The sequence below is a fragment of the Sciurus carolinensis genome, chromosome 6 (assembly GCF_902686445.1).
Source record: "Sciurus carolinensis chromosome 6, mSciCar1.2, whole genome shotgun sequence".
In the NCBI taxonomy this organism is placed as follows: Eukaryota; Metazoa; Chordata; class Mammalia; order Rodentia; family Sciuridae; genus Sciurus; species Sciurus carolinensis.
Window position 1 is genome coordinate 137822494 of NC_062218.1, and position 143463 is coordinate 137965956.

The 143463-nt window shown below is 44.4% G+C and overlaps 3 protein-coding genes, 2 long non-coding RNA genes and 1 other non-coding gene across 13 annotated transcripts in view; 1 reads left to right on the forward strand and 5 right to left on the reverse strand.

The window, feature by feature from the left end:
• Positions 1-2080: 2080 nt before the first annotated feature.
• Positions 2081-9483, forward strand: Irf1 (interferon regulatory factor 1). 2 transcript variants are annotated; one of them, XM_047555429.1, is made up of 10 exons: positions 2081-2340; positions 3557-3648; positions 4989-5088; positions 5884-6060; positions 6168-6217; positions 6317-6449; positions 6600-6722; positions 7225-7274; positions 8118-8253; positions 8499-9483. In XM_047555429.1, exons 2-10 carry the CDS (start codon positions 3562-3564, stop codon positions 8621-8623), a joined length of 981 nt encoding a protein of 326 aa, XP_047411385.1. In that variant the 5' UTR covers positions 2081-2340; positions 3557-3561; the 3' UTR covers positions 8624-9483. The 2 variants fall into 2 exon arrangements, with proteins under 2 accessions (XP_047411385.1, XP_047411386.1); XM_047555430.1 differs by lacking the exon at positions 3557-3648.
• Positions 9484-28910: 19427 nt separating this feature from the next.
• On the reverse strand, positions 28911-31869 carry LOC124986750 (uncharacterized). Its single transcript, XR_007109079.1, has 2 exons — positions 31636-31869; positions 28911-31443 (listed from the first exon to the last, which is right to left on the reverse strand). It is a non-coding gene; the product is annotated as an uncharacterized LOC124986750 (long non-coding RNA).
• A 5927-nt stretch (positions 31870-37796) lies between these two features.
• Positions 37797-78181, reverse strand: LOC124986748 (uncharacterized). Of its 3 annotated transcripts, none has more exons than XR_007109076.1 (5): positions 77986-78181; positions 66423-66528; positions 39474-39515; positions 39095-39195; positions 37797-38376 (listed from the first exon to the last, which is right to left on the reverse strand). It is a non-coding gene; the product is annotated as an uncharacterized LOC124986748 (long non-coding RNA). The 3 variants fall into 3 exon arrangements; XR_007109075.1 differs by having other exon boundaries at positions 39095-39191; positions 77986-78179; XR_007109077.1 differs by lacking the exon at positions 39095-39195 and having other exon boundaries at positions 77986-78175.
• On the reverse strand, positions 74267-74372 carry LOC124987722 (U6 spliceosomal RNA). Its single transcript, XR_007109243.1, has one exon. It is a non-coding gene; the product is annotated as a U6 spliceosomal RNA (small nuclear RNA).
• An 11310-nt stretch (positions 78182-89491) lies between the features above and the next one.
• Positions 89492-115115, reverse strand: Slc22a5 (solute carrier family 22 member 5). 4 transcript variants are annotated; one of them, XM_047555428.1, is made up of 11 exons: positions 114440-115115; positions 107836-107910; positions 107594-107697; positions 100226-100380; positions 99037-99208; positions 97777-97903; positions 95892-95992; positions 93949-94163; positions 92331-92513; positions 91201-91336; positions 89492-90841 (listed from the first exon to the last, which is right to left on the reverse strand). In XM_047555428.1, exons 1-11 carry the CDS (start codon positions 114830-114832, stop codon positions 90754-90756), a joined length of 1749 nt encoding a protein of 582 aa, XP_047411384.1. In that variant the 5' UTR covers positions 114833-115115; the 3' UTR covers positions 89492-90753. The 4 variants fall into 4 exon arrangements, with proteins under 4 accessions (XP_047411384.1, XP_047411381.1, XP_047411383.1 ...); XM_047555425.1 differs by lacking the exon at positions 107836-107910 and having other exon boundaries at positions 114440-115114; XM_047555427.1 differs by lacking the exons at positions 91201-91336; positions 107836-107910.
• A 27188-nt stretch (positions 115116-142303) lies between these two features.
• Positions 142304-143463, reverse strand: part of Slc22a4 (solute carrier family 22 member 4) — a 47418-nt gene continuing 46258 nt past the window's right edge. For both annotated transcript variants that reach the window (XM_047555803.1, XM_047555802.1), the window contains exon 10: positions 142304-142702. In XM_047555803.1, the coding sequence (XP_047411759.1) occupies positions 142627-142702 (76 nt within the window). In that variant the 3' untranslated portion in view covers positions 142304-142626. The remainder of the gene's footprint in view (positions 142703-143463) is intronic.

Below are 143463 nucleotides of genomic sequence, written 5' to 3' on the forward strand. Positions count from 1 at the left end.
TTATGACATGGAAAGGTGGTCATTATGTATACATATACACATACAGGTGAATTAATACAAAGTTTTTGTTTTAAAGTGCTTTTTATAGTCTCTTGTTGCCTTCACTGGGTCTCTGTTGCCAATTCCTGAGGTTGAAAGAGATGCAAAGTTCCTCTCCCTAATCTCGTTCTGAATTTTCTAGGGGCTGTACAAGGTTCTCAGGGATGGAACAAGCATCTATCTACCTCATAAAGAATAGATGTCTGACTTAGGAGTCACTTGTTTTCTGCTCTTCTTGCTTGGAAGGTCTTGGCTCCTGGGACAGTTCTCACTCCTATTGTCATTTAAAGCACTCAAACCTACCTCCCCATTCCAGTGCCTCAGTGCCTTCCATTTGGCTTTAAACCCAGTTAGTCTACTTCCTCCAAGGTCCTGCCGCCCCCTTGCCTCTTCTAGCTCCTGACCTACCACTACTGGGAGACAGCTCCGACCCATTCCTGCTGGTCGCCCAGGAACCAGGCTTTGCCTCAGTCACAGCACTCAAATTCTAGTGCTACCAGAATTGGATTAACCCATCCATCTCATCTGCGGAAGGGGAGAGTAACCGACAGGTGGGATGCTGCATTGATGTGTCTGTTTATAGCCTGTATCACTGCCATTGGGTGCTGCCTTAGGAGGAGAGCTGGGCTGAGGGGAGTGACACACCTGGAAGAGCTACTTACTTCTGAGCCAGCAGCTTTGGGAAGGTGAAGAAAGAACCCTACCAAGCCAGAGTTCCGCATGGAAAATGAACACCTAGCCCAGTCTCTAGGAGTACAAACGGGACAAGGTCTAGTCGTGAGCACAGGATTAAAGTTACTGCCATTATCAAGAGGCCTGGGACCAGGGGCTAGACCTATGGCTTTGGCCAGCCCTGGTAATTCCTCCATGCTGCCCAGCACTTGCAGCGTCAAGTCTCAGGGACCCAAAGAAGACATCAGTGCTGCCACTTCAGAGCTCCTATGCAAGGGCCAGAGCAATATGGCCTGAGACAGGAGTGTTAGGAGGGGTCACTTCTGCTTCTCTGAATCCCTTTTCCTATTACCTTTCTCTGAGGCAATCCCAAAGTTGCAAAGGGGGAAGGTGTCACCTCGTTCATTGTTAGACTCTAGGGATAGAAACCTTCAAAACAGGGGCATTTGGTGCCAGAATGGGACACAGCACTTTACAAATATCTCTCCCCATTACTGCAAACCAGCAAGGTAGGGCTATTGTCATTTCATAGTTGAGGAAACTGAGGTCCTGAGTCCTTGGTAGGTTGTGCCAGCAGCTGCCGGGTTGGGATTTCCTCTCATCCAGATGCTGATGCAGCACTTCAGGCAGAGTAGACTTTCTGCCTCTAACTTCCCCAGAGCAGGTGAACGACCGGAGGGGGCGGTGTCAACCCCTCAGGACAGAGACACTGCGAGGGATGAAACCCTTCCTTTGTTTTTTATAGTTGTAGCTGGACACAATACCTTTATTTATTTATTTATTTTTATGTGGTACCGAAAATCGAACCTAGTGCTTCACACATGCCAGGCAAGCGCTCTACCACCGAGCCACAACCCTAGCCCTGAAACCCTTCCTTCTTGACACTCACATTCATGGGCCTGGGGAGCAGGTTTTCGGGCATTCAGTCTGGTTTTCGGGGATTCAGTTCTGGAGTCCTTTCTGAAGAGGGCAGCAGGTGTCCAAGTGATCCCCTCACCTGAGCCCGGGGGCTAGATGTCCCCGGAGAGGTGGGAGAGGAGAGGGCCACAGGAGCCCTAAGGCCGAGAGAATGCAGGACGAGGGGAGTGACTGTGGGCTGGGGGCACTCGATTTTCTAAGGACAGCCTTCCTTCGGGGAGACCGGGGGTGGGGGTGGAGTGGGAGTGCGCGGGGCGGGCCCGTGGTGGCCCTGGGGCGGCGGCGCCGGGCCGGAGGGGGTGGGGAGGAGCAGCCGCCCTGTACTTCCCCTTCGCAGCTTAGCCCTACAACAGCCTGATTTCCCCGAAATGATGAGGCGGCGCCGGCCAATGGGCGCCCGCGCGGCGCTGAGGAGGCGGGGCCGGGCCTGGGTTGGGGGAATCCCGCTAAGTGTTTAGATTTCTCCGCGGCGCCGCGGCCTCGGCAGAGCGCGCCACTCCTTCGTCGAGGCAGGACGTGCGCCCTAGCCAGCCGAGCCGAGGCCAGCAGGAGCAGTGCCCAGCCAAGGCCAGCCGTGCCCAGTGGCCCCAAGACTTGGGCATCCTCTGACCCGGGCATCCTCTGCCTTCTGTCGGCTTCGCGCGTCTGCACAGCAGTCCCCGCCTCGTCGGGAACCTCGGGTGCAGCCGGCGGATCGCTCCTGCTGCAGAGGTGAGCCCGCCTTCACGGCTCTGGGACCTGCGGCGTCGAACAAAAGGCGCGCGGGACACCAGGAAGTAGGGGCCAAAAACCCCAGCCCGGAGAGTCGCGGGCGCGCGGCGTCGCCCGGGCCCCAGAGCGGACTCGGGAGGGCGCCGGGGGAGCTGCGAGCGGCAGCGCGGGGAGGGCGGGCCGCGGCGTGGACCGCCCACTGGCCGAGGTTGCCGGCGCCCGGCCGCTTTCGCAGATCTGCGTGCGCGGAGCTGCCAGGGCCCTCTAGGTGGCCGGGTGCATTCGTCGCGCGCATCCACACGCCATGCCAGGGAACTCGAGTGTGTCCGCCCGCGGGTAGTAGCCCTGTGTTCCTGGACTCTGGCTTTTGCCTGTCACAGGTCGGCGCCCTTGCCTCAGGTTTTGAGCTGCCTGTGCTGGTGGCAGGGGCTGACTTGCTGTCCTGAGTGACTGGAGGAAGTCAGAACCTATGGGGGTCATGGACTACAGGGGTGGTAGGGGCAGGCGCCACAGGTGTTCCTTGGGCCTCTTCTCTTGAGGAGGGGAAACCAGGCCCAAAGGAATTGCGCGTCCTGGCCTGAGCATTGTGGGCACGGTGGCTGTCAGGTATAGAATGGGTTCTGGGGGCGGGGGTAAGAAGGTGTCCAGGATGCATGGGGACTGAGTACCCGTTAGAGAAGGTGCACAGCTAATGGAGACAACTCTAATCAGGGCAATTTCTTCTTGGCATCAAGGGGGAGGGGGAGCCACTCCCTTTTTAAAGAATTTAGATTTTAAAAGAGAAGTTTTGGTTTTAAGATATCTGTGTTTATTAACACCCATTGCCAGAACAGTAATTCTCTTATCTTCTGCAATTTAAAATAAAAAAATGCTATTAAAAAAAAAAAGGGGGGGGGGGATATCTGTGTATTTGGTCTCTTTTCCTGCACTTTAAGCCACGAAGCCATCACTTGTATGCCTGCCTCCTTCTGAGAGGGCTGGGACAGGATGAGAGAAGGGGCAAATGTTTTTGCCCAAACAATTTGGAGAGCAGTTTTATTCCAGTGCAGGCTCCCCTTCCCATGGTTGTTAGGTCCTGTTACCTGAGGGCAGGAGAGGGTAAAGATCTGGGTGCGAAAGTAGGGGAGGGTAATTAAGTGAACTCCAGTGGGGCAAGGTAGTGACCAGGGACTGTTCAATAAACTCCAAACAGGAGCCTTCTGTCTTCTCTTTACAGCCAACATGCCCATCACTCGGATGCGCATGAGACCCTGGCTAGAGATGCAGATTAATTCCAACCAAATTCCCGGGCTGATCTGGATTAATAAAGTGAGTGTAACTCTTTGGGTTTTTCTGCTACTGTTGTAACCCATGTTCTTCAGGGGACCAAAGCTTCAGATGCAGCTCAAAAAAGGGAAATGATAAGGGGGCAGACAGATGTATTTCCCAGTGGTTCCTGCAGTGGGTGTGCAAGGCCCAGGCCCAGGCCTGGGCCCTCCTTACCCAAATCCTGTCTTCTCCCCTTCTCAAGGTATGGACAGTACACTCTTTTAAAGGCATTCGAAGTTTCCAGCAGCCAGACTCCCCCAGCCTCTGTAGAGTTTGAGTTCTTATCTCCCCTCAGGGAGACCCCGACTACACATACAGCATTCTACAGGGTTCTGGTTGGGCAGATAGGAAACAGAGAGGTGGGTACTGCTGGGTAGGAAGGTGGCTGGCTCAGCAGAGAATCAAAGAATTACTCTTGTGTCAGTTACTCTGGCCTAAGAAGACTAGCTGCTACTCTCTGGCACGATAGACTTTGTAGACTTAGAATCAATAATAGTAGTAATAGCAATGTTAGTATACATAATAGTAATGACTAACAGTTACTGTGTGCCTGGCACCTTGCTAAGTATGTTACTTCACATGTGTCATTTCATTCTCACAGTAGTGCTATGAAGTATGTCCCAGATAAGGACACTGAGGTGCTGAGAGGTAGATAATAAGATCACACAAAAAGATATTAAAACCAAGCTTTGAGCCTGAACAGTCCGATTCAGAAATCCATACACCTGGCCACCAGTAATTATGACAGTAAGACCTTAATCTTTATTTGTCAGTGTCCCCACACATGCTCTGGTTTTTACTCTCAAAAAACTTTTTTTTTTTTTTTTTTTTTTTTGAGGGATGTTTTCTCATTTCAGAGAGAGGAAACTGTGAGGGGCAGCAAAGAAGTAGAGTGCCAGGGTCCCACAGGTAGTGGTAGCATTCAGATCTGGCCCAGGACTCCCTGTGTAGGAGCTACTTGTCCCAGGTGTCCTCAGCAGACCCTTCTAATAGAAGATGTACCATTTTTACTTCCATTTTGGTGCTAATCACTCAGAGCTTCCAGACCAGAGCTGTGGGGGAGGGGGCTCTGTGTGGGTCCCAGCATATCTGTAATGGGCAGAGGGGTGTCTTTGCCCAGCTGTTATGCCACAGCTCATCAGAACCTGGACCCCCTCCTGAGAGATCCAGAGTGGCCTGTTGAAGCCAGACTCAGGATGGGTCAACCCAAGACAGATGTCAGGGTGAAAAGGGGAAGTCAGCTTTTTCCCAGAGCTGGGGGGCTGGGCATACTCAGCCACAAAGCCTGTGGTCTCTGAGCTGACACAACTTCTATGTATGTGTGTGTGTATGTTGTTCAGGAGGAGATGATCTTCCAGATCCCATGGAAGCATGCTGCCAAGCATGGCTGGGACATCAACAAGGATGCCTGTTTGTTCCGGAGCTGGGCCATTCACACAGGTGTGACCCTGGGACTGTGGCCCTGGAGGCAGGGGAAGAAGCAATGGGAGGCACTAATATTCATGCAGAGGCTTTTGATGTTCCTGAGCTCCCTGAAATAGTGTGCAGAATTATTACGGGGAAGGGGGCAAGAGGCAGACCTGTATTTCTATAGGACAAAATTGATGTTTCAGCAAATTCTCAAAGGGATTTGTAAAGCCAAAATCTTAGAAAGCAATAATAGTATTAATATTACTTGAGGGAATTTGTGGCTAGATTAAAGTTCTCTCTGGAAAAAGAAGTCATGAGCCAGGGCACTGAAAGAGATCCAGATCTTCCTTTTTCTAAGAAAAAAAAAGGTCCTTGGCTCAAGGACCACCTGGTTGATGATTGGTCTCTTTTTATCTTTAAGGGATAGGGCTATTGGCCCAGCTTAGAATAGTCTGTCTACTTATTAGTAACTGTATTTTGCTGGCCTCTCTATGCCCACTCCTAGTTTGGAAGTATCAGATAAGCCCTAGTCCCTACCCTCTCTCTGGCTGCTGATAGCACAAGCAGGAAGATTGGGCACGGTCCAGGACACAGCACATTTTTGGGGGGAGGGGCACTCTAATGCTTCTGTCTGGGCCTTTCACTGAGACCTGCTGGATGTTTCAGCCAAGCTTGGATCTTTGGGAAGCCCCAGAGTCTAGAGCTTGCAGGATGTCACTAAGGAATACCTGCTGGTTTCACCAGTGTGAAAATCTGGGGTACTTTTGTCTTCTTCCTCTCAGGCATAGAACAGCTGATGATCTGTTTCACCTTCTTGCTCTCTAGGCCGATACAAAGCTGGGGAAAAGGAACCAGATCCTAAGACGTGGAAGGCAAACTTCCGCTGTGCCATGAACTCCTTGCCAGACATAGAGGAGGTGAAGGACCAGAGCAGGAACAAGGGCAGCTCAGCTGTGCGGGTATACCGGATGCTTCCACCCCTCACCAAGAACCAGAGAAAAGGTAGCCAAGAGCTCTGGGTCTTTGGGAAGCCCTTGGGAGGAAGGGAGGAAGAAGGCCCGCTGGGCTGGCATTCGTATGCCAAGGTTGACAGCCTGTCTGCCCCACAGAGAGAAAGTCCAAGTCCAGTCGAGACACTAAGAACAAGGCCAAGAGAAAGGTGAGTGTGGTCCCCAGCAGCAGGGCTTTTGGTCCCTGTGGGTTGGGGTGAGCAGTGGAGAGTGCTACAATGGGCCTAAGCTGCTTTCTCCCTCCACAGTCATGTGGGGATTCCAGCCCTGACACCTTCTCTGACGGACTCAGCAGCTCCACTCTGCCTGATGACCACAGCAGCTATACAGCTCAGGGATATGTGGGGCAGGACCTGGAGATGGAGCAGGTGCTTACTCCAGGTGAGGAGTCAGTGGGGTGGCTTTCATCTTGGGCCCAAGAGGCCTTTTGCTAGCAGAGGGTGGCCGTTGGACCAGGCTGCAGGGTGAGGGGTGCCAGGTATCTTGCAAACTAACAAAGCACACTGACCTTTGGTTCCTGTTGCCCCCCAGCACCATCACCGTGTGTTGTCAGTAGCACTCTCCCCGACTGGCACATCCCAGTGGAAATTGTGCCAGACAGCACCAGTGACCTGTATAACTTCCAGGTGTCACCCATGCCCTCCTCCTCTGAAGGTTTGTACTGCTAGGGCTTGGTCTGTCTGCTTGACTGTTTGGGTCCTGAGAAGGGCTTTCTGAGGGAGCAAAGACTCTCAGAATGCCACCAGCCACTGAGCTGGGCATTGTCTACTCCCAACCCCCATGGGCATGAAGCAAGTCCCTGGGATACCAGGAAGGCAATTCAGAGTGGGCTGCAGTGCTGTGGTGGGCTGAGAGAAGAGGGAAGAGAATAGGGGCTGCGTCCTGATCAAAGGTTACTAGTCTTCTGGCTCCTCTGCAGCCCAATGCCTAAGGGGTGAGGAAGGAAGTGAAGGGGTGGGAAGAGGCGTGGCTTCATAGTTTAGGAGGCTGAGTCACCAGGCCAGTGTCCTGTTCTGGAATCTCCATGGCAGATGTCTGCTGGGAGGCCAGTGGTGTGGGGGTGTGTGTGTAGGGGCTGGGGACACTGGTAGGATTGAAACTGCAGCATCAGTGTGGTCTGCTGCCATCCAACTTCTCTGCTCTTCTCCATCCACAGCTGCAACAGATGAGGATGAGGAAGGGAAATTACCTGAGGACATCATGAAGGTATAGCCGCTTCCTTCCTGGGACTTCTTTTGAAGTGACCATTTCTTAGTGAGGGGAGAGAGAACCAGTGAGAGCTTCTAGATCAGAGGGAGGGCAGCTGCTATTGTCACCCGACTATTACACAGTCCCACAAGTGCTATGTTCACATGGCGGGGCACCATTGCCCTTCTTGGTTGGTGGGAAATATCATGAGGGCTGGTAGGAGAATTTGTCTCCAATGAGCCATCCTAAAGCAAACTTCAGGGCCCCAGACAGAGCTGTGAATCAGCCACTATCAGTGCCAGGTCCCTGGCCTGTGTCCTTGGCCCCAACATGCCCAGCCCTGCTAGTTTGGAAATGCACATCAGGTTTCAATAATCAGCCTTTGGGATCTGTAATACGATGGCTTTAAAAAATTTTTTAAACAAATTATCCTCCTGTTTTTTTTTTTTCCCCCTGCTTCAGTTTTAAAAGTGAATACAAAACATTTTCAAGGTAGTTTTTCTTTGGTTCTGCCCCATTAGCACAGAAATGGGCACAGTTCCTTTCTCTAGCTTTTTAGTTTTCTTTTCTTATTATTCTAACTTTGCTTTAAGCCACACTCCCCAATCTGAGAGAAGTGGTAGAGATACTGTCCCAGAGGGTTAGAGTGGCAAGAGTGGGAAAATGACCCAAGGAGCAGGGCTTGTGTGCGTGTGCTTCCCAGCTCCAGGGCCTTTTCCTGACTGTTGCACACAACATCCATATGAGAATGTGGCAATACTCAAGGGTGTGGTCCTGGCTGGGAAGCCTTGGCTTATCAAGGGCAGACCACAGGGTGAACTTCACTGGAGGGCTACTGATGGCTTCTTGCTCTGTCTCTAGCTCTTGGAGCAGTCTGAATGGCAGCCGACAAGTGTAGATGGGAAGGGGTACCTGCTCAATGAACCTGGGGCCCAGCCCACCTCTGTATATGGAGACTTCAGCTGCAAGGAGGAGCCTGAAGTTGACAGCCCTGGGGGTAAGAAGTCCCTGGATCCTGATGGCTCCTTGGAGGAGGGAAACTCCCGTAGTGGGTGGGGAAGGCTTGGGGGCAGAGCCAGGAGACAGTGAGGTAATCAGCTGCTGTTCCTATCCTCTGAGGTTTACCTAAAGATGGTGGGTGCCTGCTGCTGTGTTGTGGACAGTGGAAACTGTGGCTTTGGGGAACAGGGATGTGTGAGCATGTCCCCACCCCACCTCATACAACCTTCCTTCATCTTCTAGGAGATATTGGGCTCAGCCTACACCGTGTCTTCACAGATCTGAAGAACATGGACACCCTCTGGCTGGACAACATGCTGCCCCCAGTCAGGCTGCCCTCCATCCAAGCCATTCCTTGTGCACCATAGCTGGGCCTTTTAGCCTCCTTTCTCCCCTAGCGAGCAGGACCTGGCATCATGGTAGCTATGGTACTCCTGAACTCCTGTGGGCCCCTCGACATAGCAAAGTGTGACCCCACTGCTAAGCAGGGATGGAACTTCCCTCTTTGGGTCAGTGGACTCTCAGGACCTGGCAGGCCAGGGTCTGGGTTCGTCTTGTGCTATGAAGCTGGCCCTGCCTCCTGAGAAAATGGGGTTGAGGTTCTGAGATTGGCGTGTCAGGTGGACTTGGACAGGAGTCAGCCTCCAACTTTTCTGTGTGATCCCAGCTGCCTGGAGAGGGTCTCTCTGTCACTGAGTGGCCCTGCGGGGACCAGATCAGTGACCTCAGAAGAGAATAGTGCCAACCCCAGGGCTGGCTCTGCACTAACAGACAATTGCACTAAGTGAATCTATTCCCAAAGAACCCCTTCCCAGCTGAGCCCTGGGGACTGTTCCAAAGCCAGTGAAATGTGAAGGAAAATTGGGGTCCTGCAGGGTGGTGCTCCGTCAGCCTCAGAGGAGCCCTTCCCTGCTCCATACTTCAAGTGAGGGGCTTGGGAAAAGACATGGCACTTTTTCTTGTGGACCTTGCCACATTCCTGATCAGAGGTGTACACTAACGTTTTCCCCAAGCTCTTGGCCTTCGCATTTATTTATACAGTGCCTTTCCCTGTGCCCACCACCCCCTCGGGCCCTGGAAGCTCTCAGCAGGTCCAAGGAGGAAAGTGTGAGCGTCTTGGTATGACTTAAAATTGGAAATGCCATCTAGCCATTAAGTCATGTGTGATCACATATAGACATGTTTGTAAATATGTATATATTTGTCTTTTTATAAAAAGTCAATTGTTTATGAGTGATGTGGCCTTTTATTTAGAGAGAAATTTGTAGTTGGTTTTACTTTTTATGGAAACATTCTGATGAGACAACTCATTGGCACCCTGCTAAGCCTGGGTTTTTTGAGACTGCTGACATGCATCTATTGTGCATCCTTTCAGTTATGGTCCTGGAGAAGACAGCAGGCAGGGGGACAGTCATGTCACAGGGAGGTGCATAGTCACTTGCCCATGACTTTTTAGCCGTAGCTGGGAGTTGATTCTGGGCTCCTGGGGACTGAGGAATGTTGGTTTTTACTTCTTCTAAGGAATGTGCCATAGACTATGTGCCTGCTGAACACCCAAGTTCTACTACAGAAGTCTAACAATTGCTTTGATATGATCACAGATAATTGGAACAGACAGCAACCCAAGAAAGGTCCCCAAGGTGTGCTGTGATGGACATCATTTCCTGTCCAATTAATACAGTGATGGATTCTTTCTGCACCATTCAATACTGTAGGTACTGGCAAGAGCCACATGTGCCAGTTGTGCAGTTTAAATGTGGCCAGTGACACATTCAGGAATAATTTTAAATTTTATTTAATGAAAATGTAAATAACTACAGGTGGGCAATGGCTACCATATTGGATAGTGCAGGTAGATACTGACTTGGGGGCAGATCTGAGGGAAAGAGGTTTGGGTGGTTGATGGACACTGGGGACAGGGACTTGGCCCTTTGTACCTGTTAGTTCAAGACTATTTTATTATATATACATATTTTTGTGTGTGTATGCATACTGGGTATTGAACCCAAGGCCTGGCGCACATGCTAGGCAAGCACTCTACCACTGAACCACATCCCCAGCCCTCTAGACTTTTATTATTTTAACAACCAACAATCACTCTATAGGTACTGAATACCAGCCCTGCAGTGTACTGGGACACAGGTCCATACAGAAATGCATGAGGAAAACCTTGGCTGGCCTCACATGAAGCATATTTTTTAAAAAAAATTCCATATCTTCCCAGGGTTCTATCTGGGCTAATTACACAGTCGTTATAAAGGAATATACTTGATCAGAACAGTGTTTTTGAAAACCATAATTAGGGAACCACCAATATATGACCATTCTCCCTTAAGAGTCAGGCCCAAATTGTAATATCTGAGGGTGGAAGGTCTGGGTTTTAATCCTCATTCTCCCAGTCTCTGGCCCTGTAGTGTGAATAGCACCCAGCAGTAGATAGGCGGGTGACATCATCAGCATCACATAGGGAGTAGGGTCATGGTCGTGATAGCGTTGTTTAGGGATATGATAGGTCTGTGGACACATCTTCCACACTCAGTTCCAGAAATCAATGACTGGGACCAGGAGTGTGGGCCCTTGGTGGGAAGGGAAGGCTGAGTGAGAAAATGATGAGTAAATGGGAAAATAGGCAAAGTGACACATTCTCTGCCAAGTTCAGGAAGTACAATTCCCTGATCTCACAGAAGCTGTGAGTGATAGGTGAGCTCTTGCTGGGTGAGTCTGTATGTGGGGGCCTGTCCAGGCACCCACTGTAAGCTCTGCACATCAGAAGATCCACTTGGGTTTTTCGAGAGTATCCTTACCTGGGGACAGAACGATGAACTAGATAACCTTTTCTAGCTCCTCCAGGGTCCAGTCTTTACTAAGAAGTACTAGATTGGTCAACCTCATGGCTTCTATCTAGGATTTTCTAGCTGGTAGCATTTAGTTAAGGATGGTGGGTTTTGGGGTTGTGAAGTCAGCTAAAGTAGACTGTGGAGTGATGGGAGGAAAGAGGCAACCCAGAGCAAATGTCAGGGCCCACTTCTGCCTTGTCTATTCTGTCCTGATCCCTGATGGAGAGTGGGCAGTGGGTATTTTTTTTAATATTTTTTAGTTGTCAATGGACCTTTATTTTATTTATTTATATGTGGTGCTTAGGATTGAACCCAGTGCCTCACACATGCTAGGCAAGTACTCTTTCACTGAGTCACAACCCCAGCCGGGGCAGTGGGTATTAGGAAGTCCCAGGCAATTGTGGAAATCTTTCAAGTTATAACAAGCAAAATTTATCATTTGCACATTATAAAAACATGAATTATGCCCATCAGTCCCCAACCTCCAGAACGAAGATGGAGACCTACTTTCTTCCAACTCTTGGGACCAATACCTTTGAATGTCCAGCGAAAGATGCCAAACTCTGCAATCCTCATCACAAGACAGGTCCTAGGGCCCAAGCCTGGAGGAGCAGTGTGGGATACAGCCAACCACCATGGGTCTTAGACTTTGCCCAGAAGGCAAACGTAAGATCCAACTACTCACCTAACGGTGATGGCTGTTGGCCTAAAATGAATGAATGCCTAAAATGGAGCAACATCAGTGTAATTTGAACCAAATCTGGACCTGAAAGTTTAAGATCATTCTAAAAGCTTGCCAATGCTTCTAATGGGTCATTCCTAAGAGTTGCAGTCTAAGCACTTGTAGTGGAAGCTCTTGGTTGAGGGAGCTGGTGGTCTTTGAAAGGTGTTTTGTTGGGGTTGTGATGACATCATGGCCATGAAGGACCACTTTCCAATGGAATGTGTTAGCACTTGGGGCTCGGTCACACCAGCGAAAACTCCCACAATGGGCTAAGTTTACAGATGTTGGAGAGCATTTCTGATCAGTCTAGGGGTTCTCTTGCTCCAAAGGTGTCACTATAAATGGACTGGTTTATTAATTCAGCACATCTGACAGTGGAAAGAAAACTACAGGCCAATATGGTGTATCAGTTTTCTCAGTGCACTGTGTGCAGGATGTTGTGACCACTCTGACTTCAAGGATAAGATCTTTGGACATCTCCAGAGGTAACCTGCCAAGGACAGAACTGAAATTCTGGGAAAAGCCCTGGGCTTGGTTGGAGGTGGAGTTCTTTTCTCCAGGATACCCTCTGGTTGGTGGACCTGGGTCACACCCAGGCTGTCATTGTCTGGGACCACTGGGTACAGATCCAAAGATCCACTCTGCCTGTGAGTGGAGCAGGGGCTATGGATTTCTTCCAGGTCACCCTTTTGGAGCACACAACAGGATGCTTTTTCTCTGTTAAATGTAATGCCATTTCTTGGGTAGGACTCACCTTCCATACCCTGGATGTGTGAAATTCATAAGAACCCAGCACTAACCTTTTTCCACTTCTGCCAGCTGTCACAGAGGCAGGAAACCTGGGAAGGAATGGGGAACTCGTACATGCCTGTTCCACGGGTAAAAGTACTTGGCAGGGTGGAACTTGGCTTTATCAGACACAGCTCACAGTTCCCTTGTGGGGCTAAGTCTAAAGCCTGGCTGAATAACCAGGTAATTTTTTTAGATCCAGGCAGCTTCAGAGTGACCCATTTCTGCTGCTTCTCTGGGGGTGGACATTGCAAAAGAAAGAAGCCCCAACTTCTGCCAGTTCAGTGGTGAGATAGTTCTACGGAGTCTATGCTGAGTTAATTTCAGCTGGGGAGATAGTGGAGTCAATGGTGCAAAGACACGGAGACTGAATGAAAAGGGTGGGGCAGACACCCAGACTCCTATTTCTCACCCAAGGAGATGACTAAAAAGACCTCAAAATCTGGCTTTATAATAATACAGACCTCCAGTGCTCATTTCGTGCCAGGCACTGTGCCACACACCTATATGCACCATTGTACTGGCACCCCCACCCCCACTCCTTGCCATATACACATCCTGGTTCACAGACCAGGAAACCAACACTCAACAGGCATAAGGGGCTTGCCCAAGATGATTCAGCTAATCAGTATGGAGGTTGAATTCCAACCCACATCTGTCCATGCTCAGTACCTGGGGTGGTTCCACAATATCAGGCTGCCCGCAGGGAAGGAAACTGAGGTCTGCAGTGGAAGTTGGGAAAAGTTGGCAAGGGACACTAGTACTCTATGCCAAGAAAATAACTGGTGGACTGAGGATGCATCTCAGTGGTAGAGTGCTTGCCTAGCATACACAAGGCCCCAGGTTTGATCCCCAGCATGGGGAAAAAAAAAAAAAATTAAAAAATAAAAGTATCTGGGAACCTTGAGGCAAGATAGTAAAAGCTGGAGTTGCTGTGCTGCAGGATACTCCCCTGCCCCCTCCTGACACTCCAGACAACATGGCTCTGCTGTCACAGACTTCAGGGCCCCAGTGGGGTGGGGTTTGGCTTGGCCCTCAGGAGAAGCAAGGCCCCACCTATACCCAGGAGGCCACCTGCAGTTTCGAGGGGGTGGGGCCCCAGGGTACTGTAACACAGACAGCCTTGCAATTTGGCCCTGGTGCAGGGGGCCGTTCAGTCACACAAGTCTGCTCCGCTCCAGAGGCCTCTGGTCCGCCAAGTCTTAGCTCTAGGGATCAAAGAGGACTCTTCGGCCATGTTTCTGTTGGAGCAAGGCAACTTGTTCTCCTACTCTAAACCAGACTTCTGGCTTCTCTGAGCCAGCTGACTTCACAGAATGAGGGAGTTATGGGGACTCCGAGTTGGTGTGTGGGATCTGGGTTCCACTGAGAGAGGAGTCATTAGGCCAGAACTGTTAGTACTTTTCTGAAGCTATGAACAAGGCAAGAAGTCCCGTTGTACTGGCCACACCAGGACAATGGTGAACTGAGGTGGGGACCGCTGACCCTACCTGTGGGAGATGGAGGGTAGCTGCCTCTACTGGGGGCCCAGGTCTCCAAGAGCTCCTGCTGGGTTTGCTGGGATGGAGAAGGGAGCTAGATGTTTGGAGGCTGGGACAACCACAGTACGGATGAGAGACTGGCATTCCAATGTAGTATGGGGGCAGAGGGCAGGGAAGGGGGCCTGAAGGGGTATCCAACTTTCCTAGACTAGAACATCCCAGTGACTATTCACCATCACCCTTCTGTCATAAAGTGGCAGGCAGCCAGAGTTCTGGGCCCAAAGAGACCATCTACCCCTAAGCATGGGGGAACTGCTTCAGGTCACTTGGGGAGACCCCATTTTCAACTCCAGGCCATTTTAAGACATGTAGAGTGTGGCCCTCCCTTAGCTGATCTCTGGAAACTCTCAGGCAGTCTCACCATCTGGTGTTGGTCCCTTCCTGTCTTTCATTCCCTAAATGGTCTTTGGGGATACCCAATATCTCTAACCAGATTTGAGGGTCCCCAGGGTCAAATGGCTCCTCTTCTCCTCTTTCTCCCAGTGCTCATGACTGGCACTTGAGAGCATCTCCTGGTGGCCGGTTCACCTTCTCGGCTCTGAGTCCTTCCTTAGGGGACGAGCTTGGCTGGGCCCCAGGGTGCAGAGGGATAGGCTGAGAGACAAAGGGGCACAGAGGAGTAACTAGCACTGTCCTTGCAGTATAGCCCTGGGCAGAATATGTCACAACCAATTAGTAGCAAGGTCAAGGCCCCAGAATAAAGGCCACTGTGTGCACAACATGCAGCATAACTGGTTGGTGTCCCTCAGCAGGACTGGAGATGGAGGACTGAGTGAGTCATCAATGACTTTCTTTTATTGAAAACATATGCAAATAAAAGGAACATGGTTTAGTTGGACAAAGTCAAAGAAATACAGGTGTGGAAATAAAAAAAAAATTATTAAAACCACCGGCAATACACCACCCAAAAGTGACCAGGTTGTTACATTTTCAGAGACTCAGGTGAAAACGTACTTCCACTCTCCCGTGCTATGGCCAGGAGCGCTGTGCCCTGCTGGCACAGGCACCGTTTCCACAGCTGTCAGCTCTGATGGGAATATTGCAGCAAGAGACTGTACCCCGCACTGGCTCAGGGTCCTTCCTCAGCTGCCAAGTCTCCCTAGCACCCAGGAATCCGGCTGTGCAGGGTGCAGTGGTGATCCAGAGCAGGTTTGCAGGTGCCAGAGGTCATGCAGATAAGGTGACCAACTGTCTCAGTCTGCTCAGGATGAGGAGTTTCCCAGGCTTTGGGACTTGCATTGCAAAAAGTGAGGAAGGCCTAGGCAAACCAGGGCCAGCTGGTTATCCTACTTGGGGTTAGAGGCTTTGTCCAGCCCCTCCTGCTCTGTTCTGCCAACAGAACCTTCTGTTGGAATCTCAGACCCCCCAGGTCCTCAACAAGCAGTCCAGGGATAGAAGCCTGGCTTGGGGCCTCACTTCCTTGGGAGCTCCTTGAGGTCCCAGCCTGAGGCCCAGGGAAGGACAGGAGAAAGGAAATGAGCAAGACAGGCTGGTATCACCTGAGAAAGGGGCCAGGTGAAGTCTGTCTGCTAAGGGAACCAGGGATGCACTGGAGTGGCTCCAGTATGGGTTGGATGCCCCTCCGGCCCTGGAGCTAGCCTCAGACTGAGTGTCTGAGTCCTCAGGGGCTTGCTCTGGCTCTAGCCCTGAAAAGTGCAGGGTGCCTGGATGAGACGGGCTCAGCTTCCTGAGCTCCCCCAGGTCTGGTACATAAGCCTTGCCTTCCCCTCCTCTATGTTTGTGTCCCCTGGCACTTCCTGCCCAGCTTCCCTCTACCAAAGGATGGGAGGAGTCAGGACCAGTTGAGCTAAGTGAGAAGGCAGGTGAGAGGGGACCTGGGAAGAAATGACCTCTTGGACAGTGGTGGGCACATCCTGACTGTGGTCTGGCCCAGCTCACTGTCTGTGCTTGAGGATGGGGCCCTTGGAAAACCCAGAGGAAAGTCTGGGTGTGGTAGGCCAAATAATGGTCCATGGTGGAATAAAGAAGTCCACCTCCAAATGCATGAAGCTTATGAACGTGCTTTGTTATCTAGAAAGGGGGATTAAGGTTGTTATTTAGCTCACTTTAAAATAGGTCAAGTTGCATTACCTGGGTGGGTCCAATGTAATCACAAGTGTCTATAAATGGGGAAGAGGAAGCAGAGAATGGCATTATGTGAAAGACTCGACCAGCCATTGCTGGCTTTGAAGATGGAGGAAGGCTGTCCAGGCCAAGGAATGCAGGCAGCGCCTCTGAAGATGGACTGGGTGAGGAAATGGATTCTTTACCAGAAGGAATGCTGACACCTTGAGTTTAGCCCAGTGAAACCTGTTTTGGATCTCTGACCCTCAGAATTGTAGGATATTAGATTTGTGTTGTTTAAGCCACCAAGTTTATGGTAATTCATTATAGCAGCAGTAGGAAACGGACACATCGGGGAACCATCCAGTGATACGCTGCCCCAAATCCCTGTGCCTTGGTTGGAGTCAGCCTCACAAGGCACCACAACCCATGCGTGAAAGACCCCCTCCAGTCTGGGAGACTCTTGGGCAGGGGAGTGAACCTTGGGCAGGGGAAGAAATCTCCATGGCTTAGGTGGGCCAAGAAGGATGTCCCAGTATTTCCTTGGACCCACTCCCCCAACCTCCTGTGAATTGAGATATAGGTTCTCAGTCATCCTGGATGAGCTGCCAGGAGGTCAGACCACCCAGAACAACCAGTCAGAACCTGGAGGGCTTGGGCAAAGACCCCCAGGATGGAGTCCACGGCCCCTCCGTACACCAGTAATACAGCACTCTCAGTCCCTGGCCTCACTATCTGAGGGGATCCAATTTGGCTCAGGAAAAGCTGGAATAAAGGAAAACAATCAAAGGAAAAAATCGCTGAATTGGATGCCATTCGGATTTGCATAAAGTCCCTGCTCTGTCACTTAACAAGTTGTGTGGCCTAGAATATCCACTGTACTGCTCCATCTGTAGAGTGGGTATAGCAGCACTTGTCTTACCTGCCTCACAGGTTGTGTGAGTCTCAGGTGAGAAGACGTTTGCTACTCAAATTAAGATGCTGTTGTTATTGATAAACAATAGCAATCACAGCCCCGTGTGCCTCCTGATGGGGTGGATGATCACGGCGTCCTGGTTGGGGAGGGGTGAGTGCAGATTCATTAAAACTCTGTCTCACCCATAGGCAGGAGGCTGCAGCCGGGCCAGGGAAGAGGAGCCAGCTCATAGCCCTCGCTGTGCAGCTCGCCCCCACCGGAAGCATGACCGAGCCACCCTGCAGGATGTCCTCTCAACCACCACACACCCGGGTTTTGCACTTTTTTTTTCAAAGAAAAGATTTTCTAGAGTTCCTTCTGCATCATAACAGTCCCTCCTCAGAAAACACTCAGTTTTACAGGGAAAAGGTAGAATATGAAACCATATACAATATAATTCCAATCTAATGAACATATAATATATAAATTTATGTGGAATATATATGGAGAAAATACACTCTAATACTAATGGTGATAATGTCTAGATAGTGGATTATAGGTGATTATATTTTTTCTTTATATGTCTATAGTTTAAAATCCTGTACAATGACCTATTGCTTTTATAATCAGAAATATGTATATGTACATATGTGTGTGTGTATATATATGTATACATATATATACACTTATATTTATGTATCTAGGACTTCCTATAGGGCTATAGACTGGAATCAAACTCATGTTAACTGGATTCTACCCATGCAGGAGTCCTGGCCCTGGCCCTCGCCCTGGTCTTTACTCTGTGACCTTGACTATTTCCTGGCCTTCATCTGCCTGGGGAGATAAAATACTGGACAAGATGCTCTCTGGATCCTTTGCAGCTCAGAACCGAACCATGTGCCTTGGACTCATGGAAGCTGCTCCGCACCCAGCTTCCAGTGTATTATCTGTGTCTAGAGAGCAGGGCAGACTCCTCACTCAGGCCTTGAGGTTGTGGACCACCTCCCTTCCCAGCCGGTTCTCCCAGACCTGCCCTGGGAGTCCTGGCCTCCTGGCCTTTGCCTGCATTACAATCTGCACTTCTCCGAGCCCTGCCCTTCCTTGAAGAACAAAGCTGGCCAAGCCACGTCCAGCCTGCTGGCCTGCACTGACCCCTGTTTTCCCTGACTTGTGCTTAACAATAGCATCCAGTTATTGATGGTTAACTTCAGGTCACACCACCAAAGTGCTGCCATTTAATCCAAGGCCATCAGAGGTTACACAGACTAAACTGTGAACAGCACCCCCTGGAGTTGGGCAGCATAGTGATCTTATTTGATTCTTTTGTGCCTTTGAGGGATGTATTGTTAATCCCATTTTACTGGTAAGTTAACTGAGGCTCAGAGAGGTCAAGTAACTCACCCATGGTAACACAGTGGGTTTGTGGCAGAGCTAGGACTTGAGTCTTTGTCAGTTCAATCCAAGTCCAGTTTTTAAAATTTTTATTTTAACTCACAGTGGTGTCTCCTCCAACTACTTACATTCCAGCACCTCAGGGCAAGAAGGGTGTGTTCTGAGTTGATCACACAGAAGGTACCCAATGAGGTCTGGCTGTGGAGGTATTAATCACAGCAAGTACATTCAGAGTTGATCATTCAATCAACAAGTCTTCCCAGAGTGTCTGGGAGCTCTGGCAGGCAGGGACAAGTCTATTCTGTTCACTGCTGTATTGGCACCTAACAGTTTCTGGCACATAATACATGTTCATTAAATGACACAAATGATTGATTGTCTATTCAAATAATAAAATAACAAAGCAAATAATACTAGCTAACATTTAAAGAGTGCCTAGCACCAGTTAGCTGCCTTAGGGAGTTTTCAGGATCATTGAGGAGAAGCAACAGTGCTGATTAGGGCTTCAGTGTGGGGTTTTACACCAAAATAGCGCGTATGTGAAGGCCATGAGAACACCAAAGAAAGGAAGCCATAGGAGCAGCGCTGAGTCTTCCTGCAGTGCGGGAGGCCACGCCAGCAGCCATCACCATTACAACTCAAAGGCTCCAACTGCCAGAGCGAGCATGAAAACCCCAAATTGCCATCCACATCTATGTTCTGCTGGTTCAGATCACACCTAGATACTTTTGTACCTCTCCAGACTGAATAATCAGTATATCGAGGGCCAGAGGTGAAGAGCTGTGGACATGGGTCACGTTTAGCTGGGAGAAGAGAAAGGAGGGTCATTAACATCAGCCAGGATGTTCTGTGTAAGAAGGGCTCGTGGGCAGCAGCCTGGGGCACCCCCAAGGAAGCTGGATCCGGTTGGCAGGGCTGTCTGGTCAGGGACTGGGAGATCCAGAGAAGCGGGGGGCCTAGGGGGCAGCTTGTGCAGCCGGGTCCGAATGGACCCTTACTCATTTTTTTTTTTTTTTTGCAGTGCTGGGGATATGAACCCAGGGCCTTGTGCTTCTTCTCTTTTTAGAGACCAGCGTTCTACCAACTGAGCTATATCCCCAGCCCTGGGCCCTTACTCTTTACAGCACATACCACATACTTACTTGCCAGCACTTGTTAACTACAAGCAAGGCCCACACCAGGCTAGAGAAATGAGGATGAGGAAAATAAGGTCTGCACCCTTGGAGAATACCAGGTCCCAAATGCAGAGTCAGGAAAATCTCATCCTGTGACCTTGAACTTCTCACTGTGTATCCCATAGGTTCTAGCATTGGCCACTGCTCAAGGTCATTTCCTCTTGTATTCTGCAGGGACCAGGCCTGCAGTGGATAATCAACAAATACAGGCATCTCTGAAGAGGGGATCCCAGGAGAGGGACTCAGCTGAGTCAGCGATACGTAGGGACAAAGTGGGGCTATGTCCCAGGCAGGGTCATTTGCAGGAGGCCCTCTGCCCCTTCAAGTTCCCTGAAGTTCAGACAGGCCTTGACCTGGTTTCTCCTAACTCCTGTTCCCATACCACCAATCTTCTGACTGTAGGGACATGTCAAAGGACATCCTCCTGTTCTACATTCCACAGTGGTCCTTAACTTCAATCTGCTGTGACAGCTTTCGTGCAGTCGGCAGTGTGGCATTCTGTACTGCTGTCCCCAAAGAGGCATGGGATGGGGAAGAGCTTACTGGGCTGCCTGTCCATTCACTGCACTGTTCAGAACTAGAAGATATTCACACACTTTTTTTTTTTTTTTTTGTACCAGAGATTAAACCCAGGGGTGCTTAACCACTGAGCCACATTCCCAGCCTTTTTACTTTTTTCTTTTGAGACAGAATCTCACTAAGTTGCTTAGGGCCTCACTAGGTTGCTGAGGCTGACTGAATTTATGATCCTCCTGCCTCAGCCTCCCCAGCTGCTGGGATTACAGGAGTGTGTCACTGTGCCTGGCACATAGACTTTTTATTTATTTTTTATGGTGAAACAATAATCATGCAGAAAAATGCACAATACATATATTCAGTTTAACAGATAATCATAAAGCAAATCTTTATATAACCACACCCAAGTCAAGAGACAACATGATGCCAACACCTCAAAATCTCCTCATGTGTCCCTACTAATCACAACCCCAACCCTACTCTGTGGGCAAAACTAAAGTGACATTTGTGATCATTTCAGTACTTTTTAGAGATTTTTTTTTTCTCCTCCAAAAGTATGCATAAGAATCCAGCCCAGTTGTTAAATCTTTTTATGAAAGGAATTAGAACACATATATTCTTTTAGTTTTCATTATGTTGTTAAGAGTCCTTTGTCATTACAGCTTTATGACCCAGTGTCATAGCTGTTGCCAGCGGTCGCAGCACGCTCATTTCCACTGTTGGAGTGCCCCGCTGTTCACTGGTACTCTGTGCCGCTGATGGACACGTGGGTGCTTTCTGGTGCTGGTACACAGAGGTCCCCGTGTGGCAAGAGCAGATTGTGAGGAGTGGGACTTTTGGCTTGTAGGGTATCTGTGTTTTCATCTTTACCAGATTATTTGTATCCTGAAAATGCTTCTCAGGGGAACAGTGCTCCACTTACCCGGCACTGTCTGGGGTAGAGGAGGTGAGGTATGGCTGCCCTTACAGCTGCACCCTTCCACCTTCTGGCCTGGAACCTCAACCCCTCCAGCCTGGCCAGCCCTGTCCCTCAGCAGGCTGAAGCCCTCGAACAGCAGGTTTCTCTCTGGCCTCCCCACATCTGTGATGTAGCTGGGTGGGGGTAGGAGAAGGTTAAAGAAAGAGGAAGTGGAAACCAAATATGAGGGCCACAGCAAAGTCTGGTCCACAAACCTCAATGTTTCAGCATCACACTCTGTGAGAGAGGAACGTGCGAGCTGCTTGTGGGGCACCAGGGCCACTGTTGCTGATGTGTGCAACTGGAAAATCCACCACTTTGCACTAGTTTCCCAGGCATAAATCTCTCCATGCAATCCTCACCCAACCTGTGAGGCACAGGTATTATCATCCCTGTGTCTCAATATGAAGACACTGAGTCACAGAGGTGTCAAGGTGACAACGCATACAGTGTGCTGGTTAATAGCATGGGGTATAGGCTTGTTTGAGTTGGGTTTAAATTGTGGCTTCCTCACTTCTTAGAGGTGGAACCTTGGGCTAGTAGCTATTTCCTTTCGCCTCAGTTTCTTCATCTGTAAAATGGAGCTAACTGACTCACAGGTTTGTTGAGAATCAAAAGATACAAGGTGTAGAAGGTGCTTAACCGAGTGCCTGGCACAAAGGAGAAATGAGCGGAACTAAAACAGGCAGCACTAGTGAAAGGATTGCTATAGTGGAGTTCAAGGTTGACAGCCAGAGCATGGGGGTGGGGACTTGTCCTGGCAAGATGGGACTAGGCGGCCAAGCCCAGAGTGCTGGTTGGGTGCTATGGGAGGACTCAAGTCCAGTGGACTCTGAAACAGAGGCACCTGGGTTGTCCTCCCTTTCCACCCTGCCCCCATCCACCTTTGTCCAGAGCGCTCTTACTATCTGTGGTGCTTCAAGCAGTGATTTGTGACAGAGGACCTGGGTCTCTGCACATGTGGAAGTGTCAGCCCAGCTTGGGTGCTGCCTCCAGAGGCCCCATTGGCGGGCGGCAGGAGTGGCAGCCAATGGGCAGTGAAGCCTGTTGCTAAGGTCACTGTGAACCTTATTTGTCCACATGGGGCTGACCCTGCATTCACCCCAGAGAACCCTGGGAAACGCCAACCACAGATGTGAAATATGAACGTCTCAAAACCACAACTGCATTTCCTCTGAGAAAAGATTCAGCTCTCCTCTGTAGCCTGCCTCTCTTGGGCTGGATGCCTTTCGGACAATGGCTCACAACCTCTCGAGAGTCTTGGGCAGGCATGGATGGGAGAGGGCAGGGGCTACTGCACAGTGGCCCCCAGACCCAGCAAGGACCTCCAGGCTTTTGTCCTCATCCAGACAACTGCCAATCCCTGCCCAGGCCTGCCCCTGCACACCCTGAGAACCTGTTCCTGGCCCCACTTCCTGTAGCCTTGGGAAGCCTGTGAGTGTGAGGAAGATGTATGGCAGGGAGGGAGGAAGTGGGCTTGCCCTGGGGCCCTCACCATCTGCACGAGAGCTGCACTACTTCTGTGCAGCCTATCGCTTGAACGGTTGGTGGTTTCAGTTTGTCACCTCCCTTGGTACATCTTCTAGCCTAACATTAAATAACTAAAACGGTTGTCCCTCCCCAGACAAACATGGGAGAGAAAGTGTGCTTCAGGAGATCCACAAAACTCTCCCAGGTTCCTCTCTTGGTCTGGGATCTGAGTTTGAATCCACCATCTCATTAGAGCCTCATGATTCTCGCTAAGGAAACAAAAGCTACCAATGATGAGCCCTCCCCACAAGTCAGGAAGCTGAATGCACTCACAGAATTCACTAAAACTGCTTCCATTTTACAGAAGCGGGGAGGAAAAAAGAGATTTAGTCATTGATTCAAGGTCATACACAGCCCACGAATCACAGAGCTGGGTTTTTATCCCAGACACCTCAGTTCCAAAGTCTGCTATATTATCTTCTGCTCCCTTACCTTTCACGGCACACACAAGAAAAGCCCCATTCGCAGATGAGAAAGTGAACTTGGGAAGAGAAGTGTCAGTGGGAGCTAGAGTCAGGGATGCTTCCTCCATCCACATCTCCCAGAGGACCACCTGCCAGCATCCTTCATCTGCCTCCCCCACCTTAAAAATCATGGTCCCAACCCCAGTTTGTCTCCTGTTAATCCGCAGGCTGAAAAAGTAGCCTTTCTTCTCTTGGTGGCCCAGGGAACCAAGAGTCCCTGATTATCTACATGAGGCTATGTGAAATTCATCTGCGCAGTCCAGGGGGTGGGGAGGGGGCAAAACCTGGGCTATGGGATGTATGCCACGGGAGACTGCCCCTGTTAAGCCCATGGCCCTCAGGAAGTGCTTGCATATACTAGGACAGTCAGAGCACTCCATGGGCTGGGGGCTAGGAGATGTGGGCAGCGGAGCTGGAGCATCTGTCCATGTCTTCTGAGCATCCTTAAGTGAGGGTGCTTGGAGGGCAGGGATGGGGTCTGGACACCAGAACCCGGATGCAGACCCCCTCTAGAGCACTGCCCTCTGTTGGTCTCTTGAGACCTGCCCTCACTTTCAGACGTGTATCTGTGGTGAGCATCTATTGCATGCCAGGCGCTACTCCAGGGCCTGAGACAGACAGTGAATAAACAGTTCAGGTCCGGGTCTCAGGGAACAGAGGCAGACATTAGGCAAATAACCACCCAGATACCTAACAAACATGGGGCTCTGAGAGGGTCTAACTTCAGGGGTCTTAATTTAAGGAGTGTGAGGACTTCCTCCTTCAGAGGCAAGGGACAGGGTGGAGCTGGCAGGTGAGGATGGTCCTTGGCTGTTCCTCCCACGCCCTCCAGGCTCTTCAGGAAATCTGCTGGTACTGTCAAAGCTGCCCCAAAGCAGTACCTTTTCTGGTGGCTACCTGTGGCATTTGTGTCTGGGTGAGCACAAATGTGTGTGTGTGTGTGTGTGTGTGTGTGTGTGTGTGTGTTGGGTGGAGCTAGAGAAGGAGCCCAGGGTTCTTGATCTTTGATCCTCAGTTAAATTCAAACTGCAGTTGCACGTCCTTCCACCAACCAAGTCCTGTGTGGGGGGAAGGCAGCCCGTATGAAAAGGCCCCTACTAACAGGGCCTTGGGCTCCTTCTACAGCACTGTGGAACATGAGAAGGAAACAGCAGTTCCTGGAGAGAGCAGGGCTGCCACCGGCTTTGCAGCACTGAGCCACCCCCATGCTGCAGCCCAGACCCTCCACTGCCCGCACTGAACAGGCGTCCTTCTTCCTCAGGGACTCTCCCCATGGAAAAGAAACCCCAGCATTCGGAGGTGTGAGGCTGTGATTTCCAGTTTCATTTTCCAGTTTCAGTTTAGAAGCAGCTCTGCCAGTTTTCCACTTGTCATTGTGCCCCAGGGCACCACAAAGGAACTGAGGGGCAGGAAGACTGGTGGCAGCTAGTGCTCTGTTCCCCGGAGGCTCCCAGAGGACATGCACTGGTAGAACCCACCGTGGGGGAGGCTTCTCAAAGTGCAGATGCCTGGTTTCCAGTCTCTGAGGACATGGGTTAGGGACCCTTAGTGACTGTGGCTTGGCCCACACACCTCACAGTGGCAGTCCAGCCTCAGAGACCATTGAGACAGCCCAAAACCCCGGAGGCACGGCCTAACCCCAGGATTAGGGCTCACTAAACACCACCTTTTTGTTAAGTATCCCCTCCTTTCTCCTGCTTGGTGCTGGACACATCTCAGATGGCAGCTCTGTGGGACTCGAGGTCTCTAGGAAGCCCAGGCTGTGGCATTCACACAAGCTTCTCTCTTCCTCACACCTCCAATTTCTCTTTAAGATGCTTATTTGTAACAGACATTAACAGGAACAAAAAACAAGAAAGCAACATTCTATCAGTAATCTCTAGGCCTTCTGTTTTGCCCATTGCTCCATTTATTTGCAATTTATGGCCTAATTCCAAAAGGTTTTGAGGACATTTAAGTCTTCTCTCTCTCTCTCTCTCTCTCTCTCTCTCTCTCTCTCTCTCTCTCTGTGCGTGTCTGTGTGAGCGTTCTGATGCACCCCTCCCCTGGTTTGATGTTGGAGGGAGCAGGTGGAAAGGTCCCAGTCAACCTGGCAGATGTAGAGCTTTCCTAATCTCTAGGGCAAATTTGTTCTTCAGTGTTTCTAGTATCAGTTTTTGATCAATCATTAATCAAAGTTGCAATAAAAAGATAATCTTCTCAGTACCGGGCTGTAAAGATCCTGGCTGCAACATTAAATAAACCCTTCTATGGAGGCCTCAGAGCCAAAAGAGAAGGGCCATGTGTCTGTGGATGGACTTGGAGGCAAATGAAGGCACCCTCCCTAATCAGTGGGCATGAACATGAAGTTCAGCCATCTTAGTGGCTGTGACATCTTGCTTCACCTCTCCCTGCCAATGAAATCGGTGATGCTCTGAATCCTGGACCAGGAGTCAAAGCTGGGGAAGGAGGCCATAGCTGGGCCCAAATGAGGGGCCTCTCACAGGATATAAAAATTGCAGCATGGGTCTGGATCAAGTCCCATGATGGCCCCTGTGACACACAGATCCCCTAGGCTGGAGGGAACCATACTTCTGGTTGCTGGGCTCATCCCTAATCATGTTGCTGTATCAGAGGCACATTTCTCATAGGAGAAACAGAGGAAGCAGCTGCAAGTTCCCAGCAGGGGCCTAGCAGGGGCCAGAGGCTGTGGGACCCTCACTCCTTTCCAAGCCCTCTCAGAAGGGGTGGATCTGCCCTTGGGGCAAGAGATCACAGCCTCCTAACAGGCTGGAGAAGTAGGACCTCAGGAAGAACTGACAGGAATAATGTGAGGCCTAGCATCATGTCCAAGAATCAAGTGCACCAAGACAGGGGTCAGGGGACCCCAGCCTAGCACAGCTCAGGCTAACTGAGGGAGTCCAAGAGCTGGCAGACTCACGTGGTCATAACCAAGATGGGCAGCATCTGTAGGATGTGAGAGACACTCACTCCTCTCTCCACCCCTTCAGACATATTACTGGCCCCTCTGGGTAGCACATTTTTAGACCCACAAAAGAAATGAGCATCTTCAGGGAATCAACCCTGGTGGTACAGGGGAGTAAAATCAGCTGTGAGAAATCATTCCAAGGACTGTGGTCCAGAACAGGGACAGACCTGCCCTGCATGGCTCTCAGGGAGGAGGCAGCACCAGTGGGAACAGCTGGGACACAGAAGTGAGGAGATTCTTCCTGTAGGTCCAGTGTGGCCTTCAAAGACAGACAGACAAACTCTTCCTTGGAGGGAGAACAAGAATGGAAAGATATACGCTGAAATTTTCACTGGGGCTGTCTCTAACTAGTGATTGTAATAACTTTCACTTTCCCCCCTACTATACTAATAAAAAGTAGTATATTAGCATATTAATATACTATTTAAAATACTAAAATTTTCTAACGTCTCTACAATATATTCACATTATTTTTAAAATTTTGGTAAAATATGTATAACCATTACCATTGGAACCACTTTTCAGTGTGGCACTCTGAGGCAGAAAGTACACACACGCTGTGGTGCACCACCCCCCATCCAACTCCAGAAACTTCTACCTAATCAATTCAAACTGACTCTCCTCCTCGTATTGGCATCAGATCTGCCATTTTGCTGCCACCATTATTCTCCCTCCCCCACACCATTTTACAACCTACATTGCTAGCCCGAGAACTTCCTGGTCCACTCATTGGTCGGTTGTTATTAGCCCATGAAATTCCACTACTTAAGAATAGCTCCCCTACCATTTTCTCCCTCTCTCTCTCTCTCTCTCTCTCTCTCTCTCTCTCTCTCTCTCCCCCTCCCTCCCTCCCTCCCTCCCTCCCTCCCCCCCTCCCCCTCTCCCTCTCCCTCTCCCTCTCCCTCCCCCCCCCCTCCCCCTCTCCCTCTCTCTCTCTCTCTCTCTCTCTCTCTCTCTCTCTCTCTCACCCTCTCTCACCCTGCAGGCAGACACTCTGCCTGTCCACTTAATAAAATCTCCTGAGTGAGTTCCCGCATCCGGAGTGGTTTCTGGGTTCTTTCACCTTGTATAAGTAGAACCATACGCTACTTGTCCTTTTGTGTCTGACTTATTTTACTTAGCATAATGTCTTGGGGCTCAGAAAAAGATACCCCAAAATATGCTGTTCTGGACCTTTGAGAGCACTTGGAAGGAGCAAATGCAGACAAAAGCTTTCCCTGAAGTTCCCTCATCTCCCTATAGAGCAAATCCACCAAAGAACACAAGGCCTTCAAATCTTCTTACTGAAGTTTTTTTTTTTAAAGTTGAAGATAATTAAACTAACCACAGAAGAAGAATCTGAAAACCAAACAGCACACCTAGAGCCCAGGGGAACGTTCTTCCAGGTCATTGCTTGTTCTCTGGGCTCATTCTCTTCCCTAAAAATAATTTATTACCCCATTATATTGCCTATGACCTCTATTTCTATCTCCCTTACAAAGAAAGATATATGTAAGTTTCTGGGACCAGGGTGTAGTTCAACGTGCGCTTAGCATATGTCATGCCCTGGGGTCAATCTATAGCACCAAAAAGAAAATAAAAAAGGGTACATAAGCTTCTGAATCTCAGTAGATTATTGCATAATCATTCTGTGAGTCAGAGGTCTATGCTTAAGCATGTTAATAAATTTGCATGCCTTTTCTCATGTTAATCTGTCCACTGTTAGTTTATTTTAATAGATTTGTTTATTTGAAACTTCAGAGGGAAATTTTGAATTTCCTTGCAAGGATTCGACCATGTTGTAACATGGATCAGAATTTCATTCCTTTTTAAGGCTGAATAATATTTCATTGTATGCATAAAACACATTTTGTTTATCCATTCATCTGTTGGACAATTGGATTGTTTCCAATTGTTGTCCAATAATTATGATTATGCTGCCATAGTATACTGGTGAACAAATGCTATAATTGGGATATGAAATATCCCTTAAAGGCCCATGTGTTGAAGGTTTGGTCCCCAGTCTGTAGTGCTACTGGGAGGTGGTGGAACCTTCAGGAGGTGGGGCCTTTTGGGAGGAAGTTAGGTCATTGGTGGTGTGCCCCTGAAGGGGATATCAGGACCATGGCCTGGCTTCTTTCTTTCTCTTTGCTTCCTGGACCCCATGAGATACATGACTTGTTCCGTCACACAGTCTTCGCCATGATATACTGCCTCACCACAGGACCAAAGGCAGTCAGGTCAACCAATCATGGAGTGAAACCTATGAAACTGTGAGTCAAAATAAACCTATTATTCTTTAAGTTGATTACCTCAGATATTTTGTTACAGTAATGGAAAGCTGAAAAACCCAACAAAATATATCATTGAATCACTGCTTTAAATTCTTTTGGGCACATTCCCAGAAGAACTGCTGGATCATATGATAATTTTTTGAAGAACCACCATACTGTTTTCCACAGTGGCCACACTATTTTGCATCTCCACCAACAAAGTACAAGATATCCTATTTCTCTCCATCTTTGCCAACACTTGTCATTTTCTATTGTCGTATTTTTTTTTCTCTATAATGTTCACCTTAAATAAGAGTGTGAGTGGTATCTTATTCTGGTTGTTTTTTTTTTTTTTTTTTTTTTTTTTTTTTTGCGGTGCTGGGGATTGAACCCAGGGCCTTGTGCTTATAAGGCAAGCACTCTACCAACTGAGCTATCTCCCCAGCCCCTTATTCTGGTTTTGATTTGCATTTCCCTAATCCAAATTACTTTTGTTTTAATCCAGTTTTATCTTAGTCAAATACTTTGTCTTTCTTTTCTCAGTATTATGAGAACCCCCCCTCCTTTTTTTTTTTTTGGTACTCATTCTTTGCATTTCAAAAAAATTGTGGTAAAATGCATATAACACAAAATTTGCACTCTTAACCATTTTATTTATTTATTTTTAATTTTTCTATAGTTGTAGATGGACAGAATGCCTTACTTTCTTTGTTTTATGTGGTGCTAAGGTTTGAACCCAGTGCCTCACACACACTAGGCAAGTGCTCCACCACTGAGCTACAGCCCCAGTCCCATCTTAACCATTTTAAAGTATAAAGTTCAGTATTAAGTGTATTCACATTGTCATCTCCTAACCCAAATACCTTTTAGAATGAGAAAAAGAAACAAAAGGCTATCTAAGAAAGAGAAGAAAGCATGAATTCTGGACCCTGAAAATGTTCATGCACAGGTTGGATCAATGTTGGCAGGAACTTTCAATCATTTCCTGAGCACCTCCACTGAACTGGGCTCTGTGCCAGGCAAGGGGTTCCAAAGTGAGGGTGATCTGGTCTCTATCCTTGGGTTTTAGTCTTTGTGGAGAGCAGTTATGCCCAAGGACAGTTGTGGACACAGAAGAGCACCCTGTTGTGTGTGTGGGTGGTCAGAAAGGTATTGTGAATGAGGGGGAATATGAGCTCAGGCTTGAAGGACAAGCAGATGTTTGCAGGTGTACAAGTGCAGAGAAAGGAACTGGTATGAGCTGTTGCACTGTGGCAGCACATGTCACCACTGCCATTACATAAGCATTTGTTAATATTGATGTCTGTCTTCCCTACTTAATTATAAGCTTGATGAAAGCAGGACTAATGGTCTCATTCACCAACGAATCTCCACCATGCCCAGCACAGGCAGGTGTGGAATAAATACTTGCTGGACAAATGATTGGTTGATGAGGAGAGCCTTGCAGAGGCAGAGCAGTCTGGATATACCCCACAGGTAAGGTGGGCTGGAGGGAAGCTTCACACAGATGGTGGAGATGGGAACATGTCTGATGCTTCACAGTAGGAGCCCCTGCAGGAAACGTCGTAGGCCCAGGTTGAGGGAATGAAAGGACGTGTGTTATGGTTTGGATCTGGAAAGTTCCCCAAAAGCTACAGGTTGAAGGCTTAGTCCACAATGCAGCAGTGTTCATCAGTGGGGCTCTTGGGAACTGACTGAATCACGAGGACTCTGATCTTACCAGTGGATTAATCCTTTGATGGGTTCATAGCTGATGGCATTACTGGGGGGTGGTAGAAACTTTAGGAGGCAGGGTCCAGTTGGGGGAAGGTCACTGGGGGTGTCCCCTGGAAGAGTATGTCTTGTCCCCGGTATGTCTGTCTGTCTCACTCTCTCCTTTCTGATTGCCATGATATGATTGATCAGCTTTCCTCTACCATGCCCTTCTACCATGATGTTCTGCCTCACCTCAGGCCCAAAGCAATGGAGCTTGGGACTAAAACTTGGGAAACTGTGAGTCAAAATGAGCTTTTCCTCTTTTTTTCTCAGGTATTTTGTCACAGTGAAGGAAAATTGATTAACACCGCATGTTTGCTGTGGAGTGGTGGAATCTCTGAAGGAAAGGGGGAGGCTGCGATACAGTCTCAGTGGAAGGTCTCTCTTCATGGGACTCTGAAGGCCAATGTGGAGAAGACAGAAAACACCAATTGTTGGATGTGAAGGAATTAGAACTCTCTGCCTTGCAGGAAGGTGGGTTCTTCCTGTCACGCCAGGTTCAAACAAAACTCTGGTCACCTGCTGCTACAGCTTACCATTTGGGCCAATCAGGAGAACCCCAGCATCTTCACTTGGACTATCAGACATGAAGTGTTCTATGCTTGGAGGAATTTCTCAGATAAGCCTGAATTCATGGGCTATGGCACAACCCAGAGACCATAGTATCTCTGTGCCCCCAGACTCTAAAATGCCAACTTTGTCCATGCGTCTCCTTCTTCTTATCTCATGCCATGCACATGGCAGGACTTCAGTGGATAAAAGGTGGACCCTTCTCTTTTCATGGAGCACACAGGACAGCACTGATGAGTTGCCTCCTCCTAATGATCTCTGGGTAGTACACTAAAGTCCGCCAGGGAGTTCTTCCTGGGCAGTCTTAGTGCACACCCAGTGCAGGCATCCACTTCCTAGCCCAAGCCAGTGATCCCACTCCAGACTCACTGATGGAGCTACTCAGCAGCCTGGATGTGTGCATGTGGGCTAATGTGGGGCCCCCAGTGGGCAGCTTGACTTGATGTCTGAACAGCTGAAGTCTATGTGTGGTCTGTATCCTCCTTCTCAAGTTGTAAGATGCTGTATTGAGCTACCAAGACACTTTACTCACTGTGCAGGAGCACACGGAAATGCCTTGCATCTCTGGGATGAGGGTATAGTCCAGCAGTGGGGGTGAGATGAGCACGGATGACGTGATGGGGACTCAATGATTGTATGTCATCAGCAGCCAGGCTGTGCACTTGTCAAGCGTTGCCAATCTCAGAGGAGTGAGAGGTCAGGGAGGGATGGGGTGGCAGGGATGGTCCTGGAGCAAGGCCCTCTAGGGGGAGTGCGATCTAGGGCAGAGGATGGAGGAGGCCATTCTGGGTGCAAGAAACAACTGGGACCCAAATGCTCTCCCACCCAGGACAAAGGCCTCCCTTCGCTCCACCCAGGTCCCTGGAACACATTCTCCACTGTCCCTGGCCTGACCACAGCTCCCACATGAGCTGGGTCCCATTCCCGCTGGCCTAGAAACTGGGAAGTACCTGGCATAGGGCCCTCCACGTCCTCCACACAATAGCCTGAGTCTCCAATGGGACCAAAAAGGAGCCATTTTGTGGTCAGGAAATGTCTGTGGTAGTTGCAGACAACACAGGCCCTCCCTGGACCCTTCTGAAGTAGAGGCCACATTCCTAAAGATTCTCAACCGCCAGTTCCAAACTCCTGCTTCTTCCTGGGAAGATGATTATCTTTCTCCACATCCATGAGGTCCCCTTGGATCCAAACATCTCTAAGCACAAGGGCAGGAAATTGAAAAAGGAAGCAGCAAATACTAAACTGTAGTTTAGTTCAATGGTTTTCAACCTTTGTTTGCCATTAGAGTTAACTAAGAAGCTTTAAAAAGTGCTCCTATCCAAATACTTCAATAGGCACCTCAAAAAAAGAACTACTAAATGGTCAGTTGAAAAGGTGTTCAACTATATCAGTCACCAGGAAAATGAGAATCAAAATCACACTGACTGTGACATCGCTATACACCCACTACAATGGCTAACGTAGAAAAAAAAAATAGGAAGTACCAATTGTTGGCAAAGATGTGTGGTATTAGAACTTCCATGCATTGCTGGAGGGAGTGGAAATTGGTAAAGCACTTTGGAAAATTACTTGGCATAAGGTACCAAAGCTGAACTACTTACAACCAGACTTGCCTAGCAATTCCACTGTTAGGTCTAAACCCAGCAGAAATGTATTCAGGTGCTCTGAAAAGTCCACTCTGGAATGGTCATAACAGTGGCCATAATAGTTCCAAAGTGGAAACTACAATCCAAATATCCATCAAGTGTAGAATGGGCAGAGAAATTGAGAAACATCCAGGCAGTAGTCTCCACAGCAAGGAGTGAACCACCACGACCTGGAAGAATCATCTCACAAACATACCACCGAGTGGAAGAAGCCAGAGATAAAAAGGTATGTACTGTAAGACTTCATTCACATAGAACATGTGCCAATAGCCCAGACCAAACTAGTCTGTTGGTTAGCCTTGGTAGTCAGGTAGTGACTCGAAGTGTGTGCACGGGTTGCTCACCATGTTCTGTTTCTTGGTCCAGATGCTGATTACTTGACATAAGTTCACTTAGTGAAAACGTACCAAGCTTATCACTTAAGGTTTGTGCAATTTTTTTGACACATATGCTATCCTTTAAATAAAGCTTTTTTTCTTTCAAAAATTTTTTTGGAAACCCTATCAATTTACTCAGAATCTTTGGGATGGGGACGAGGTCTGGGCATCCATATTTTCTAATATCTCAGCCCCGAGTAAAAGGCACTGGGAAAGAAATCCACTCAAAGGCCTCAAGAGGTCCCGACAGAAGCCACTTGCAGGTGAGTGTGGTGAGATGCTGGGATGGGAGATGTCCATCTTTGCCAACGTGAAGTCTTGTCACAGGCGGAGGAGGTATTGCAGTGTGCTGTGGTATCAAGCTTCTTCCTCAGCAGCCTATGTTGAAAGCTGGTTGCATCAGTGTGTAATGGTGTGTAATGGGAACGACATGGACCCACCCAACCCCGCCCCAGGGAAGCAGATCGCTCAGCACAGCTGCCACAGGGTCATTTATAGAGAGGTGGCAGCTGAGCTTCCCTGGGGCTGAGGCTTTGACCACCTAGGTTGGGTGGGGAGGAGGTCTGACTCAGGGTGTCTGTGCTTGTGGGTCACAGCCAGCTCTGGGCTCCAGACCATGCCCACTCTCCCTGGCCTCTGTGTCCAGATTAGGAACTTGCAACATCTTGCTGAGGACCACATCAGGCTCAGCTTTAAGTGCGTGGCTGAGAGCTTCCCCAACTCTCTGTGCTTGGTGGCAGCTGTGATGGCGGACTTCCAGCATTCTGGTCAAACTACAGGCAGCTTAGACGGGATAAGACAGGACATGGGCTCACACACAGGTGTTCGGCCCACCTGGGCCCCATCTGTTTTTTCAGAAACATGAACCAGGAACTTCCTGCTGTGGGAGGGGCCTGAGCAGGTTCCCCACAACCTCGGGGTGCCCCAACATCGACACAGAGCAAGTCGGCTGGGTCTTCAGGCAGTGTCCCTGCGCGCTGCATCATGTCTACAGAGCAAGAGTGAACGGGATGGGGCCTGGGGCCTGGGGCCTTCTGCGCTCTGCTAGACAGGGACGCTGGGGGGCCTTGGCTGGGATCGTTTGGCCAAAGGACTTACACAGCAGCTTGGGCTGCAAGGGGACAAGCTGAACTGATAAAAGTTGTATCACTCAAGGGTGACTAGGTTTTAAAAAAAAATCCCTAGAAATGAAAGAAACATGGACAAGGCAGAGGGGTGTGAAAGCGACTCTCCACTGAGGCTGCAACTTTCGGCTTCCCTGGCTTCAGTCCCCTCCCTGTGGAATGGAGAGACGCCCTCCTCTGCTCCAGTAGGGCTGAGGTCCACAGCTGTGCAGGGGTGGGCAACAGGGATCTGCCTGTGCTGCTAGCACCTCAGCCCCATGTGCCGCCTCACCTCTCATGACAGCAACCCCTTGCCAGGAGAGTGACACTACCCCTTCCTGTTGTCTTCTTTAAGAGACAATGATGAAATGTTTCTTTTTTTGTGCTTCAGGAAATGAGTGGCCATAGGAGTTCTTGATTTTTTCCCCCTAAAGATATGCACTCTTTAGACAGTTACACAAAATAGAGACAAACGAGGGCAGCCTGTGGCCAGAGAATCAGGGAGTGTCCATGCAGGAGAGTGGTGCAGGCTGGGCATGGAGGTGGACATGGGGCAGCTGGGCTCTAGGTTGCTCCTAAGGTGTGACTACCGGGCAAACCTGGGTCTCCCAGTGAATAGACAAGCAGATGTCTCTCCTCAGAACAAAGGCATTAAAGAGCCAAATTGAACGGAAACCATACAGGCAGGACAGGTTCACCTGAGGGAGTCCTGATGTGAGGCCTGGGGGAATCCCATTGGACACAGCCTGGACGTTCCCAAACACCTAGCTTCACCTTCCAGACCAGGCAGGGATCTGTGATCCATAAAATGATATATTTCCCCCAAGCTGTTGATATTTGCCAGCCTGACATATAACTTCTAACTGTCATCATGAATTCTCCTGGTTTCTTTATAAACATGCTTATTTTCCTTCCCAACACACTCTAGTAAGAAGTCAGTAATCCAGTGCCCTTTATTATCTGTACCATAGTTAAACCACCAGGATGTGAACAAAAGTCCCTGTGTGTCCCCTGAGCTGTCATAAAGCTCATGCCCAGGATTTCTACCAGGGTCTTGCTGGGCACACTCAGGGAACTATTTATTCTTGTGTTAGATGCAAATCAGGAGAGGTTTCTGTACTGGTCAGAGTCTCAGCAGGAAACCTGTACACCCACCCCACCCCCACCCTGTAGGTACCAGAGGAGAGTTTAGGCAGGGACTGGAATGTTTACAAGGGAATGAGCAGGTTGAGAGAAATCCACAAGGAAAGGTGAGGCTCCCTGGAGTCAGCAAGAGTGGGGAGCTGTGACCATGGTCCCCCAACCCAGAGGAGGAGGGAGAGGCTACTGGAGCCTGGAGAGCTCTAGGAGAGGCTGCTGGTAGGAAGTGTGGCTTGGGGGTGAACAACACAAACATTGCTGCCATGAGGCCTAGCAAGGGAGGAAGCTGGGGGGTAGAGCACCCCAACACCACTTTCCTTGTACCCTCCAACCTCAGCTAGGGTCTTCAATTGGCCAAACCCAAGTGGAAGCATGTGGCCATGGAGCCTGGTTGATGTCATCCACCAAGGTCAAATCCTAGGAACTAAGGGGAAGGGCGGAAAATCAATAGGAGCAGCAGTGGGTGGGGGACAGCAACCAAAGAAAGCCTGGCATTGAGATCTGGCTTAGCCATTCTAAAAGAGGAAGTTAACCTGCTGTCATGCAGTGCTCCAGCACAGATACACAGGATGGCAGGCAGCCATACACAGAGCCATGGAAAGAGGTGTTAAGCATTCTAGCAGAGGGATCAGGGTTCCCATCATGGAGGGACAGACGGTCCTACTTAATCATTCCAAGGTGAACATGTATGTCCATAAAGAGGACCCTGAATCATCACCAAAGGCTAAATGTGGCCACTGGCACTATTTAATACTGTATTCAATGGGGCAGGGAAGATTATAGTACAACTTAGAGAGACATTCATCCAAAAGATTCAGCAGAGTTAGGCATGGTAGCACATGCCTGCCCGGCTATTGAGGAGACTGAGACAGGAGGATCACAAATTTGAGGCCAGCCTGGGAAACTTAGTAAAATCCTGTCTTAAAATACAAAATAAAATAAGCTGGGCATGTAGCTCAGTGGTATAGTCCTTGTCTAGCATGTGCGAGACCCTAGATTAGTTCTCAAGAACTGCAAAAATAAACAAAAGCAAAAACCTAAAAATCCTAGATAGAAAAGGGCTCCCAGTTAACTGTACCAGATTATTTACATGTCTCAGTCCTATTTCTCTCTTGAAGTGCCACTAAAATGACAGAAAAGAAATCAAATGATATAAATCCTCAAAAGCAAAAAGAATGGTAAAGGAGACGTGAGTAGTTGAGAGATTCCCACAGGCAGGACTGCAGAGGGACACACAGGAAGAAGGCAAGTTGCTTTATACTCAGAACCCTGGGGAGCACAGACTGGGGAGAGCAGGGATTGTGGCTGGTGGCATAAAGCACAGGAGCCCATCAGGGCTAGGCACCAAGGGAACTGGCAGAAATCCTCCCTAGGTCCCACCCCTACACACTGCCCACACAGCAGGAGGGTCAGAGGCTGGTGGGAGGGCCCTTGAATGTAGGGATGAAAACAGGGGAGGGGAGTTCAGTCATAAGACTGAGTAGTAGGACTCAAGTCCCACCACCACCTCCCCCGACCTGCCCTAGGAATACATCACCCTATATGGGAGTGTGGTAGATTTAAAACATGGCTGCCAATTCTTTGCCATTTCTCCCATTATGAGGTGAGTCTGTGTCTTCTTCCCTGAATCTGGGCAGGTTTGTGACGGTAGTGGAAATGATGCTATAGTGACTTCCAAGGCCAGGCCATACAAGGTCACACAGCTTCCGTCTCACTGGCCAGAACACTCACAATGGAAACCTGAGCTACCATGTAAGAGGTCCAATTACCAGGCCACGTGTCAGCACGCACAGCAGAGCCCAGTCTGTCCTGGTCTAGTGAAAAACCATCTTAGAAGTAACACTTCAGCCCCAGCTGATCCAGATCCCAGCTGCCATTCCATTTCTCTGGCCATTCCAGCCATCCCAGCCTAGAGTTAAACATTGCAGAACAGAGAACTGGACCCTGAGTCCCTGATCTGCAGCACAATAAGATGGTGGTTGCTTTATGCTACTAAGATGGGGGTGGTTTCATTATACAGCAATAGAGTATGGCGTTGAAATGCTTCTCTTGAGAAGCTGAATGGGTCTAGAGAGGTGTTGATTCTTTTAGGATCAATTTGGGAATTCAGTAAGATTCCCCGAACATCTAACTCTAGACATGGACAAAAAAAACAGGTTTACTGAAGGTAGACAAGGAGCCAGGCCCAGGCTGGAGTCATAAGGCCCCTCTTCAGAGGTGCTCGAGATTAGCTGCCTCAGCAGCTGAGGGAGGCTACACACATTCATTATCTGGAACTGGGACAGATGGGTCATCAAACCCTCTACCGGGGCTCTGGGCCAGTGGAGGATTGGGGTAGGATACGTGCTTGCTGAGGCTGAGTATTACCTCTGAGGTGCATCTCCTTGAGCGCCAGCCCTCTGGAGTGACCTTCCTTTCTTTTTCTTCACCCATTGCCCTTCCTATTCCCTCTCCTTCCTGCCTCTCAGTCTTCTGGAGCTTTGCCCAGGGGCTATATTGCTGGTGTGTCTACTGAAGGCACAGTGACTGCAGGTTTTTCTTTTTTTTCCCAACCTTTTCAGGTGTTAATTACATTAAAACATATACCATCATATAAGTAGTATGTCTTTTTTTCCTTTTTTATTGGTGCATTATAATCATACTAATAGTGAGATTCACTGTCAAGTTCATAATGCACATAACATAATTTGGTAAATCTCATTCCCTAGTACCTTCCCTATTTTCCCTTTCCCTCTTAATACTATGCATTTCTTTTCTTTTTTTTCTCTGCCCCCCCCCCCCAACTCCTCTGGGAATTGAACTCAGAAGTGCTGAGCCACTTCCCCAGCCCTATTTAAAAAATTTCTATTTTGAGACAGGGTCTCACTAAGTTGCTCAGGGTCTGGCTGAATTGGTGAGGCTGGCCTCAAACTTGTGATCTACCTGCCTAAACCTCCCGAGTCACTGGGATTACAGGTGTATACCACTGTGCCCCACTAGTAGTATGTATTTCTTGTAGAAAAACAAAAAATATTGAAAATCACCCATGATTCTACCAGCCAAACACATGCATGCGCGCACGCACGCACGCACGCACACACACACACACACAGCCTACTGTTTCCAGGTTTCTACCCAGATACAAACACTGTCAGTTCATGTCTCATCTGGACACCCATTTTCTGAGCACGCATAACATGGTGGGCCATGCTGCAGCCTTAAAATGTGTCAATTTCACCAAATCGTCCTAATTTTGAGGTAGGTGATATGTCCATTTTATAGGCAGGAGACAAAGATGTAGGGGAGCTCACATGTCTTGCCTCTGTCCCAGGCTGGTTGAGAGACGGTGTTTTTCAGTCTTAGGCCAAGGCCAACGCTGCTTTCCTCCAAGTTCTGCTCCTTCCCTCGTGCCTTTGGCAACTGGGTTTCATGTCTTACAAGTTGGACTGAAATTGAACACAAAATCAGAGGAAGCTTATGCTGTAAAGATGCTAGTAAATTCCTCTTAATCTACAAGAAAACTGTCCTTGTTAATTAAAAGCGAAACAAAACAAAACAATCCTAGAACTCTGCTGAGTCCAGGTCTACGTAGGAGCTCTGGATAAAGAGATGACAGGCCTGGAGGGAGGCAAGGAAGGCAGAGTAGGAAGGCCATCCAGGGGCCTGTACTCAGCAGTCCCAAGGGAAGCACTGCCTTTCTTGGTGCTGTGGTTTGAATATGGCTTGTCCCCTCTGAAACTCATACGGAATCTGACTAGCACTGCAGCAGGGCTGGGAGGCTGGACCTTTAAGAGGTGAGTAGGTAGTAAAGAGGGAGGGTTTGTTCTAAGTCTGGCCCCTCCAGTTTTCTTTTTTGCAGCAAGATTAAACCATCTGATCTTGGCTTTCCCAGTCTTCAGAACCATGAGCCTAAATAAACTTCTTTCCTTTATATGTTATCCAGTGAGTTCTGTTATAGCAACAGAAAATGGAGTAAGATAGTGGGTTTAAAGACCTCACTGCTGGGGCTGGGGTTGTGGCTCAGTGGTAGAGCACTTGCCTAGCATGTGTGAGGCACTGGGTTCGATCCTCAGCACCACATAAAATAAATAAAATAAAGGTGTTGTGTCCATTTACAACTAAACAAACAAAAACCTCACTGCTGCTGGGTATGGTGGCACATACCTGTAATCCCAGTGGTTTGGGAGGCTGAGGCAGGAGGATCACAACTTCTAAGCAGGCCTCAGCATCTTAGCAAGACCTTAAGGAACTTATTGAGTCCCTGTCTCAAAAAAAAAAAAAAAAAAAATTTGAGAAGGGCTCAGGATGTGGCTCAGTGGCTAAGCACCCCTGGGTTCAAACCCTGGTACCTAAAAAATAAAGACCTCACTACCATCTCTGTCCCCCTGCCCCCAGGGCTCACACTGACTAGGAAGTCAGCACAAGTCCCCTAGGTCTTTATCCAGTTGCTGACACTCTCATCACCCTGGTCTTCCTTGAATACACTCTAAGGTCTTTTAAGTTGGGAAGTCCCCAACTAGACATGGTCTTATTGCTTTCTTACCTTGATGTTGTTTTCCTCCAATAGCTTGCAAAACTCTGTCACCTGGAGAAAAAAGGAAAGTTAATGATGGAGACCTCTGACCCAAGGAAGCCTGGGTGGAAGCCGAGGGATGCAAAGTTCAGCTGTGGCAAATTCTTCAGAAGTCACTGGCTGCGTGCTAGCCAAGAGTGTCCAGACTTCCACCTGGGGACGTTTGCCACTGGAGGGCTTTCCTTCTCACTCAGCTTGTTACTCATCTGGAGCTGGCAAAGAAACCCCGGTGCTCTTTCGAATATGCTGTCTGAAGGCCTTATACAAACAGCAGCCCCTTCATTCATCTTTGTGGATAAAGATACTCATGAGATATTTATTGAGCACCTCGTAAATGCATTTCCAAGGGCTCTGGGGATACACAGTGGCTAAAACAGACAAAACCACTTGCCCTCATGGAGCTTGTGATCTGTTAACAAAACAAATACATTAAAAATACGGTAATCAGAGGTGTTGAGTAGTGCTATGGAGAAAAAAATACAGCAGGAGAGGGTGCTGGTAAGGAGTGTCGGCAAAGAGTGCCGAAATTCTAAATGGCGTGTCCAGGGAAGGCTGGACATCTAAGAAGGTAAATTATGAGCAAAGACCTAAAAGTGAGGACAGGGACCATGAGAATTAGTGGGGAAGAAGGTTTCCAGCGGGAGAGAGCAGCAAGCACAAAGGCCTGGAGGGGAGAGCCTGCCTGGCACCTTAAAGGCCACTGAGGAGGGTGGCGTGGCCAGAGCAGAGGGGCGGTGAGAGGGTCCAGACGGAGCAGGGCAGTAAAGAAAGGCCTGGGTTTTGACTCCGAGAGTGGAGTCCCTGGAGGGTTTCCTACAGAGAACTGATGTAATACAACTCATGTTTTAGTAGGGTCACTCCGGACACAGTGTTGAGAATGAACTTGGGAGAACGATGGAACCAGTTAAGAGGCTATGGTAGAAATCCCAGGAAGCAATGAGGATGGCTTGGACAAGACAAGCAGTATGCAGGTGTTGAGATGTGGTCAGATTCTAGAAAGTGAAGCCTACGGGATTTGCTGATGGATTGGAAGTGAGAGAAAAAAAGAAGAGTGAAGGAGGACTCCCAGGATTTTGGCTTGAGCAACTGGGAAGATGGAATTGCTCTTTTCTGAACTGTAGATGCCGGCAGGGGGGTGATGTGATGGAGGGGGTAAGATTAAAGAACTCAGTTTTCTACATTGTTATATTTGAATCTGAAATGTTCCCCCACAACTCATGTGTTGACAGCCATGGTCCCCAATACAGCAAGGTTCAAAGATGGGCCATTTAGACAGTGACCAGATCATGAGGGCTCTAATCTTATGAGTCAATTGATGCATCAAATGGATCAGTAGCTAAATGGATTACTGGGAGGAGGGACCTCATTAGAGGAAGCAGGTCACCAGGAGGGTTCTTTTTAATTAATTAATTAATTATGTGGTGTAAAGGATCAAACCCAGTGCCTCACACATGATGGAGACAGAGTGCTCTCTGAGCTACAGCCCCAGCCCCTTAGAAGGGTTTCTTCTGCCCCTGCCTTCTTGGCTGCCATGAATTGAGCAGTTCTCCTCGACCATGCCCTTTGACCATGATGTTCTGCCTCCTCTCAGGTCCAGACGAATGGAGCCAGCTGACTATGGACTGAATCCTCTGAAACCAGGAGCCAAAACACAACTTTCCTCCTCTAAGTTGTTCTTGTCAGGTATTTTGGTCACAGTGACGAAAAGCTAACACAGACATGTTAAGTGTGAGATGTCTTTCAGACACTTAGTTAGAGAGTCCTGTAGGGAAGTGAATATGTGAGTCTGGAATTCAGGGAAGAGGCTGGAAATGAAGGTTTGTGAGAGCTCAGCATATAGCTCTTCAAGGCCAAGAAGACCATGACCTAGAATGGAAGTCAGTGGAGAAGCCATTCAAGGACAGTACACCATTCAATCGCTCAGCAAAGGAGACTGAGAAGGACTGGCAAATACCACAGAAGGAACACACCAGGAGAAGGGGCTTCAAGGAGGACGGTGCATCCACTGTGACAGGTCCCACAATACAGAACAGAGAATTAACAACTGGATTTATCATCTTGGAGTCACCTAGATCCTGGTCATGGGAGATTCATTGGAATAGATGGGATAAGCACTGGAATGGAGTAAGTTCAAGAGAGAAGCTGAAGTCCTGAACTGCAGGACAAAGGTGGATGCAGCAGCAGTAGGGCTGGAAGCAAAGGGCAGGATCATAGGATAAACTGGTTCTCCCTTCACTTTCCTCAAATGTGAAATGCAGGGGCTGGGGTTGTGGCTCTGGTAGAGCGTTTGTCTAGCACGTGTGAGGCACTGGGTTCGGTCCTCAGCACCACATAAAATAAATAAACAAAATAGAGAAAAAAATTAAAAAAAAAACAATTGAAAAATGTGAAATGCAGAGCACAAAGCTGGTTCATACATGATACTTATAAGTGGGACATGCTATGCTGGGCTCAGCCCTCCTGGTTGTCAGGTGTCATCCATTTCTGGTCCCTTGAGCCAGATATCCCCCTGCTCCTAGATTCCCATGAAGTAATTCCTATTTTCTCATGTGTAGTCTTGGGATAAATGGCTATAGCTTGGGGCTGCAAAGAAAGTTCTGTCTTTTACAAATCAAGATCTAGCCTTAGTCCCCTCCCTGATAGGAAGTCAGAGTGAGCAAGACAGATAGGGGCCTCCCCTCAGGAAGCTTGTCTTCTGAGGCAGGAGACAAAGAATCACCAAGGGGCAGATAAGAAGGCAGGTCATTTCAAATGCCAATAAGCACTCTGAAGACAATAAAATGGAGAGAAAGAAAGAAAATAAGTGTGGAGAAAATAAGTGTGAATAAGGCTTCAGTCAGGCTGTGTGGTCGGCAGCCTCTCTGGGGGATGACATTATGACAAGACCTGGACAGTGATACCCAGCTAATTCCTGAACTAAGGCCTACTCCTCTGCTCTCAGGTCTCCCCTGTGGCATTTACAGTATTTACATTCCTGGAATAAGGCCAGGGCCCAGGGTGGCCTTAGGTACAAAGCCAATAGGAAATATTCTTTCTCCCTTCTCTCTCTAGTTCATATTGTGGGACTGTTTCTCCATGATTACAAAAGACACACATTTCCACTGAAGATTAGGAAACTACTGAAAATGGAAGGAGGAAAAAACCAAGGAAAACCCCCAAAGTCACAGAATTCAATCGCTTGGAGACAACTATAAGTTACCTTTGGTATGTACCCTTCCAGACATTTTTCTATGCATATATAATTTTTTAAAAAAATGAGATCAGGTATATTATGTTTTGTGACCTGAATTTTTTGACTACATCTGTTTAAAGCACTCTTCTTAAGTCATTAATTTTCTTCTTCAAGATTACTTTTAATGATTGCACAGTATTTCATTGCATACAGATTTTCACAAAATTTCCATTGTTTCTGGTGACTGCTACTATAAATAAATGCTCCAATAATCTTGTATTCTTTTTCTTAGGGGGGTGGTAGAGGTTGTGAAACTCAGATTATTTCCTTAGGATTGTGGCTCAGTGGTAGAGCAATTGCCTAGCACTTGTGAGGCACTGGGTTCATTCCTCAGCACCACCTAAAAATAAATAAATAAAATAAAGCTATAGATATGTAAAAAAAGATTGTCTGCTGTTGCATGTCCTTTAAAAAAAAAAAAAAAAAAAAAAGGAAAGAAAGAAAATATCTTTCCAGTGACATTTCCCAAGGGGTTTCCAGAGAGTCTCTGCTGGCCATCAGTGGCATGTCCTGAAGGAAAGTGAGTTCTGGAGGATGAAGTAGGACAAGCACATGCCCTGGAGGCCCCCAGACTTGGCTTTGAGTCCTTGCCCTGATAATTCTAGCTCACTCAGGACAAGTGGTCACCCAAGGAAAGCAAGTCCTTTGGGAGGGACATGGATCTGATTTGTTGACTGTTAGATTTGTAGCATTTAGCACATAGTAAGTGCTCAATAAATACAGGTCTCAAGGCAGCCCAAGGCTGAAGGGAAGGAAGGGCAAAAGCGGAGCCCCAAACACAGGGAACTGCTTCCATCCAGGCCCATTCAATTCTCTGACATATGTTGGTCTTCCCTTTTCTTCCTTACTAAGCTGTAGGAAAACAATAAGTCCCTCCCATAAACCCAGAGAAATCCATGGGGATTCCCCACCTCAGCCAGAAAGAGTGTCCCTCTGGGGCCCCAGGACAAAGATGGTTCCCCTCCCCCTGGGGGAAATTCCCTTGTGAAAGCGCCTGCCTCGCGGGGAAACCATCCCAGTGGTCAGGCACTTGACCAACCTGGCTTTGGGTCAGGGCTGCTGGGTATTGCTGAGCAAACAGAAAAAGCCTGTCCCCAAAACCAGGATTGCTCCCAAACTCTCGAATTCCCCACAGTCTGTGGCCCCATGAGGGGAATGTCATGAAGCAAGTGAGTTCTGGAGCATGAGGTAGGAAAAGTACCAGCCTAGGAGGCCACCAGACCTGGCTTTGAGTCTGGCTCTGACTCATTCCAGCTCAGTTGGGGCAACTGACCAACTATAGGATGAGGGAGGGACATGGGTCTATTTTGTGGGCTGTAAGAGCTGCAACACTTAGCACAAAGTAAATGTTCAATAAATACCACACCAGGGCAACATATGGTCCTTTCTGAGCCTCTGTTTGCTTATCTGCAACATAGGGATGATAATGCATATCTCATGGGCTTGCTATGAAGACTAAACAAAATGTGGATAAGAGGCATAGGTGCCTCGTGCTCAAGAAATACTAGAGTCCCTGGCCCTGGAGGGTTGCTTCTGACATGCCCAGTCCCCATGGTGCAGAGAAGCAGCTTTGCAGTTCCCTTTTATTTGATAGAATTAGTTTGCTTCTATTCCACTTGCTGCTTGCACCCAAGCTGGTATAGTACGCACCACTGGGCATGTTCGAACCCCTCACCCTACACCAGAGGCTTCAGGACAGCTGAAGGACAAGAGGTGCACAACATTATGAAGTAAGCAAGGTCATTATCTCCATTCTACAAATAAGAAAACAGCTTTAGGAAGGTTAGGTGGCTTGCCCAAGTCACATAGCAGGGATAGGCAAAGCAAGACCTGAGCCTATGATTCCTGGGCCTGTGTTCTGTTCTAGGCAATTCTCATGCAAAGGGATTTGGGGGCGAGGAGGAAGTGGCCAATTCAATGTCCCTAAGGGAAAAGGCGGGCTGAACTCTAGAGGGAAGGTGGTCTTTGAGGAGTCAGCAAGGCACTGCACACACCTGAGCCCCTCTCCATCTTCCTGTGGAGCTTTGTGTATGCAGCAGCTGTGATTCCCAGAGACCCTGGGTTTAGCTGGGCTGGGACAGGCTGATGGAAAGGGGCAGGGGGCCAGGCTCCATCTATCAATGTGGAGTCCTGTCAGCAAGGGGACTTGGGGACCAGGTATGGTGGCTGCAGGGCATTTGCTCAGGAGTTGGCCTAGTTTCAGCTGTGGGGAAAACAGGGCTCCTGACAAAACCACAGTGGCTTGAGTTACTCATTTCTGTGAGCCCAGGACCCACATGGAACCTGGAGTGGTGAAAGCTGAATGAAGGAGATGCCTGGGCCCCCAGCAAGCCAGGGATGTGAAGGGAGTGAATGGGGCCAGGCAGGAGAGTTTTAATGACCAAGAATGGCTTCACTCTCCCTTCCCCCTACAAAAATGGAATTGTTTCACGAAGGCAGGTCTGTGGCTGATTCATTTTTTCCTCTATAGCACGCCTAGATTATTTCAGAGAGAACTGATAGTAAGTACAGCTTATTGGTAGTGTAACTGGAAGCCAGTTTACAGGATGACAGGTGGCATGTGCTTTGCATGCCTGGGTCATCAGGAAAGAGCAAGTTCCACTGGTCTATTGTGTCTTGACTGGGATGGGCCTGGAGCAGGGCAGTGACCCTTTTCCTCACGTGTCCACAGAGTGTGGCTCCCTCCCCAGCTGGCCTGAGGCTCACTCTCCCTTTCTTGGTTTAAGGGAGTCCATTTGGAGGAAACTACCTGGTTCTAGGTGATTCCCTAGGGGCAGAAATGGAGTATGTGTTGTAACATCCTTTCCCATGGGAATGTGGAGCTCCCTAGGCCACAAGAAAGAAAAATACAGACCATTAATCTCCTTACTGAGACTAAAACTGACACTTTTGCCTGAATGGTTGAACTGGCTTCTTCCTGTCCCACCTGCCATCTCCACTGCATGCATAGATTTCAAGGCTACAAATAATCCTGATGCTACATATTAAAAATAATGCCTTGCTTGAATTCTTGTTTGTCTGTTGGTATAAACCAAGGCTTTTCAGCAGGTGTGATGCATGGGGTCAGCACAGGGCCAAAGCAGGTGAATTTATCACCTGTTTGTCAGTGTAGCTTTAAGCTTCAAGCCAAGGATGCTTCAAATCCCAGAGTAAGACATCTTTGGAGACAAGGTCCTTATGACACCTTCATCCACCATGGCCCTAAGTTTATAGAATCACTTTTAAACTCCTTGAATAGCAGCCAAAGGCCTACAGGCTCTGACCCAGTATACCTGTCCATTCCTTCCTCCGTCCTGCATTTCACTCTGTATCTGGGGTGAGATGCAGGTGCCTAGACCAGTTGGCTTTTGCTTAAGCCAGTGGTTCTCAAAGTGTAGTCCCCAGACACAGTTCATGAAAAGTTCAATTTATAGGTTTTCATTTACAGCTAGTGTTTAAAAAAAAAAAAAATCCAGCTTAAGAAATTTTTATCTTAATAGCAACAAGTACAGTGAATACAGCAATAATAATGAAAATTACTAGTATCAAACAACACACAGTGAAGGAGAAAGTTTGATGGTGTGGGAGGCCTGCACGCGATCGTGAGGGTGTGTTCACTTGCTGTGAAATGTGAAGCCTGAGCCATGATCCTTGAAGTGTTGTAGATGGAAGCTGAGCCTCCGGTCACACATGAGCAGACGCCCAGTTTGGATCAGATGTTACACCAGGCTGCACAGGATTAGGGAGACCCTGGCTGACTGGCTCAAAAGATGGACCATACTTTTCATGGGTGTTAAACTAGGCCCAGCCCCCAATCCCTGCAAACTCCCCATAGTCAGGCCCTATTTCTCTGTGCCAGAGTCCGCAAGGAGAGCAGTGCTGACACTGGTCCAGTTGGCTCAACAAAGGGGAAATTCTCTCCTCCTTGAGTCACCACACTGACAGCGGGAGTCGCATAGCAAGCGCTGGACTACAAACGATCACTATGCTTGTTTCACTATGCCGCATCAGTTCCAAAATCCCCTCTGATGCTTTTACATCAGCACCAGATCCAAAAACTTCCCCCATGTTTCCCCCAGTTTGAAGAGAACAATACGCTAGTAATCAAAGCTACATTGTCATAAAACTGATTTCCCCCCAGAAAATAAAAGATCCTGAACTCAAGGTTATGAGCTTGCGATCTGGAGGGACCAAGCCTCTACCTCTTCTGCTGGGAAAGGTGTGGTAACAGGCCTGGGGACTCCTGTCATCTTGCCAAGAGGACCCCAACCTGCCAGTTGGACACAAGCTGCCACCTGCCTCCTCCACCAGAAAGCCAGCTCCTGCATCTCTTCACCCAGCTTCATGCTGCTACATGACAGTACAGTGTACAAGTCCTAACTCTGTGTCACTGCTGAAGGAACAATCAATACCTTTTCTCTTTTCTCTGGGACAGGCAGTGACCACAGTTGGCAATGAACAGTCACTAAGGATATTCTCACATGACTGGTCTTAGGTAAAACCTCTGAAGTGGCACCCAGGATCCTTGCTCATCCCCGTTCCCTGCCCTCACTATCACCTTTCCCACCTTTGCTCTCACAGGAACTTAAAACTCCAGGTAGGACCAAAGGCGTTCTTGAAATTCCCAGATGGTACACTCAATTCTGGATGTTTGTGAGTTTTCCTGGGAAAAGGTTCTATCTATTTTATTAGATCCAGGAGGGGTTGTGTAACCTCAAGTAGCCTAAAACCAACTGGACCAAGCCCTCTTTGAATAGAAGCACATTGGTTGGATAAAGTTAATTTACATTAGTGAGTTATGTATCTTTAGCTAATTGCATTTCAAAAAAAAAAAAAAAATCTGGGGAAGGAGAATGTTAAATCAAAAATAGATTTCAAATGACAAAATTGAGGTATGGTTGAAACCTGAGCGGGGAAGGATAACATTAAGCCTTTCTCCCCGTAGTAACACCAAGGCCACTGGAGTGGGGACAGGAGTTGGTGACTAGGAAGACCTGAAGGCATTACTCAGATGAACCCAGTTCCAAGGTTTGAGAAACCCTCCAGACCCTCAAGGCTGCTAAGACTCTAAAAGATAAGGGAATGTTCCGTCATGGCTTAGGAGCCCAGCAACACTATTTCCACTATCGTGTTAGGTTGTTAAATGGGAAGAGCACGCCTAGAGCACTTGCTTCCTCCCCAAACAGCCAAGCCCCTGGGAGACCTATGTCTGCTCCATCCCGAGTCCCTGCTCTCTCCTGGTGACATGACACAGCTGCCCATAGGAGGAGCAATCTGGGGCATCCTCCTCCCTCCCTCTACAGCCCTCTCCCCCACACACAGCTGGGCCCTTCCTCCCCTGCACTTTCTAGAAGCCAGAGCTCCCCGCCACCCCCGCACCACTCACAGTCAGGAGGAAGTGATTCTGCAAGGCCTCCCAGGAACTTCCAGGGCTGGCTCAAGGCACCAGACTGTTAAATAAGTGGGATTTTTTCAATGCTTTCAGAAACCGTTGTTTAAAAAGATATAACCATCCAAACTGTTTATGTAACCCTTGGGAAGTCTTAACAGATATGATTCCCTATTCATAATTGTGGCCAGAACTTAAAAGAAAAAAAGGAGGGGTTGTCAAAATCAGAGAGGCTGTTACATTATAGCTGTGGGTTTGCACCACTGACTTCAGTATTTTGCTCTAATTTAAGAAACCTCTTTTTATTCACTTTTCTCTTTTTCTGGGTTTCCTTTCCCTTGGTGTCCACCGCTGTGTATCATATGCTCCTGACAGTTTCTGGGAACATGAGAACTGTCTCCCTGAAATGGAGCCCAGAACTTAGGCTTGAATAAGAATTTTCAGAATGGCAGAATAATACTAAATGCTGGAATTCATTTAACAGTCTAACAATATTCGATTCTTACTGATATTCCACATCTACACCTTTAGGAGTCTGCCTCTGTGCTATCCTCACAGGAGATGGGCCTCATTCCACTTGGTCTAACTCTTAGGGGTTCAATCTCTGCATCTGTGGCAACAGAATCCACAAGACCTCTGGAGTAGGGACAAGAGTTGGTGACTAGGATGTATCAAAAGACACGAAAGCATTACTCAGATGAACCTTAGCTCCAAGGTTTGAGAAACCCTCTAGACCATCAAGGCTAAGACTCTAACAGAGAAGGGAACGTTCATACCACAAATCCCAATTATAGGGGTACTGCAAAGTTCCTGAGGTATAATCTTGGTATGAAGGGAGGATGTAGGTTTCTTTCTAGAATCATCCTGGGGTCTCCATTATTTAGCACAACCTGGCACTCACAGGAAAACATCCTCCTCTGTGTTAGAAAGGCTGTTATTCTTTGGAGTAACAGTGATTTGGCCCATGAACCTTTCTGGTGACAAGGGATCTATGAGAACTTGCCTTGCCACATGCAAGATTAGATAGCACCTGGGGGAAGGATCTGCAGCTTCAAAAAATGAACCTGTGTATCCAGAGATAAAAAGCCCTGGGTTACAGGTTTCTTCATACTGCAAAGTCTCTCAGAATTCCTAACCACTGCCCAGCTGGCTCCAACAGCCCAGGCCTTGTCCAGAGGTTTCCATCCTACGGTTTCTCCCTATGGGAGAAGGCAGAGGTACCGGGCCCTCATGCATGATGGACAAGGCCTTTGAGGGAACAGTTTGGAGGGGTAGGGAGGGCATGGTCACCCCAGCTTTAGCCTGTTCCCACTCACTGAGGGACAGTGTCAAAGGGACATCTCCGCACACTGAAAGGAGAGTGGAGATGGGGCCGCATACGCCTCTCTGTTCTCTCTGCATCTGCTCATCCCCACCAGGCCTGGCTCTCACCCCCACTGTGCCCACCCCAGAGACTCTTGGCTGCTCCTCACAGGGACGTTCTTTAACTGACAGGTATGGGAAAGAGGAAGAGGAAAAATATCATTTCTACCCTCCCAACTTCCCCCACCCATGAACCTCCACACGGACAATGGAGACATCTGACCCGGAGATCCTTGCAGGCTCTTCTGATACCATAAGGAGACCGAGTCATGGGCAAATGCAAAATCTTAACTCATCGGCTGGGGCTGTAGCTCAGTGGTAGAGCACTTGCCTCACACTCATGAGGCACTGGGTTTGATCCTCAGTGCCACATAAAAATAAACACATAAAAAGATATTGTGTCCATTTACAACTAAAAAAAATTTTTAAATGTGTGCCTTTAAAAAAAAATCTTAACTCATAAAGCTGTCGCTATAAAAGGGAAGACCCTGTTAGGTACCCACCTATTGACCTGAGACAATAGAATGATTACTTATGCAACAACAACAACAACAACAACAACAACAACAAACACCACCAACAGCACCGCTGGTGTCCTTCCCCCTTAGGTAAGATATGGAGACATTCTCTAGTCTTAGAACTCTCACTTGGCACCATACTGGGTGATCCCCAGCAACAGGAAACACCCTCCCTCTCCCCCTTCCCAAGATTACAATTAAGGTCCCAGGCAATTCAACAAACATTTATTGACCGTTTATGGATGCTTCCAAACCATTCCAGCAGCTGGAATTCTGCATCCTGAGGTCCTTTGGGAGGAGCAGGGAAACAGCTCAGTTAGCATTTACTGTGTGCCTACACTGTGCCAGGTTTAGGAGTTGGAGGGGACAAAAATCCGAGGGAGAAAAAAAAAAAAAGCAGCCAAGATACTCTAACCTGAGAAATACTAATCAACAAACAGCACAGCAGGAGCAAGGACTGATTAATTCTGTATGATGGGGTCTGTGACCCAGAGAAGGTTACAATTCAGACAAGTCTTGAAAACATTAGGAAGCCGGGCACTGTGGTACACAGCTGTAATCACAGCAATCTATGAGTCTGAGGTAGGAGGATCACAAGTTCAAGGCCAGGTTGGGCAATGTGGAGAGACTTGTGTCAAAATAGAGAATAAAAAGGACTGGGATAGTAAAGTCAGTGGTAGAGCATCCCTGGATTCAGTTCCCAGTATGGGGGAAAAATGGGGGAGAGAGAAAGAAAAAGAGAGAGAAAGAGAGGAATGAAGGAAGGAAGGAATGAAAGAAAAACTTTTTTTTTTTCTGGTAAGAAAAAAAAAAAAAAAGGAGTGGCATTCCAGTCAGAAATAACTGAATGTGCAAAGGTCAGGGTTAAGGGGTGGCATGGACAATTGGTCATGTAGTCAGGCCAGTTGCGTCAGGGCATGGGGTCTGGGAGCAGGGAAAGAGGAGATAAGGCTAAAAGGCAGACTGCAGTTTATGGCAGCCAAGGACACTTGCCATTCAGAGAACCTGTTGCACGGAGTACAGGAGCTTGGCAACCTGCAACTTCAGGAGCTGTAGTACCACTGAGGCCAAGGCCACATTGCCTCCTGGGCAGCTCCCAGCTAGCGGCAGAATATGGCAGGAAGGCTGGCGCCAGGTTGTTTCTGCCCAAAGTGGCATTCTCTGGCCTGAGCTCCCCACTGGGCTTGTTGAGATGTTCTCAGAGCTGCAACCCAGTCTGAAGTTCTTCCACCTGATTCTCCTTCCTTCCCCTCTCCTCTCCCAGGAGCTGGACAGTGACTGATTGCACTTTTTCTCTGCCTACTTCTGCTTCCCCTTTGTCTTTCACAGGTGTTACCAGTCTCATCCCAGGAAACCTGCAGTTCTGCTTGCTCTCTGCTTTCCAGAGTATTCGAACTGGCTGAGAAGGAGCTAGGATGAGTGCTTAGGACTTAGCACCGAGAAGCCTTTAAAGTATTTCAAATAAAGAAAGCCACAATTAGATCTGACTTTTATCAATGTAATTCCAGCGGCAGGGTAAGGAACAAAGAGGTGGGGGGAAGAAGAGGCAGTGAAAGTCTTGGGGATGTGGCTCAGTGGCAGAGCACTTGTCTAACATGTGCAAGGCCCTGGGTTCAAGTCCCAGCACACACACTTAAACACACACACAGAGCAGAAAAAGAACCATTTAAAAGGGCTTTGCACTTACTTGGTGCAAGATTTTGACCAGGGGTAACTGCTGGAAGCATGTATAACTTACAATGTACGTTTCCCCCTGAACTCGACAATCCCAGTTTTAGAAATCTATTTTATAGAAACACTAGTACAAATTCATTGGAAAACCTGATGTTCACCCATAAGGAACAAGATGAAATAATGGTACATCCACACAGCAGAATATATACTACCCAACATTTAAAAAGACTACAGTGGGCTGGGGTCGTGGTGAAGGGGTAAAGTGCTTGCCTTGCATGTGTGAGGCACTGGGTTCGATTCTCAGCACTGCATATTAATAAATGAGTAAAATAAAGATCCATCAACAACTTAATGTTAAAAAAAGACTACAGTGGGTTTCTATGTACTGCCTTAGAGAAAGATGTACACAGTATATTATCTGTAAAAAGCCAGTTGCTGAACAAAGTATATAGTACGATCCCATTTTCATAACTAATATTATGTGTGTGTGTATTTTTTGATGTTCATTTTCCCTTTTATTTCTTATTCTGGTTATTTATTTATTTTTATGATGCTGGGATTCAAACTCAGAGCCCTGTACACAGAGTTACATGCTCCATCATTGAGCTATGACCTTGGCCCATATAGTCTGTATATTTATATATATAGGCTATATAAACATAAAAATATGTATATATTGGCTGTATATACATATAAGTACATATATTTATATTTAAAAGACATTTGTATAGATAGGTCTGGAGGGAACTATACCAACTGTTTACAGAGGTTACCTCCTGGTGGTGGTAGTTATTTTACTTTTTATTTTATATGATTTTAGACAGTTACAGTAAAAGAGAATCTGGGGTTTATTTTTGTGTGGTTTGGTGCTTTCTCTGTTTTCTCATTTTAAAAATGATGAACATGGTTCATTTCTCTTTCATATCAGAAAACAAAATTTTAATTTAAAAAGCTTCACAGCTACTCAGAAAGAAATATACAAATTCTTCATATTGCCTTTCCAAAGAATAAAAGAAGGCTCCTGGGATCTTTGGGAGGGCTGTCCCTAGCCTGGTCAAGGTAAACAGAAATGAGAGACCACTGGAATTGAACTGAATGCAGCAGGGCAAAGTTCCAGAAGAAGCCAAGAGTTCTGTCTGCTCTCTAGGCAGCGGGCAGATGAGACTTAGAGGTAAGGCGGTGGGAGGCAGGAGGAAGCGAGCATGTGTGCCCAGCATCTTCACAGTGGCTCTGCCACAATGGTGGGGCAAACAAGAGGGGGTGCTGGCTCCTGTAACAGCTTGGGAGAGCAGTTGGGACTAGAAACTCATGACCTACCAAAGATTAGACACTCGCTAACTGTACAAACCAATGAACTAAAATGCTAAATGTAAACAGTGAAATGATTTTTTAAAAAAACTAAAAGAAATTGGTGAATTACTGATCTAATCTCAGTAAGAGAAAAACTTGAAATAAAAGATCAAATAGCATTCTAAGAGGCTGGACATTTTATCTACACTAAAAATGAGCATCAAAGCTAGGTACAGTGGTACATGACTGTAATTCCAGTGACTTGGGAGGCTGAGGCAGGAAGATCCCAAGGATCCCAAGTTGGAGCCCAGTCTCAGCAACTTAGGAACTTAGTGAGACCCTCAGCAACTTAGTGAGATTCTGTCTCAAAATTAAAACAAACAAACAACACTCAAACAAACAAATGAAAGGGCTAGGGATGTAGCTCAGTGGTAAATTGGCCCTGGGTTCAATCCCCAGTATAAAAAAAAAAAGTCATAAGTTGGTATGAAGCCATCATCAGGGTCCTGACTTCTAGCTCATCCACACCTCTCATTCTCATGGTCAATGGTGGGTGTTGGAGTGCTAGCCATCACAACCTCATATAAGAAAGGAAGTGGGGAAAGTGTGTGGGTGAGTATGTTTATTTATCTTGGGTGGGGTACCAGGGATTGAACTCAGTTACTCGACCACTGAGCCACATTCCCAGCCCTATTTTGTATTTTATTTAGAGACAGGGTCTCACTGAGTTGCTTAGCCCCTCGCTTTTGCTGAGGTTGGCTTTGAACTCGTGATCCTCTTGCCTTGGACTCCCAGTGTGCCACCATGCCCGGCACACTTATTCCTTCCATATTGAAGTCCCACATGACCTTTTCACTTACATCTCATTGACTAGAACTTGATCACATGGCCATACCTAGCTGCAAAGTTGCCTGGAAAACAGTTTTTTCACTGTAGTAAAAAATTGGCTGACGACTGGCTTGTTACTAGGAAAGAAGGAGAGAACAGACAATGAGCAGGTTCTAATATACATGTGAACAGAATTATCAAAAGAAAGCAAATGCAAAGATTTTAAAAGGTTGGTCCTACTAACCTTCAAATCTATGTAAAGTACATGATCTCCTCTAGCTGAGATCTTGAAGGGCTCGCAGGACAAGCCGGGTGGACAGTCAGGAAGTAACCCTTCTCTTAACAACCCTGAGACAGTTGCTCATGAATAGAATTCCAGGGTTTAAAATGCCTCCCATCCCACTGGGCAGCTCAGGGGCCCAAGGACAACTTCCTGGCTATTGTCCCCAAGTCTCCCCCCAGCCCCAAGTGACACTGGATTCTAAAAGTGCTGGAAAGTAGAGAAAAGTCTGCACCCAGGGATTCTTTAACTAAACTATGGCTAGAATTAAATTTTAGGTGTTTTTGAAAGTTCCCAAAAAAAAAAAAAAAAAAAAAAATAGTACCCTCATGAAACTGAATCAGCAGTTTCGGAACTTAAAAAAAAGTACCTCTGTTCTGTATTTGGTGGGTATCACGGTTAAGTATGAAAACTGGCCACAAAAATAAGAACCGGTGTTGGGAAATGGGGGGCAGCATCAGGCCACCCCAAGTTGCCTCTTTTGATAAATTCAGGACTTTACTTTGACCCCCACAGACCATGATGTCAATGCTGTGTCCTTCAGAAAGCAGAGAGAAGGATCCTGGAGAGCAGAGGGCGTGACAAGTGCGGGCACCCAAGGTTTCTCAAGTCCCCTGTTCTAGTTCAACAGGCATCATGCCCTTCCTTTATCTCAGACTGCCACAGGGACTTCTCATTTTTTATCTGACAGCTGACCCTTAACACTCACTTCTAATTTTGGCATTTTTTAAATGGGTGTGGAATGGGACACAAAATGCCAGAATAAACAGATATTTCATGGAGTCTAGAGAGGTGGTCAGCAGTTTGTGGGAAGCAATATGATCTGATGATGAAATATGAATGTACTTTCAAACCAGGATTTGAGACCCAGCTCTACTACTGACCATCTGTGTACCTTTGAACATGTTACTGAAAGTCTCTGAGCCTCAGGTTCCTTGTCTTTTTTTGTTCTTTGTCTTTTTTTGGTACCTGGGATTGAACCCATGGGCACTTAGCCACCGAGCCACATCCCCGGCCCTTTTTTATATTTTATTTAAGGCAGGGTCTTGCCGAGTTGTTCAGGGCCTCACTAAGTTGCTGAGGCTGGCTTTGAACTCGTGGTCCTCCTGCCTCAGCCTCCGGAGCTGCTGGGATTGCAGGTAGGTTCCTTGTCTTAAAGGGGGAGTTATACAGTCTTTACCTCTTAAAACTATTGCAAAGTAAGGTCCTGCGGGACACAGATGCCACACTCAAACTGGGGCTGTTTACAAAGATATGGGAACAGCTGAGGGCAACTAACATGGGAGGGTGAAGCACTGTAGGCTAGGTGTGAAGGACAGGAAGAAGTAAGGGAACGCAGACAAGAGAGCTATTGGAGTGGACATCAGCAGGAGCCATGAGCTCCAGAGGGAGCATGCAACTGGCCTTCAGCAACTGGATGGGGAGCCGAAGGAATAAACTCTTTTTTTTTTTTTTTTTTTTGTCAAGTGGGGTTTATTTTCTATAATCTTCTCTTATCTTTGATTTCACTGTGCTTTGTCTTCTATTTTGGTGAACTCTTAACCTCATCTTCCCATGTCCTTGGATCTCCTGCTGGTGCTCCCCATTGGCCGAACCTGACCAGAAAGCCAGAGGCAAGGGAAGTGGGTGATGTGGCCCATCAGGTCAGCTCCCAGCACAGAGCGGGTACAGAGGGTGGAAGGGTAGATCTTCAGGGGCAAATGGAAGATGAAGCAAAGTAGAGAATGTGATGAGGTTAGCATATGCTGAGAACATAGTAAGTCCACAAGTCCCTAATGCATGTTCATTTATTTTGGACTTTGGACTCTCTCTCTCTCACTGCCTCTTTTGCTTACTGCTTACTTCCTGGTTTTCAACAGATCACAAATGGTTGAAGTGACTTAAAGCAGCCAGGTGTTGTTTACTATATTGGAATGTTTATAAGGAGTAATGCACGTGTAAAATGGATAACCAAGGACTCTGGGGCCTGGGAATGAGACAGAGGAACAAAAGAAGGGCAGTAGGTTACAGATGGACCTATTAGGTTAGAGAGGTTAGAGATGAGGATGGGAGAAAAGCAGGCTGAAACAAACACACAGGATTATCTTACTTTAAAAACAGACTATGCATTTACTGGGATGTGATAACATCTCCTTTACAAATGTGTAGCCCAGTGAGACTTGCCAGAAAGGGATTTTGCAAAGAAGGTCTTCTTGCCCTAAATGTAAAGCCTGGGTTTACGTCTAGATTAACAGGTTTTAAATTCAGGATCCCTGCCCGCCCAAAGAACTAAGGAGTCAAATGGGTTCACCTGGATATTTACTTGCATGCCTCTACCTGGGTGCCTGGTCCAGGCCTCTCTTCTCTTCTGATTTGAGAAATGATTGCTTAGAGTGAACTGGTCCTTCCATGAGAAGGTCCCTTGGAGGGAAGTGGGGTGCAGAGAGTGGCTCTGAGCTGTGGTTCATAAACTCAGTGTCCTGTCCTTAAGCCTTCACCTGCTATTGACTTGCTCCTCAGTAACCTGTCCTAACACCACAAGCTACTCTTGGGTGTCTCATTCAGTCTCCAGAGCAAAGTCTTCTGTGACTGGTCCCAGAACTGCCATCTCCAAGACCTTCCAGCATCTTTCTCACATTCGTTTACCCTGCCCTTCAGGCCTTTCCACAGAGGCGTGAGAGAGGAATATACCCTCTGCCTTCTTCTGGCTAACCTCACTGTCCTTCAGGATGGCTCAGGTGTCATCTCCTCTGGGGAGCCTTGTGGACAGCATCTCCTTCCTTCAGTGCCCACGGCGGGAAGCCCATCTGCATGCTCCTGTTAGCCTCTGCAGTTCTCTTGCCCACGGCACTCACCACACTGCCTTGGTTTCTGACTAACTCTCCCAGTACGCTGACCACCCCTTGAGAAGGGGCTTGATGTTTTCTCTACCATCCAGTAGAGTGCCCAGCACACTGAGTACCCAACGGAGGTTTACTGAATGAATGTTTAGGCCATAATTCAGAAAACAGGAAAAGAAGTGCCACGTACCCCAAAGCACCATCTTAATGAAGCCACATGTATGAGAATCTTCTTCCCCTCTTCCTGTCACCCTGGCTTTCCCGCCCCTACTGCAGACAGAACAGGTGACTGGACCTCATGACGGTTTCCTTGCTCTTTCTTCACTCCTCTTTCAGGTATCCCCTTGAATGCCACCCAGTGCAAAGCAGTCACTCATCACTTGATCACACATCAGCATGTTTTAGCTTGCTAGACATCACTTATTGCCAGCAGGAACATTTTATTTGCGTTTGTTTTCTACTACTAGGCTGTGGCTCCATTTGAGCAGAGACCTTGTCCGTTCACTCTCAGATGCCCAGCATCTAACACAGTGAGAGGCATGGAGTGGTCACTAAATCTTTTTTAAACGAGTGCATACTACTCTCATTGCATGCCGATTTAATTTGACGTATATCTTCCACTTTTGCTGCCAGAATGGTGCTCCAGAAAAACACAGAAGAGCCTAGACAGCTGCCTCCTTCATAGTGTCAAAGGGTAGGAGAGAGACCTCGGTTCCCTTCCCAGGCCAAGGTGGGATAAGGCTGCCTGCTTGCAGCCTCCATGTGGCCTGCACTTCCCCATACAGGCCAGATGCAGAGGAAACCCAGTCCATCTGTCTGTAGGCCACAGACACTGGGAACCTTCCTCCAGTTTTCTGCGAGGGTAGCTCAAACTGCCCATTGCCCAGAGGACAGAGGAATGTGGTCCGAGTTCCAAGTTGGCTTGGAAGTCAGCAGAAGGCCAGCCCAGTGGCCACTCCACAGAGGACCAACCTCTTCCTTTTCCCATCTCCCCACCCTGCGAGTGCACATAGCTGCCTGGCTGGGAGCAGAAACTGGCTCCACCTCCTGCAGCTGGGCAGACAGGGTGGCTCTCTGGCTTCAGGAGCTGTGGCCTTGCTCCTGCCCTTCTCACCCCTGCAGAATCTGCTCTGCCAGCAGAGGGCCAGGTCTGGAATTTTTCACTTGCCCCTGGCACTTCCTCGAAGCCCTCTCGTTTACTGGAAATCATAAACTGTGAGAGACACCCTATATCACACCCCAAACCCGGGTACTCTTAATAGTTAACGCTGGAGGCTGAAAGAATCAGAGACATTGGCCTCCAGGTTACTCCCAGTGTCTGATGTTTGCACCTGATAATTGAGGTCAGGTTTGTTTCTTTTAAGTCACATGATTTGTTTCAAGGCAGGAAGGTGTTGGGGCCACTTGTTGCAGAGACCAGGAGGTGAGCACAGAAATGCTGCAAACCAGCTTTGGCAGCAAAGATTGTGTTTTCACAGGCAGGCAGTTCTGGAAGTATCAAGCTCAGCTGGCAGCTCCTAAATGACCCTCCAGGGGCCAAATAACCCCCCATGTTCCACTCAGAGAAAGCTCAGGGACAACCTCTAAGACACCTGCTAAATGGAGCCACTTTGGATACTTTCTGCAGTAGGGTGGGGCATGAATTAATTAGTTAACAAATGGATTAAGCACACTAAATAGCCACCCAGAAAACACAGGTCAGTTAAGGGTCTAGGAATCATAGTACAGGCCCCACCCTACCCAGACACCTAATCTTGTTCCAGGCTTTGCTTGATCTCAGGTATTTATCTCCTGGTTGTCATGGGAGCTGCTCAGATAAACAAGCAGCACAGCCAACCTGGCCCTGCTGCTTGCCTCAGATCTTCCTGAGCACACTGGGGCTCCCTGGTGGTCACTGGCTGCCTGGGCACCAGGCTGCCCAGCTCACAAGCTAGAGTCTCTCATGTGGTCTCTCTAGGCACACAGCTCTCATGTGGTCTCTCTAGGTACACAGTAGGTACTCAATAAATGCTTACTGTCTAAAGGCCCATAAGCAAACTAAATTCTTACTGTCCTTAGGCTCCGAGGTCCCTAGAGAAGCACATCTACCTCTCCTGTCACCACAGGGACTGCAGGCCAGACCAAGTGCTGCCAGTCACGCAGCTCATGGAGTGATCCTGTAACGCAAGACAAACCCAGGCTTGGAAGTAAAATGAACTACAACAAGACTGTCATGAGAAGTGGTGCCTGGGGTCTGGGCTAGTGCAGTGGTAGAGCGCTTGCCTAGCACGTGTGAGGCACTGGGTTCAGTTCTCAGCACCACACAGAAATAAATAAAATGAAGGTCCATCGATAATTATAATATGTGTGTGTGTGTGTGTGTGTGTGTAAACATACATATATACTTTTTTATATATATAAATAATAAAAAAAAACTAGTAGTGCCTGGAAAAGGGAGAGTTCCCCTCCCTTTTGTAGTCAGTCTGTCTTTAGGAAACCTGATTAACACCGTTGACCCCTACCTTTTGAATTGTAAATAACTACCCCCAAGGGATCTAACTACTCCCCTTTGAAGCCCCTGTGGAGGCTTCAGGCCCAAGGATAGAGATTTATAGAAGGAGAGGAGCCAGTTCTTCCCCTTATCACACTCTGCTTCAGTAAACATGCTTCCTACCAGAAAACCTGTTCATGACCATGTATCGGGTAGACTAGAAATTTTACAGCACCAAATAGTTTATAAATGTTGTGAAAAACTGCAGATGGGTGGTCACAATTTGGAGTCTAATCTCTTCTGGGCGCCCCAGCGTAAAATAAAGTTTGAGTTCTCTTACTCTCCTAGTGCCGTTTGCCGCTTCTTGCCTGATTCCCACAACAATCCCGCTGACCCACAGACCGCTTCTCCTGCTCCCAGAGTCAGACAGGAACAAACTTGTGTGGAAGGAACCAGTTGCACGCAGCTTGGCAACAGCTGGACGGCAGGCAGGGACCATGCCTGGCTTCATGCATACTGGATGACACACACCACAGTCAGAGAGGCAGTAGATCTTGCCACCCACATGCTGGTGGAACACCACCCTCCCTGTGTCTCCAGGTTTCCACCAGAGAACTGGGTGCACTCTCAGAATGGATCTCCTAACTCTTGAGGAAGAACAGCTAGCCTCAAGGAGACACTGCAAAGGGACTCAAGGAAGAAGCTGTCCCTGCAGACCCTAAAGAGAAATAGCCTGAATACTTCTAAAGTAGGACAGTTTTTCCCCTTTGTGATGCACAGCTCAGTCAGAAAGGGACTTGGGGAGTGGGATTAGTCCAGAATACCTAGATGATCCCCCAAAGTCACAATTCAGCCACTGCAATGTTCAGGTGGCAGTAGTACAGAGACCAGTGTGGGCCCTGGAACAAGGACGTGTGAAGTTCAGGTTGGCTGCATGACTCCAGTGTGGTCCTAGGCATTACTGAACCTCTTTGTTTTGTCATCTGGACATTATGTAAATTAAAGGGGACAATCTACATATGCGACTCTTAGCATTGTAAACCTTCAAGGCATTTTTAGCTATGGGACTATTTTTTCTTTCAAGGATGCTGAACTCAAAACTGAAAATATGCAGAGAAACCAACAATATGGCATTGCACTTCTGCAAACTTAATTATCCACCCAGGGTAGCAGAATATCACTGCAAATAACAATGTAGCAAAGAGCAGTTTGAGATACTGGGTTCAGTCATTCTAGAATCCTAAGTCATAGCAAGTGCACAGCCTCCAAGAGGCTGGGCCATATATGTGAGCTGTTTTCACCCACAGACTGCAAGAGTCCACTGATATGCCTAATAATGATAATTAAAAATAGCTTGCCACCTGTGTGCACATGCTATGCAGTTCCCACAGGTTATTTTATTTAATCCATACTGCAAATATGTGAGGTAGGTATGTTTACTCCCATTTCACAGATGTGGAAACTTGGAGTTGGAAAGGCTAATTTCCTAAGCACACCCCCACACTCACCCACTCACATGCACCAAGGGGCAGAACTGAGTTTCAACCCCAGGCTTCACTGCGTGTGGACTTCTCCCCTGTGCTACCCTGCCTGAAGCAAAGTGAAAAGTGCTTTGGTTCCCTGGGAAAACACACCTGGGTCGTCCTTAAATCTACTTTGTCAGGAGCAAGGGCTGACACTCCATCTAAGACTAGTGGGAACAGTTCTCAGGCAATAGGGTGACCAGGACAGCTGGAGAGATGTCTGATGCCCCTGCCCCACAGTGCAAAAATTGGTTCCTCTTTCCAAACAGCCTGATGGGAACAACCACTTAGGGAGTCCATGCCTCTTCCCACACCCAATTCCCTGACCTGAGCCCGAGTCCTGGCACAGGAGGGAGGGCCTGCCCATCTGCTTGCTCCCCACTCTGGGCTCCGGGAGGTCTCTGATGCCCCAGGGAGGACTACAGATCTGGCCCACAATGGGCAAGTGTGGGAGAGAGGGGTACTTGGAGCACCCCTCAGCCCCTGCTTGCAGAGAACAAAGAGAGAGCATGCTCTGTCCTCTGTTCCTGTGGATGCCCCTCTCAGAGAGGCTTTCCAGGCCTAAGATTGAGGTTCTTGCGTGCTGAGGAATCCCTGTCTCCCCATCCCCTACAAAAGCTAGAACCCTAAAGCATTAGGTACACAGCTGTTGATATTAACTTTTTCCCTAGAAACCAAATTGAGTCCAGGATCCCAGGGAGAGAGCACTGGCCTGGGACTCCATGAGCGCTGGCTCCTACCTCCAGCTTTGCCTCTGACTCTCCACAAAACTGTAGCCAAGTGACTTAACCTCTGCGGTCGAGGTTCCTCCCTGTTGAGGGGGAATCGGCATGTCAACAGCATTGGAGCTGACATTCCAAGAGGTTTTACTCTGGGCCACGCGCTGCTGAAAGTACCGTCCAGAGCATCATCACATCTCTCCTCACGGCACCCTTCGCAATAAGGACTGTCTTCCATCCCATTTTCAGATGAGGGAACCATGAAAAAGGGTGTTAGGGGACGTGCCCAAGGTCAGAGTTAGCAAAGGTGGATCTGGCTGTCAGAATCACGTTTTTCTGTTCTCCACTACAGACGCGCACAGCCATTTTCAGAAGATCAAGAACAGATGTAAAAGCATTTTGAAAGCAAAAGGAAAAAAGGGGCAAGGAGGGCTTACGCAAAACAAATATAAATCATAATCCCCTGGACAAAACTCAAGGAGCTTTTCGAATCCTCTTAACATTCTGTAGTATTCACAGAATCAGAGACCTCCAAGATGGGAAAGACCCTCGATAAGTCATTTTCTTCTTCTCCCTCCCATCAGACAACAATAATACAATTAACCAAATTATATGGGTAAGACCCAAGAGGACCAGCAAGGGGTGACCAGTTTAGGTCTTCAGCTGTAGGGAGACAGAGACCCAACTTCCTGCCTCCTAGGGGAGGGGACAGTGGTGATGATAGAATGATAATAGAAGTCCCCCTCTGTCATCAAGGTGGAACCTCTCCAATCAAATTTAAGTCTTTTAATAGATATTCAAGTATATCTTTTTTTTTTTTTTTTTTTTTTTTTGTGGTGCTGGGGATTGAACCCAGGGCCTTGTGCATGAGAGCCAAGCACTCTACCAACTGAGCTATATCCCCAGCCCCCAAGTATATCTTTTCTGGCCTGAAAGACAGATTTGATTTTATGACAGATTTGGTTAATATTGTGTTCCAAATGCGGTAACCCTCCCTCCTCCCCTCAGAGCTTCCTCTTAGCAGGGTTCCTAGCTGCAGAAAACAGAACTCCTGATGGCTTGTAGCTAGCAAAGGACCAAATAGGAGGGTATGGGGGACTTCAAAAGGCTCTCTGGGAGGGCGGTAGCTTTTGTGGACAGCCAGCCAGGAGCATACCTGAAACACACTTAGGGTGTTGCTGGGGTGGTGGCTGCAAGGCAGTGTGGCCCCGCCCTCCATCCCACAGTGCCTCCCACGCCCTTCCTCACTTCCTGAGCACTGGTCTCCTCTCTGCTCCCCAGACAATCCCTTCTCAGCTCGTGAACTCGCTGGTCCCTCTGGGGTGTCTGGACATGCTGACTCCTGGCTCCCCAGCGGCAGCAGGTTTCTGCTCAAACAGCCCTCCCTAGAACAACCTACCTCCTCTCCGCCTCTCCCTGCTCTCCTCTTCCCTGTTTTACTGCTCCCACTGAAACCCAAGCCCCATGAGGGCAGGGATGTGGGCCCTTGTTCGTTGCTGTAAGCCTGAGAATCAGAGCCAGACCTGGTACCCTTTTGGTCTGAACTATTTGCTGAACCCTCTGAAGAAACAACAAAGGAATGGTTAGAAGACTTCAGTACAAACCCACTCTCCCAGCACCCCTGCTGGCGCTGGAGAATCAGGGCAGTAACGGGAGGCAACTTGTGCCCTGCCTGCAGCTGTACTGTCACCTTGCCCAGATCCCCATCAGCCCTGCAGCTCCCACTTCAGAAGAAAGACTTGCCCCGGGGGTGGGGGTAGGGGTAGGGGCGTTGTAGCTCCAAAGCTCCCCTGGCAAGAGTCTGCTGCTCTTGCAACTTGTCTAGGCTGTTGCTGTGCAAATCATGGGGGCCTGGCCAAGTTCCTGCCTCTGCTATTCCAGAGCCTCAGATAGGCTGGGAAGTGATTTGTCCAGTCCCCTTTCACCCCATAACTGTCCAGTCCAGGGAATGACACTGACAAGCAAATGCAGCCACGTATAGACTCACGGGTCACACCAGGTCAGGGCTGGGTGGAGCCAAGGTCACACGCAAGCCAACCTGTGGCTGCAGATAATGCAGGCCAGCTTGTGCATGGACTCTGGGGTGTGGCAGATCCAACCTACACCAGCTGTGTGACCTTGGAGAATTATTTGAAAAGAAAGTACTACTTTTCTTGGGTGTAAAATGGAAATTAAAGTTCTTATTTTAAATAGTAAGAGATTCCCCTATTCAAAAGTCTATTATTTCCTATTTTTCTAAAATTTGTTCTAATTAGTTATACATGACAGTAGAATGCACTTTGACACATCAAAATAAGTGGAGTATAACTTCTCATGGTTTTATATGATGTAGAATCGCACCATTCATGTAGTTATATATGTAGATAGGGTAATAATGTCCAATTCATTATACTATCCTTCCTACCCCCATGTCCCCTCCCCTTTTTTTCCTCCCCTCTGTCTAATCCAAAGTACCTCTATTTTTCCCTAGCCTCCCTGCCTCTTATTGTGAATTAGCATCTGCCTATCAGAGAAAACATTTGGCCTTTGTTTTCTGGGACTGGCTTATTTCACTTGATATGATATTCTCCAGCTCCATCCATTTATCTGAAAATGCTGTAATTTTATTCTTCTTTAAGGCTGAGTAATATTCCATTGTGTATATATACCAAGTTTTCTTAATCCATTCATCTGTTGAAGAGCACCTAGGTTGGTTCCAGTTTAGCTGCAGTGAATTGAGCTGCTATAAGCACTGATGTGGCTGTGTCACTGTAGTAGGCTGATTTTAAGTCCTTTGAGTATTACTGAGGAGTGGGACAGCTGGGTTAAATGGTGGGTCTGTTCCAAGTTTTCTGAGGACGCTCCATACTGCTTTCCATAATGGTCGCCACCAATTTGCAGTCCTACCAACAATGTGCGAGTGTACCTTTTTCACTCTTGGGTTTTTTCGTTTTGTTTTGTTTGGTTTGGTTTGGTATCAAATCCAACTCTGGGTTGACAGCCAAAACCTGACCAATAACCTACCCAGTACAGTCACTCTAGATTCCTCCCTACACTCCCCTCTCCTTCTCATACCTGTGTGTCTAGAACAAGTACCTGTCTTCTTTTCTCCCATCTAAATTTACTAAAGCCCCAAGAGCAGTTCTTCTCTAACTTAGGGTTTTATGGGCATTCAGTGGTGTAAATATTTCATGTAACCAACAGGCAGGAAAAAGTTTATAGTACCCAACAGAAACACAGGATCCTTGAGGGCAACTGCCCTTTCTTTATAGTGTTTACCCCTACCAGGCATTTAAAAATGCATATGGGGGCTGCAGATGTATCTCTATGGTAGGGCATTTGGCGAGGTAGTGCGAAGCCCTGGATTCAATCCCCTGCACTGCAAAAATAAAATAAATAAATAAAAATGTATAAAATTCCTGCTGAGGTCTGGGGTTGTAGCTCAGAGGCAGAGCGCCTGCCTAGCACGTGCGAGGCACTGGGTTTCATTCCCAGCACTGCATATAAATAAATAAAATAAAGGTCCATTGCCAACTTAAAAAATAAACAAAACAAAACAAAAAAACCCTGCTGAATGGCTCACCTGAAACGACATGTTAAATTTCATTTAAAATGCCCCCAAGTTATCCCCCTACTTCCCAAGGAAAGGAAAAGAAAGTCACAGAGACAAACATAAGTCACTCCCATTTCTGCATGCTTGGTCTGTGTGGGAGAAAAAATTATTTCTATTTCCAACCCAGTCTTGATGATTACAGGAACTCCCCCAAAACAATGCACAGAAAGAAATCACAAGAATTAGTCTCACTTAAATATTTCAGGAAGGAAACACAGTTAAACTGAAAACTTGTTCTTAAAAAAAAAAAAAAAAAAATCGGCCCGGAAATGTTTTTAGGACTGTGTCTATAAAAGTCCCCTGGGGGATGATATGTCCTTCAGTACACTTCTCATAGCATTTACTTTTACTGAAAAGCAACAGCCCAACATTAGGACTTTCTAAAGTCAGAAGCAGAGTGAAACTGTGACCACGGTACACAGCACCCAGACGGCCAGCAGCAGCCTCTGCCCTGTGGACGGATTCCAGGAAAGCTGAACCAATAACAAATGGCATCCTGCATGCCCCAGCTTCTCCTCCCGCCTCATTCCTCTCTCTGGTCCACGCCTCTACTTCCCCTTCCCTTTCTGCCAAATACAAACCTGGGGGTACTGAAATTCAGGGAGGGCCTTTGTCAGACTGCTGAGTAGAATAGCAAGAAGTGGAATAGAAGCCCATGGCATGAAGGTACCCTCACTCCCAAATACGAAACCCAGAATCATTTTCTGCAGAGCACAAAGCTAACAAAATGGGATAGAAATAGAGCATAAACAAATCCCCTATTCAACTGTTCCTAATTGGGTCTTTGGATACATAAGATCGAGCTGTGAAATTAATAGGCGTGGCAGGAGGAGAGAACAGAGAAGTCCACCAAGGGGATGGAGGGTCTGGCCGGAAGGCATACACCTGGGGATCTGCCAGGCCAGGATGGCTCTCTGGCAGTACATGAGCCTGCACCTCAAACTTGCGGCTTATCACACACTTGTTGAACTCATTTGGGTGGGCATCCCCTCCCTGGATGGCCTACAGTGTAGACGGGAGGAACGCCACACTTAGAGTGAACGCGGAGGATGCCTCCTTGTCCCACATGCCCTCTGCAACATTCTAGGATCAATTCCGTTTCACCACTATGCCTTTTGTTTTTGTAAACAAACTGTGGAAAGCGAACGATCTCAAAATTGAATACGTATGTTTTGTACCAGTTACTATACTGAAAGGCAATGTAGACCGATGAAGAGAAAAACTCGGGTCTAGCTCACACTCACTCGTGGCTGGCATTCAAGCAAGTCTCTGGGAGAAGGGAGTCCATTTTCTTGCTTCTCTGCTGTCCAGCCTCAGGACAGTGCAGGGAATCCCAGGACGTGCTGCCATCTGCAGGCAAAACAGGACGAAAACATAAGTGATGGCCCCAGTCGCCCTCCTGAAGCCCCCGCCTGTCTTCAGCATCTGAAGACCTGGGTCCAGCCCTGGAGGAAGACCAGGAGCATTTTCCCAGTGCCAGAATCAGCAGAACTCACCACAGTTTGTGCTTGGGATCCCACCATGTGTAGCACAGTCAGTCAACACTCTCAAACAGCATGGACTTAAGTATTTCTTAGCAGCAGCACATTCTCGCACAGGGCCACTGCTGCCAGACACTACTCTGAATCATTTACTTTTATTAATTTATTTAATCCTCCCAGCAACAGGTGAGTGTTTAAGTTCCCTGCCAATCTGACTGATTGTTGAATGAGGCTGACTAATTAAAATGAAGAACTCAATAACACCTGATTCTCAAGAGAGGTCAACAATGAGAACTGAGGGAGATTCTGAATGTCCTGCAGATCATTTATTCTTAAATATTTATCGAGTGCCTGTTATAAACCAGATGCTGCCCTGGGACCTGAGGAGAGCTGTGCACACACCAGATAGTGTCCTCGCTTTGAGAGGGAGCATCCACTCTAGTGGAGGGAGGTGACAAAATAAAAGGCAATGGACGATGGGTAGAAGAAAAAGTGGGGTGAAGGGGACAGAGAGTGATGGCAATGCTGTTAACATTCATTCATTTCTTCATTCGTTCCAGGTACTTACTAACCATATCATTTCTGGCCCACTGCAACGTGCCAGGCACCTTGCCAGGGATGCAATTGCGGGCAAGAAATAGACTGGTCCCAGCCCGTATGGAATACTTAGGTAAGAGCAGCATTCAACTAATCAAGTAATCAGGGTTCTTGCCCGCACGGAGGATGTACACAAGAGGAATATTTGATGTTAACCAAATAAACACCTAAACACATGCAAAGATGTTCAACTATGTTAAGTGTGTTGGCAGAAGGGCACAGAGTTCCCATGAGAGTGTCCTGGGGAGGGGATGCTCTTGGGTCCGAGGGAAGGCCTGGGACGGAACGTGTAGAGAGGCAGCAAGGTGGTAAAAGGTATGCCAGGCACACAGGCTGGGTCAGGGACAGTAAGTGTGGACAGCGGGTAGGATGAGGCTGGACAAGGGGTGAGGCTGGAGAAGGGGTGTGGGCAGCCCTTGAAAAGAACTCCCAGTCACAAGAGTAGCAGGAGCTGTATCCTCTGTGAACTGAAGTTCCACACAGGGTCTCATGCAGAGGAGTAATGTGGTTGGATGTGTGTTTTTAAAAGATCATGCTCGGTGGAAGGCTGAAATATGGCCCCGCCAAAGGAGGAGATGTCTGCATGCCTGGAGGCTGTGCATGTGACCCCTTACAGGGCAAAAGGGCAGTGCGGATGTGACTAAGTTAGGAGTCTGGAGATGGGGAGATTATCCAGGTATATAATCACAAGAGTCCTTGAAGAGGGAGGTGGAGGGACATTGGACAACAGAATGTCATGTGAAAAGGACTTGTTGGCTTTAAAAAAAATTTTTTTTTAGTTGTACATGGACACGATACATTTATTGTATTTGTTTATTTTTATGTTGTGCTGAGGATTGAACCCAGTGCCTCAGATGTGCTAGTGCTCTACCACTGAACCAAAACCCCAGCCTGGATTCACTGGCTTTGAAGACAGAGAAAGGGGCCATGAGCCAAGGAATGCAGGTCGCTTCTAGAAGTTGGAAAGGATAACAAAATGATTCTCCTCTAGAGCTTCTAGAAAGCAAGTGGCTCTGCTGAAACTTGATTTCAGAATTTCTGACCTCCAGAATCATAAAATAATTAATTTTTATGGTTTTTAAGTCACTGATTTTGTGGTAACTTATTACAACACCAGTAAGAAGACTATTTGTTACAGAGTGCTACTGACATTTGTGAAAAAACAAGACTAGAAGTAAGGGGTAAGGGGAGGTAGGAGCAGTCGCAGGCCACTGCAGCATCCAGGCAAGAGGTGTGAGGGCTAGTGGCACGGAAGTGGAAGAGAAGAAGAAGAGTGGTGGAGTTGAAGGATCCAGGAAGGGGAGAGGTGACCAGTCAAGGTGTTAATGGAAGCCACAGCTGGCCTCCTCCAGGCTTGGCACTTGGCCACTTACCTGGAAGGGGCCCAACACCTTTACTGAAGGAAGAAGCAGAGAACCAGGGCTACGAGACCACACCATTTACTTACTCAACTGTCAACCCCATTTCCACAAAAGAGCCCGGGAGTCTCCAGGAACAGATCTAAGAAGTAATATGTGTAGAATTTTTTACTAGGCAAAAGGTAGCAATTATTTCTGCCAGTCATTAGGCCCTGTAGTAAACTCTTTTTTGTTTTTCCCCCTTTTCCTGAACAGGGAATTTGTAATTCTATAAAGGGGGTATTTAATTTTAAATAGACACATCTTCAACACGGTGTTGCAGCACCACAATTATATACAACAACTGGAAAAATCATGGTCAGTGGGATAATAGAGAAATTAAAGAAAAACAAACAAGAAACTGAGAGGCCTTCTCTCAGTATCTACTCCATTTCTAATCTAATGAGCCACCTACTTAAAAAGTGGGCTCCTAATTTGGTCCTGTTTAAAAACAAAAAGCAATAATAATGATTTAAGAAAATTTTGGAAATACTCTTTCTATTCCATTCCTGAAGCTTAAATATACACCCACCAAAACCAAGTACCTTGGAATGTACTGAGAGCTGACAAGGGCGTCTTGGGGTACTGTTTCCCTGTGACCACAGAGACCTAACTAGAGCATGAAAGGACCAAGGAGCACCTTCAGATGGCCAAATGCCAGGCGCTCCTGCTAGGAACGACTACCTTCGCTAGTAAAGTAACTAAAAAATAGATGTATGTATTTTTTACTTTTTTCTAGTGACAATACTGACATATGTATATTACTGGAAAATGTAAAAATCCTCACTGATCCCAGCCATCCTGGGATAACCCATTTGGAATATTTTCTTCTAGTCTTTCTTTTACCGGTGATTTAAAAATGTGTGTGTGTGTTGTGTGTGTGTGTGTGTGTGTGTGCGCGCGCGTGTGTGTGTGCATATGTGTGTGAACAAAAATTTTTTGGTTAGCAAAGTATGTATATGTATATATACATATCTATATATATACTTTATTTTTAACAAACTTGGGACACTGTGTGCCCTTTTCTTTTGTAAACAGTTTATAAATGAAATGAATGTCATTAAATATGCTTTCTAATATTTTGTAATATTCCATCACATGACAATATCAAAATCACTTAACCAATCCCTTAGTGAATAGTTTCTAACTTTACAATAACATAAATCACATTGGGAGCAACATCCCATATGTAGGAACATTCCTGACGTAAGTCTGTGTCTATGGCTAATTTTTTCCTACGGGTCACAGTTCCCACAACCATGCATTGCCATTACTATTTTGTCATAATTAAATACCATCTGTACTCAATTTAACATTTCTCTTTAAATCAAATAATTTCTACCCTTAACTAAATATATTTTAAAGTAAATCTTATTGTAAATGGAAAACCAGCATTTTCTGCCCCCAAAAAATGCATTTGTAAAAACAAATATGATTTATCAGAATCAAAACACCATGGTTAAAACAGAGTTAAAATACTGCTACCCCTTTTTGCTTATTATTTTATTTCAGATGGAAGATTAGGCAGGCTTGGAGAGGCCTAATTATAGACACACTGGCACCAAGCCGAGGTTTGTCTCCTTCCCTTGATCAGAAGATTCAGAAGGAACCAAGCAGGAGAATGACCTTCTCTCTGTGCAAGCCAGTGATGGACCTGTGACACACATGTCCCACATAGAATTATCCTGCAGCACCTGCACATGGGACATGTGCCTTAAGAGACATCCCTGGAAATAGAATTGGGATAAAAGGTATGAAAACCTTAAAACTGAGCCCAAACTCTATCCACAGTGTTTACTATAGTTTTATGTGGGAATGCTCGTTTTACTTCCTCTTCAAAAATGCTAAGTATTATAAACGAAATGTTCAAATAGTTAAAGCTTCTATTAAAATAGTTTAAGCGTTTTTAGTGTAAGGTAGTCAGCAAAGGAATATTCAAGGGCTACTTTCATCCTTCTCTAGCCAGTCCCTGATCCTAGGGCAAGGTTATTATATGAACCTTCTGTTAGTAGTCAGTTTACACAAACTGATATTGTGCTTGGTTTATATAAACGGAACTAAATTTGGTATAACATGAGGAAGTGACTTCAGCATTTGCAAATATTTCAGCATGTCTCTGTGCCAGCAAAGGTCAACTGAGGATCAGAACAGCATGAATTCCAAGGAATACTTTTGAGAAATAAGAGCCCCAGCAAAGCATTACTCATAAGATATAATTTACTACGAATCTTCTGTAAGTCAATGAAAATGCTAAAAGAAACACATTTAAACTTTCCAATCCTGCTGCAATATGCAATCATACAACGAGGTTATAGATTACTCAAATTTCTAGAACAGAAAAAGAAAAGTATATTTTGAAGCATAGAGAATTAATAACAATTGGAAGCTCCCAGATTATTTTTAAAAATGGGGAAAGATGAGGAAGAAGAGAGGTTAAAATGTTGCTAAAAGGTTTCTTATGTTTGGGAGAAGGTTATAGATTCTGGTTAATTTTTGTTACTTTGATCTTTGTCAGATCCAGGGCTTCCAAATCTCTAAAGAAAAAGAAAGAAGGTAAAAACAGAAAGGACAAGACACCTTGATGAATTTGGAGACACAAAGAAAAAGAACTCATAATAAATAAATGGCAAAACAAGATTGCCAGAAATAAGACCACAGTTACCAGTGATCAAAATAAAAGACCAAGTCTTGAGAGTCTTGGGTTGAAACCTGAATGTCCATGAATGGAAAATGGATAAATTATGACATTCCATTTTAAAAGTATATGTGTTTGTGTGGGGTGTAGACCAGAAAGAGGCCCGTGACTTACATAATTTGGAAAACTGTAGAACAATGTTTGTACAAGAAAGGAAAGGGTCCATAAAAACACAAAAATATTGTAACTGTGGTTGCCTACGGAGAGTGAGTTCACAGGTGGCAGGAATGGGCTTTCCTATCTCACTTTACAAATGCCTACACCACTTAAATCTACTAAAAAACTCATGTAACCAAAGAAACGTGAAGGAATGAATAATAACTATAAGAGGAGAATCAGCCAAACAGGGGATGTAGAGGACAAAAAGTAAAGCTGGTTAACAAAACCCAAAGTATTTATTTGAAAATGGACAAAGCTTTAGGGAGACTATCAAGGACAACTGACTAAAGATTAAAAAAAAAAAAAAAAAAGACTATTGAAAAAAGGAGGAAATGACAAATATAAGAGACATTTAAAAACTTATAAATGACGATGATGATACATTTTAAAATATAGATGAAATGAATGAATTTCTAGAAAACAAAAATTGCCAAAGTTGGCACAAAAAATGACAGGAAATGTGAGTCCATCTAAGAAGTTAAGACAATTTAAAAATCTGATCCCCAGAAAGTCTCAGGCCCAGGTTTTATAAGTGTAACCTGCCAACTTTCAAGGAGCAAATGATCTCTCTCTTAAAAGAGTTGTATCCAGAAATAGAAAAAAAGAGGAAACATCATCCAACTTAAGGTTACTATAAATTGGAGGAGGAGGAATCACCTCATTATCTTGCCACATACAGAATGAGCATTTGAAAAAGTTCAATGCTAATTCATGATTAAAACATGAAACACAAAAGGAAAACAGAAACAGAGATATAGAATAAGGACAAGCCCCTAACTTCCCTGCCACCTTCTTTGTTTTATAGCTTGATTATTCATGGGCTTAGTCACCACATGTAATAAACTTAGTTATTACATTTTTATTAAAAGTAATGCTTGGGATTTTCTTTCTTTCCCCTGGGATCTCAGGTCCTTAGGAAAGGACTTCCTTTACTTGTTAAGGCTATTTTCTACAAACCCATAGCTAACATCCTATTTCTCAGAGAAACTGTGTATTCTCTTTAAGAAATGGAAGAAGATGAGGATGTCTGCTGTCACTACCACCATGTCATAGAGTCATAGAGACAGCAGCCACTCTGAGGAGATAATAAAAAGGAAAACAAGTATCAAATTGGAAGGGGCAAAAGTTGTCAATGTTTGCAGCTGGCATAATTATTTACATAGGAATCTCCAGAGAACCCACAGAAAAAACATCAGAGTCCAGAAAGGATGGGACACTGGGGTGCAGGCCCGAAATCCCAGCAACTCAGGAGGCTGAGGCAGGAGGATCACAAGTTCAAAGTCAGCCTCAGCAATTTATCAAGGCCCTGAGCAATTCAGCAACACCCTGTCTCTGAGTAAAATATAAACAAAGGTTGGGAATGTGGCTCAGTGGGTGAGGGCCCCTGGGTTTAATTCCCAGTACCAAAAAAAAAAAAAAAAAAAAAAAAAAAAAAAAAAAATCCAGAAAGGTAGCTGGATATAAGAACAAACTGAAAACAATTGCGTTTCTCAGGACTGACCCACTAAAAAAAGAGAGATATATGTATACAAAATAAAATATCACATAGCAATATTACTGAATATAACAATTATCTTAAAGAGTAAGTAAAAGCTCAGTGGAGAAAATTTTAAAACACCATGAAGTACACAAAGGAAAACATGAATAAATAAAAAGCAAATGTGGATGAGAGGATGAGATTATTTGTCATTTAAAGGTATGATTCTTCCCAGATCCACCTATGATTACAATTCAACTCCAGTCAAAACTGCAGGAAGGCTTATCTTAATAGAATTTAAAATGTTTCAGGAAGAACAGAAGTCCATGATACGCTAAGAAAAGTGGAAGAACAAAAAAGTTGAAGCATTATTACAAAGGCATAGTCATGAACACAAAATCCAATTGGATTAAAAATCTACATGTGGAAGAGAAAAAACAAAGTTAGTAGAGGAAAATGTAGAAAAAAAATTTTATGATCTTTAGTCAGGCAAGGATTTATTCAATAAGACACAAATAAAACAAGCTAAACGGGGCAAGTGATAGCTATGACCACATACAGATTTCTGGTGTTTTGTTTTGTTTTGTTTTTCTTTCAATAAGCAGATCACAACCTTAAATGTAAGAGTTTAAATTATGAAGCACTTGGATTCACAGGCCTTACTTTGGTTAGGTGAGGATTGGCAATTCATACATATGATAAGAGATATGAAGAACTCATAACTTAATAAAAAGACAATCCAATTTTAAAAGTGGATCTGAATAGACATTTCTGCAAAGAAAATACACAAATGGCTAATAAGTGCATGAAAAGATTCAACATAATTAGCCATCAGGGAAGCACACACACAAAAAATCATCCATGAGCCACAACTTCACACTTACCAGGATGGGTATAATAGACAGTCAATAACCAGTGCTGATGAGAATGTGGAGAAACTAGAGCTCTCATGCACTGGTGGTACAATTGTTCCATGGTGTAGATGCTTTAGAAAATAATCCGGAAGTTCCTCAGAGTTTATTTTTATTTTTTTAAAAAACATGGAACACATCGGTCACAGTGGCACACACCTACAATCCTGGTGACTCAGGAGGCTGAGACAGGAGGACTACGAGTTTGAGGCCAGCCTCAGCAACTTAGTGAGGCCTTTGGAAACTTAGTGAGACCATCTTAAAATAAAAACTAAAAGGGTTGGGCACATAGCTCAGTGGTAAATTGCCCCTGGGTTAAATCCCAAGTACTCCCCAGTCAAAAAAAAAAAAATATATATATATATATATACACACACACAGACAATATACTAATTTGCATGGCATGCTTGCACAGGGACCACGATAATCTTCTTGGTATTGTTCCAATTTTAGCATATGTGCTGTTGAAGTGAGCATTTCTTCAGAGTTTAAACAGAGGTACCATATGACCCAAGAATTCCACTTCTATGTAAATAACCAAGAGAAATAAAAATAGAGGCTTTCAGTAGAAACTGTCAGTAATGCATCCAAATGTTGAAAATTGTTGAACACAAAAGGAAAGAGGAGAGGCACTCCATAAATGTTTTCTAGGCCTTTTAGAAAACATGGGGTTGGTTATTCCTCTGGCTATCTACAGGTGAATCTACAAGAAAGATGACATTACCGACATCAGGGTAATGGGTATTGTTCAATAAGGAATGGCCCACAAATGTTACCATAGCAAAACTAGAAGAGTACAATGTTACCCAGCATGCTGTTGGCATTGTTATAAAAAAAAACAAAAAGCAAAACAAAACAAAAACAAGCTGAAGGCAAGATTCTTGCCATCTAGAGAGTTAATGTGCACACTGAGCATATTAAGTAGCCTAAGAGCCATTATAGTTTCTTGAAACTTGAGAGGTAGCTGAAGAGAAAGGTGCCTGAACTGAAGCACCAGCCTGCTCTATCCAGAGAGGCACAATTCATGAGAACCAGTGGAAAGGAGACTGAGCTGCTGGAACCTACTCGCCATGAATTCATGGCATCATAGGTATAAAAACAACAATAATAAAAGACCTCTGGGTTGTAAGAGAAAAAAGAAAGAAGAAAGTATATGTCCACATAAATACTTGTATGTGAATATTCATAGCAGCCAAAAAGTAGAGACAACACAAATGTTCAGTAAGGCATGGCCTTATTGAACTAATGAATGAATAAACAAAATGTAGTGTATCCAGATGATGAAATAATATTGGGCAATAGAAAGGAACAAACTAATACATGTTATGATGTAAATAAACCTCAAAACCATATGGCTAAGTCACAACAGACCACACACTGTATAATTATATTTATATGAAATTCCCAGAAATATGCAGCTCTATAGAGACAGAAAGTCCAGTAATAGCTGCACAGGGCTGGGGAGGGGGACACTGAGGGACATTGGACAGTGACTGATAATGGGTACAGGGCTACTTTTTGGAGTAATGAAAATGTTTTAAAATTGGATGATGGTGATGGTTACATAAATCTGTAAATACCACCATAAAAACCACTGAACCACTGTATACTATAAATAGGTGAATTTATAGTATATAAATCACATCTGAGTAAAACTTAAAGTAATAATAATAAAAGGGAGACTAACCTACACTTGACAGAGGACTACCATTTTCATACATAAAGATGTCAATATGCAAAACACAAACCAGATAGAAAAATATCAGAAACCTAAAAGCAAAGAAGCACAAATAAGATAAATAGGCAATTCACCAATGGCAAAATGATACAAAGAGATACTCAATAAAAACAAAAAAGAAGAAATGTTGTAACATACCAGATTTAAAAAATGAGTAAATGATATAATAGTAAATACAGGCAGATGCTGGAAAAGGGACACTTCATGTGATGCTGGTGGGATGAAACTGATGAAGCCATTCAGCAGCATGAAGTGGACATTTTTAGTAAGTTAACATGCAAGTATCCTAGAAATCAGCTATGTCTGTCTGTCCATCCATCCATACATGCTTCCTTCCTTCCAGACATACATACATACATACATACATCTATCTATCCATTCATCCATCCATCCCAGAGAATCTCTTATAACAATGAGGAGGAAAGAACTAGATTTAAATGTAGTGAAATGGATTGACAAAACACATAAGGTTGAGGGGAAAAAATGTAATTTATAGCACAATGGTGTTTATTCAAGCAAGTACAATGACCAAGCAAAACATAACTCATCTTTCAAAGATATACATATTTCTAAAGCACGTATAATGAAAGGTGGTTTGGAAGGACAAACAGCAAATATGCCCATTTAGTGTGGCTGCCTCAGCTGGGGGAGGAGGTGTTGGGAGAGAAGTGGAGGATAAAGGGAGAAAATAACAAAATAAAACAAAAGGAAAGAAGGATTCTAAATGGTCCAAGGATTATAGTATGCAATAAACTGAGGAATGTGGCAATTCAATTCTCTGGGTCTGAGAGCCTAAGGAAAATAAGTAGAATCCCACACATTATTTCCTAATGGAAATTAATAAAAGTAAACTGCAGCACATGCTGGTGACTAAATCAATGAATAATCAAGCTATGGAGAAAATAAGGGTGGGAAAATGGGTTTGGTCTTCAGCCCAGTCATTCCGTCTTCAGGAAGATGGAAGCAAGAACCCAGGATGGTAAACAGTGGTGGATACTGTCCAGGACACCACCTGCTCCTCCCACCCGCTCACCCACACAGAAGATAAGAAAGAGAAAAAACCGGCCTCACACTTTAAATTTAGTTAAAAGGAGATAAACAGAAAAGAGTACAGGAGAAAAGGAATATCTTGTTGATAGCAAGTCACAAAATTAGAGACAAAACCTAATGGGGCAGAGAGGGGACCCCTTGTTTTTACAAATTAGGACCATGGAAATCTTCTGTTTCAGTCAAGGGTCTTTGATCGGATCCATGTGATTAGGTTACTTTTTTGGTCCTGGAACCCTGGTAACATTACCAGTGAGCTACATCCCCAGTCCTTTTGATTTTTTTATTTTGAGACAGGGTCTGGCTAAGTTGCTTAGGGCCTAAGTTGCTGAGGCTGGTCTAGAATTTTCAATCCTCCTGCCTCAGCCTCCTGAGTCCTTGGGATTTACAGGCGAGTGCCACTGCACCCAAAGGCTGTCTGTTGAATTCATTTTTGTTGGGACAGAAGTTGAGTAGAAGGGGGTTCTTGGTATTGACACACAAAAAGTGTCATCACTCCAACATGTCAAAAGCCTGAAGATTTATTTTACTTTTAGCACTTAGTGCCTTCACCCTCTATTCTTGTCCTACAAAGTCCTGCCCTGTGGGTAACTTGCCACGGATAAGGAGCACTCTAAGGGGCAGACTGTCTTCACAGTTTGTGATGGACTCCAATTCTCACAAATGAGTTGTGTATATCTGGTCAAGGGCAAAGCCCAGGCAGTCCTCATCCCCCACACTTCTGGGGGACTTCAGTGAGCAGATCTGAGTGCACTCATCTATGCCATCTATGCCATCCTCGGAGTCGGGGCTCCTTGACTTCACATGGGCAGTGGGGGATGGGGCCCAATCCTGGTCTGCCTGCTCTGCTCTGTTGTTTGCTACCTGGGAAACCAAGAAAGGCAGAACTACACAGGGGATGCGGCTGAATCTGATAGGTAGCGGGGTAGAAGGGATGCCCTTCGCCAAGTTCAGGTTAAGCACTCTGTTAGATATTTTATATGCACCCTTCCACTTTAATTTTTACGGAACCCCGGCAAGGTCTGTGTTCTACCAAAGGAAATGTGTGCTCAGGTGGTGTGTCTTGCCATGGTTCCACCTCGACCCCAAATTGCTAGATCCTTCGCGCGCTCCTCTGAGGCTTCTCAGGTCTCCAGCCCGGCCCCGAGGCTCTAAGTCACTTAGACCCAGTGTCGCGCCTCCAGACCCTCCCGACCCCACCCCGGGAGCCCCCGGCCCAGCCCTCCTCGAACCGCTGCCTGCTGTCCGGCCCACCGGGTCCGCAAGGAGGAGCCCGCGAGGCGGCCACGAAGGGGCTGTGCTTACCTCGCCCGGCGCGGGCAGCGAGGACCCGGGTCCCAGGCCCGCCGCGCCGCCGCACTCTGCGCCCCTGGCCCGGAACGGCATCTGCGCCAGCCTGGCCACGGCAGCTTAATTTTCCCCAACGACATCGGCGGGAAAGCGAAAGCGAAAACCTCGGGGAGGCGGGACCCGGGGCCGAGCGCGCAGAGCTCCCGGCACGCGGCGGGCGCGGGCCGGCCGCCAGAGGCGGGGGGCGGGGAGCAGGGGGAGCCGGGCCCACCGAGTGCGCGCTACTCGGCTGGTCCGCCCGCCTGCCTCGGTGCCCGCAGGGGCGGATCGGGCCGGTTTTCCCTCTGCCCTCCCTGCAGGGCCTACTTGGGCCTGGTGGCTGGGGGCGGGCCAGGTGATCGAGGGGCCCCTCCGGGGCTCTGTCCTCGGGAAAGTTGTGATGACCTGGGTGGTGGAACCATTGGAGGAGACCTTACCATAAGGCACTTCATCCTGGGTCAGCAGAGAAATAAAAAGCTAGTGATGTTAGTGCAATAGGGGACCCGTCATCTGATAAGAAAAACTGGCACTGCAAGCCTACGACGGTTTGTCGCTGGTATAAGTGGTGCCCATCGATACCCTACGGATCAGGCCCTGGCCTTATATTATTGACTGATTTGGGGCAAAATATTTAGCCCTTTTTAGTTTCTTCCCCTGGAAGGTGGAGGTAATAATCATACCTACCTCCGTGATTTTAGGAAGGAAATAAAACAATATAAGGAAAAAAAACACTTGGTATAGTATTTCCTGTCAGCTTTTAGGTGGGTCCCTTGAGGGCAGCCACCAAGTCCTTTGTCTGGATACTTGATGATATACATTCTTTGTCAGTTTAAATTGGAGGTGTCTCCATAATAACAGGTTAGTTTTTAAGTTTGGAAATGAGACTGAGAAGTAATTAGAAGGACTGAGGAGGCACTTACAGTCTTTTGAAAGGTACCTCAAACTTAGCCTGGCAATTAACCCCTATAATTAGGCTACTGGACCAGGTGTTTACGGCAGGGGAGCACTAAGGTTGAGTTTGGTGGAATTCCCTACAAGATCTAGCTCTGTCCAGCACAGGCCACTGAGATCTGAAAATAATTTTGCAAGCATTTCTACCTATTAGCTTTTGCAATACACTGGTAAGACTCCATATCAAAATACAATTAGGGGTGTGTGTGTGTGTGTGTGTGTGTGTGTGAGAGAGAGAGAGAGAGAGAGAGAGAGAGAGAGAGAAACTGGAACAGAAAAACAAACTTTAATCTGCCTAGAGTCAGTTTGGTTTTCTTGTTTGTGATTTGAGCATATCTTCCCAGCATGATGGAGATCTCTGCCAGTGACTGATATAGGGAATTTCAGTATTTCCGTCAAGGGCAGTTGGGGAATGAGGCAGACCAAATAATGACCTTAGCAAAACAACCTGTTTCCCTCTTCCGAAGACGATGCTTTTATATTATGAAAGGGGAAAAGAAATCCTTGCCTTAGAGCAAGACTTTCTCCTTGTAGGGCAGTTCTCGACTCCATGAGAACAAAATGGATCTAAATCTGTTCTGCAAGAGGAAGGCCAGGAAGAAAGAAGGAGACAACCGAAGGTAAGCCAAATCCTGCTTTTCTGAGCTGAATTGTAGCTCAATGGCAGATCACTTGCCTAGCATGTGTGAGGCCCTGGGTTTGATCCTCAGCACCACATATAAATAAGTAAAATAAAGGTCCATTGACAACTAAAATATATATATATAAAATATACAAATGCTGCTTTTTCTTTTATAGACATTACACATGTGAACAGTGTCAGGAGGCAAAGGCTGGCCTAGAGTCCCATCTGGGTGATTCCTCAATGTCAGGATTTGGTCCTTTGTGGAATCAAAAATTTCATCTGACTTTCATTGTTCCTGAGTTGATTAATACTGTTGTATAAAATCAGAAGCCTAACTTTACTTTTTATGCAAATAAAAATGAAAAAAAAATCAGTAACTTTTTTTTTTTTCACTCAACAAATATTCTGTGCAACTACAAAGGGTGGTCACTTGCTAAGGCTGGGGATTCAATATTGAGTAAAAATAAAGGTGGTCTCTGCTCTCAGAAAACACCTTAGTGAGGAAATCAGACAAATAATCAGTCCAGTATATAATTCCATCCTAATGCCCCAAAGAGCATTTGATGCCGTAAGAGGGACTAACCGGCGAACTTCCCTAAGAGGCGATCTCAGACTTCCAGTCAGCTTGGGCAGCACTTTCTCAGAACTGCCCTGTGGGTTGAGGCTTTTCCTACCCAACCCTCCTTCCTTCCCTCTGGCCAGAGTCATTCTCTGCTTAGTTCTGCTTCTGCTCCTCTTTATCCTTCCTGTTTCCCCCAGTAAACTCTTAAACATTGTTTTAAAAATACTTTTTTTAGTTGTAGATGGGCACAAGACCTTTATTTTATTCATTTACTTATATGTGGTGCTGAGGATCAAACCCAGTGCTATCAAGCGCTCTACCACTGAGCCATAACCTCAGCCCCAGTAAACTCTTAAACACTTAATCTGTCTTGATGTCTTCTCCAGGAGGACCTACACTGACACAGTGGTACCCTGCATGGAGCTGGAGAACCCTGGAAGGGGACAGAATTTTGGAGGGTTTCAATTCTGCACATGTTGGTTGTCCACCTGGGTGTCAGGTGGGCAAGGAACCTCCATGTCTACTTTCCCACTTCAAAGATATGCTTGTGAATGGGTCCTGAGCTATTGACTGTGTCCTCTCTATGAGTCAGTGTCTGCTCTTATTTTCAAAATTCTTATTTCTGGGATGACCTCCAGTCCCCAGTTTAGAGCTCAATACTAGAACTATTTTCCCCTAGAAAAATACAACCTAGCAATAGCAAAAGATGTCCTTTAACTTCCTTGGGGAGGAGTTTAAAAAAATCAAAAGGGAACAAGTAATTGCTCCTCAGTCATCAATAGCAAATAATTTTGCTGGGGGGTGCCCAGGTTTTCTGGGAAAGGGGAGTCATCATTTTTTTGCGTGTTTCTGAGGACGGGTCTTACCTATTTGCCTACTTGGCAGCATGGTTGGAAATCTTTATCATTGTGTAATAAAAAGAAGCTAGCATTCCAAAAGGCACTCCTCTTTGAGTTCAGCCTCTTTGCCCAAGTTCTCCTTGGAGAGTTGGGTGGCAGTTAATGGCTCTGTCATTGAGGTTCAGTTGCCACCAGTCTGAACAAATCACCTGGGTGCAGGCAGAGCTCTTTAGGTCCACTACTGGTTTTTCCTACTGTAGACTTGAACACAAACCATGACTCCTACAGGAGTTTTGAATAGCAGCTCTTTAGGAGGTCAAGTGTAACATTTCTTTCACCAACTGCATACTCCAGGTAGCCCATTCCCATCTCAAGGTGAAGTCTAGAGACTGACAGGTGAGTGTTATGGTTTGGTCTGGAGTGTCCCCAAAGGCTCATGTGTTGAAGTCTCAGTCCTCAAAGCACCAACATTCAGAGGTACGGCTTTTAGGAAGTGATTGGATCATGAGGGCTTTGGTCTCATCCATGTGTTAATCTGGCAATGGCTTTATAATTCAATGGGCTATTGAGAGATGGTGGGAGCAGGAAGAGGTGGAGCCTAGTTGGAGGAAGTAGGTCACTGAGAGCATGCACTGGAAGGGTATATCTTGTCCCTGGCCCCTTCTTCTCTCCTGTCATTACTTCCCAGCTGCTCTGAGATAAGCACCTCAGCTCCACTATGTGCTCCCCACCAATGAATGTTCTGCCTCACCAAAGACCCAAAGCAATGGGGCCAAGTGACCATGATTGAAACCTTTGACACTGTAAGCCAAAATAAATCTTTGCTCTTTTAAATGGATTTTCTCAGGTATTTTGTCACAGTGATGAAAATCTGACTAACACAGTGAGTTTATATGCTTTATGATCAGGCTTTCAGGAAGCCCAGAGGCCATTTGTCTGCCAGGACTGATAAGAGAAAGGAGATTTGGGCTTCATGAAGAATGTTTTTCTGAGAGCTCTCTCATTTAAGGATAGGTGACAGCATTTGTTAACCTAAAAGAATACTACCAAATGTAAAGTGAGTGTATTACTTAAGCGCCTTAGAAGTAAAAGGTCTATCTTTACTCCCAAGGGTAGCTACAACTTCCTTCACGGAATAAGACAGAATATAATAATTTCTTATAGAGTCAATAATTACATTATGGAGTTCTACAGAAGGAGAAGAAAGAATAGCAATTTTATTATGTCAACACACATTTAGTGTTATTAAGCATTTTATTTGCATGATGTAATTTAATCTTTATCAAAACTCGATGAGATAGGTCAAGTTTCAGAAAAGTTAAATAACTTTCTCAAAGTTTTAGAGCTCGTGTCTATTTTGGACTACATAATCTATCTACTTTAGGTCCGGATACAACCTAAGCTATAGTGCCTTTCAGGAAGAGAATATCCTTGTCAGTTTTGAACATGGGTAGAATTGGGATAACCAAAGATAAAGCGGGGGACAGATGGATGGAGGCAAGAATGACAAAGAGAAATAGAAAACCAGAAGTGTGTAATGTTAGTAGTTGAAATGCATTCAAAGTATGTGCAAATTGGGAGGCAGCTAGAGCAGTTCTAGAAAATAATACAAAGTACACAGAACAAAATAATTTCCCAGGCTCAGTGGTACATGCCTGTAATCCCAGCGATCTGGCAGGTTGAAGCAGGAAGACCCAAGTTTGAGGCAAGCCTTGGCAATTTAGGAAGACCCCATCTGGAGACAAAAAATAAGGGTTGGGGATGTAGCTCAGTGGTAGAACGAGCCTGGGTGTTTAATCCCCAGTACCACCACCACTAACACACACACACACACAAAGAATCCCTGTTCTTAAAATCAGTCATTATATGTACAATACAGGTACAAGATACGTACATTTTATGTATCCTGTGTAATTGTTTCATTGTATTTATTTTTATTTTTTTAGTGCTGGGGATTGAACCCAGGTCTTTGTGCTTGCCAAGTACACGTACTACTACTGAGCTACACTCCCACTTACTCCAGATTTATTTTTAAACTAAGAATCACTTTACAATTTAACATGCTTATTAAAAGCCATGTAAGTACTATAAAAAAGTATGGCAATAACTGCTTTAAAAGGTCCCGCATATCTTACCATTAAAAAAGTACTATTATTGCTGGGTGTGGTGACATATGCCTATAATCCCAGAGGCTCAGCAGGCTGAAGCAGGAGGATTGCATGTTCAAGGTCAGCCTCAGAAACTTATCGAGGACCTAAGCAACTCAGTAAGACTCTGTCTCAAAATAAATATATATAAAAAAGAGCTGAGCATGTGGCTTAGTGGTTAAGCACTCCTGGGTTCAATCCTTGGTACCCAAAAAATGACTATTATTAACATTAGGAAAATAGTATTAGATATCTGTTTCTTTGCATTTATACTGAGAGAAGGATGGATGACTAAGGAATGATGGTATTTCAGTATAATTTTCATATGCATTTCTTTCATTAGGAGTGAGGTCCATAATCTTGTCATATGTTCAGAAATTGTATTTCAATTTTTTGTGAACTGTTTATAGTTGTATACTGTTTTATATCTCTTCCCCATATTTCTTATGAGGTTGTTGATTTTTTTCTCACTTATTTATATGAGATACCTTTATGTTAGGCAAATTAGTTCTTTTTTATGGATTAAAATGTTTTCATTTATTGATTAGGTTTTATAGTTTCTTTCAAAAAGGATTCATTGGTAACTTGAATTTAATGTTTAAGAACATATGTTTATCGCTCTTGTACTTTTTTTTTTTTTTTTTTGACCAGGGATTGAACCCAGGGATGCTTAACCACTGAGCCACATCCCCATCTCTTTTTGTTTTTATTTTTATTTTGAGACAGGTTCTCATTAAGTTGCTCAGGGCCTTGCTAGTTTGCTAGGCTAGCTTTGAACTTGGATCCTATTGTCTCAGTCTCCCAAGCTGCTGGGATTACAGGTGTGTGCCACTGTACCTAGACAAGTCAACTTTTAAATTAATTATTGTGGTAAAAGATACTTCACATAAATTTACCATTTTAACCATTTACAGGTATACAGTTTCAATGGCCTTAAGGACATTCACATTTCTGTAACATGCATTCATCACAGAATCTTTTCATCACACAAACTGAAACTCTGTGCCCATAGTAACTCATTACCTTCTCCCTCCAACCGGTGGTCACCACTGTTCTATTTTCTAACTCTATGAATTTGACTACCCTGGTTGCCACATTTAAGTGGAATCATGCCATATTTGTCCTTTTGTGTCTGGCTTATTTCACTTAGCATGATGTTTTCAAAGTTCATCTGTGTTGTAACATGTAACAGAATTTAATCCGCTTTTATTACCAAATAATATTCCATTGTGGTGTGTGTGTGTCTTATTTGCTCATCAGTCACTGGACACTTGATGTTGTTTTTACCTCTTGTCTACTGTGAATAATGCTGTTATGAACATTAGATCTACCTTGAATTACTGATTGAGCCTCTGCTTTCTCTTCTTTTGAACAAACACCTAGAAGTGCAGTTGCTGGGTTGTATGGTAATACTGTGTTTAGCTTTTTGAGTAAGTACCAGCTGTTTTCCAGTGCTTGCACCATTTCACATTCCCACCGGTAGTGCACAAGGGTTTCAGTTTCTCCACACCCATGCAAGCGCTTGTTATTTTCTGAGTTTTTTGTTTGTTTGGAGGGGCTTATTGGCCATTTGCCTGTTTTCTTCAGAGAAATGTCTACTGCTCTTTTGCCCATTTTACAAGTGAGTTTTCTTTTGGTTGATAATGTTATCGAGTTACAGGAGTTTTTCATATATTGTGGATACTAACTCCTTATCAGATACATGATTTGCAAGTAATTTCTCCCATTCCACGGGTTATCTTTTCACTATGCTGTGTCTTTTTATGCACACAGCTTCTTAATTTTGATGAAGTTCAGGTTATCTATTTTCTCTTTTGTTCCTTGTGATTTTAATGTTAGTCAAGAAATCATTGCCAAATACAATGATTTCCTCCTGTTTTCTCCCTAGTCTTCTAATTTTAGCTTTTATGTTTAGCTCTTTGATTCATTTTGAGTTAATGGTTTATATGGAGTAAGATAGGGGTCCAACATTATTGTTTTAATGTATGAATACCAGGTTTTCCCAGCATCATTAAAAAATTTTTAAAAAATTTTTAGTTGTAGATGGACACAATACCTTTATTTTATTTATTTTGTTTATTTATGTGGTGCTGAGGATTGAACTCAGTGCCCCACACATTTGAGGCAAGCACTCTCCCACTGAGCCACAACCCCAGCGCCCCAGCATCATTTATTGAAGTGACTCTTTCCCCATTAAATGGTCCTGTTATCTTTTTTTTTTAAGTTATTTGACCATATGTGTGAAGTTTTATTTTTGAACCTCTCTAACCTCATTAGTCTGCATGTCTGTTTTAAGGCTAGTATCACACTGTCTTGATTATTGTAGTCTTACTTCTTCCTTCCTAATTTGGATACCTTTTTAAAAAATATTTATTTATTTATTTATTTATATTAGTTTTTTTGGATATACATGACAGTAGAGTGTATTTTGACATATTATGCATACATGGAGAATAACTTCCCATTCTTGTGGTTGAACATGATTTGGAGTTACATTGGTTATATATTCATATATGAACACAGGAAAGTTATGTCTGATTCATTCTACTCTCTTTCCTATTCCCATTCCCCTCCCTTCTTTTCATTCCCCTCTGTCTAATCCAATTAACTTCTCTCCACCACCCCCCACCCTTATTGTGTGTTAACAGCCACATATAAGAGAGAACATTTGGCCTTTGGTTTTTTGGGAGTGGCTTATTTTGCTTAGAATGATATTCTCTAGCTTTATCCATTTACTGGCAAATGCCATAATTTCATTCTTCTTTATGGCTGAGTAATATTCCATTGTGTGTATATATATACCACATTTTCTTTATCCATTCATCTGTTGAAGGGAACCTAGGTTGGTTCCATAGCTTAGCTATTATGAATTGAGATGCTATGAACATTGGTGTGGCCAAGTCACTATAATATGCTCATTTTAAGTCCTTTGGGTATGTATACAGGAATGAGATAACTGGGTCAAATGGTGGTCCCATTCCAAGTTTTCTGAGGAATTTCCATACTGCTTTCCAGAGTGGTTGCGCCTATCTGCAGTCTCACCAGCAATGTATGAGTGTCCAGTTTGGATATCTTTTATTCTTTGACTTACCACACTTTCAGCACAGTGTCCAATACAAGTAGCAAGAGCAAGCATCTTTGTCTTGTTACTGATTATTACACAATGATCAGCTTCATCATTGACTGTGATGTGGGTTTTTCATAGATGCTGTTTATCAGGTTGAGGAAATCTTCTTTTTCTCATTTGCTAGGTGTTTTTTTATTGTGAATGAGTATTGGATATTGTCAAATGATTCTTTTGCATTCTATTAATGTGTGTATTATGTGGATTTTTGTACATTGAGCCATGCTTATATTCCTGAGATAAATCTCATTTGGTCATGATATATAATCCTTTTTATATGCTACTGGATTTGGTTTGCTAGTATTTTAGCATCTAGTGCTCATAAAGAATATTAGCCTAAAGTTTTGTTTTCTTTTAATGTTTTCACCTAGCCTTGGTCTCAGGGAGATGTTTGCTACATAGAATAAGTTAGAAAGTGTTCTCCCCTTTTTTTACTTTTTGGAAGAGTTTCAGAAGGATGGGTGTTAATTCTTTAAATAGCTGGTGGTATTCACTAGAGAAGCTATCTGGCTCTGAGCTTTTTAAAAAATTATTATTATAAATTCCATCCTTTTTTCTTGATACAAGTCTCCTCGGATTTTCTACATTTTTCTTGAATAAGTTTTGGTAAATTTTATATTTTCAGAAATTTTCCCATTTCATCTGTTACCTGGTTTGTTGGCATTTTAGTTGGTATCCTTTAATAGTCCTTTTTGTTTCTGTAAGGTCAGTAGTAATTTCCTCGCTTTCATTCCTTTCTTTTTCACAGTCTGCATCTTCTTTTTTTATTGGTCAGTCTAATTTAAAGGTTTGTGAATTTTGTTGATCTTTTCAAAGAACCAACTTTTGGTTGATTTTTCTCTATTATTTGACACTCTTCCTGTGTTTTCTTCCATTTATTGTTAAAGAGTATATTCTTTAATTTCCACATAATCGTGAATTTAGTTCACAATTAAATTCTTCTGTCATGGATTTTGTTTCATTTTATTGTGCTCAGAGAAGATACACTGTATAATCTTTTAAAAATCAAGATTTGTTTTGTAGCCGAACATGTTCTCTTGAGAAGAATGTGCAATTCTGCTGCTGTTGGGTAGGTTTCCTTATATTCCTAGTAAGTCTAGTTAGTGTATAGTGTCCTTCAAATCTTCTCTTCTTTGATGTTTTGTCTAGTTGTTTTATCTGTCATCATTGAAAGTGGGGTGTGGAAGTCTCCTGTTACTGTGTATTTTTCTCTTCAATCCTGTTAGTTTTTGTTTCATGTGTTTAGAGGCTCTGCTGGTTTATTAGGTAATCATTATGTTGATAATTCTTATATCTTATTGGTGGATTGACTCTTCTTTAATACAGTGGCTTTTGTCATTCTAACAATTTTTGCATTAAAGTTTACTTGCCTGACATTAGCACAGTCATGTAAGCTGTTTTGGTTACTGTTATGTGGAATATCTTTTCCCATTCTTTTATTTTCAACTTGTTCATGTTTTTGAATCTAAATTGAATCTCTTATAGATATCATATAGCTAATCTCCACTCACATCTACAAAAAAGAGTTTCTTTTACCACTTTGTGGGTAAAAAGTCAGTCAGGCACCTGGCTGCTTTTGGAGATCATGTCCCAGTGTCCTCGATGGCTTCTTGTAGAACTGTCTCTGGGATTAAGTCCTTTTTTTCATGAAATAAATCTTTAAGGCTCTGCCTAAGAACTCTAGGAAGACAAGTGGTTTTTGCTGAAAAACTTGTGATTCTGCCATCCTGGCTATCCTCTAGCAATTTCATGAGATTTCTGTGAGAATTAAATGAGAAAATAGATGTATTTTCCCAAAATGCTTTCACAGCAAGAGCATACACCATAAGGTATTGCTAACGTATAACATGGAACTTCTTTCTATCAGCCTCAAAGTCCTTTAGGAAAGTAATTGAAGACAATCACCTAAAATTTTGTTGTTCTTCTAACTGTTACTAAGACCAGGAAGATAATGGGGTAAACCCTTGCCTTTGCTTTGATCTATGGTGAAGAACTTTTTCTTTTTTAATCTGAGTTGTTCCATCACCTTCGTTTCTTATTCCTTCTATTTCTACGAGGGTATGCTGGTTTCTAGCTATTACGGATATTAACTGAGTACCTCATCACTCTCGGGATCTGTCCCTGTGACTATGTGTTATATGTGCCTCTCTGATAGATCTCTGGTCAAGATAACCCCATCGGCCTTCCCAAGGTCTTCCCAGTATCATGGCCTTGATGGAAACAAGCACACAGAGTCCAGCAGGTTAAAAAACTGGGGTTGGATGCCATGAATGACCAGAATCAGAGTAAGTGGAGAAACGGTTCATTCATGCAGCAGGATAAAGGGCAGACAGGGCTGTAATTCAGAAGCTGGAGCCCCCAACATGAATTAACCAGGAACCCAGCACAGAACCAGGTCTGAGCGTGGAGAAACAAACAGTGTTCCAGAAGATGGGCTAAGCTTCCCTCCAACCTCAGCCTGATGCTGGCTTATGTAACATGTCCTTGAGTTGTCTGTCAAACTTTTTACCCAGGTCCATCCATACTTTCTAGTGCAAACTGCCCTTTGGCAAACTGTATATAGCCATCAGACAACTTTCTGCCCTAGCTACTAGCTACTGCTGCTGGGAACAGTTCACACAGGCTCTGACCAGCTTCACTGGGGTGCAGCAGAATGGGGCCTCACTTCGTCCTGTGATGCAACACCTCTTGCTTTCTACCCAATGGACAGAATCTGTTTGTGACTCACACCTGGAAATGTGGGGAGCTGACACCTGTGGGGTGGCCTTTGACAGATGGGTGCCAAAAGGTAAATTCTTCCTCCTTTTGTCCATGGTACAGGTGGTTTTTAGGTGCATTTCATAGGCCTCCTCTGAAGTTCCGGCTGACTGCAGCGCCCCTGCCCTTGGTACTGGTCAACCTGATCATACAGCCTAGTGTTGGGTCTACATCTCTCCCTGATCTCCCCTGTCTTTAATCCTGTTCCCTGGAATCTTGTTCCCAGATAGGCTATCTAACTGCACAGACAGGCTGGTCTCAGGGGAACCCAGGCTAAGATACTTGTACAAGAAGGCTGGTGCAGTTCATAGTTGGTTAATAAAGTACAGATTTCTAGTACAAAGGGATTAAATATTAACCTTATGGTCTAATCCTGAACCATTGTTAGCCCAAAATGACAGAAAGAAGGGTCAGGTGTGGATGTGGCAAGGGCTCACCAAATTCTGGAAATAAAGATTGTAGGCAGTTGCTATTATTTTAAAAACTCATTTTATTTATTAAAACTTTCTCATTTCCCAAGGCACTTCAGGAGCTTTCACAAAAATACATTTTTTTTTAAACCAGGTGAAGCATAGGTTTTAGGAGTACCATGGTAACATAATTAGAAAAGACAATTACACTGAACACAAAATATCTCCCAATAATGTTACGTGACTGGAGTGAGCAACTCTGAAAGATTATGAACATGATTTACAATTCTTTCTTGTAATTTTCCCTATGATTAGGTACCAGAAGAGGAACACACACAATGACATCATTTTTTGGCACTCAGAGAAGTGCTAGTGGCTAAGGCTGGTAAGGCCTGTACAGACCGTTGCCAGAGCAAGTCTGGGTTGAAAAAAGCGGGGTACAAACCAGGAAGCTAAGAAACTAGCCTTTCCTAGGTCTTTGCTGAAGGGCAAATAACTTAAGGAGGGGACACAACAAACAAACAAAAACAACAATGAAAACCCTCAATACAGTTTTGAGAGGAGAGACAATGTCTCACTGATATACTTCCTTCAAACCACAGATAAGAAGCTCTAGTAGTGAGGAGGTTTGATTTACACAGCAGTGGAAAACATGAAGAGCAGGCTTGTGGGCCTGGACAAGCCCAGTGCTTTGATCAAATGTAAACAAGCCTGCCCGGCAGTCATAGAGTGGTCACAAGTCAACACACCTGCCCATGTTCTGCATCTGCTCAGACCTCTTCATCTTAATCACCTTTAGGTTTCCTAGACCCTGTGATCCCTGCAGTGGGGATGCAACATCCCAGTGAATGTCCTTTGTAACTGAGAAAAGGTGAGAAATCAAACTCCCCTGTGGAATATATATATATATTTTTTTTCCTCTGAAGTTCACCATGTAGAGAAAGAAGGGAGAAAACTCAGACCTCCATTTTATCAGGGGTCTTTTCAGGTAGTCCAAGATTAAAGTATGTATTAGCAGATGCCTCTTGTATTCTTCCAAGTCCCACTGGTTCTTGAGAGCCATCGACTTCTTAGGAGAGTGCCACGTCCACCATTGTAATAATTAGGACATATATAAGTTGTCTGTAGGTAGCCACGGTGTCCCTGGAGGAACCATATATATCCAGGATCGTATATGTGCATCCTGTGAGTGTGGATGCTCATCCGCGAGCAAATCAGACACAGGGTCAACAGGATAAACAGCAAGGCCTTTGTCACTCAGAGTCTACACAGTCATTTCTGACAAGGTGCAGTCTTTCCTTTTCAGCTCCTCTCTGACTGGAGGTTGTGTTAAAAGGCTGTGCTCTTAAGGATTGTGGGGCTTTCTTCACCATCCTTTAATATTCTTGTGTGGCTTGGGGTTTGCCTATCTTTTATTCTATTAAAATAAGCAAAACAAATGTTAGGATCAAACAAACAAAAAGATGCCTACCAGTCCCAAAACAAACACATCAGAAATAAGGATAACCTCACGAGGAAAGAAAAATCATACAGCAGATTCTGAGAAGTTTTCTCCTGGCCTCTGTACTATCCCAGAGCTGCTGTTGCCCTGGCAATGTGCATGGAGACTTGTCCACACAGGATCAGACTATTGCCATTCATAAGCCTCTGATGGCTTATCTAGTCCAAGGCATTTATGAGAGAGACTCTGCAGGAGGCTCTACTTCAAGGGGCTCCTAAGACCTGGCCAGGCCCAGACCCAGTGCATCCACACTGTGAGGAAGGAGGTCTCCTTACCCTTTGACCCTTAACATCTGGTCAATAGTGTCTGGGAGAGGGGTACCGAAGCTTTCTGGGAAGAACAAGGTGAGGATGGCTGTCAGGATGGTCAGACTTCCCATGAGAATGTAGGGCAGGAAGCGATCATAGGCACCTGTGCAGAGCAGACAGAAGCCCCAGCCCCAGCTGCAGTGAGACTCGGTCTCCCTCTATTCCTTCACACTCCCAGGACTCTATAAAGGGTCCTTGCTGGCCTCAGCACTTCCCACAGGCTGAGATGCCAGATTGGAATCTTGTACCTAAACACTCACAGAACCCACAGCTGGCACAGGCATGCCCAGAGAGCCAGCCATGCCCCCATGGTGCCAGGGAGGGATGCAGGGGAGCAGAAGAGCCGAGCCATGATGATGAGTCTATTTCTCAATGCTGGGTTTCCAAGGAACACAAGGTACTTGTCCAGGGATAGGAATAACTTCCACCTCTGCAGATGTGTCACAACCTGTTTGATTTGCCTTCAGGTGAAGCAAAAGGAATTTCTGCTTATTAGATCTATGTCACATGCTCACAGAGCACTCTGGGTATTCTCAGGGTAGATGCCAGTCCTCTCTAAAGATGTGCTGGCTAGGGATGTTCAGGGAAACAGCAGTTGCCATGAGGAAATATTTCTGAGGAAGAGAAAACTGGTGCACGGCCACATAAAGTGACACAAGGTTGTATTAAGCACTCCCCAAGCTACAATGATCCTCAGTGTGTCAGACTCCTTAAATGAACATCTTTCCCTCATCTTTCCAGATCCCAAGAGGAAACATCTCCAGTTAAGTACTCTGGCTCCCTAAACCTTTCTGACATTTCTTAGAATAAAGAACTCATGCTCTCTGGGGGAGGGCCTGTGGTGGCCAAAAGAGAAGCAAACTCCTCTTTCTCATCCACTTCTAGCTACTCTAGAGGTAGTTTTCTAATGGGAAGTGAGAGCCTCCCCCACGGTGCACTGGGACAAGACCCCTCCCCAACCACAGACCCAGTACTGGATGGATCCCATGTGCTCTATGTGCTGGTTTTCCTATGAACAAGCCATCTCCCGCTCACATTAAAGCCAATTAGTGCTTCTGTCCCATCACTCCAGTGTGCTGTTGGCCCAGGGAACTTACCAAGGTAAACAAAGTAGGGAGATAGGATGCTGCCCAGGCGTGACGCTGTGGAGCTGACTCCCACACCCATGTTTCTGACCACTGTGGGGTACAGCTCAGCCGTGTACACGTAGACCATGGAGAAGGCAGCAGTGATGCCAAACTTGCCCATCATCACCAGGACTGTAGCCAAGTAATACAAGTCTGGAGGGGTGAAGGAAAGAAAGTAGACACCAACTCAGGCTATGCCGCTGAGGAGTGTTCCATTTCCTTTTTTTTGCCTGAAACAAACACCTGCCCATTTTAGAGGGCAGGTGTTTTGGGGTCAGTTTCTAAAATTTCCTGAGATAAGGGGCCATACCCAAGATTTCCCTCCAAGTTGGTTACTGAAAGGAGACTGGGGACCTACAACTATGTGCACATATATTGTCCTCAACTTAGAAGCCATTAGAGTACGCTCTCCACAGCCCAATCAACACGTCTTCCAGTCCAGAAGTCACTATGGATATGTCAGTTGGGGAGCTGGCTTGACATTCCAGAACTTCAGACTGCAGGCACTGCAGAATTAACTAATGACTTTAGATCAGTGGAGAATTTAACCCTAACTCATTTCATGATTTCATTCTACTCAGACTTCAAAAAAATTAAAAAACCATCTGAACCTTGAGATGATTCTACAATCTATCCTTCTCATTGTTCAAACAAGGAAAACTGAGGGTCCCTCTGAGCTCAGGTATGAACCTCTACATCCATTCCTGGGCTCCACAATACAAACTCTGCTCCTATGCAGAGGGTTCCCAGCCTGATGGGACCCAAAGTGACTACCAGAGGATCCCAAACTTGTGGGTGCTTTGAGGACTGTGGGCACAGTGATGGACAGATGAGGGCCTGCTGACTCTCCCAAAAAGGGTCAGAAAGAGGTCCTCCCATCAACCTGTGGGATATGAACTCAATTTTAGAAAGAAAATCAGGTCCCAGTGGCCTCTGGGACCTCCCCATCCTCTCTTCCTCTCAGTTCTTACTAGTTCCCTCAAGCATGCCAGGCTCACTTCCTAACCCGTCTTTGCTGTCTCTTCCTGAAATGTTCTTCCGGACTTTCTCATGACTACTCTGTGTGAACTAGCTCCCAACTGTCCTTTATTTTTATTCATAGGAAGTAAGACAATCTGAAGAATAATGAGCATTTTATGTTTTCTCAACTAGGATGTGGGCTTCATGAGGATCTGGGATTACGCCTGACTCATTTACTTCTGTATCATTAGCACCAAGTCCTGTGCCTAGCCCACAGTATGTGCTTCACAGCTAAAAGGCAGGGTTGGGAAAAAGTAATGAGGATGGTCCACTTTTTCCCTCTGCTCATTCTGGAGAGGAAAATGAATATGAACACATTAACCTGGATTTACAGTAAAATTAACCAACAGCTTCAATGGGTGTTCCTTCCCACCACTTCAAATCCCTGGCCATAAAGAATGTTCTGGTCTCACAAGGTACTTTCTCTTGATTTTCAGGTTAAGAATGCATATATGCAGGAGATCTGTGATAGCTTAATTTTATTCTCTTTATTAATTAAGGAAGATAGCCTGGTAGGGAGTGAGCGACTCAATTAACACCCAAAATTGCTAATGCACACGGTCCCTACCTGGGGGTACCAGCTGCACGAAGAGAAGGACACTGCCACCCAGGAAGAGGGCAGTGGCCATGGAATAGCGCCGGGGCACATGTTGCAGCAGCAGCCAGGCCAACACATATGCTGGGACTTCAACCACCGCCGAAAGGAAGCAGTTCACATAGATGTCCCCATGCAAGTTAGGAGTATCCAGGGAAAGTCCAAAATAGCCAACTGCAATGGTCAACCTGCAATGGAGCACAAAAGAAAGCTGGAGAAGCAGCTTGAAAAATGCAATTACTTCAGGAGGTTCCAAGCTACTCTAGGCAGAGACTAGGAAGGCAGCAGTAGATTTAACCCCATGCCTTACTTAATGGAAAAAAAGAACTCCCCCCAGCCTAAGGGGTACAATGTTAAATTCTTGGTTGTGCGCTTTCAAAGCATGCCAAATATCAAGTGTCCCAGACAAAGGATTAGATTTACCTCACTAACAGAAATATTCCAGCGTGAATTTCAGCTTCAAAAACCCTAAGATGAACCCTTTCCAGAAGCCTTCTTCCCTACTCTATGAACCTCCTTAAACCTAGCAACTGCAGAAGGAACTAGGGAATGAGTAAGGCAGCAGACACCGTCAGGTGTGACAGGATTGGAAGAATAATATAAATAAGGTGCATCGTTAGATAAAACATTTGGAGAAAGACCACCCCCCAGCAGATGATGGGTGGTGACCAGCCAGTAAGGGGCTCATCAGAGGCAACTAACACCACCCCACTATACTGTGGAGATGAGAGGGAGCTCCCAATGGGGGATGGCACACTGTCTCTCACCTGCATGTCCCCCACTGTTGCCTGTGTCCTTACTGGGCCCTGTCCTCAGTAAGCATTCTCTGTTGACAACCCAGACCTTTATGCTGTTACCATAAAGGAAACGAGTATGTCCACAAGTCCCTGAGAAATTTAGAGCAGGGAGGAGTGGCTGGGTGAACCACAAAGCGGGTGACTCATCACAGGCTGGCATGTCTAAGGTGCGAACTACACGCTAGTCCTGTCTTGAGGCAGACCTAGGGAGCAGTGCCCTGCCCCGGGCAACCATGGCCCATTCCTTGGAAATGGGTGACTCACAGTATGTCCCAGTGAGCAAAATGGCTGGCTGCCCCAAAGCTGGTTGGTAATAAGGGCTCTGAAACGAAGCCTGCCTCTGCCCTCCTCACGCATCTTACCACCATTCACCGGGCAGGATTGGGGTTTTCTATAGTTCCAAGGTTGGATATGTGAAAAAGCTATCCAGGCTTTCAGATGTGTTCCTTCTCTCTGGTAACTCACACATTCCTTCCTGACACTTCGTGAAATGCCTGGTTAGAAGGGACCTGGTGAGGACATCTAGGCCATGGACCTGACTCCAGGATAGTCTCTGAACATCCCAGAAAGAGCATGTCCCACTTCCACATTTCCAGAAAGTCTTAGAAGTCTCTGTAGCCTAAAGGACAATGTGTCTTCACTCAGACCCTTCTTAAAAGTTCCACCTGTCCTGCTCAGACATTATCTGTGTATAGGTAGAAGGGAGCAGGGGACAGGAACAACTAAGCAAGAACCCAAAGTAAGCAATGATTTATCCTGGGACCTGGGAGATCCCCAAAGATCCCTATTTCTCCAACAGCCTCCACTATAGTTTTCATTCTCTTTTTCTGAGGTTCTATTACATTAAGAATTCTTCCACTGTGGTGACAATATAGCCCATTGCTTAGAGTGCCTGCCTCACATGCACAAGACCTGGGTTCGAATCCCCAGCACTGGGGATTGTGGAAATAACAAAGAATTTCTTCCATCCATCACAAGACACATCCCTTTCATTTTCTGATGACACAGTCTCAGTTTGGAACTGAGGCATGTCTTCAAATAAGAGGCCCAAGAGCCAGCTCCAGAAGCTGGTCGTCTTCCTTTCTGGCAGCCTCAGGTAGGTCTGTCTCACTTACGCACCACAGGATTATGGACATGATGGTGACTATTCGAATATTCCGGGTTCTGAGCAGATCCAGGATGCGGTGGGATTGCTGCTTCTTGGAACATAGGTCTTGTAACTGCAGGGATGATATGATTGAGGGCGTGGGAAGGAAAGAAGGTTGAAGACTCAGAACATACAGTAACATAACCCAAACCTGGTATCTTAGCTTTCTGCTTCTCAGAGTTAGGGAATATGTTATCTTTCTTTCTTGAATAGCTCAGTAGCATAGTGATTATCTGGGTCTGCCAAGCCTTCCCCAGGTCTTTGTCAATAACAAAGACAATGAAAATGAGGAGTAAAGGTAGGTGGCCAGTTCCTCAAAGGGCACAGGGAAGGCCAAGCTGACAGTTCCCTTGCTGCACCATCCCCAGCCACTCATCAGTGGCCACATTCCAGGGAGGCCTCTAAGCATTCCTTCCTTAGCCTGGCTCCCTGCCCTCTGGGTCAGAGAGAGAAACTGGCTGTGCAGTTTATTGATATGACATTTTAAAAAGGATTCATGTTTTGAGTCCTCATACCATGTAGTTACTGGTCTGCTTCCAGGGGGGAAAAATTCAAATTGAAAAACAGGAAAATTGACCTGAGCTTCACCCAGAGTAACTTCCTATGAAATTCAGCACAGCCAAGGCCATTAATAAACCACATGTCTAAACATACTGATGTTGCTTTCTTAAGCAAGCCCAGCTTTGGAGCTTGTTTTTCCCAAGTTAGCAGTTCACCAAAAGGTCAACTTTGGACTTAAAGGATCCCCTGAAATAGCCTCATTTCCTCAGAGATGCCAGTGGGCTCATGGGTTCACAGAGACTGGCACCTCACTTAAAAGTCACCAAAGCCAACTCATTTAAAAACCCTCTGTGCAATACTCCTATCACGACCTCTGCTCCAGAGCCCTTTCCAGTACATGCTCACGGGAGCTGTTGCTAAGCCACCACTTAAGTGGGACGCTATCAAGGCTGCTATTGGCCACTGGCCTCTTATAACTGGTTCCTCTTGAGCCCAGAGTCTGCATCCTGAGCCCCCAGCATCTCTAACACGCCTGCGGCTCCCAGTTCAACATGACTGCTTGAGGCTGTTCCCACAGCCAGTCCCTAGTCTTCCTGTCAGACCACAGGCAAATTCCAGAACCATATCAGCCAGCATTTATAGCTCCTAATGTCTTCTTGTAGTCATGAGTCTGAGGGAAATGTCTGCCGCAGAGGGGAAGGAGGAGAGGGAACAGGAAGGAAAAGCAAAAACCAGGAACAAGGCAGAGCCAAGAAGCACTCATGGAGTGTGAGAACAGGGTTTGCAGGGAAGTGCAGAAGGAAGAGATGGACTTCAGAAGGGACCTGGTTCCAAAATGATATGCAGCAACTAAGCACTGGAGGGTGAAAAGAGGCTGAACACTGGTAATAACAAACCTATTTGTGTTTTTTATGCTATGTACTGGATTATCTTTTTTTGTTTTTTTGTCTCTTTTTGTTTTTCTGGGGCTGGGGATTTGAACCCAGGGCCTTGTGCTTGCGAGGCAAGCACTCTATCAGCTGAGGTATATCCCCAACCCCTGGATTATCTTTTTAAGATGACAAATCACCTTAGGTATAAGAAACAATGATTTCCTGAAATGCTGACATTGTGAAAGGTCTATTTCTCATAAAGGGTGTATTTTATTTATTTTATTATATGATTGCCTAGAAAGAAAGTAAAATATATGAAAACCTAAGAACCATGGGAAAGGAGAAACGTGTAGGCAGTTAGAACCTATTCCTTTACTTCTGAGTATTAAAACAGGGCCTGCTGAGGTAGAGGTTGGCCTCAGGTAGGGCTGTGTGCTGCCAGCATGACCGGGGTAGCCCCCACCAGTTTCCAGATGGTGCTTACCTCACTAGGGTCAAAGATGGTGGTGGGTGCAACAATCCCATTGATTTTGGCAGCCCTGCGAATGATCACCTCTGCCTCTGTGTACCGGCCCTGAGAGATGAGCCATCGGGGGGACTCAGGGATGAACCTAGAAATACAAATATAATCTCAGTGAAGCTTCCTGCCCAACAGCTGCCCAACAGACCAGTATGGCATAACTGGAAGTGGGGAATGAGGTTTCAGATCCAAAGCTAGGTTTGTAGAGTGTTAGATGTTCATAAGCCAGAAATAAAGAGAAGGTCCACACCCTGTAATAACCTTAGGTGTGAACTCTGGAGTAGGCTATAGTGTATAAAACTTGGGGGGCCCTGTATAGGCTGAGGGGATTCCCACACTGGCTGGCTGCTCCATTTATGAAGAGTAGTGGTGCCCCCTGCTGGTTATAGAGAGACAGGTACAAGATGGGATCTTGAAGCCTGGCTTCTGTTGAGGGTTCAGCCGCCTAGACCCTACTATACTCCCTCCCTGACCCTAGCATCCACAGAATCTTCTGTACTGGCCCATTGATCTCTATTTTCTTCTCACCCTTCCCCTAACTTATCCAACAAACATGTCGGCCTCTGTACCTAGAGCAGCCTAGCCAGCAAGACACCTGAGTGCCTGGTGCCTTAGCACTCACTGTGACCAGATAGTCCTAAGGACATAACTAGGTTCCATGGTGAAGTGCTTCCTTTCTCAGTATGTACTGAAATGTTCTCCACTCCTCATGGGCCAGTGAGCTCATCTTCCCCAATTCTAAGGCGTGATTCCTGCCTCACTCTTCTGCCAAATGACCTCTTCTCTGCCTGTCCAATTAGTCTATATTGCATTGCCTCTGCACAGCCACCCTGAGGAGATCACCTTTGGAGCACTCTCTTGTCCCCCCATGCCTGAGAATGAGGCCTCAGCAACACATAGCCAGAACCAGGGCCTTGCTGTAGCCCTGGGGTCTGAGAACTGCCTGGAGGTCACACTGGAACACGGCTTCTCACAGCTACTTCTTCTCTCCATACTTTGATCAACCCAGAGCAGGTCTGAGAACAAGTCTGATGATGTCTTGGGATTCTGTTTTGTTTTGACTCTTCCAAGCATGAAGAGAGACTCTGAAACAATTTATAAAAAAATCACACTTCCTGTCTCTGGGAGCCCAAATGGAGATTTGAGGGCTGCTGCTGCCCTCTAGTGAAGTCAGAAGGAAGCCACCCTGCTGGAAGGCAGCACTGGGTGCAGGGCCACACTCACCACCAGAGCGCAGCGCACAGCACCCCGGGCACTGTCAGCGCCAGCAGCAGCATCCGCCAGTCTCTGATGAAGTAAGCAAACAGTGGCAGCACCATGTAGCCAAAGGCATAAAATATGCACACTCCTAATGTGGAGAATATAATACGAATTGACTTGCCAAGAATTTCAGTTCCTGTTCAAAACAAGGGAGGAGTCAAGTTAGCACTTTAATTTGGGTTATTTCCTTATTAATTTTCCATGGTATCGTTTTCAACATAGAGACAAGGAGTCAGCCAAAATTATTTCTATGTTCCCAAGCCGTAGGGAGGAGATGAATCTGAAAACCCAGTCCCGTCTGACTAACTCTTGGGGGTGCCTCACTGAGGCCTCACAGCTCCTCAGCCATAGTTCTATTGTGGAAATGTCACCACTTTCCTCAGCCGTATGCTAAAGATACCATGTTAGTGCCCTTCAATTCCTCACACGAGGAAGAAATCATTAAAGGCAAAGTCATTACTTAGTCCACACGTGCTGACTATTATCCTTCTAGGAAAAAATATTCTATTACATGTGAAAAGAAAAAATAATCCTTTCAACAGTACAACCCAAGGAACTCAAAGACTTTATTAGCTAGAGTCAGAGTTCTCCATTTCTCCAAACAGTGAAGCTTTTTCAGTGAGAACAGGCTGGACTGTCTGAGCAAAAGCCCTGCAATGTGTCCTCTGAATCAAAACCTGAAGGTGACTACAGCCCATTTATTCTCATTTGCAGACATCCCTGGCCACAGCACTCTGCAGAGGTGGCAGTTCTCTTCCCCAGCAAGCCTGCCCATCACAGCACTTACTCCCTCAGCATGCCTCCATCTTGCCCAGCTACCTCAGCTAGCAGTGGCAGGCTTTCTAAAAAGGATGCTTTCTGGCAAGTTCTAGCAAAATGGCAAAAAGTACTAGCAAGACCAAGGTGCTATCCCTTGGAGGTCGGCAAAGAACCAGAAATCAGAAGTCAGGCTATTGTGCCACTGGGGATCCAAGGCTGGTTATTTGTCTGGTTCAGTTTCCTTACTGATAAACTGGGTTCACCTGGAAGCTCTGGCTAGTGTTGCTAAAGACCACTTCCCCTGAGGGACATCAGAGCTGTCTCCAGAAAGGCAGGTGGTGGGATGACAGTAAAACACAGGATCAAGTACTCAACTCCAACTTGATGGCCATACCCAGGACAAATGCTGCTACATAGTTGGAGATCTGGCCCATGCCTACAAGCACAAACAGCACGGTAAACATCTCGAAGTTTTTTGAGAAGACCTGTAGGAAGCTGAAGCCTGTCTGCATGCCCATGGTCACAAACAGCACGTTCTTTCGACCAAACCTGGAAAGGAAGGGACAGTTAGAGAAAACCAGCAGGGAAAGGCAGCATAAAGGGGTTCCATCAAGAGGAGGGGCTGTGGGCAGTGTTGCCAGGACACCCAGTGCCCATACAGTCTCAGCTTTCCAGTCCCCATGCTGTTACTCCTCCTCACTCCCCAGAACTAACGTGCAGCCTGGACACCGAGTCAGTCAAAAGGCAGTGCCACAATTATGATAATGACTGCAGGGGATTGAAACACATCAATCATGCTTAAATCCATACATTCATAATGATATATTAAAAAGAATTATATCATCTGCAAACAGTGATGATTTGACTTCTTTCCTTCCTATTTTTATTTCCTTCTCTTGCCCAATTTCTCTGGCTAGAATTTCTAGCACTATATAGAATAAGAGAGATGAGAATGTTTCCTTGTCTTGTTCTAGAATTTTTTTTTAATATTCATATATCTTTTTTTTAAATTGTAAACAAATGGGATACATGTTGTTTCTCTGTTTGTACATGGAGTCAAGGTATACCATTTGTGTAATCATAAATTTACATAGGGTAATGTTGTTTGATTCATTCTGTTATTTTTTTCCCTTCCCCCCCAACCCTCCCACCCCTCTTTTCCCTCTATACAGTCCTTCCTTCCTCCATTCTTACCACCCTCCTTAACCCTAACCCTAAACCTAACCGTAACCCTAATGCTAACCCCTCCCACCCCCCATTATATGTCCTCATCCACTTATCAACGAGATCATTCGTCCTTTAGTTTTTTGAGATTGGCTTATCTCACTTAGCATGATATTCTCCAATTTCATCCATTTGCCTGCAAATGCCATAATTTTATCATTCTTCATGGCGGAGTAGTATTCCATTGTATATATATGCCACAGTTTCTTTATCCATTCATCAATTGAAGGACATCTAGGTTGGTTCCACAATCTGGCTATGGTGAATTGAGCAACAATGAACATTGATGTGGCTGTATCTCTGTAGTATGCTGATTTTAAGTCCTTTGGGTATAGGCCAAGGAGTGGGATAGCTGGGTCAAATGGTGGTTCCATTCCAAGCTTTCTGAGGAATCTCCATACTGCTTTCCAGAGTGGCTGCACTAATTTGCAGCCCCACCAGCAATGTATGAGTGTACCTTTCTCCCCACATCCTTGCCAACACCTATTGTTGCTTGTGTTCTTGATAATTGCCATTCTAATTGGGGTGAGATGGAATCCTAGGGTAGTTTTGATTTATTCTAGATTTTAAAGGAAATGCTTTCAGTTTTTTCCCATTCACTATGATGTGGGCTTTGGGTTTGTCATATATAGCCCTTATGATGTTGAAGTAAGTACCTTCTATCTCTAGTTTCTTGGGTGTTTTTTTTTTTTAATGAATGGGTGCTGAAGTCTGTCAAAGGCTTTCTCTGCATATATTGAGATGACTGTGATTCTTGTCCTATTTATATGATGAATTACACTTATTGATTTGCATATGTTAAACCATCCTTGTATCCCTGGAATAAAACTAATGTGGCTATGATGTATAGTCTTCTCAATATGTTGTTGAATACAATTTGCTAATATTTCATTAAGGATTTTTACACCTAAGTTTATCAGGGATATTGGGCTGTAGTTTTCTTTCCTTGATGAATCCTTATTTGGTTTAGGTATCAGGGTGATAGTAGCTTCATAGAATGAATTTGGAAGTGATCAGCCCCTTTCTATTTCTAATAACTTCAGGAATATTGGCATTAGTTCTAGGAGGATGCATATGAGAGTTCATCTTGTCTTGGGCTTTTCTTTGTTGTAAGATTTTTTTATTATTGTTTCTATCTCATTGCTTGTTATTGATCTATTGAGATTATAAACAATCCTTTTGGTTCAATTTTGGTAGGTTGTACTCATCTATAAATGTATCCTTTCTTCTAGATTTTCTAATTTATTGGAGTTTTAAGTTTCAAAATAGTTTCAAAATAGCCCCCAATGGTGGATCTCTTTCTTAGTTTGCTCAGACTCCCACATTAATATTTGGGAAACACCTTCACAGATACAGCTGAAATGCTTCACCAAGTTTCTGGTCATTCATTCTACCCAATGTGATGCAGTTATCTTGATTAAAACACCAACACACTGATCCCTTCCCTAGGATTAGCTTTCTACTCCTCTTACATAATCTATATTTTAATGGGAATCTTGGTTTGGGGGATTTCTGTTTTCAGGATTTCAACATTCAGGATTTTAATCTTAGAATTGTAATTTTCAGGATTTTAGACTTTAGGGATATGGCATTTGGGATTGTATCTTTAGGGATTCTGATTGGCACCCATGAGGAAGTGGTTATTTTAAGTCACACTAATTAGTGGTTACTTATGGGTGAGGGAAAGTGCTGTAACAGAGATGGGGTACCTGGACGGACTTCTTGGTAGATAACAAAGGTCTACTGCTTGCTTTGGTGTGGATTACAAGATTATTTTCTTGGAATAATTCCTCAAGTCACACATTTGTTCTGTGTAGTTTTCTGTATCTCTACTCATTTTAAAATTAAAAATACAAGTTGGGGTTTTGTTTTGTTTCAGATGGGTTCACTTTAGAGTACCACAAACAGGAGGAACAGTTGATCTAGTGGGAAGCTATAAATTCAGCTTATATCTGGCCAGCACTAGCTGACACCCACCTTTATTCAGTGAATGTACTGAATATCTATTGTTCCAGGCACTGAGGACACTGCTTTAAAAAAAGACAAATTGTCTCTACCCTCAAGGAGTTTACAGTCTAGTTGATGAGATAAACATTAGTTATACTTTCATCAAACAGTCAAGCTGCTGAATCACAATTATATCCCCAGACAAGTACGCTGAAGAAATGGCTCCTGGGTGTGCAGAAGCTCAACAAAGGAACCCATCCAGAACTGTGGTGGGCCTGGGGACTGGACACTGGGGGAGGGTCTCCCTGACAAAAGGATAGTGATGAGGCCCAAAGGGAAAGTAGCTGTTGAAAACAGGGGATTAAGGGTTTAGGAACCAAACTTTGAAAGATCAGTCTAGTTGAAGGGAGACCAACATAAATGCTATGACCACACTTCATCTACTAACTTTTGATAGGTGCTATGAAGGAAAGTCACAGGAACTACAGTAATGTAACCCCACTATCCTGAGGCGCCCTAGGGGTGGGGTGGGAACATTTTAGACTCTGAGGACACACCACCGTGGCTGGAAGAACTTGTGGGGTTGGCATCATCTATACACAGACTTCAGAGGGATGTAGGAGCCAGCCTGCATGAGGCCTTGCAGCCATGTGAGAGGAGATGGTGTTTTCCTCAATGCAACAGTTTTTGGGGGCTGGGGAGATAGCTCAGTCGGTAGAGTGCCTGCCTTGCAAGCACAAGGCCCTGGGTTCGATCCCCAGCACCCCCCAAAAAAAATAGTTTTTGATGTTTGCTTTTGGTTGTCACAACTCAGGCAGAGGGTGCAACTAGCATCTAATGGGTAGAGGCCAAAGATGTTGCTAAATATTCTAAAAAGCCTAGGATAGCCTCCCAAATGTTAACAAGGCTGAGAATGAGAACCCTGGTGGAGAAGGAAACTCCAGTTCCACCTGCACTGTTCCGTAATGAGGTTGCTCTACACACCAATCAAAGGGGAGGTGCCTCACTACACAGCAGACTGGTATAACCTTTGCCCCACTTCCCTTTCCAAAGGTTCCCTACAATGGCAGAGAAAAGGTGGTCCAGGAAGCCCTATGCAGCACCAGTCCTTGGCATTTGGGGGCTGGGACTAGAAAAGCTTGCTTTTAAGTTTGCATGCAAAGTGGTAAACACTCACATTTCTACAAAAACCAGGAAATATGAGTGCTTCTCAGTAGTGTGCCTCTCATGATTCATAAAGATAACTGAATAACACCAGATAAAAGGCTCTGGCAACCCAGGATTATTTTAATTGCTCTTGAACTTCAGACTTAATATGCCAGAAAGAAGGATAAACCTTTATCCCATATCAAGAGCTATTGTTGATCTTAGACAACCAGTTGAAGGCATGAGTCTATTGCTCTTAGGTAATTTTTGCTGACTTAGAGGTGTTGAGATCAGAAGTTGTCAATCCCACAGAGTACTAGGACTTCTCTGGGGTTACAGACAGGCTTGAAGGGTGGTATTAGGAGCTGAAGGCAGGGGCTACAGTTAGATCAGCCACACTTTAACTATTTCATTTCCTGAACTTAACTGAATCTACTTAAAAGAAAGTTCTGCTACCAAAATTTTAAAAAGGATTTGAAATGTAGTATGTTAGCCCTTTTATAGACTAAGGTGATCCTCAACATACTCATGAATTTTGTTTCCCTTGTTTCCTCGGATGCAGACCTTTTGGAAACATAATACTTTCCCCAGGTGACCATGGTGTTACATGGTAAGCAGATTCTTAAGCTGACCCACAAAGATCTACTTAACCCATGACACAGGTGATCCAGAAAAAGACATTGATTTTCCACTGTGAATTTGGGGTACCTCCTCCCTGTTTTTCACATCAATGCAATTCCTTTGAGCCTCAATTGCCACTCCACTCCCAGAGAGTTTTCCCCCATCTCCTAAACTTGGTCCTGACTCTCCCCTTCTTATTCTGCACTCTCCCCTGGCCATTATATCCATGTGTAGGGCTCTGATAAGGGAACTATATGTGAGAAATTCCCAAATACATTTCTCTAGCCTGAACCTCTCTTATGGAGCACCATACCCACACATCCAAACACATACTCAATTTCTCCACTTAGGGGTCTCATAGTCATCCCAAATTTTGAATGTTTTGATTAACCTCAACATCTCCTGCAGATATGATTCTCTTCCAGCATTCTCTGTCTTAAAGAAGGGTACCGTCTTTCACCAAGTTAGGCAGGCCAGAAACCTTCCTCCCCTCACTTTCCACTCAGCCCATCAGCCAAGTCCTACTGACTTCACCCCAACCCCCAACACTTCTCTCCATTTCTACCAGCCTCACCCTAGGTCAAGTCACCACCATCTTTTGCATGGACTACTGTGAAAATCTCTCAGTTTATCTTTCTGCAATCCTTCCTGCTTACCTTCAATCCTTCCTCCACAAGGCTCTCAAAGGTTTTCTTTTTTAAACATTTTTTTTTTTTAGTTGTTGATGGATCTTTATTTTATTTATTTCTATGTGGTGCTGAGAACTGAACCCGGTGCCTCACACATGCTAGGCAAGCACTCTAACACTGAGCTACAACCCCAGCCCAGCTGTCACCTTTTTAAAAACTACAAATCTGCTTGTCACACTCCTTCAATAGCTCCCCTCTGCTCTGTCACTGGAACCCAAACTCCTCATCATGGTGTGCTAAGCTTTGCTTGCTCTCTACCTGCCTGGTGGCCCTCATTTCTATACCACTCTCTGCATCCCTACCATACTGAACTTCTAAAAAATTTTCTGTTCCTAAGCCTAAGTCTAGGCTTCACTACATGCTGTCCTTCCTGCCCAAAATGCTCTTTCCTCTCTCTACCTTTTCAGTGAGCTAATTTCTACTCATCTTTCAACTCTCAGCTCATGCTTCACTTTGCAGGGAATCCTCCCATGCCTCCTATTTAGACACTCCATAGCACCCTGTACTTCTCTGTATCACTCCCCACGGCCAAGGATAACAATCATTTCCTCATTAGTATAAGAATACATCCTGCCTTGCTATAAGGTAAGTTCTAGGAGTGCAGGGCCTTGGACCAGTAGTCCACACAAATTGGAGGAGCAAGACTATCTGGGTCTAAACCCTAACTCTGATCTTGCTGCTGAGTCCTTAGGCATCTGCATTATTTAACCCATGTTTTACTCCCCCACTTACAAAGTGGGAATAATGATAGTTCTACTTCCTAGGCTTATGAGGACACAATTATTTGGTTTTCTAAAAAATCCATGTAGTACTTATAACAGGGCATGGCACGTATTAGACACGTTTGTTAAACCAATAAACAATTAGCCAATGCTTATTACTAGATAAAAAACCTAGAGAAGTGAAGGCCTTCCCTGAATAAGGGCAAGAGTTTCTGACCCAGCTAGAATCATCAGACAGTGGAAAAGATAGGTTTAGTGAGAAATTCACGTAAATTCTTCATGAGGAAAGATTTGACAATAATCCATAGATACAAATTATGCCAAAATATCACCCTCAGTTTGTGCCACAAAATAAAGCAGCATTGTCCCTGAGGGAGGATGTTCTCATTCTTAATTTCTCTCTGAGAGCCCAACCAGCCAGGAGGAAGCTGGTTCACCTTTTTCTTGGGTGACACACTGATTCTGTGGGCATCCCCTTCGTGCCACTGTGGTCAAGGACTTGCTGAAGGCCACTCTTTTCAACTTGAGGCTTCTGTGACAGACCCTGAAACTCCAGAGAAGTAAATACAACAAAATGGACCCCTCTGGGGCCGGGGGTGGGGGAGCTTATATTCAGAATACAGTCCCTAATGTTTTGCACATAATTTCAAGGGTTTTTTGGATACCCTAAGCCATGAATGGACCTTGAGTTAAAAGTTTTAGAATTGGGCTGGGGTTGTAGCTCAGTGGTAGAGCACTTGCCCCATATATGTGAGGCACTGGGTTTGATTTTTTTATGTGAGTACCACATAGAAAAATAAACAAAATAAAGTTATTATGTTCATTTACAACTAAAATATTTTTTAAAAAGTTTTAGAATAATGCCAATACCCTGCTTATTAAAAATGGGTAAAGATAATATTTGTTCTTCTTGTTTTATAGTAAGTGCCATAACCACATACCTCTTAGTTAAGGGGCCTCAGCCTTGTGAACATAAAAGAGTTCTGTACTTCACACTTCTGCTGGCTTGTGAGATCTCTCACCTTGTATAGAGAATGCTGGTGTTCTTGAGAATTCAGAGGTAGCCACCATGGTACGACCTAAAGATCTCCAAGACAGTACATGTGCCTGGAATTAGCCTCTCCCTTCTCAGGGACATCACAGTTCCAAATCACCCAAAGAAGGTATACAGAAGTGAATCATGTCATAAAAGCTGGTCACTGCATCATGGATACACTTGGCTTAGAAAGCTCAGGTTTCTTTACTTGGCAAGAGTTAGGGAGTGGGGATGAGGAATGTTAGCCCATTCCACATGGTATGGAGTATATACTAGATACAACTTCCTGTTCTTTTAAAATATAAGGCCCTAGGCTGAGAGAACACTACAAACTGAAGTCAAGGTCAGACACGTGCTGCTTGCTTGGTACACCTTACCTGTCAGAGAGCTGCCCAGAAATGAAGGAGCCCAGCAGCACACCCACAAAAAACAAGGAGATGGTAAGTGGGGGCTTCCAGTCATCTTCACACACCAGGTTCCACTGAAAGAGGAGCAAAGGGATGTATCACTCACCTCTTTGATAAAAGGTCTGAAATTCAAGGATTTTTGGAAAATGAAATCAGGATATCCTATATCCCTGCATGCTCTGGTGTAGAAACTCACATAGGCAATGGCTTACCTGAGCAGAAGAGCAGAAAGCAGGTGACCTCTCCCTCCCCATCTTGTCTTTCATAGTTTGGGCCCCATTATCTTGCTTCCATTGAGGAGGAAAGACAAGCAGGGAGTAGCATTCTGCTCAGATGCCAACTTCGTGTGAGCAAGGTCTCTTATGCTTATGCCTAAGATCTGGACAGAGCTGTGGAAGAGGCAGGGTATCCTTACTCAGTGGGCTTCAAGCCACTGGAGCCATGAGGAAGTGGTGAGCCTACGGGTCAAAGCATCCTACAAGGGACTGAGCACAGAACACCATCTGGACCTGCTCCTTTAGCTCTGCTCACGCTCCCAATCTGGGATAATGACCTCTGCCCTTCTTTTGACATGTGGAGCTGGAATCCAAATGCTGCACACTAACAATACTAGGTCCAACTACAGTTGAGAGCTCTGAGCTGGGAGTTAGGAAACCCAGTTTCAACTTTCACTCTAGTGTTAGCTGCTTGTCTGACCTCAGAAAGCCCCCTACCCACAACATACACACACATACCATGCCTAAACTTCCCTGTTGTAAGGCAAGAGATTGAGAAAGGGAACAGGCTATACCACTCAAGTTTCCACACACACTGTGTGACTCCCTCTATATAGTTACCATGAATAGGAAAAGGGGTCTGCAGGCAGGAAGAGGGTACATGGAGATTTAGCTAGACACAGACATTAGGTTGCCCCGGTCAAAAGAAGTCAAAAGAAGAAAGCAAGCTGAAACAGGAAACTTTGGTTCCAAGAAAAATGTTTTGAGAACAGAGATGGTGGAGCATAGTAACCTTTGCAGACGTCTCACATGCACAGCCACCCTCCTGGGAATTCAGACCCTTGCCAGCTTGGCACCAGGCAACTGCCTGCCTTCCATAGCGCCTGCTGGTTCCCCAGTAACCAACAAAGACAGGGGGAAGATGTAGATCCCTAGAACAAAGCATCTCTTATAGGTCAGCAACAGAGGATGAAACAAGTCTGCTTCTCTGCCCTGGTGGGCTGTGTATGCACATAGCCTCTGGGCACCTTGAGAGGGGTTGGAGGTCTGGGCGCAAAGAACCCTGCAGTTGACAAGGTTCACTCAGGTGCTGCTGTCTCTTCATTTTGGAATAAGCACATACCTGGATAGGTTGAATGTGATGATGATCCCCAACCCAGGGAAGAATTGGGGGCAGTCAACACCCAAATCTGGAGGAAGCCCACACTAGCAGGAGTCAAGGACACTGAGCACCTAGACTTGAATGCTCAGGCTGCTGCAGCCTTCCCAACTGCACACCTCAGTGATGTCATCTCTCTGGCAGGTGGATGAGTGTCCTAGGGCAGGCCACATCACCCATGGTTGCTAAAGCCAAGACTGGGACTAGTGGGGAGACAAACTGAGGGAGTCACGATGGGGTGCCAGCCTCTGAACTTCAGGAGTCTGATTATGGATATTGAGTATGATGGGATGTTACTTTTGAAACACACAAAAAAATAAGATGGATAAAGCCAGCAGCTATTTCTCCACAGGTCTACCACAAGGGCTGGGGACTGATATAGCTAAGCTAGACTAGAGATCCTCATGAGCTTCTGCAGTGAGTTCTGGTGTTGTAGATCACAGTTGGGTCTCCACAAAACAGGTTTCCTAGGAATCCAAGACTAGCAAGGCTGGGTGCCACTCAAATCCAGGACAGACAGCTTTCAAAGGACAGGATGACCATAGTCACTTGGGATAGGCCTGGAGCATCTCTCGGGCTCCTCATTCCCTCTCCTCCCCTTGGTACAGCCTGTCCTTGGTCCAGGCAAGTGTGTAAGTTACAGTGCCTTCTACCCACTGCTGACTGCCCTTGACAACTTTCAGGACCTGGCTTTGGGCCCTCTGGAAGCCAACTTGCATCAAGACGTTTTTCTTAGTGGCCACAGGGGGTCTGTGAGTAGGGTCAGGAAATGATAGGTCTTAAAAATGAACATAAGGGCAGGCATGAAGTGGGTCCCACCAACCAGCTAATCAATCCATTCACTTACCTGACAACCATCAGACAAACTGCAGTGGGCTCCAGGATATGGCCTGAATCCTCCTGGGGGTAGGGTAGCAGGTGAGAAGCCCACAGAGTCCAGGCTAAGGTACTCTCCACATAATTGTCTGTGAAGGAACCTAGTATTCTGTACTGAGCTCCTAACTACCTAACTACCTAAACCAGCTATAGAACACCTTATTGATGTCTCTACTTGTCTCATGGGATGGGCTGTACTGGCTGACAGAACAGGTGTCAATGTTAAAACTAAATGTGTGGGCTTGAGATTTAATACCCAACTTTAGCATCATTACCCCTCAGCTGGGTGAGCTGGGAAAGCAGGTTCAACTTGAAAGAATCTGGGAGAAATTCTGGTGAGGAGCCTAGACTTGCTGTGCTTCCTGGTCAGAACTGTGCCTTTCCAGTAATGATGGCTCCAAGGGAATATAGATGTTATGTGTCCAAGTCTTTCAAATTGTGAACTTTAGACATTTCATTTTCATTATATCATTTATGTCTCAAAAAACTGTTAAACTTTTTATGAAGAGGGAGAATTGTATCTCTGTACCTTGTATGTAACTGGCACTGCTTTTCAGTTATGGGATGTAGATAAATGACAAAGTTAGTTCCCTGGGACTGAATGTTCTTATCTGTGAACTGTCGGAAGGGAAAAGAGATAGGGTCTATGCCCATAAGGTAAAAATTCTTCCCTGAGATGTACCCAGTCTGAGCACATCAATGGTCAAGCACACTGATAGGTACCACATGTTACCGAAGACCATGTATTCTTGTCCCACCTCCCACTGCAATTAATGGTAGATCCTTGCCAGGCATAGCACAAGCCTATAGTCCCAGCTACTTAGGACACTGAGGCAGGAGGATGATTTGGGTCCAGGGGTTTGAGACCAGCCTGGGAAACATATTGAGGCTTTGTTTAAAAATATATATATAATAGTACTAGATCCTTGCCCCAAGGCTATCAGGGCAAAGACAAAAAAATATTTGCTACCATATTCTCTACAATGCCTGGCAGTGACTGCCCTCTATGGAGGAGTAACTCATGAACTGTTTGGTACATGAATGAGTGAGTGAATGGACAAGTAAAAGGGCTGCCAACCTTCAACATCATAGTATTCTTTGGGCTTGGTCCTTGGTCTTAACTCCTCAAAGTCCAAACAAAGCCTGTACTTCAATCTCTACAATAAATCCTTTTCTTTGTTTCCTGATTCCCTTGCCTTGTCAACTGTCAGAACTTGGACCCAGTGTGACAGTTCTGAGCTAGCTAGAGAAAGGGCTCAATCTGACCACTCATGGCCAGATGTGTCTACTAGGATTATGTGCGCTGGGGGATGGAGGGAGCATGGGGCCTAGCAAGGGGCTTCTTTGGTTTGCCATGCAGCTGCAAAGGCATGGATAAGGTTCTATGCTTCCCCTAAGAGAGTTCAGCAGAGGCACATCAGTGAGGCCAGCAAGGCACAGGTTCCAGGTCTCTTTGGTCTTTCCAGCCTAGAATCAACCCTGGCTCAGCTTCCCAGGGTGCTGGGCTTTTTGTCCACATAGGCGTGTGGATAACAGTTGGAGCTCTCCCATCTCCCAAGACTATCTAGGCATGAAACAAGACTGACAGAAAAGTTAATTCGGGACAAAAGTCAGTGAGTCAGAATCCTGCCAAGAATTGGGCCCTGGGGTTTCTGGAGAGGAGGGATGTACAGGGAACATGGTGATGCAGAGCACTGCCAGGTCTCAGCTGAAGGAGCCCCAGCTTGTAGGTGCCAGAGGCTTAGAAGCTTCTCAAGGACTTCGTGCCTGCAGGTTGGTTTGGGCTATGCTGAAATCAAAGAACAGGTGGCCTAGCAGTCTGAAAAATTACCCCACTTCCCAGAGGAAGGGGACAGCCCTGGACCCAGAAGCACTGAAAGGTGAGTTGGATGATTGAGGGGTTAGAGGAAGGGTCTGCCTGAAGCACGTGGATCACTAAATCATTCTGGGAACATGAGTGCATAAATCTCTTTCACCTCATAACATTCCCTTCTCTCTGCCAATCCTAATGTCTTGATCCATATACACATAGCACCAAGCTCTAGTCAATGGGGTAGAGAATCACATTTCCTTTAAAACATTCCAGTCAATCCTTTTTGGCTACTTCCAAGTTTCCTTTCTATGAATTAAACTAGCCATTTTTCTTAGTTCTTAAACTTCAGAGATTTCTTAAATTATTCATTAAACCATTCTGTAAAAACTTTCCTGATTGGAAATTTCCCCTGCATCCAATACTGTGTTAGGAGGTTAGGGAGATGCAAAGTTTAGTACCACACATACGAACTTTAACTTGAAAAAAAGAAAAAAAAAAAAAAAACTTGAAGAGCTGAGTTTTTAGTCATCTATCAAAAATATGAATAGATACTCAATACTAGTGTATTACAAACCCCTCTATATTTCCTTTGGGACAGAGGGCAGACTTGGAGACACTTTGCAAGCATCAGACTAGCTGCAGTGGTCATCAGGCCAGATCTGGGTTGAAAGAAAATGAGCCTTAGAACAAGTCATCAGAATGTTGATGCAGCAGCTTCCAATAGTGACTATTCACTTGAGAGGAACCAGCAGCCTTGAACTTCAAGTCAGGCATTCCAGCATCCCAAAACAAAGGGTTAGGTAAAGCATTAATCTTGCCTCCCTGCAAAGACTGACCTGTAAGTAGGTAAAAGGGCACACAGCTCTTACGAAACTGCTAAGACAGCTAAATGAAGTTTAAGCATACATATATAAAAAAGAAAGACTGACACTGGCAGCAAGGTAGGGTCAGAAGGGTCAGGACAATTCCATACAGCTGGCCTTTGAGAGCGAGCTCATCAGTGATATCACCACTCTGGGGAGAAGGCAGGATGGGGACAACAAAGCAGGAACAAATGACTTGAGTAAGCAGGGGACCCTTACGGTCAGGAGAAAACCCCAAGAGGTACCATGAGCTGCTTCTGACTTCAGGTCTCCCCCTTCTTTGGGCAGCCACAAGAAGAATTTGTAGGGGCTCCTGGATCATGGAGCCTGTGACTTTTAATTCTAACCCAGGTGCTCTTTTTCCCCCCTCTGTGGCCTCCGCCTGCAACCACAGGTACAGACTCTGCTTTCACAGTTCTCATTGTCTTCCAAGGAGGTAACAGACTCACTTGTGAGTATAGATCCCAGAATTTGGGACAACTGAAAATTCTGATTCCTTGTGGACTTATGGGTCACAAAGCAGCAGGCTGTTTCCACTCAGTGTCTCTTTTGTCAAGTAGTGATGCTTCAGGACACTGGAAAGATATCACCACTAGGTGGGAAATCCAGTGGGGCTTAGGTCACATTCCTACTACTTTTATATGGCATAAGCGGACACAGGTGCTGGTGATATCAAACTTTCACATATATACAGAAAACACATATGGGCACACAGTGAGTCTCCTGGGGCAACTCTCAGACTCCACCCTTGAAGGGTGACAGCTCCCAGAAGCAACAGACCTACGCTTTCAGAGACCCTCTAAGGCTCTTTGATGCTCTAGTAATGTCAGTGCCCGTCTCCAGCAGGGTTTGATGCCATGCCAGGACCCATGACTTCTGCCCATCATTCCTTTCCCTCTGCCCTCCTGCTACAGTTTCCTGATATTGTCATCTTGAATGCCCTGAACTCATTCAGAAGCAACCTTCTCCAGGAAGCTTTCCTTAACCACGAATTCCTAATCCTGACATGCAGTGAACCTAGTGGCCCAACACCTATCGAGGAGGGCTCTTTTCACTGACCTGCTTACTCAGTTCTACTGAGACTCCAGGGAATTCATGTAATTACCTTAGTAAGTCCCAAAGTACATCCACGTGTGCCATTACCATCAAATGACTATGGGTTCACTGGGGGACAGATAAAGCTACCCAAAAAGGAAAATCCAAGGGGCTGGAGAATAAGAAAGGCCCTGCTCACCTTCGGTCCCTATGAACCAAGGTTATTTATATGCTTTCATGAAATCTGAACAATTATTTTTGCCTGAATACATCTTCAGGTGCATGGGTCTTAAAAAAGGGACAACTATCCACAGGCCAAAAGAAAACAATTCTTCACAGGGTATGACCAGACTGTTGTTTTGGGGTGAAGATGGGAGGGAGAAGGAGTAACTATAGAAAGGAGGGAAGAGAGTTTTCTACATATGCTTCCTTTAACTTTAAAGGTTCTGAAAAGAGTAGTTATTTCCTTTCTCTGAACAGATGCCAAATGGCTGGTCAAAATGGTGACAAGTTCTGACTCTGCTCCTCATCAATTCCACTACCATCTAGAGAAAAGTTGGACCACTCAGCGTCTTAGAGCATCTCCCAAGGGCTGCCAGGGCCTTCTTGGCTCCATCTCCAATGTGGCCATCAGGATGCCAGGCCAGCCTGACACTTGTGAGGGTCGTGCTCTGGTTGGAAGTCAACTCCCAAGTAATTCCTAAGCCACCTGGCTGGAGGATGACCATCACCAGGGTGTCCTGTGTTGGAGAAGGGAAGGTGACAGCGTCCTGTGCACACCTGGGGATGTGAGGGTTCAAAGACCACCTCTGTCTCCTCTATGTCATCAGACCCTGGTGGGGGGCTGCCACCCACCTCGGTCACGATGGTGGACAGGTAGACGTCCTGGCTGAATTCCCAGCCATCCAGGCAGCTCTCCTGCTCCAGCTGCTCCAGGTCTACATCGCGCACCGGTTCCAACCCGAGCGACGAGAAGTTGGCGATGGTGGCCAGGCGGTAGCGGCGGCAGCTGTGGGGCACCTCGCGGTCGTCCTGCAGCAGCAGCGGGATACTGTGGTTGCGCCACGCGCTGCTCAGGTTCGCGGTGTCCGGCACCCGGCAGTGGTGCTCCGGGGTACCGGTCAGAAACACGACTGACATACCATTAAAGCCATTGGGGATGATGCTGGCGCTGAGCAGGAAGAAGATGAGGCGCTGGAAGGGCCCCCACTCGCCCAGGAAGGCGGTCACCTCCTCGTAGTCCCGCATGTCGTCCTCAGGGCCCTGCAGCGCGCGGCCGGGGGTCTGGGGACACCGCGGCGCGCGGGGGCGGGGCGCGGCGGGCGTGAGAGCACCCGCTGCCCGAGCGAACGAGCGAGCAAGGAAAGCACCCGCGACCGCCCTCCTACTCGGGAGGCTCGCGAGCTCCCGCTGCCGCCGCCGCCGCCGCCGCCGCGGCCCCGGCGCCGCGACCTGTCTTACATAGGGCACGAGGCCGGGGCGGGCTCCGAGCCTGGGCCGCAGGGCCCGCCCTTCCCCCGCCAGTCGACAGTGCGGCACGGCGGGGGCGGGCGTGACGCGGTGGGCGGCCTCGCGCTGCGTGCGCCCGAGGCGGGGGCGGGGCTTCCGCGGTCCAGCCACCGGCCGGTAGCGGGTGGCGGAGGCACGGAGTGTCTTGGTCTTGTTGCCTGGCATGTCCTGCTCCCAACTTTTTGCCTAGGTCCAGAGAGAGAATGTCACTGGCCTAGCATCTCATGGACACCCTGCCCATGACATGGTTTATCCTTAAAAGAGTGACAGATTATTTTCAAATTGGGGCATTAACTACAGCAATAGTGAGGCTAGAGCAATGACTTTTAATTCTAATCCAGGTGCTCTTTCTTTTTCATTTCTCCTTTTTCTTTCCCTTCCATTCCCTTCTTCCCCTTCTTTCCCGGATGCCTCCTGCATACTAAGCAAGGGCTCTACCAGCCCTCCACATGCCCTTTCTATGTTTTTGTTCTGTAAGTTCTTTTGTTGAAAGCGGTAATACTGGGGAATGACATTGGCCAAATTACATTTGTTACATTGTGGGCATATATGAATATGTAACAACAAATCCCACTGTTATGTATAACTATAAAGCACCAATAAAAATATGGAAAAAAGAACACACCTTTTAAAAAGTCATTTTGTTGTTCTTTAACTTGTTCAAGCAAAGTAAAAATTTAACTACAAGATCATTAAGGATTCCAGCCTAAGAGTAAATGTTCCTCCTTCAGATTAGTTATTCTTGCACAGTTAACTCAGGAGCTGACTGGTAATTTGGGGAAAAAAAATAGCAAGTATGTGATTGTAAAGTAGCATTGTCTAATAGAGTAAGGAGCTGCATTTCTAATTTTATTTTTATTTATTTATTTTTTTTTGTCTTTTTTTTTTTTTTGGAACTGGGGGTCGAACCCAGGGCTTTGGGAATGCAAGGCAGACGCTTTGCCACTGAGCTACATCCCAGCCCTATTTTTATATTTTTGAAATGGGTTTTTAAACTCCTGGCTGGAGTGATACTCCTGCCCCTAACCTCCCCAGTAGCTGAGACTGCTGCAGGCATGAAGCACTGCACCTGGCTACTTTTGTAATTTAAAGTTTTCTACTAATAATATTAGTAGTTTTCCAGATTTAGCCAATACCTAGCTAAATTCGAATTTCAGATAGAGAAAAATAATATTTTAGTAAAAGTATATCCTATGCAGGTATATGTGGAATTTAAATGTAACTGAGTATGCTGTTTTTTAAATTTGACAATGCTGCATATTTTAATTTTTGAAAGTGAAATTAATTTTAATAACATATTTAATATAGTGTATCCAGAGCATTATAATTTCATCATATATTCAATATGGAAATTACTGAGATGCTTCACATTATTCCATAAAAATTATTGATCCACCCTCTTAAGAATCCAGTGTGTGTTGTATGGCACATTTCAATTCAGTCTAGCTAGCCACACTTTTTAAGTGCTCAGTAGCCAGATGTAGCAAGTTATCTTATTAGATGGCATCATTCTAAGGTCTTTAAGAATTTGAGCTGCTAAATTTAACATTGCAAGATATTCCTCTCTTACGAAGATTTTTTTTTTTTTTTTCTGGTGCTGGGGATTAAACCCAGAGCCTCATGCATGCCAGGCAGCTCTTTTATAATAGAGTGACTTAGTGATAGAAAAAGAACTAAATATACATTTGTAAAATGTAATCTGTTGGATAAGCAGTGTTCAACAGAGACTATGTTCTGAATTGAAAATAAAAATACAGATGGGGAAGCTACTGTCACCAGCAAGTTTTACACAAGGAAATATAAACATTTCCATAAAGCATAGTAGATTTTTAAAAAATGATGATAAAAATGTTATCACAAGTACTGGCCATTTCTTTATGTTACTGTTCACTCTTCCTGCTTCCTTTGGGAATAGCTGTGCCTCCAGAAGTATACTTAACACTTTCTAACATCTTAAGTAAGATTGCTTATCTGGAACTAACAGAAAATGAAAGTGAAGCTTCTTGAAAATAAACCTCTTTCTTGTATCCTAAAATATTATTTTAACATTTCAAAATAATTGAAAGCTTCATATGAATGTTGACTCCTATCCAGACTAAACAAGGCGAAAGTCTTATTTTAACATTAGGAAAATATCAGTTGAGCATCAGAAAACACTCCTGAAAACAATTCAGTGAGAATACCAAAGAAGTTGCAAACTTTGGGAAAATAAACAATTTGCCATAAATGGCTTGTTTACATGCACAAAGTAAAGACCCACCCAAGGCGGTGATTAATATCTGAAAGTTACTGCATCTTTTAAAAGAACCAGACAACTCAGAATCTAAATCAGTACTTGAGGCCCTTTCCCCCAAGATTCTACATTAGGGTGTTCCTTCCTTTATTTTATTTAGCAGTGGGGAAACCCAGAACCTCCTGTGTGCTAGGCAAGGGTTCTACCAGTAAGCTACACTCACAACCCAGGATGTTCCTATTCTATATGTATGTAAGAGAAACTAAAACTGATTTATATGGCAGAGAACAGATTCAGGGTTAGAACCCTAGATTAAATGGATTCAAATGCTAGAATGTGGCAGCAGGACTCCAAGATGATCCTTACCTCCTGATATTTGTGTCATTTGTAGTTCTCTCCCACTTTGCCAGGTTGGTCTTTGTGCCCAATAGAATAGAGCAGAAGTGGTGGAATTTCTACCACTTTAATGACTACACTGTGAAAGATTTCACTCTGGGGTATTACTCCTCTCCGTCTCTAGGAGAAGCCAGCTGCCATGTTGTATGCAACCTCATGAGGAGCCTCTGGGATGGTAAAGAATGAAATCTGCCAACAGCCAGTGAGGCACTGGGGCACTCAACAATCTTCGGAAGTGGTTCCTTCAGCATCAGTCTCCTCATCAGTCGAGAGTCTCAAGATGATCCCAACAATTTGACTGTGACCTCACGAGAGGCCCTGAAGCAGTTCCGCACAGTTAAGTGACTCCTGGTTCTTTGACACACCCCCCCCAATAGATATCTATTACCTGGATTATTTGAATTAAAGAATATGTTAAAGTCCAGAAGAATAAAACATCTGTAATCCTTGATTTGTTTTACCTTCTATTCCAAAAGAGTAGAATTTTACAGATGAACCTTACATTCACTTCCAAAATAAGAGACAGTAGAGTGTATTGTTTAAGAGCATCATCTCTGGATATAATGGGAAGACTAAAATTCAATTGCTGACCTCTTCAACTTCTAACTTGTGAGGTTGGGAAAGTTTTTAAAGTTTTCTATACCTCTGTTTCCCAGGACAATAGTGCTTAGCTGAAGTACCTAGCACACATTAAGTGCAAAATACTTATTAGCTATAATTATTAGTTTTATTTTGAATTATTGAGTGTAAAGAAGCACATTAAATACCATGCGTTCTCCATAGATTTGTTATGCCTGAAGTTCATTTGGGCTCTAGGTGTCAGCAATTACTTGCCTGATGAAGGGGGAGCATCCAAAGAAAGAACTCCCCTGAGAAAGGGGAACTCTTCTACATTTATGGTGATTATGTAAGTTAGTACAGCTAATATGGAGAATAGTATGGAGGTTTCTCAAAAGAACTAAAAATAGAACTGTCATAAGACCCAGCAATCCTATCACTGGGTATATGTCCAAAGGCAATTAAATCAACATGTTAAAAAGACACCTGGGTTGGGGATATAGCTCAGTTGGTAAAGTGCTTATCTTGTAAGCACAAGGTCCTGGGTTCAATCCCCAGCCCTGCAAAAAGGTGGGAAAAAGGTGTGTGTGTGGGGGGGACAACTGCCATCCCTGTTCTTTGCAGCACTATTCAAAAGAGCCAGATACGAAATCAACCTAAATGTTCATCAACAGATGAATGGATAAAGACAATGTCTCTCACACACACATACAATGGAAAACTATTCAGCCATTAAAAAGCATTTGCAACCTGACAGGATTCAATGTACCTGGAGGACATTATGTAAAGTAAAATAGGTCAGGTACAGAAAGACCAACAGTATGATCTCATACTCACAAGCAAAATCTTAAAAAAAAAATTGATCTATATAAGTTGAGAGCAGAATAATGGTTACTAGAGACTGGGGAAAATAGAAAGGATGAGAGAGGGGAAAGTTCCATCAACAGATACAATGCTATTAATAGGAGAAATAAATTTTAATGTTCTATGGCACAGTGGATGAATATAATTATCAATAATGCACTGTAGGGCTGAGGTTGTGGCTCAGTGGTAGAGCACTTGCCTAGCATGTGTGAGGCTCTGGGTTAGATTCTCAGCACTGAACATAAATAAATAAAAATAAAGGTCCGTCGACAACTAAAAAAAAAAAATTTTTTTTTAAATGCATTGTTTATTTCAGAATGCTTAGAAGAAAGAAATTTGGATACAGTCACCATAAAGAAATGATAAAAAAATTTGAGATGATAGATACGCTAATTATCCTGAGTTCATCTCAACCCAACATATACATGAATCAAACACCACATTGTACCTCCTAAATATGTATAAGTTTTATGTCAATCAAAAATATTTTTAAAATTCCTCCTTTAGGAAAAGAGTAGAGGGTCTAGACTTAGTCCAATATTATAGCTTCAACGTCAGAGTAGAGGTTGATGCAGAGGGTCTGTCCGGTCCCTGCTGCTTATTCTACCTCCTTGTGTATGGATTTTTATGGTAAAGGGACCCTAAGTAAAATCTGAAATAGCTAATCTTTTTTTTTTTGCCCCTAATCACTGTAAGACATTATTTGCATTGAACTCAGAACATTGAACATCTCCTAAAGTGGAGGAGTCTATCTGCCTCATCAAACAACATCCCCTGAACATATGGGCATTCTAAGCTGAGTAGAGTAGCAGCAGCCTAGCAGGACTTTGGTATGCAGCACTTTTGTGACCTTCTCCAGGTGACTGTTGCAGTCACATCTCAAAACAAGCTAACAAACAAAAACGACAACCAAAAAAGATGGACTGATCTAGATTCATGAAACTCCTGTTGCTGGAGGTTAGACTTTGAAGACTTGGTTGCACAATAGAAGGACCAGATAAACCACATTCTGCTGTTATGTGACATTTTAACCCCAGTGTATATTGATCCGGACAGGTAGGTAACTAACTATGGAGAGAATAGGTCCTGAAACATTCTGAAGACTAGAAAAATTCTAGAATTGAAGACTGTGAATCATTGTTTGAGGACTGTGATGTCCAGACTTTTTCCTTAGACGAGCATAATTTCCAATGTGAAAGCTCACGATTTGGCTTCAAGAAATATAGGTCAGTTTCAAAACTCCATAGAAATAATGATGCCACACCCTTGACCATCCTATCAGCAGCAGTAGAAATGCGAAGTCATTTTGCATACCCTCTGGTATACCTGCATAAAATGGAATGCAAAACGTGATGCTCATACATTCCAGAATAGATGGAAAAGACATTAGTGAGAGTTGATGTTAGAAAAATGAGTTTTCCCAAGGACTTTTATGTATAGATATGACATAGCAGAAACATTGGGTCACTAATATTATTTAATTCTGTATTCATTGGTACAATGTGTGAATAGGCTGCTATGCTTCAAACACTGTTTTAGGTTCTGGGAATTGTGGAAACACAAGCCTTCTGTTCTCTTGGAGTTACATTTTAGTTAGAGGATAGAAATTGCTGACGACAAGCTTGCAAAACAAATACCAATTTCACATAATGATAAATGCCAAAAAGAAATAAAAGAAGATGTAGAGGGGCAGTGGGGGCTACTTTACATTGAATGGTGAGTGAATATTTTTCTGAAAGAAGATATATCTGAGCTGAGGGACTAGGGATGAGAAGGGACCGCTCATGTGAAAACCTGGGAAGTGAGTGTACCAAGCAGAAGAGCAAAGACTGTGAGACAGGAGGATGCACTTGGAATGCTGGAGTAACAGAGGGAAGACCCGTGTGACGGGAACACTGCCGCATCTATTTCCTACCGCTCCAACACTTGACAGGGTTCTGTTGGAGCAGAGGATTCAACACTTGACACCGTTCTGTTGAAAGATCATCCTCCCTCTTGGGGGCCATAGGTGTGGCATGTCTCCATGTGCAGTTGCTTTTAATACTAATAATTAATATATCCTTAGATTCAGATTATAGAGAATACTGGGGAGATTTCATGGTGCTGGGACACAAAATAACACACAATAAAGTTTAATATTAGTACTTAGATGAAATCATAAATAAGCAATTATGATTTGCTCGAATTTGTAAGGAGCCTGTGATTTCTTTTAGTATACAAATTCTCTAAAATTGTATACATAAGAGAGTGTATTCCTCTGAGCTTTGATGTGGTGTTTGGTCTTCATTGCTTCCTTAGTGTTTATGATTAAGTTTAAGGATATTTTTCCCACTTAATAAATAAATAGGTTAATTATAAGTACAATTTGTATTCTCCCTATGTCTAGTTAGAGTTTTAGTCCATCATTGAGTACATGAAATAGAATAAATATTAACTATAACCTGATTTCTCTATTCTCTGTTAGTAACAACAAAAACATTCCACTGTTAATAACTAACATTAGCATTCTTGAAAGGGGTAACTTCTATAGAAACTTAATGATGTATTCTTTCAGGGAAATTAAAACTAAACAGAGCATTGTGCCCTTTACCTTGTTGGGAACTGTTTTTCTTTTTATTTAAGCTATCATACAGTAAAAGCATGTTTCTTGAATAAGATCATTAATTATACTCCTGAAGATTTTTTACTTAACATTTCCTTGTATTAACCATAAAATGATGTAATCAATACCAAAGAAAAAACATATAAAAAGATCCTGTGAACAATAAAGATTCAGACTCAACCTCAGAACACTTGGTGTCTCTGTGTGCTGTTTCTCCACTGCACCGATGCCTCTCATCCACCTTGGATCCCCGACTGCTGCTAGGGCTGGACCCCGGCAGAACACAGTGATCAAAGTGAGTAGTAATGAGCCACGTTGGCATGAGGCCAGTTTACGTGAAGTCCAGATCTAGGGCCTTGAGGACAGTGGCAAGGAGGCTGAATTTTATTCTAGGTGAGAAACTCTCAAAGTACTTTTAAGCAGATCAGGTCTGATTTCTAGCATGAAAGGAGTGTTTTGGTTGCTACCTGGAAAAGTGACAAGAAAGAACGCAGGTTGACTGTTTATGTAGTACTGCAGCATCATAGCCAAGAGCTTTTGATGGCCTGAATTTTGAGTGGCATCTGTGGAAGAGATGGGATGAGGAGCTGATAATGTTTTGGGGATGGAGTTTAGTGGTAGAGCTTGCACTTAGCATGTGCAAGGTCCTGTGTTCGATTCCCAGCATTAAAAAAAATAGTAAGTACACATTGGATATGGGCAAAGGGAAGGAAATTAAGGATGAGTCCTAGATTTTTAACCTAAGTAACTTGGTAGCTTTTGGTGTCAGTTTCTGAAAAGGGAAATTCTGGTGAGGTAAGGATTTGGGAAACAAAATTTTTTTTTAATTTAATTTTTTTCTTTTTAAAAACTGTGACAAAATAACACCAAATTTACCATTTTAACTGTATAGTGACATTATGTATAGTTACACCATTGTACAACTGTTACCACTAGCCCTCTCTAGAATTCTTCTGTTGCAAAACTGAAACTCTGTAACCACTAAACCACTAACTCCCTACTCCCTACTAGCCTCTGGCAATCACCATTTTTTTTTTCTGTCCCTATGAACTTGGCCACTCTAGGTGTCTCTATCCATGAAATCATACAGTATTTTTCCTTTGCGACTGATTTATTACCACTTCTGCATGTCTTTAAGATTCATTCAGATTGTAGCATGTGTCAGAATTTCTTTTTTAAGCCTGAGTAATATTTCATTATATTTACCCTTTCAACCACAAATAGCCACTTGAGTTACTTCCACTTTTTGGCTATTGTTAGTAGTGCTACTGTGAATATGTGCACACAAAAATCTATTTGGGTGCTTGCTTTTAATTATTTTGACTATCTACCTAGAAGTGGAATTGCTGGATCATGTGGTGATTCTATGTTTAACTTTTTTTTTTAAGCTACTAGGGATTAAACCCAAGGATTCTCTGCCTCTTAGATATAGCCCCAGCCCTTTTGATTTTTTTTTTTTTTTAATTTAAGACAGGCTCTTGCTAAATTACCCAGATTGACCTCACATTTGAGATCCTCCTATCCCAGTCTCACCTGGTAGCTAGGATCACAGGTGTGCTCTCCCTATGTTTGTGTAACTTCTGAAGAGTCTCCATACCGTGTGTGTGTGTGTGTGTGTGTGTGTGTGTGTACGCGCGCGTGTGTGTTGGCTCTACCACTTTACATTCCCACCAGCAATGTCCAGGGTTCCAATTTATCCACCGTTCTTACCAACAAAGTTATTTTCTCATTTTGTGGGGTTTTAAAAATAGTAACCATTCTAACAAGTGTGTAGTAATATATTACTATGGTTTTGATTTGATTTCTCCAATGACTAGTGATGATGAATATTTTATTTTCATGTGCTTAATGGACTTTTATGCATTTTCTTTGAAAAGATATCTACTCCTGTCTTTTGCCTACTTTTAAATCTGATTGTTTTTGTTACTGACTTGTAGGATTTCTTTATATATTCTGGTTATTAAGTACTTATCAGATGTATGATGTGCAAATATTTTTCCCATTTCATAGATTGCCTTTTCACTCATTTGATTTTTGTCCTTTATGTGCAAAAGTTTTAAATTTTGATGTAGTACAATTTATCTATTTTTATCTTTTGTTGCCTGTACAAGTTTTATTTTAAATATGAGTTTGGGCTGTCCATTAGACATCCACATGGAGATACAATATTCACAGTGGATGTATGAGTCTGAAGTTCATAAGAGCAGTCAGAATGAGATATAAATTGGGGAGTTATTCCTATATGAGTGGTATTTAGAGTTATTCACATATGGATGGGTCTAGATGAGATAGCCCAGAAGAGGGGAATATGAGGAATGCATGACTGTTCCTATGAAAAGCAGTCATCTTAGATAAAATCCCACACAGAAAAGATTAGGAGGTCTTGGCAGAATTAAATTTGGATAATATAAGTTATTAACTATCTTAATGTGCTCTTCTGAACTACATGCCAGTTAGACTGGAAATCAGAAGGCCCTGAGCAGGTATCTGTTGTCTCCATCATTACAATGACAATAGTCATGTTGCTGCATAAGAACATTTCAGTTAACAGTGGACCAGGGATTGGAGTTGTGGTTCAGTGGTAGAGCGCTTGCCTAACAAGTGTAGGGCAGTGGATTTGATTGTCAGCACCACATAAAAATAAGTAAATAAAATAAAGGTCCATTGACAACTAAAAAAAAAAAAAAAAAAGTGTTAAAAAAAAAAAACAAAACAATAAACAGTGAGCCAAATAAGAAATGGTGACCAATTGCAGGCTCACACATCTCGTGTTTGCCATGTATCTTGATCACATCATTTTCTCTTATGTTTCACTTAATCTCCTGTCATTTTGTTCATCATGGACCCAAAGCACACCAAGTTCATTGTTAATGCTGCCAGTAAGAAGCTACGTTGTATGACAGACTTGGAAATGAGACTAAAATTGATTAAGGACTCCAAACGTGGGAAATCAGTGATAGTCATTGTTGGCCAGTTAGCATGTCCCATCCCACCGTAGCTAGCATTCTGAAGAAGGGAAAAGTGATGGATGCTGTTAGAGGATCTGTTAGAGGAAAGCAATGAGACTAACAAACATTTGATAAGGGCCCACATCAGATATGGATCTGATGACCTGCATGGAAGACCAGACACAGGTGTGTTTTTTCCATCTAGATTTGTATGTATATACCATGATGTTCATACAAGGACAAAAATCATGGAAGGACTTACTTCTCTAGACATACCCTCTGTTGTTAACAATAACCTATGACTCATTTTATTCCCTCAAGAGCCTTAGGAGATAGATATTCTTCTTGTCTTCACTTTACAGGCAAAGAAACAGAAGTTAAATCATTTGCCCAAATGCTATAGTTAGTAAGAGGAAAGTTTAAATTAGAACCCTGGTCTGTGCCATAGTTTTTAATATGTCAATTTGACTGGGCCAGGGAATGTCTAGATAGCTAGTAAAATTATTTCTGGTGTTTCTATGAGAATTTCTCCAGAGGAGAATGGAAAGTATTTGAATCAGTGCACTGAGTAAATAAGACCTGATGGAGGAACCAGACCTGATTATAAAATGAAATTATAAGAATATTAGGATGAAGAAACAATACCTGGGGGAAAAATTTAATTTTCCCCCTCCCCAATGTCAGCTTCTCTTCAGGGTGCCTAATTAACCCTGGGCTCCTACCTATTGGACTGTAAATAACTTTCTCTAGGAGTCTCTCTCTCTTGAAATGTAAACATCCCTGTGATAGGCTTTCAAGGCCAGACAGGTACTGGTAAAAAGTTGTTTCTTCTTATACTTTGAAACTTTCTGAACTCTGTAGTAATGCAGCTGCATAACTTAATAGCTATGCCAATTAACTGCTGTCTAAATGATAACATTGTAGGCTTAGTTCTTAGAAGTATAATTCTTAGGGAGATAAACTCATGTCATCGAAGAGGCCTGTGGTGAAGGCCACTTTGCGATAACACTGGGAAGTTTTTTTACTGTCTTTGTGCTACTCCTGTGAACTACTACTGTAAATTCCCTGTGCATGGTCTTTGATCACCTAGGCCAAGAATTCAAACCTGCCAATGTCGTAATGGTTAAGAAATGATGTCACATTTCCTATGAAAGCCCCATGTAACCTTAGCTCTGGGCCCAGAACTTCAGAGCAGTAGCTCATCTGGGTCCGTTGGTATAAATAAACTTGAGTTCTCCAACCCTCCAGTGGTGTTTGGTTTCTTATTGAGCTTGATTTCTATAACAGAGCCACCTATAACAGACATATCCAATCTGTTGAAGAACAGATAGAACAAAATAGTGGAGGAAGAAAGGATAATGTCTCTCATTATTTCTCTCTCTCTCCTCCTGAGTGGGGCATCCACCTTCTCCTGCCTTTAGAAATCAGAGCTCCTGCTCTTGTGTCCCTTGACTCAAGGACCTATACTGTAGCCCTTGTTAGGTAATAGCTAGCAATGAGCAGTGAAATGCATGGCAAGATCACAAGTGTTCTTTAAATTATTGTCTTCTTTAAGCTACTTTCAAAATAGATGAGACAACAAAGGGTAGGTACTTAATAAACATAAGCAAAGGCACTAATGGGAAAATACTTCAGAAGAAAGTAACTCTTGCCAGGGTCCCTTATGTTGATGTGAAGCTAGGAATTATGGCTATAGGTGTCTCCATTTGTCTGGGAAGAAAGAATCCTTTAGCAGTGCAGGTGCACTAAGGTAACTTCTGACCAGTTACTGACCCCAGTGCCCACATTAACATGGGATTAACTTTAGAGGAAACCCCCCTAAATAGGATGGCCACCATGACAGTACTGGAGAGAACCAACTAAGGTCAAAAAATCCTCCGCCTGAGGTGAAGGAAGAGTTGAACACCTGATTGGCAAAGAGTACAGAAGGTGGTCCCCAGTTGTCCTGGTAAAGATGAAACAGTAATAAACTTGGAGATAGCATTGTCTCCTTTGTCACCTCTCTGCTCAGAGATGGCCCTCTCTCTCTCTCTTTCTCTCTCTCTCGTGCTCTCTGCTCGAGCCTCACCTTGCTTTTACTTTGCTTTCACTTATAAAAAAGTTCTCCTTGCATGGCTTTTGTGTCTGACTTTATATTTTCTTTTGTTGAAACGTAAGAACTGAGGTTTGGCGTTTCAGCTCCCTGCTTTCCTGTGATGTATTACTTGGTACTGTGACTGGGATCAAGAGCCGATTACAGGACAGGGGTTTACGCTTGTTCATCTCCCAACTTTGGTTGAGGTGAGATGTAACTTAGCCTCTGCTTTCTTGCCTTTTGCCTAGGACTTCTCTGTGTACCTTTTCCTCTGCTAAAAGCGCCTCAGTATGTCACAACCATGTGCTTTGTTTGTCTTATGTCATCTTGTTGCATTTGCTTGGCTTTTCATGCAGTCAACAACTACAGTGACACTTTGGTTCGCAGACTTACACTCTCTCTTGCTTTTTGTGGCATCTTTTGATTTTGAGCAGGTCCACTCCAGAGACCAGGAGACTATCTTCATTGTTGTGGCTATTGTCTTATGGCATACACCTGACTCACTTTAGATATGGGCATATACAATCTCATGTTAGCGGCTATAGCCAGAATCTGGAGGGTACTTAGTCATCATCTTTCTCTACTATGATCCTTGTTCATTTAATTGCATTTATCCTGGCTATTTGCTCTGTTTCCAACTTAGTGACGCAAAAACCTCTACTCCCCTTCTACTTTTCAACATCTGGCCTAAACTACTTTTAAAATCCTATGCAGAAGGATCAAGAGTCACTTCTCCAAGTTATTAAGGAGGTTTCTTAAATTAGATTACAAACTTGAATGACAGAGGGTTCAGCAGATAAGCCACGAGTTGTGGAATTTGGACAGGCATGCCACACCAAGATCTTAGGAATCAAGGCAGGGATGCCTCCTGGATCTGGGTTTGGAATGGAATGCTTGGGAGGGACACCTTTTTACAGCCATCTCTCTTGGATGTCAGTACTGCTGAGGGACTCCTGGGGTATTGACAGACTCTGGCTTTATCTTACAGATGGTAAATACTTCCTCACAGGGTTTTAAGCCACACTGGTTAGAGTGGATAGTCCAGTAGGCTTCAACTATTTCCATGGCCACTTATGGAGGAGGAGACAAAAAATTACGAAGGGACTAGGAAAATAATGGTCAAAAGTTTCCTATGCATAAGCTTTTCTTCTTGTGGTCAAAATGGCAGTTTTCTTTGCTCCTTATCTGCCTGCCTGATATCTATCTGGAATGACAGCTACATAAACAAGTGCTCAAACCAGTTTAAGACCAGAGGAAAAACTGTCACTTTTAAATCTAAGCTTCTGTGGGACATATAAACACTGTTTTCTATTTTCTTGTACTCAGGGACTAAGCTCTTTCAGTAAGTTCCTCCCTAAATGGTTTTCTCTTCTCTAAAGATGGGGACAGGGAATAAAAGTGGAAAGATCCTCTATATATAAGTTTTCTTTTCTTAAAAACCTTTTTCTGGGGACTTCACAGGCTCCCACATTCTTTAAATATCTGGGCATATTCTAATCTGATCCAAAAGTGCACTCTGGTCAGATGAAGTTGTTTTATGTGCTCCTTTTCTGGAGTAATTATGGCTGTATTTATTTATTTTTCTTTTTGTCCTTGTCTTTTCTGAGCTCAAGCTTTTTTTTTTTTTTTTTTAAATGATCACTTCACCTTTTCTCCTGAACTAATTAGTCTTATTTTGTCTCATTGCCTCTGTTTTCCTTTCTGTTGCAGTTTTTATTCAGTGGCTAATTATTCAAGGATTAACTCACACACACCAGAAAAAGAAAGAGACCTTCTCCTCTGAAGAGTCCTAAGCAGGGAAATGAACAGTGGTAATGGTGGGAGTAAGTCTGACTCTATGAAGGACAAGTGGCCAGATGAATCTTTGACTTCAGAATCCACCATGGCAGACGGACTTTATTCCTAATGCTCCCAACTTCACAGGCTCTATTCTAATTTCTAAAGGGCTAAATCTGACAGTCTGTATAATAAAACTTTATGGCTCTTTTGTATCCTACCTGTGGAAGTCATATCTGGTGAAAAACTATAAAATCCTTGTTTTCTGTTGATTTTTATGTACATGTGTGCACACCTGTTTTTTGTATGCTGTGTCTACATGTGTACTTGTGTCTCTATATCATGCACGTGGTACCAAAATTGGCATATAGACAAATGAGTGCTCATAAATAATAAAAAAAGGATCCAAATACCTTTCAGTTCATGTGACTTAAAATTGTCAGAGATAAAAATAAAGATGTCTTTAAATCACTAACACACACCTTTTTTTCCCTACATGATCAATGAAGAGTGTTGTTTTCTATAAAATGTTCAAAATGTAATGTTCATTGATTCTAGGATTTTTCTTCAACGGAAAAAAAATGGCTTAAAATGTTAACTAGACTTGGTTTTAATGGGTAACCTAAGTTAAAAAATGAGTAGATCGAGTTTAACATAAATGGGATAAATATTTATAAATGTGTTTTAATAAATTGTTGGTCAAAGGGAAGACAGTTTAAGATTGCTTTGTTTCTGGGTTGTAAAATTAGCTGAGATCCATATTGGTTTCCCCTATATGTAATCTGATGTTTTTCTCTCACAGCCTGTAATATTCTATTCTTTTTCTGTATGCTAGGCATTTTCATTATAATGTGCCTTGATGTGGTTCTGTTATAATTTTGAACATTTGGAGTCCTGTAAGCCTCTTGTATTAGATTTTCATTTCATTCTTCAGATTTGGAAAAATTTCTGATACTATTTTACTGAAAAGATTGTGCATTCCTTTGGTTTGTATTTCTCTACCTTCATCTATCCTGATGAATCTTAAATTTGTTTTTTTCATGTTACCCATAATTCTTGGATGTTCTGTTCATGGTTTCTTAACATCTTTTCTCCATGGTCAACTCTGTTTTCAAGATTATACATTTTATTTTCATTGCCTGAGGTTCTGTCTTCCAAGTGGTCTAATCTGTGGGTGATGCTTTCTATTGAATTTTTCATTTGGTTTATTGTTTTCTTCATTTCAAGGATTTCTGGTTCTTTTTATTTATTTATTTTTTTTCAGAATCTCTCTTTATTGAAGTTATCTTTTGATACCTGTATTTGCTCTCTTACATCATCCTTTACTTTGCAGATCAGTTTAACTATATGTACATTCTAAACTCCTCTGACATTTCTTCTACTGTGTCATTGATGGATTCTGTTATTAGAGTATCTTGGTTTGCTTGGGGTGATTTGTTCCCTTGCTTTTTCATGGTGTTTGTGGGTCTACCCATCTAACAGTATGAATCTGAGGCAGTAGAGTTTCTACTCTGTGGGCTTATAGTGTCCCTCAAGATTTCCAGTATCTCACTGTTCAGGGAGAGACAAATAATAACAACAACCAATGCAAACAACTTATAGTATGAAACTAAATAGTTCTTACTATGATGTCAACAATGGTAATTATCGCAATAAACAGAAATGATATGATCAGTTATTGCCTATAATAAAGACAGCAAGTTTGCAAAAGGGTTTACATTTTCAAATGGTGGACAGGGAGAGAACACAAGTGATATAAGATGTGATGATTATGAGGGAGGAGGAGAGAAGACAGAAGTAAAAGATTAAAGGAAGAGTGAAAGAGAAAACAATAGGAATTGGCTGTTAGCAGAAGAAAAGAGAGAATCAAGGGAATTAGGTAGGAGAAAAAATATAAAAATATAAAATAAATATAATATAAACTATAAAGCAAAAGTTAACAACAAATTAAAAATAAAAATAAAAGAATGCAAAACTTGAAATATACTAATCAAACATCCTAGTTCTCAAAAAACTAATGCATATAAAATAACTGGCTTCAAAAATGCTAGAGATGAGAAGAAAAGAAAAATAGGAAACTGTATAAATGTCCATGTACCATTAAAGTCACAATTAAATAGTGAAAAAGAAATTTTTAAAAAGAAAAGAAAAAAATTTTGATGAAAAGTTAAAGTATTCTTTCTGTTTGAGTTCAAAATGTTCTCAGTTTCTCTTCTGAGCAGTTTTAGGTGGGGTCTTCTGGAGCGTGATGCTCCACCCTCTAGATTGCTGGAGTGACAGAGGTAATTCCATAGGGGGAATTCCTGGAGGCAGGGTTTATTAGGCTTAGGTGGGCTCCAGGTTTTTGCTGAATGCTAGTTGGTCTGGAGATTTTAAATCAGGGCCAGGACTTGCTGGTCCATGGCTCCCCTGGTTCCACTCGTGTGGTGGGCAGCCAATTCTGAATCCCTATGTCACCTGCAGACCACACATTTCCTACTCTTGGGTTCAGTCTCCAGACAATTTCTCCTTCCCTCAACCTTCTGAGTTCCTGGCATAGATGTGCCTCTCCCAGTCAGTCCTGCAAGCAGTTGGATTGGAGAGGTAGGGGTAGAGCCAGGTGGGTTTCCATGTGTAAACCTGTCTTCACATTTGATTTTCTTCTGGTCACTTAAGCACTCTCTAGGTCGAGCATTGTGTGTTTATTGGGTCTGTATTTCAGACCAAACTCGGGTTGCCAGGAATCAGCTTTCTCAGTTGCTGGTACCTTGCATCATGGCTGCAAAATTGTTCCTTCCTTTGTCCTCCAGATGTCCTCCTGGAGAGGTGATGGCTTCTTTCCCCACACACGGATTTCATGCAGGGAGTCCTTCAGGTTTATTGGGCAACTTTCTAAACACTCTGTACTCAGACATGCCTTGAGCTTCCCCAAAAATGTGGGTTCCTTTAATTCCCTATCTCTCTACTATGCTCATGGAGAGACTGCTCTGGCTGAACCTTCCGGCCCAGCTGTGGCAGCAGCTGTGCCACTGGGGATTTTTTCCTTATTTTATTATATAAAATCTCCCATGTCCCTGGTCTGCTTTGAAGGTCCAGTTTCAGGTTCCAGTAAAGTACCCCCCCCCGCCTTTTTTTTGTTCACCCACCTTGTGGAGAAGCTGCTTGTCTGCTTTCTTGATTTTATGCCACAGAGTAGTCAGGAACTTGACCTCCTCTAATTCACCAACTTGGATCTCTCAAGAACTACTTTTAGTGCTGGGGTTGTAGCTCAGTGGTAGAACACTTGCCTAGCATGTGCAATACACTGGGTTCAATTCTCAGCACCACACATAAATAAGTAAAATAAAGGTCCATTGACAACTAAAAAAAGATTATAAAAAAAAGAACTACTTTTAACAGAGCAACCTGAGTTAACTTAAGACAATTAGTTATCTCCTACAGGAAAGTTAGGATATAGGGCTGGTGTTGTAACTCAGTGGTAGAGCACATTCCTAGCACATGTGAGGCACTGAGTTTGATCCTCAGCACCATATTAAACAAAAAAGGTATTGTGTCCATATACAACTAAAAATATTTTTTAGAAAAGATAGGATATAATGTTGACTTCCACTACTGATACTAACCCATTATTCCCATTTCAAGAATGGTTAAACTGGCCTGCTGGATGCTTAAAACCAAAACTTAGAGACCAAAGTCAGGGAAGGAAAATGGCAGAGGAAAACTCAGCCAATATTTTGGCCGTTGCCCTCTAAGATCAGCTGGAACACAGGGAATGATGGGACTCCTCTCGATGTGATGCAACTCTGGTGAGTTACCTGATCAGGGGGATCATGGAGACCCTAGAAAACAGGAAGCCAACCAGTACACATTCTGCAAATAGGAGGGTCATTGGAAAGGAATATGGTCCCTAATGCTTCCAAGGGATGCCATGTGGTCAGCAAAATCCTGATCCATTCTGGAAGATGGCACAACTGGTAGGAGAAAGCTAAAGGAGCCAAGAGACTTCTCACAAGTTCCCAAGAGCAATTCCTGACAAATCTCAGCTGACTCTTGACAACAAGTAGGAAAAAGATCAATTTTTGACCTTGGTCTTAAACACCTGGCAGGAGAGTATAACCAAAACACAGCCACATATGAAAATTTAAAAGAAAAGACAATATTTTTAAAAATGTAACTTAGGATGTAAACTTGTATCAGTTCTCCCAAAAGTCAGTAAAACTGGGAGGTTATAAAGAAGTGTTCTTATAAGTGTTCTTATAGTTATTAGAAGTGTCTAAGAACTATAACAAAAGATACTATCAGAATCACACATTTGTTCTTAGTCAATTTGAGATCCACAAATTTCCCCAACCTCCTACTTAGGTAAACAACCTGTTTTTTACTGGTTTGATTATCTAACTCTGATATTTATCTTTCAGATCATTCTATAGACATAATTTGGCACTTGGAAGCTATGGTCAATTATATCTAAAAGCTCTTCATGACACTGAAAGAGGTATTTCTCTCCTTAACACAGATGTGGCTTTCGTGAGAAAAGCTGTATTATGTAACTGGATGGTTTTGGGTGTTCTCACTGTAGCTCAGGGTGGAACTTGTGCCATTATCTGGACTGAATGTTGTGTTTACATTCCTGACCACTCTGACAATGTAACTAAAATCCTTAAAGATTTCTACTTTCAAATAGATGTTATGTCCTCACCTGTTTCATCATGGGATCAAATTTTTTGCTCCCAATTTTCTGATATTTCCTGGTGGAAGAAACTGCTGATACATAGTCATTATCACATCATTGGTGTGTTTAGAGGTTGCTGTGTGTATTGTATCAACCTTTTCCCAATACTTATGTCTTCTTGTTTTGTTCATAAGGCATCCACCTCCCAGATGGCTTTACAATCTGTTTCTACTAAACCAGAGAATTACTATGGCTCCCTGGATAGAACTTACTCATAATCTGAAGCATTTCACTGACAGATAGCAAGGATTGGAGATACCTACCCTATAGGCCTATGCCCCTAATCAGCAGGAAATAACTATTGATTTGACTTCATCACCCCTTATTCCCTTATTCAGGCTCTTCATTCTCTGAGGGGGGGATGTTAGGTAGTAGCTAGCAATGAGCAGTGAAATGCATGGTAAAGTCACAAATATTCTTTAAATTACTTTAGGGTTTCTTTAAACTACTTTCAAAGTAGATGAGAAAACAAAGGGTTAACTTGTAGAAAATAAACAGAAGCAAAGGGGCTAATGAGAAGATATGTCAAAAGAAAAGGATTCATGGGACTAACTCTTGACAGGGTCTATTAATGTTGATGTGAAGCTAGAAATTATAGGTGTCTCCATTTCTCTGGGAAGGAAGATTCCTTTAGCAGTACAGGTGCACTAAAGTAACTTCTGATCAGCTATTTGACCCCAGTGCCCACATTAACATTGGATTGACTTGTAGGTGAAGCCCCCTAAATAGGATGGTCACCATGACAGTTCTGGAGAAGACCAACTAAGGTCAAAAACTCTACTGTAGTCCTCTGCTCAGAGACAGCCCACTCTCTCTTGAGAGTGCTCTCTGCTTAAGCCTCACTTTGCTTTTACTTTACTTTCACCTATAATAAAGTTCTCTCGCAAGACTTTTGGTGTCTGTCTTTACATTTTCTTTTGTGGGAACACAGGAACCAAGGTTCAGAGTTTCAACTCCCTCCCTGCTTTCCTATGACCCCTCATTTCCTAAGAATTGGATTGAACTATAGTATTAGCTTCCAGTTTCTCCAGCTTGTTGATCAGGAGACTTTTTAGTCTATCATCATGTAAATCACATAAGAAAGTCTCCTTTTATTTATCTATGTCTGTATTTATATATCCTATTGGTTCTGGAAAACCCTGACTTATACAGTCTGCCTTCATGCCTGCACTCTTAATTACTAATCATCCTGAAAAATGAAATGTAGGCCACGGGCCCTACAATTGGCTACATTCAGCATCTGTAGGTCTCATGCCCCTATGGTTATATCTATATGGTGGTGAATGATCCAAGAGAGATGTGTTGTTCCTGCTACGTTAGTTAGGCTGAACTGCAGCCTCTTCTGACAGCATGGGTCTCAGCATACACCCCAAATAAAGTAAATGAAGGTAGATGGACACAGCATATCAAGTCCAACAGAAGAGGTCATGCTTTTACTCTCTTTCCTCTACAATCTGGATAGTGTGGTCCTTCGCTTCAGTCTTGTCATCCTGGTCACCTGTATTGCAAAGACCCTAATTCAACCATTTGTGTGCTTCATTCCAATCCTGGGACCCAGGAGGAAAGCACACAACCCTGTAAGCTGGTGTCTGTACAAACTTACAATTCCAATTCCATTTGGACCCAATCCACTTGTCACTACCCACCGTTTCCTCAGACCTATATCCTGTATGGAACCTTCTCCTGTATCTTAACAACCCAGATAGAGAGTGAAGAGTTAAATGGGTTGATTTATCTGGGGGCTTAGATTTGCAAGATTAATAAACAGAAGAACCAGGATAGTAGCAACTGTGTGAGTTAATTGGAGGCATCAGGAAGTATAACTGAAAGGGAAAAGAAATGATGTCAGCTCAGAGCTGAAGGGTCAGGAGGAAACCAAAAGATCCCAGAATGATGTGGAGCTGTTGTGACTGGCCTGGGTTCCAGGGTGTGTCTTTGGCGGTGAGGGAGTGCAGTACAGACAAAGGTCAAAGCACTGTGAGTCTGAGGTGTAGGATTACTCATCCTGCTGAGTTCAAGTCACCAATACCTGTGGCTGGGTTCCAGAGAGTTCACTGATTGTGGTTAAGCAACCAGGCAGATTGTAGGTAATAGCAACCAGAAGGGCTGGAAGGAGGCAATCTATGGATGTGAAGGTGAAGGCATTTTGTTTTGGATATGACTGTGGGTTGCATGGAAAATGCTGAGAACTTGCCTGGCTGTCAAGTTCATGGGAAGGGGGAAACGAGTAACCTGTTTTTGAGAAACAGGGCCCCAAAGAAAAGTGTGTGCTCAGGAGGAAACCAGGTCTCTGGCAAGGCAAAGAGATGGAGAAAGCAACTAGGGATGTACTTGAAAGAGGAAGGATTGTTTGTTGGCAGTGGAGGGGTCATTTCAGAGGAAACAGGAGCAGGGAAGGTAAGGGCAGGAGGGTGAGCAGGTGGCTGTACAGAGCCTCTTACAGGAAGGGTGACATTTGAGTGCAGAAGGAAGCTTGTCTCAAGGTTCTCAAAATCAGAGTTTCTGTTTCGTTTTGTTTTGTTTGTTTGTTTGTTTTTGGTCCTGGGGATTGAACTCAGGGGCACTCTACCCCTGAGCCACATCCCTAGTCCTATTTTGTATTTTTTTTTTTTTTTTTTTTTTTTTTTGAGACAGTGTCTCACTGAATTGCTTAGCACCTGACTTTTGCTTAGGCTGGCTTTGAACTCAGGATCCTCCTGCCTCAGCCTCCCAAGCTGCTGGAATTATAGGTGTGCACCACTGGGCCTGGCTAGGGTTTAGACTTTTTCTGAGCCAGTGCAGAGGCTCTGGGTGATAGTTCAAATCTTCATAATTTTTTACAATCTGTTTAGCAGTCTGTTAAATATAACCTTGGTGATAAAGTAATTCACCTTAGCAGAATTAATCTGGCTTGGGACTAAATCAGGGTAGAGGTAACTGTTGCTCAAGCAAGTGAGCTGAGAGGTATAAAAATACCCAGCTTTCTTTGGGAGAAAATGACTTTGGCCTAAGTTTCAGTATCTACAGAGCTCAGCCTTATCTGGGGGCTCTGGGCTAGCTGCTAGGGCCCCAGGCAGGATTTTATAATCTATCTAGACTGAATCTACTGAGAACAACACTTTTGCATTCATCTTTACAATGTTCATCTCTACTTTCCAAAATCTGGCATTAGGAGTTGAGGGTTGTAGCTCAGTGAAGGAGTGTGTGCTTAGCATTGCCAGGCCTGGGTTCAAACCCCAGCACCACAGACAAAAAAAACACAAAAGAATTATTTGATCTGAGGGTGTAGCTCAGTAGTAGAGATCTTGCCCAGGATGTGTGAGGCCCTGAGTTGATTCCCAGTCTCTCTCTTTCTCTAACACACTCATATACATTACCAAGAACTGGCATTAAGTAGACACTCAATAAAAGTTGTTAGTTTTTAAAACTTCTTTATGCTTAAAAAAAAGTAACAAAATTTCATTGTAAAATTTTATTTGTGAAATATTTGTGAAATATGGAAAACAACAGAAAAGAAAGAAAACTAATATGGAAGTCATCTATAATTCTATCATTCAAACACCTACTGTTAATATCTTGAGATACTTTCTTCTAGTCTTCTTTTTTTTCACATTGCTAATATGCATTTTGATTTTAATATGTGAATTATATCACATTTTATCACCTTATTAGAAATCTTCTTTTTCAGTGTTAGGGATTGAACCCAAGGCCTTGTGCATGCTAGGTAAATGCTCTGCTACTGAGCTAAAATAATTCTTAGACACTATTTTTAAAAGCTGCATAATATTCTTTCATTAATATGTAACATCATTTATTATTTACATACTAAGATCTTTTTTCAGCACTGGGTATTGAACCCAGGGGTGCTCTACCATGGAGCTACCATCCCAGTCCTTTTTATTCTGAGAGATGATCTCCCTAAATTGCCCAGGCTGGCCTCAAACTTGCAATACTCCTGTCTCAGCCTCCTGAGTTGCTGGGATTACAGGTGTGTGCCACCATGCCTGGCTCATACTGTTTTTCTCAATTGTAAATAATGCCATAATATGCATGAGTACTTAATATATCTCTGGTTATTTTATGGTTGTGGAATTAATACTTCAAAAACAAACAAAAGCATAAACCGAGCATTTTAAGGTTCTGGAAACACTTTGCCAATTTTCAGGAAAAAATAAACCCATATATATATTCCATCAGAAGAGCCTGAGGGTGTGTCTCATTAAAAACTCATTAATACTGAATACAGTTGTTTCATAATGTTTGCTAATGTGCTAGTTGGAAAATGACATCATATCATTGCTTCAATTAGTATTTGTTCAGTTCCTTGTGTAGCAGAACAATTTTTTTGTATGTTTAGTAGCTAATATTTTCTTCTTTTGGAAATTAGTAATTATCTTTTCCTGTTCAACAATAATAATGATGACAATACATTCATTCATTTACTCAGCAAGTATTTATTGAGCATTTACCATGTGCCAAGCACTATGTTTTATTTTCTGTGGTGCTGGGGATTGAACCCAGGGCCTTGAGCATGCTAGTCAAGGGTTCTGCCACTGAGCCCCAGCCCCAGCCTGCAAAGTGGCATTCAAAATGCTGAGGATGCAGAATTGCGACTCCTGGAGCTTACATTCTAGTGGAGGGAGAGGGACAATAAACAAAGGTGATCATTTTGCTAAAAACTTTTTGTTCATATTTTTCCAATTTGTTATTTGGAAGATTTTTTTGATGTACAGAATTCTTTAAAAGTTTATAGTAAAATCTGCTGATTTTATCTTATCTTTAATTTCCACAAAAGGCAAAATGAACTGTAAAAAGCAGTTTTAAAAATCAACAGGTTAAGCTGAGCATGGTGGCACACCCTTGTACTCCCAGCAATTGGGTAGGCTGAGGCAGGAGGATCACAGATTCCAGACCGGCCTCAGCAACTTAGTGAGACCCTTTCTCAAAAAAGGGGATGGACTGGGGACGTGGTTAAGTGGCTAAGTGTCCCAGGTTTAATCTCCAGTACAAAAAAAAAAAAGGAAAAAAATCAGAAAAGGAAAATAATCAGAAGTTTATGTGAATCTAACTAAATACCCATTTTGGCTCATGTATTGATCTAGTAGGTCTTTGAACTAGCAAAGATATAATCATTTGTGTATGCATTGCTTTTTAGAAATAGATTTTAAAGAGTCAGCTCTTGCTATTACAAATTATAGCATACTCACACAAACAGCAATGAAAGCTAAATACACATCCTTACTTTTTATATTTAGAAAGAAACCTTTAAGAACCTTTAGGGACTGGGGTTGTAGCTCAGTGGTAGACTGGCTGCCTGGCATGTGTGAGGCACTGGGTTCAATTCTCAGCACCATATATAAATGAATAAATAAAATAAATGTTCATTGACAACTAAAAATGTATTTAAAAAACAAAATAGCATTTTAAAAAATAAATAAAAAGAAGCTTCAATATTCAGGGGTATAAACATCCAATTGTCTATGTATCAAACATGATATTTTCACCAAGTTGGAGTTATGAGGTGTTTTGATTAAAGTAAATATTTATCCAGAGCCTATTACATGCAAGAAAACACTATGCTAAGTAGTACTAGGGAGGGCAAAAAGATAAGCAAGATAGGTGCCAGCTTCCCATAGCTGTGGCCATCTAGAGGTGAACTGAGTAAGACTGACGTGTGCAGGAAGAGCAGAGAGGAGTGAATGGTGGCCGCCCCTGGAAGGAAGTTCAAGGACAGTTTCTTGGGAGGCCACATGATCTGCTCCCTACAGGACAGGCAGCACTGTGGCCTGTGGGTAGACACATAGGTGGTCTAGACAGGCTGCAATGGGAGAGATCCAAGGGCCGAGTAGCTGAGGCCGTGCGCATACATTCCCAACGACCAAGCCTAATCTATTCTAAGATATTCTATGGGGTTTAAAATGCACGACTGTAATTGCAGTAGTTCAGGTGGTCGGGGCAGAATTGCAAGTTTGAGGCCAACCTCAGCAATTTATCGAGACCCTGTCTCAAAATAAAAAGGGATGGGGATGTAACTGAGTGGTAGAGCATCCCTGGGTTCAATCCCCAGCACGAAGAAATCAAATGAACAAAAATCCAAAAGAACAAAACAACAGCAAAAAGCAAATAAAAAGTAGATGAGTGTGTTTAGGGCTTCAGATATAAATGTGTATTAGAAACAGAGCCAAAGAAAACTTTCCTAGTTAATCAGAAAAGTTCAAGATAAGTAAATTGAAATTAAAATTATGACAGTTTATTTGGATAATGAAAATATGCATTTGAGGATTGCCCTTCAGAGGCGATGCTAACAAAGAACATATCTAAAACTGGAGGTTGCCCTGTCTATGAGCAAACTATAGTTCAGGTTATGCTCGAGTGTCATCCCTAGTCACCAGGCTGATTTCCAGAAGCTACATTCAAAGAAAGCATGTGACCCCAAGTCTGCAGGAGTAACTTCAAGCTGTTATCTCAGAATGCTTGGGGTATGCTGGGAGCTATAGCTGACATGTATTTTCTGAGCTTATGGTAATACTTTATCCCATTAGTGACTTCTATCTTTAGCACTGCTTACTTATGGCGCTGAGGTTCCACTACTGCTGACCATATGCACACCTTGTTCGAGAGGGATACCTCTGGATATGGTGCTTAGGAGGGATGTATTCATGAAAAGAACAGTTTATATTTCAACAGTCTTCTTTCTCCTTTGCTGCTCACCTCTCTCTCAGTTATGGGGCATGCAAGCCATCTCTACCCATCTAACTGGTTTGTGCAGTTTTCCTGATTCTGATTACCAGCAAAAGGTATCTCAAACTAGTTTTAGGAAACAGAAAGCTTCCTCGCATGCTCAAAAAAAAACATAACAAATGGGGCCCATTCAATAGACTGTGAGGTCTAGCTGCTGAAACTGTCCCTTCTTGAAGATAGGCCTTGTGAGCCAGACTCCTTTATCTCTTGCAGCATTTCACTTCCAAAATATGGCTGATATCTGTGATCGTGGTATAATGTGAAATATATTTGATTTTGGTTCCTGCTTCCCATTTTAGTGTTCCTAAAACTGATATGAGCAGTGGGAACATAAGATTAAGAGAACAATTCTATAAACTGGGTCCACTGTGCCTGACCCCCACATGCTTTCTTTTCTTTTCTTTTCTTTTTTTAAAATTTTATTTATTTACCTGAAGCCATGCCTGGTCCTCAGCAAACGACTATTATCTGCAGGAGAAATACAGGCCTGAAATCATGATTAAAAAGAACACAAGTTGCCATGGGATAGGAGTGACTTTTATGACGCTTATATAGATCAGACCTCAGAACTCATGGAGATAAGAGTTCTTCTTATCCCTAACTATTAAATTCACCCTAAGTATTAAATCTGTAGGAACAGGTTCCCATTAGAACAGGTCAGCATGGGCCAAAGTGACCAATCATGTACAATGGGGACTTGAATGTCTAATGTCATCTTGCTGTCACTCAAGAGTCAAGAGGTGAACCTGAGTGGGACTCTCTGGAAACTTCCCTGGGACCCCCAACAAAAGAGGAGGGCAGGAGGAGTCAGTCATCCTTGTCCTCTCTGAGAGGACGTATTCTCTTCCTTGAGATTGTCCCCCTTTCCATTTTCCTATTCCTTCTAATAAAATTCATGCTTGCTACTCTGAGAGTCATGTCTAAAATCTTTTTGGCATGATTGCAAGAATCAGGGTGAAGAGTGGACCTGCATGGCTGGCTGCCTCAGCTTCACAGTAGACCTCTGCTCTGTAACAAAACCACTGGAGGGGCGGGGGCTGTAGCTCAATGCTAGAGTGCTTGCCTGGCCCGTGTGAGGTACAGGATTTGATCCTGAGCACCACATAAATATAAATAAATAAATAAAGACATAAAAAAACCCATTGGAATTTCCTGAGTGATAGAATCTTTTGTTATTCCTAATAAGCACCTTTGCTAACTTCCAGGTTTATACTAATGAGGTTACTGAGGGTGGGGTTCCTAGATGACGTTATTGAGGATGGGCCAGTCACCAGTAAGACCAAGTGGCAGAGGCTTTGAGGTTTGGAACTTTCAACCCACTTAGTGACCTCTGGAATGGGTGCGCTGGAGATTAAGTGCTGCAAAAACTCTTGAATAACAAGATTTGAAATGCATCCACGTGCTCTCTTGACCTAGATATTCATTTGTATACTGTTTAATAAACTGCCAAAGTTAATAAATGTTTCCCTGAATTCTGAGAGCTGGCCAAGCAGATTCATTGAGCCCAAGGAGGAGGTCTTGGGAACCCTGGTTTGTAGCCAGTTGGTCAGAAGTATAGTGGCCTGGACTTGCAATTGGCAGCTGCACTGAGGGTAATCATGAGGGACTGAGCCCTCATCCTGCAGGATCTGGCACTGTTACCAGGTAGACATATCAGAATTGAATTGAGCTATAGGGCACCCAGCATGTTCTGGATGTGTGGGGCAACAGACACTCCCTAGCCACAAACATCTGGTCTGTAATACTCTGTGTCATGTGTGAGAATAGAAGGGGAAAAGTGTCATTTCTTTGTTTTTAAACCTGTCATCAATTCCTTTTAAAGGAGCATATAACATTTTCTGGATGGAATATTCTATATGATAATCCCTCAGTATCCTTGGGGGAAGGGTTCCAGCACCCCACTGGATACCCAACTCTGAGGATGCTCAAGTCCCTCATACCAAATGGCATGGCATTTGCATATAATCTATGAACATCCACCTGTATAGTTTAAACCATGTCTAGATTACTTGTAATCTAATAAAATGTAAATGCTATGTAAAGAGTTGTTATACTTATTGTTTAGGAACTATTAATAAGGTTGCAGATGCAACCATCATAGGTTTATAACTATGTAGTGCATGTCATCTGCAAGGATTCAGAGTCTGCAGACTATATAATCATTTGGTTATGGCACTATATGAGTTCACTTCAAAAACAACTGTATCTTTGAATTTGCTGGTTCACATTCAAACCGTGTAAAAACTCATGAACAAATAAGAATATATTTTTACATGTTCACATGCATACACACTGTTGTCCACTAATAGTTGTGTTAATACGATTTTTTTTATTTGGATAATACTTGTATGTTCAGAAATGAGGGTTGTCACTTATATGGATTTTACCAGTCCTTGACTGCCTCATTAAAAAAAAATTCTTACAAACCTATTTCATTGAATTAGTAAGAAAGAGCCTCTAGAAATGTTTGTGTTTAAAAACAAGGAGACTCTCTGGAAGAGTGGTCCAGCATTTACTAGGACAAGCATTCTTCATAGCAGGGTCCATTTTAGTGTTGATTGTTACTGTCAGTCCATTCCATCAGAGAAGGCTATGGTTTCTTCACAGAGTCTCATGTGTGCATCTGTTTTTCAGATGCAATATAAGTTTCATCAGAATGCAGTTATTAGAACCTTGGGATTTTCTTCTCTCTCTATGGAGTTTCTTGATTTCCTCCAAGATCTGAACCTGAAAATAAAACAGCTGCTAAAGAAAATTAAAAATTCAAGATCTTCCTCAAAAAGCTGAACTGACACTGAAAAACATTTCTTCAATTATTGACCAAATATTTGAACTAAAATTGAATAACCTCATAAGCATAGATCTAGTTCTTGATTTTGGACATCTTGGGCTATTTTCTTAATTAAGCATAAAACTCAGAATTTAAACTCTTTCAAGATTTTCCTGAGGAAAGGTAGAAGGGTTAACATGAAATTCTTGACAATTAAAGTTGACATTGAAGTAGTTATGATTTTTAAAAAACTTACTAAAAATGGGTACTTTTGCTGTACTTGTCCCTTCAGGGATCAGAATCCTTTTATATATAGATTTATCTTGATGATAGACACTGAAAACGCTTTATCTTATATAACCTCAAAACAGCCATGTGAAACATTCCCATACAATAGCCAGGAATGCAGAATTTAAGGAAACTTCAATGATTTGCTCAAATTTATGCAGCAGATGTGGAATTTGGAACCAGGCAGATTTACCTTAGAATCTAAACTTCTCCAGCATACCATTAATCTTTTAAATGTTTGCCCAACTGTGGTATCATAGAAAGGTGTTTGGTCTTTATCTCTGGTTCCTGACACAGAGCTCCTAAATACTAAATCTCTTGTAATTTCCTGAGGGATAGGGGTGATAATTATGACTTTTGTTTCCCTGAGACAACTCTTGGCAGGGCCCTTAGCTAGCTTCACATGTGGGCTGGTCACCAGAAAGACCAC

Bases quoted from the DNA above. Each gene is read 5' to 3' on its own strand.
- Irf1 (XM_047555429.1), top strand. From the start codon at position 3,562: ATGCCCATCACTCGGATGCGCATGAGACCCTGGCTAGAGATGCAGATT. The intron at 3,649-4,988 runs GTGAGTGTAACT...TATGTTGTTCAG, and splicing joins GGCTGATCTGGATTAATAAA to GAGGAGATGATCTTCCAGAT. The intron at 5,089-5,883 runs GTGTGACCCTGG...CTTGCTCTCTAG, and splicing joins GAGCTGGGCCATTCACACAG to GCCGATACAAAGCTGGGGAA.
- Slc22a5 (XM_047555428.1), bottom strand. From the start codon at position 114,832: ATGCGGGACTACGAGGAGGTGACCGCCTTCCTGGGCGAGTGGGGGCCC. The intron at 100,381-107,593 runs GTAAGGTGTACC...CTTCCTTTCCAG, and splicing joins TCTGGGCAGCTCTCTGACAG to GTTTGGTCGAAAGAACGTGC. The intron at 97,904-99,036 runs GTGAGTGTGGCC...TTGTATTTCTAG, and splicing joins CTGTGCGCTGCGCTCTGGTG to GTTCATCCCTGAGTCCCCCC.